The following is a 144,179-nucleotide window of genomic DNA, read 5'->3' as shown; positions in this document are numbered from 1 at the left end:
GAGCTGCAAGGGAGGCCACTCCCAGGAGTTCATGTTACTCTTCATTTCTACTACTTTCTTTTTCTCCCCTCTCCCTGCTTGCTTCCCAGAGAAATGAATTATGTGTCCTGTAAGTGTTTACAATTAAAGAATTCAATCTAATACATCCCCAACTCATCACATTTGGGTTTATTTACTCTGCACTCCCTGCTCGCTATTAATATTCTTATTGATCTTACCTCAGAGGAGACAGAAATATTGGCTCCTGTTGTTAACAGACCAAACAGCTTTAACCTAACCTGAAATCAATCAATGTAGGGATCAGGATCCTAGGCACCTGGTATATACACTTTGCTCTCGTCTCTACAAAGGTCAAAGTGCCAAGACTGAGGTCCTGTCCCACTATCCAGGTGCACAGCCAGTGGCCTCAGGCAAGAATGAGCTAGCGATCCATGGAATCAATGGCACTCACCTGGCTGCCCTTTCTATCTCCACAGCACTCCTTTACTGGCGGTCCCCTGCTCTCTCAGAAGCATCCCTCATCACAAATCTGTGATGGCATAAGTGTTTTGCTTTTGCAGATGTTTTATGATGCAACAACATCAACAACCCATGAAAATATAAAATTACGGTGTCTCTTGGCAAGAATCACACACTGCAAATACATCTATCCTATTTTACCCCATAACTGCCCTTCTCTTTCCATGAGGAAAAAAAAAATCCCAATTATCCAAACTTTTTAAACTATCATGTTTTTAAAAGGGGAATGTCCCTGTTATAATGAAATTAACTTCTGTGGGCATGTTTGCTTCTGACAGGAAATAGGTTAGTGATATTAGATGTTATGTGTTTCTCCCAGTGAGCACCATGGGGACAATTAGAAGTATATCTGATGCTCCTTGGTGCGATTTGAAGGGGAGACAAAGTGACAAGGTGCCCAGGGTGAGACTGTAGGAGGGGACATCCAGACAGACAAAGGTGAAGGCCAGATGCTCTGACCTGTTTTGGGAGGAGGATGGCATTGTTTACACTTGGGGCCCTTTGAATTTGTAGAAGAAAAAACTTCCAGTTTATAGTGTGCTGTGGTTTTTTAACTAGGTCCACAGATTTTCAAAGCATCAGTGGCTCATACCCATTCCACAGAATCCTGGGCTTTCATGAGGCAGTCTCTCTCTCCTATTAGGCAGTCATTGAATCATGTCTCCGAGGAAGCACCTCTACCCACTTGTCAGCTGGTGCAGGAGGCAGACCCAGCCAGGCACTGAGATGGGAGCGTGCATCGATCTCCACTTCTGACAGACAGCCACAATCTTGACCAATATGTTTGTTCTGTGAATAGTAGTGAGCCTAGAGGAGCCACACCTCCACCAAAAGTGAGATCTGTGGCAGCCCCTTGGTAACATGTAGGAAGAGGGTCCTCTGAGAGTAGGCAGTGCCCTCACCTGGCTACTTTAGCTTGCGTCTTCTTCTTAGAGTCTTTGTTGAGTTACAAGTCATGTTCCGTAAAATCACAATTCTACCTTTTAATTGTATTCATTTGGATTTAATTTAAAATTCAGAGACAGAGTCTTATGTAGCCACAGCTAGACTCCTCAGCTAGAAGGATGGCCTTAAACTTGGCGCCCTCCTTGCCTCCACTTTCCTAGAGCTTAGCCTAGAGACATGCACCATCTCCAGATTCTGCAGTGCTTGAGGCTTGGTGGGTGTCTGACAATCATCCTACCAACTGAACTCCATCTGCAGCCCTTTGATTTTTTTAAAAAACGTACAACTTAATTGGCCAAGTATATTGATAATATGATACAACCACTACATTCCTAATTCTAGAACATTTTCATTACCCCTAAAAGGCATTCCAAACACATCAGCATTCCCTTCCTACTCTGTGTTACTTCCAGGCCTTGGCAACCTCTAATTCATTTTCTCCCTAGGGATCTGCCTATAGTGGATAGTGTGTGTCAGTGAAATTAGAAACATGTTTTGTTGTGTCTGGCTTCATAGCAGGATGTTCCCAGGACCAACACGAGTTTTGGGTTATGTCAGTACTCACTTCCTATTGTAGCTAGAAAATATCCTATGGTGTGGATAGACCATAGCTTATTCATTCTTCTTGTCATGGCTAGTGGGCTATTTGACTGTGTTTCATACATACTTTTTGACCTTTATTTGAGAAGATACAATTCTCTCATCTGGAAGCTTGAACCACCTCATTACTAATTAAAGTACCTCTCATGATTCCTATTCAGTGGTCAAATGGGATGCAGTAAGCATGCAAGAGCTGAGCAGGTACTGTTGGATTCAAAATCCATTCAAAGGCTGGGGTTCCATGTGGTTCAGGAGGGTGTGTATCCAACGCTGAAGAGAAGCTATTTATATACAAAATTTCCTTATTCCTTATGACAGCTTCCTGATAGGATTTGTATCTGTGTCATCAGGGAAGAAACCAAAGAAAAGTTATTCATTCAAGTCTAAATTCAAATCAGTCAAAAAAAAACAAGGTTTGCTCAATGTCTATTATATTATTGTTTTATATATATATACACTAGATTATTATATTTTATTATAGTACATTAATCATATTATTTATCAATCTCTAAATATTAGTGAGGAAGTTAAATTATTATGGGGTTTGGGGGATGATGGTTTGCTTTGGTGTACTTCCAAACTGCAAACTCGTAAGAATAGTACATGGAACTCTAATCTATTTTGCCCAGATTCAGCTTTCTATTGAATAGGTGAAAAGACAGAAAAGAGAACTTTTCTCAAAAATTTGAAAGTAAATTTGAGACACTCTTTCCACTTGCCCTAACTACTGATGTGTTTGTGTCGTATAAACAGACAGTCTCTGACGTAACCCCCCAGTGCTAACAATCAGGAACTGTGATGACAACAGGGCATTGGAACCTTGGCACATGCTGTCCTCAGAGTTCTTGCATGGCCCCAATGACAGCCTGATAAAATTACTTCCATCCTTGTAGCCTGGCCTAGAAAGGCACCAGGTTTAGTCATTGTGTGTCTCTTTAATCTCATCTGACCCCCAAGGGTTCATCCTCAAAGAGTTCCTCAGCTTCACATTCCATTTCGCTTTCACCTCGGAAAGAACACAGTTCAGTTTTGTAGGATGCTGTGCTGGCATCCCCTCCTGGTCAGATGGCTGTGCTTTCAGTGGGGTTTCTGTGGAAGGGTCTTTGCTTGATGGAGTGTGTATTCGCTGCATTTAAATGCTTCTCACACAACCTTGGCAACATCTACGCATTATGCTAGAAGTGAGTCTTTCATGCCCATTTTTAGATTTAGTATTCACCTACATGATCATTATACTAAGCAAGCGAACCTTGGCTGTAAAATGGAACTACAAATTAAAGAAAATATAAGTTATCACCATCATCATCATGATCATCACCATCATGATCATCATCATCACATTACTCTCATAGATTTCCACATTTTTCTGACTCTGAACAGTTTGAGCAGTTTAGCAAGTTGAAAGATAAGGACATACAAGTCCGTGAATGATGGAAAAAGAGGGGGGACATGATGCTGTTCAACTGCAAAGCTTGTTTAACTTCAAGGCACCTTTTGTTGATGGGGACTAATTGCTCTGGTGTCCTTTCTCTTCCATCTCGCCTCAATCCACGCAATAAGTGCCTCAGTGAGAGACATAAGCAACAGCACAAATCCGCAGAGATGCTGCTGGATGGCGGTGTGCATTTACCGACCATCTGCAGTAAATACTCATAATCTCATTTTCTTCAAATGATGTTATTAGTGGGAGATGAGACACCAGCAACGGCAACTGCTCTGATGTCTCATGTTTCTGTCACTGAAGAGCCAGCTGCAGGACAATCTTAGGAGCTGAGCGACTGACACATTATGGGGAAATTATGCTCTTAATCAATCATCTGCCTGAAGCTATGAAAACGAATATCTGGCTTCTGGTTGCCCAGACATAATACCATTTAGAAACCCTTTTTGTGTCACAAAGCACCTAGCAATTTGTACAGGTTTCCCTTTGAATGGTTTTGTTAAGGAAGGAGCAGAGTATAAAAAGATGTGCCTCTGGGGCTGGGGAGATGGTTTGGTGGGTAAATGTACCTGAGTTTGAATCTTCAGAATCTGCATAAACCCAGCCAAGCCATTCCTGTTACAAGATTCGAAGTGAAGATAGAAGAACCCCTGGGAGCTCACAGGTCCGTTCTCCTGACATAGACAGCAGTGGACGACAGGTGACCCTATGTGGAACAAGATGGAAGGCAAAGACTGATAGACTTCTACACGTGCGTGCTGGTGGCATGTACATGCCCACATTTACATATGTGAACATGCATGCAGTATGCACACACATGCAGGATTTTTATTGACCCAGCTAGGCTATAAATAAAAAGGAGTGGGGAAAGATAGACCATGCACTGTGTGAGCATAAGGAAGATATAGTGAAGCTCTTACAATAAATCTCAAGGCAAGGATAATCAATAGAAATAATACATGTGACAGTGACTGAAGGGCCAGTTTGTCAGGACATGTTACAATGCAAAGCATGCATGACCTTCAAAAGCAACACAAAGAGTTAAACTTGGAAAACATGAGCAAATGAATGAATAAAACTAAAAGATATGATGAGAAAAAGCAATTAAGAACAGAAATTGGGAAAAAATGGAAACTATATAAATAACATAAAATTTAGCCAGGACAACAAATAGCTTTTGGAATAAGATGACAATATTGATAATCTCTAGGCAAGAGTGATTTAATTTAAAATGTGAGTGTATGTGTGTATCTGTGTTCGTGTGTGTGTGTGTGTGTGTGTGTGTGTGTGTGTGTGTGTGTGTGTGCATGCGCTTCTGTTCGTGTATGTGCTGGTGACCACAGTGGCCAAAAGAGGGCTTTAACTTCCCTGGAGTTGGAGTTCTAGGCAGTTTCAAGCTTCTTTACATGGGCACTGGAAACTGAATTCTGGTACTCTGCCAGATCAGCAAAAACAGGTACCTGCTGAGCCATGTCTAGCTGTTGATTGTTTGAAAGGCAGAGAACATGAACCAATATTAATCACATGGAATATAGCATTTATTACAGAACCTTGATCCTATCCAATAGAAGGACTTGGCTGAATAACCTGAATAAAGCCATTTGTCAAAATTATGGTTACTGTTGCTGTAACAAAACACTATGACCAGGGCAACTTATAAAATAAAGACTTTGATTAGGGGCTTGTTTATAGCTTCAGAGGGTTAGTCCATCATTATCATGTCAGGAAATACCACAGAATACAGATACGTATGGTGCTAGAGCAGTAGCTGAGAACTCACATCTTATCTGCAATATGCAAGCAGAGGGACAGCAAAAGAGGGCCCTGTTTGTGCTCTCAAGACCTCAAAGCCCACCTCAATGACACACCTCCTCCAACAAGGCCACACCTCCTAATCCTTCCCAAACAGTTTCACTGGGAACCAAGCATTCAGCTATATGACTCTACAGGACCACTCTAATTCAAACTACTACTCCATTGTTTTAGTGTCTGAAGCCTATGAGCTCACCAGTCAAGAACAAACCTAGACCCAAAATGGCAGGACCCAAGGACACACTGAACCCCAGAGGACCATATGCAATACAGGGCACGATCACAAACAATAACTGTCTGTCACTGCTTCTGAGCATCTAACATCGGTGTCCTACACGAAGTCCTGCTGCATATTTCTCCAGCTATAAAACACCCGGACTAGAACAAGGATCTGTGAGAGACGAGGATAAAGTATCCAGAAGAAAACTGACTGCTCACCAGGCATCCACTTGGAATTGCACACAAACAAGACCCATTTACTATCCACAGACATTGTTCTTTCTCTGTACACATTCCACATTTTTTTTTATTCTTGCCATCAGGAATTTATGGCTCAGAATTCTTTACCATGATGAAATTTTGTAGATAGTGATCATAAAAAAGGAGCTGACAATTGAGTTTCTGTTTTCTCTGTCCATCCAAGAAGAACAGAGCCTTCAAAATTATATTTTCATTATGACATTATCTCATGCAACTCAGCATGTATTGAAATTAGGCAAAGAAAAGGTCTGATAGAAGACTTCTACCCAATCCTCCTAGCTGCCTCTATCACCCTTGCTGGTAAATATCAAGCAGTTTACCATGGAATATAAAGGTGCCTTCTCAGAATCTGCCTGAAATTGTAGAGTCAAGAATTCAGTCTCTGGCAAGTCTAGGTTGCAAGAGATTTTGGGTTTTATGAAGACAGTTTTTAGATTTTGATGAATCCCTTTCTTCCTCTGGAATTTCTCTCTGCCTCCTTCACTGTTCAGCAGATATCTGTGGAGGGTCTGGCATCTCATAAGCAGGTGGGCTAGCCTCTGCTCTTGCCTATATACTAGATGTCATCAGTACCCTGGCAGGAAGTTTCTCTTTTTATTATACCTGGTAGGGATATTATTTCTGACTCTACATAGGCCTACAACACTGGCCACCTGCCTGATAGTGTCTACTATCACACTCATGTCTTTAAGTAGAATTAATGGTGAGCCAGTGTTCAAACAGAAAGCTTTTGATAGTCTCTCAAGGGAAGATCTGACTGTTCCTCAGCCACCGAGTCCCAAAGCCACCAGCTGGAGAGCAACTTACGGCAGATGAGAAGCATCTATGGAGTTCCAGGAACAGTGGAAGCTCACGCAAGGTGGGCAGTTATGTAAACACTCTCCAGGGGATGCTGCAAGAATGATTTGATGAGCCTCTCTTCTCCTAGAATTAATTACAACAGTAAAGCTTGACAGCTTGACTTTACATTACAGCTTTTCCCAATTAAATCTCCATTTCTTTCCGTCTTACTTCATGCCATCCCACTAATTGGTTTCAGCCTCTGCTTTTGCCAATTGCCAACACTATAGTTTTTTAATGCACTCTACTAAAAGAAAATTAAAAATGTAATTTGTATCCTATCTCATATTGCTTCATTGTTTGGGGGGGTGCTATGGCAGAGAGGGTAGAGGGGAGATCATTGATCAACAAAGCCCAAAGATACCCACAGTGGCATTCAATTTTTGCAATGTGCCAGAAGGTGCTTGCTGAGTCCAGGATATATCTAGCACCCCAGGTCCTTTCTTGATCAGTGCATTCTGGGTATACTCACTATGCAGCAAACCCTGTTGCAGATGCTTGAAGGTCTGAGCAGGACCATTGAGTATCCCACGAGCATCCTCACCTTCCCCCCAAAAGGACACCACCATCATGGAAAGAAACCAAAACCCTTTGGTTCCAGTGACCTTTCCCTCAGATGACTTCCCCCTGTAGCAGTATCACACAAACAATCAATTTTTAGTTTACTTCAGTGAATCACTAAGTGCTGGTAGCTATTATGATGCTACAGCCCCCCCCCAACCTATTTTGAAAATCCAGGGTAAAGGTGTTGGAAGCAATAGAAAAGAAGACATGTGTTCTGTTCTGTTAAATGTTGAAGGGCACTTGGCTCAGAGGGGGCTCATGAGCTCCCACCCGTAGCTGAGGAGCTACTGTCAATGGAAACACAAATTTGACTGAGTGGGTTATGTAAAAAAGAGAGGCAGGGTGGAGGTCTGAGGGTGGAGAGATGGCTCAGCCGTTAAGAATACTTGCAGCTCTTTCAGTGGACCAGAGTTCAGTTCCTAGCACCATGGTGGTTCAAAAGATCTCCAAAACAAAAACTGGAAAGTGTTTCGTAACAGTCAATAATTTTTATAACCAAGCTGTGGGTAAGCAGTTCTGGTGCATCACATTTACATATATTACACACACACACACACACACATGTTACATATATTTACGTATATAATTAGATATATATTTCTATCACCTTAAGTAAATGAGAGATGAAGTTTCTCAGGACATAGCCGAGGCCAACTTCACGGAGGTTAACTAAAGTTTGTGGACAGATGGGAAGATGACTCCAGAGCTGAGACATGAAGAAAGTTGCATGGCTCTCATAACCAGCTAGAATTAGGACATCGCATGGAGCAGAAATGGACATGTATTTTTATATTAACTTATCTTTTCTGGTCTGCGCAGCCAACTAATGCTGCAAAGCCAAGGTACAGACATCACGTTGTGCTCCCAGGGAGTCAGAGCTAACCCCAGGCCACAGAGACCACCCACACTTCTCCTTCCTGCCTATATGCCCAGATAAGGTCTAAGTGTAAAGTCGCTTGAGCTTCCTAATGGCAATCAGCCCTTAGTAACTGCTGTGTGCTGATCTTCCTCTAAATGCCTCGCCCACAGCAGCTGACCTAATGCCTGCAGCAACAATGGCAGATGAAGAAACTGAGGCAGCCAGGAAAGCACAGTGCTCAGACGGCTGTGGGGCAGAACTGGAGTCTGAGCAGGACTGTCAGCTACAGAGTGTATGTACTTAACAACCACCTTCTTCTAACCCTTGGGAATGAACACAGAGATTATAGATGCCTGCTTCAGGTAGGGTTCTACCAAGGGTGATGTATGTTCACGTACTCATTAATGCCTTTCTTCATTCTCTCCACTGTAAACCATTGTTTCCTTCAAATTATATGAAGAAAAATTAGTTGTATGGTCATCAAATTTGCTAAATAATCAGGTTATCAGGTTGACATGTGCCAAATACATTCATTATGTAAACCAGGATACCAACCCTGATTCACTTTCTCTATTCTGAGGCAGATCGTTGTTAGAAGAAAATGTGCTTTGTGGTTCAGAGGGTGAAACCATGGTTTGTATTGATTTCAGTCAGACAGCCAGTTAAGAATGTCTTTAATTACCTGGTCCCAGGGGTTCTGTTTGATTTATACAAAGTTGGTCCCTTTCTTAACAGAAAATCTTTCTCAATTCCTTTCTATTGATGGTAGGATGATCAATAGGTAAATGTGCCTCTAAGTAATATATAATGCTTGTTTAGAAGATTCAATAATTCAGGATAATAAAATACTTCCACTGCCTGTCTCATCAATAACAGCCATTCTCAATGGAAGGTGACTTTGCTCCTAGGGAGTGTTGGGCAATACCGATGATCTCAACAGGGATGAAATAACCAAGAGCCCAGGGTTGTTCATAAGCACATTCAAGTACTCAAGACCATTTTTATTTGGTACTGTTCCCGTTGTTGTTATAAACCCGACAGAAAGTGTTTTAAGGGAGAATGGGTTTTTCCTGGCTTACACTTTGAGGGAGTCTTTCTATCAAAGCGAAGAAGACATGGTAGGAGGCCTGTTGTTCACAAGGTCTGGTCATATGCTACAATCAAGATGCAGAGAAAGAGATGGATGCTGGTGTTCATTTTCTGTTTTCCTCTCTATGTAGTCCAGGACCCTACTCTGTGAAATGATGTCCCAAAATTCAGAGTGGGTCTTCCAGCATCAGCTAAACAAATCTAGAAAATTCATGCCAGAGAGGCCCAATGTTGGTTTCCATCATTATCTGAAATATCAAGTTGATAATCCAAATTAAATATCACATAGTTCCTCACAAAATAATGTCTGGGTTCAAATTATCAGTGGTGGGGCTGGAGAGATGGTTCAATGGCTAAGAGCACATGTTGCTCCTGTAGAGGACAAAAGTTCAGTTCTCAGCACCCACATGACAGCTCATGACAACTGGTAAGTCCAATTCTAGGGAATCCAACAACCTCTTCTAAACCCCAAGGGCACCAAGCACACACGTGGTACACAGACAGAGATACACACAAACACTCATACACATAAATAAGATAAGAACATCTAAAACTATTACTTTTGTATCAGTAGTGTCAAGGCTGAAAAAAATTCCATTTTTAATATTACCAACAAAAAGCAAATAGTAATAAGAAAATAAGTGTTAATTTCACAGTGGAGAAAATACTTCACAATAATAGCTTGGTCTTGATTCCCTATTACCAATTGAATCACATTGAAATGAATTATAATAGTTCCTTACTTAAAGACAGTGCTGGGGTCAGCATTATCCTTTGGAAACTTCACTAGCTCTGTTTACTTTGGGCAGACGTTCTTGCACTACAAGAATGTACTTCTGGGACTCTGTAGTCTTGGCATCAGCATAACAACCTTGGTTTTCAACCTTAAGCAGTGCCATCTACAATTACCAATAATATGGCTGTGGGCAGGTCATTTGAATTCCATGCTTTATAATGAAAATAATAGAAAAATATTTGAGACATTAAGGTAATGGTACCAGTAAATTACATTATACCCTTATTAAATATAGCATGCTATCTTGAAGAAGGTTTTACCAGGACATCTATATTGTATGAGAAAATAGACACTTCAAACAGCCACAGGAAATTGCCCAATAATGTTTAAATGCTTAATAACAAGCCCTAAAATAGTTATGCCCGAGTAATTTAACCCAAGACTTAGCCATTCTTCCTTAATCAAACACAATTACATGAATTAGATGCTCATGATAAAATCCAGGAATTGGATGGTGGTATTGCATCTGGGGCTGTCTCAATTATCAGCACTGCACAGCTCTCGGAGATGAAAAAACAGCTCAGTGCATTCTGAATGTGGTCAGAACAACCAGAAATAGATATGAGGAGAAGGGAAAGCATATGAAGCCATCTCTCAATCAAGTAAAAGCAACCAAAGAAAAAGAAGTATTTGTATCCAGGATCATTGGAGAACATTGTTCTCTATGGATTCTGTTGTATGAACTTGATCATATTTGAAAAGGACACAAACATATTTTACTAAAAGAAAGCCACTGTTGAATAACTAAAGACACAGAACTGGGACAAACTGTGTGTGTGTGTGTGTGTGTGTGTGTGTGTGTGTGTGTGTGTGTGAATGTACATGTGTGTATAAATGTGTATGCATGTGTATATATCTATGTGTACACATGTATATGCATGAGCACATGTATGTATGTATAAATGCATGTGTGTGTATACGTGTATGTGTGTGTGTGTGTGTGTGTGAGTGTGTGTGCATGTGCATGTTTGCAAGCCAGAGGCCAAGCCGGGATGAATTTCCCTGTTGCTCTCCATCTTAATTTTTGAGACCGGGTATCTCACTTCTGCCTGGAGCCCGTCAATTCAGTTAAGCTGACTGTCTCTGACTCCCCAGAAGTGAGTTCCCAAGCATCCTCTTGGCATTTTTAGCATGAGTTGTGGGGACTGAACTCAGCCCCTTGTGTTTGTTCAGCAAGCACTGTGCTGGCTGTGTTATCTTCCTGGCTCAGAAAAACAGATGACTTCTTAAAGCAAACAAAATGTCTCACAGAATAACTTTGATTATGTAATTTGATTTGTCTAACTGCACCCTACTGCAGCATCGTGCTCAGCTCTGAATCACTCCTCTCCTGCAGTACACAAATGCCAAAGTAGCAGAGGCTCCGCAGACAGCAAGCACCCAGACCTTTCGCGACCCCTTCTAGGCACCCCTTTGCCTTTGTACAGACTTCTCCACAAAATCTCTTCCTTGCACCTGGGATGTGAACCCTCTCTTTCTGGCTGCCCTTACTTCTCTTTTTCTTCAGAAATCTTCCCTGGACTTCCCCTACCTGGATCCTAGCCAGCTTAGTAGCTGCTCTCCCCAAAGCCTACCCACCTTCCTCAGCTGGAGGGATGCCATCCCTCACCTTGTGTTCCCACAGGCCATCCAGGTACTTCTCCAGTAGCAGTTTGATTGTTTTCTAGGTAATTCTGTCCACAGCACATCCTCCACCCAGCACCACAACTCATCAGGAAAGGGAGAGAAGCAGGCCACCCATATTCTCATTACCCACAGAGCAGTGCTGTATACCAAGGTTCACCAACACTCAGCACTCTTCTACTTTCTGCAAAACTCTAAGAAGTTGGAGCACCCATTTCAGAGTAAGGGCAACTGAGGTTCAAGGAGGTTCATTATTCTTTCTCAACTTCATATGTTTGCAAGCCCACTAATCGCCTAAGAGTTAAACATAGATACTCAGAGTACAGAATGATGTGTAGCCTGACTATAGCCTGTATGGACACTTGTAGTGCTGATACCAAGAAAGTGACATATACAGCGTGACCTTTCATCAGTAAGTGGAAGCCAAAGAGCCCAACTGCTTTTGGCATTCCTGAAGCATTTCCCAGGCCACTAAGATGAGCCCAGGCTGACCAACAATCTGACTCAAGCCTCTACCTCCTGGGTCTCTTCTCAGAAGCAGATTCACTCAAACGCTCATGTGCAGGGCCATCTTTCTGCCGTGTGCAGAACCATAGAGTGACACACTCTGGCATTTGCCTCTGACATTTAGGTAGAAAAGAAGCTTTAGACTCACACCAACCTTTCAGGATTGCATCATACCAAATGCAGCCATGATTAGGGATACTATCTTTACCCCACTTCTTCTCTGTCTCCATTGTAAGTCTCTTCACTGATTGCTCCCCTGCCAGCCCCAGTGGCCTCATGGCCACCCCATAAATGCACTGAGCATTCTTGAGCCTAGGTCAGACCAAGAGATTATTCCCTCTGTCAGAATAGAGCCACAGCTACATGGTCAGATTCTCTTCGCCTTGTTCATATGTTAGCTCAACTGAAGAAGACTTTCAGAGCACCCATCTGAACACATTCTTTACCCTCATACCCATGAGCTCAAGACCCTGAGCTTGGTTTGTTTGACCAACATAACTTTCTAAGTGTATCGTGTCTTCTTTTTTTCCTTTCTCCATTCACTCACTCCCCATGAGAGCAAGAAGTTTTCTGTCTCTTTTTAAAATCACTTTCCTAAATACATACAATGTGTGTATTATGTAAATAACTGTTGATTATATAAATCCTCTCTGCACAGCTCCTAAACCTAGGACATCTCCCTCATGAATGCATGTGCTCCCCCTCCCCCCAATTCACATGCTTCCAAGAGCTGGTGCCATTCAGAGACAAAGGAGACACTGGCACTTCACCCCCAGAAATGAGATTAGTGCCCTTTGAACGTGCCCCATGGGTCTGAGTTACTCACTCAGGATGATATTTTCTAATTTTATCCATTTGCCTGAAAAACTCAGGATGTCCTCGTTCTTAATGGCTGAATTGTGTCCCATTGTGCAAATGAACTACATTTTCTGTATCCATTCTTCTATTGTGGGACATCTGGGTTGTTTCCAGCTTTTGGCTATCACAAACAAGGCTGCTATGAACATAGTGGAACACATGCCACTGTGGCATGGTGGGGCATCTTTTGGGTATATGACCAAGAGTGGTATAGCTGGGTCTTCAGGTAGATCTAGTTCCAATTTTCCAAGGAATTTCCAGATTGATTTCCAGAGTGATTGTACCAATTTGCAATCCCACCAACAACACAGGAGTGTTCCACTTTCTCCACATCTTTGCCAACATGTGCAGTCACCTGAGGTTTTGATCTTAGACATTCTAATTGGTGTGTACTGACTAAAAAGTAGATATTAGCCCCCCAAAAGTACAGAATACTCAAGATACAGTCCACAGAACTCAGAAAGTTTAACAAGCTATAGGGCCCAAGTGAGGACACCTCAATCCCACTTGGGAGGGAGAAGAAAGCAATCTTAGAAGAAGAAGGGAGGGAGGGACCTAGGTGGGAAAGGGAACGGGGGGGGGGGGAGAGGGAAGCATGACTGGGTATTGGGTGGGGGAAAAGGACTGAAGTCCTGAAGGCCAGCAGAAAGAACAGAAACAGGCAACCTCAGGAGATAGCGGGTGGGGGACTCTCTAGAATGTACCAGAGACCTGGGAGGTGAGATACTCTTAGGACTCAAAGGGAGGGACCTTAGAGAAAATGCCCTACAGTGCAAAATGGGAACTTGTAAAGCACACCTCCAGCAGAAAGATGGGATTGCCATCCCATAGTCAAAAATTTTCTGACCCATAATTGTTCCTGTCTGAAAGAACTGCAGGGAAAAATTTGAGAAGAACCTAAGGAAAAGGAGATCCAACAACAAGCCTAAAGTGGAATCCAGCTCAAGGGGAGGCCCCAAGGCCTGACACCATTACTGAGGCTGTGGTGTGCTCATAAAAAGGGACCTATCATGACTGCCCTTAGAAAGACCCAACAAGCAGCTGAAAGAGTCAGATGCAGATATTTATACCCAACCAATGGACAGAAGCTACTGACTCCTGTGGTTGAATTAGGAAAAAGCTGGAGGAAGCTGAAGAAGAGAGTGACCCTGTAGGAGGACCAGCATCTCAATTAGCCTGAACCCCCGATATCTCTCAGACACTGAACTACCAACCAGGCAGCATACACCAGCTGATACAAGGCCCCCAACACTTATACAGCAGAAGACTTCAGGGTCTAGGTTTAGTCAGAGAAGATGCACCTAACCCTCAAGAGACTGGAGGCTCCAGGAAGTGGAGCGGTCTGCTGGGATGGGGGCTAGGGAGTGGGAACATCCTAGTAGAGACAGGGGTGGGGACAAGGGGGAGGAGGTATGGGATGTGGAATAGTCAGCAGGTGAACAGGAGGAGGGATAAAATCTGGAGTGTAACAAAAAGATTAAATAAAATTAGAAAGAAAGAAAGGAAAGAAGGAAGGAAGGAAGGAAGGAAGGAAGGAAGGAGGAAGGAAGGAAGGAAGAAGAGCCCCATGGTAACAGACAGGCCCTATCTGTCCTGCCTTGTGATGTCCCACAGCACTCATTCTTGCTGCATGAATGTCACAAGAAGACTCCCCTAGGATGCCAGTGCCACAATTTGGAACTTTGAGCTTCTAGAACTGTCGAGGATAAATTTCTGTTATCACTTCTCCAGCTTGTGATATTTTACAGTAGCAGCAGAAGCAGACCGTAGGATAGCTGTCAGATTCGGCCTTGTTTAATCTTAGACATAGAAGCTAGAATGAGGTTACATTTTAGGGATTTTTTTTTTTTAGTTCTGCTGTGGAGCATTACTATGAGTCTGGTAGCTAAAAACAAGACAGCTTCACTCTTAAGAGAGGCAGAGGTCAGAGTCCAGTGGGCGGTGATGGGGGCTAACATCACCCAAACTTGTGCTTACTCTGGAGACCCCAGTGGAGGCTGTTTATATCCTCAAGGGATACTGCTCTCCTGTAACCCTGATTATATTGATGTGATCCAGAAATTCCCAGTCACAGTTTTATCTCATGACCCTTAGTCTCATCTGCATGGCTCCTCTTGCAGTTAAAAATTGATAGGATTTGGGAATCAGAGCATAGATGTCTTTGGAGAGGACACAGTGTTAGAGTTGGTATCCCTGGCAAAAGCTATTTACATTCTTCTCGAAATGACTCGATTAATAATGGAATATTTATAGCATGTAAAAGAGGAACAAGTAAAGCCTTCCACCTAAACGGGCAGACAATATATTGCTGTCTGGAGTTGGCCTCCCACGATCTGGGAAAATGAAACTTTGAAAATGCAGCACCCTACTGACCTCTGGTGTCTTCTTCTTGTCCTCCTTCAGACTCTCGACTGTCCTATGTCTGACGGGTGTAAATTGTTTCCATTCCTACAATAGCAGATATATTGTTGGTTCTGTGTGCTCTCAATTTTTTATATAAGTAATATAATACTGTTCATCTCAAAGTCACGCTCTTTAGCACGACACAGATCTAGTGGAGGCTTCCATGAAATTGAATTATGTCTTTCTCTTCTTGTGTGGGGTTCCCACTAACCTCTACGAACTAACAGAGCACTCAGCATCAGTGGCTGTAGGTCTCCACCAAAACATGAGCTTCTCGGACAGAGAACGGGTTGAAAGAAGCCAGACTGATGTATGAAATATGCGACCAGAAGCCCACTGGCCTCTCCAGCACTGGGAATGCTCAGGCGCATACAACCCTGCTAACGCTTTGTCAGTCCCCCTAAACACATGCACGTGATGGGCTCTGCTGTTTCACTCTGAAATTCACTTATTTATATAAGGACCTGATAAGATTTTTACATGTCTCTTGGATCTGACGAATTTCTCCTCCGAGAATGGCCATTCCTTTTCTTTTCCTCATATTTCTACTGAATTTGCCTTTTATTTTATTTTATTTTTGAGTTAGGGTTGCATGTCATCCAAGCCAGCTCACTAGGCAGCTGATGATCATGAATTTTTGATGTGCTTGCCTTTAACGTCCTGAATTCTGGAATGGTAGGTGGGCATTACCACCTCGATCTATGCAGTGCTATGGCTCAAAGTTTGTGTACACCAGGAAGGCTCTCTATTAAACTTCATCTTACATATGTGAATAGTGTGCCTGCATGTTTATATGTGTACCATGTGTGTCTCTGGTGTCCTTGAAGGTCAGAAGAAGACATCAGATACCCCGGACATGGAGGTACTGACAGCTATGACCAGCTGTGTGGATGCTGGGAACTGAACCCAGGGCCTCTGGAAGAACAAGGGCTCTTAGCCACTGAGGCATCTCTCCAGCCCCTAAAACGGACATTCTTTATAAGTTCTGCCTGTTGATACTTGTGTCTGTTGCATAGATCTCAAAAGCTCTTTCATGTTCTCCCATTTTTTTGCTGCCTCCTTTGCCCAGGAGCTAAAATTTTTGACTGTACAACTTACCAGTTTTATCTGTGGCCTGTGCTTTTCCTATTGCTAAAATGAAGTCTGTACAAATCTGTCTGGAACATTTTCATAAAGACACTTACCTGTTGCCTTCTGATACTTTCTGTCTTGTGTTTGATGTTATATCTTTTACAATATGCAAATTGGCTTCGGCTTGATGGAAGTTTTCCATCTATATCTATAGAATGGCAACAGCGATGTGATAGCCTGCTACCTTCCTCCAAAGTGAACATTCGCTATTGGATTAATGGCACTGACTGGTCTGATCTAAAACTGCCTGTGCCGTGTGCCAAGTTTTCACGGGCTGTGGGTATGTCCAGGCTGCCTGGCTCACTTTGTTGGCCTTTGTGAAAGCCAGAGCTTAACTGCTTTATTCAGTGTGTGTTGTGTATCAAGAGGCAACTTTAGGGACTGAAGAGATGACTCAGTGAGAAGAGCACTCACTGCAGAAGGTTCAGAGTCAATGGGGATGCTCTACCACTGCCTGTAACACCAGCTCCTGAAGATCTGATGCTGGCCTCCACAGGTACCTGAACACGTGTACACACACACACACACACACACACTCACTCACTCACTCACTCACCACAAACTAAAAATCACACACTTACCACAAACGAAAAATTAATATCTTTTTTTTAAAAAAAGACAATTTTCATGTATTATCCCAACAACCTTCCTTTAGGAAACTTTCTTGATGTCTTCTTGTGACATTTCTGCCCTTTCCTCTTACATGTGGCTTTGGGACCATCTTGTCAAATTCTGTGAATAGCAGTTATCACTTCAAATTTTTTAGACTAGCACTGACATAATCAAAGTAAGGTAGCTTCGTCCTAATATCTGTGACAAGCAGAGGCTTAGATCTCTTTTGACATCTTTGAATAATCTATGAAATATAGCAAGGCTTTTCAATGTGTATATATTGCATATATGTATATATATATGTATACTATATATATGTGGTACATGTATGTGTGTGTAGTGCCTGTGGGGGGCTAATGTGTGCATGTAGCATTATGCAGATATGTGTATGTTTACCTTGTATATGCATATGTGTATGTTTATGCGTGTGGAGTACATGTGTGTGTGCGTATGATGCATGTATATGTCTATGTAGTACATGCATGTGTGTGCACAGTATGCTCACCTATGAACACTCACACAGATGCCAAGGAGGATCAGGTGTCCTGCTTTGTCATTCTCTGCCTTATTTCTTTAAGACAAGGTCTCTCACTAAAGGTTTGAGGCTAGAATATCAGCCCAGCAGGCCCCATTACTCCTGTCTCTGCACTGCCCTTAACCTGTGCAGGGGTTATAGGTACACATGACCATGTTTAATTGTTTTTGAATCTTGATGTTGGAGACCTGAACTCGGGTCTTAGGCTTAGCAAACACTCTTATTCATGAAGACATCTCTCAAGCTTCAAAATCTATTTTTTAATTACACTAATAGTTCCTAGAACATGAGGACAGCATTAGCTTCTAGATTTCCCTGTACATCAATTATTCAAAACTTTTCTCTTTTCCATTGGCTTTTCTGATTCATTCCAACTTTTTGTATCAAGAGAAATTTGACTGCAAAAAAAAAAAAAAACTGGATTTTTACTTTTGCCTTTTTATTTCACTTTATTTATTTTTTTTGTATTTTACTGCACTGACTTAGAAGTTGTGAAGTGCCTAATGTGGGCGCTGAGAATTTAATTCAGATCCTCTGTAAGAACAGCGCATGTAACCACTGAGCAATTTCTCTAGCCCCTGCCTTTAAGATATGGGTATTATTTACTTGGACATGAATTGTACTTAAAATTGTTTAAAAGTTAATCAACAAATACTTTTAAATATGTCTTAATTTTAACATGATCTACCTATCTGACATCTTTTCTATCTATATCTAGCACCTATTCTATCTACCATTTATGGATTATGTATATATGTTTCTATCTATCTATCTATCTATCTATCTATCTATCTATCTATTTATCTATCTCCCTCCCTCTCTATCTATCTATCTATCTATCTATCTATCTATCTATCTATCTCCCTCCCTCTCAATCTATCTATCTATCTATCTAAGATCAAACTTGTTCAGTCTTTAGTCTCAAGGGATGTAGCACTACTGCTGACGCCATGTATGGGAATTGTGTGCCTTTGACAAGGACGTGCCAGCTGCCATCTGAAAGAGGTCAGGTATCAACTTCAGAGCTCATTCTTTAGGTACACCCTCTTCCTCTGATGGTCAGCTAGAACACTGTCACTTTTGAACTTCAATATTCATTTGTTCTCTGTAAAACAATTATCTAAGAACAGGCAAGAGAGTCATCATCTCGAAGTCCCTGCATAAAGCTTACAGAAAAGTCGGTGTGAGGACTGGGGCATTAGACAAGTGCACTTTGAAGTTAGGACTCAAACTTGCATTCCTTCTGTTCACTCTCCATTCTGTAAAAACACGTTTTTGACCAAAGCTCATGGCACAGATCTGTGAGCGTTCACAAATATTCAGAAGGCAACTTGAAAGGTATAACATATGTGTCTAGCAATATAACATTGTTGCTACCTCAGAGGGCATATATATTTCCAGCCATGGGCTTTTGGGAACTTCCGAGTCCCCTTCTGTGGAGTGCTCCTCAAGTCCAATCAGCAAGTGGCTGGTTACCTCCAAAACGGTTATGCCATTACCCTACCAATGGGCACATCCTGCCTTGCCAGTCGATAGTGTAGCTTGTGGGGTCCACATCCTAGAAAGAGTGTTGGTGACAGTTGTGCCCCAACAGTTTACACAGCACCTTGCAGCATGATAAAGGCTAGCCAATAGGAAGGAGGCTCCAAATTTAGTGCCAGCTTGGTTTTTTTATGTCTTACAACCAAAGTGTGTGGTGTGTTCGGCCACAGGGACAGAACACCTGGCTCTCCTTGGTAATCAACAGCAGAAGAAATAACCTCTATTGGTTTTGGATCTTTAGAGGCCTCCATGGCTGACAACACAAGGGGGTGGAGGGTAGCCCATCCCTGACAGTGGGATTTCCTTCTGGCTTCTGGAAGTGCTTACTGGTCTGTTTTGAAAAGACCCTGATGCATAGCCCAGGCTGTCCTCTCACTGGAGATGTTACTGTGCCCAGCTTCTGTCACAATTTCTCTTCAAAAGAAGAGAGTCAAGTAGCAGATGGCCACAGTGTCATCTTAGGGGATAGAAACTTACAGGACATGGTAGCCATCTTAGCTTTTGTCAGCACACCCTGTGATTGTGTGGAGCCATGAAAGAACACCTGGACGCAGTTCTCACATGGTGTCCCTGTTGCTAGATGACACATGACTATGTGGTTACGTCACTTCTCTGTCCATTAAGAGTTTGCATATAGCACTTCCCAGATTTCTCTGGCCTTCCGCGCTTTCATTTCTCCTTTTTCACAACTGTTAGTAAGCAAAAGGCAACTAAATATCTTAGTAAATCTTTAGAAAGGAAATGCACAAACCCACAGAGACAGGAAGTGAAACAGCAGCAGTTGTCTGGGGATGAGGTATGGAGAAAAAAAAATTAAGTGTGGAAAAGATTGCTCATAGGTACAGAGTATCTTTTGAGGGCCATGAGCATGTTTTGAAATTCAGATGTAATTATTGATAAGCTCTGAGAATATAAAATACATGGAACTCTACAATTCTAAGGGGTGAATTTTATGATGTTACTTTTATCTCAACAGAAAAAAAAAGATAAAGTGATGAACAGATAGAAGGTTGATAGATGATAGATAAGCAAATACTAAAAGGTAGATAAACAGACAGAGAAGTCCAGGCTGGAATGACTCTTTCAGCAAAGCCAAAGTAGCCAAGGGCCTACAAGTCAGCCCCCAAGTGATTCATCTCACTAGGGTGATTTTTAGCTGTCTGGATCCTGGGCCTCCTCGGAGTTCTCTCTGTGACTTTTGCTGCAGGGAGGAAATGCAGCAATGAAGAAAGGCAGGGTGAGATGTCACTTAGCGCTCTCTTGGAGGGAAGAAGGTATTTCCACTTCACAGAGCATGGCATGGAGGCAGACACCAGCGAGATCCTCTGCATTGACTTCTGGCAGCAGGCGGTGATTTCTAATTAGAGAGAAAAGCATGCAGCTGCCATTCCAGAAAACAAAGAACACAAAACCAAATGTTCGCTCATAACCACTCAGCAAAAAAAAAAAAAAAAAAAAAAAAAACCGGCACGGATGGTCAGGCTGAACACCGCAGGGGCCCAGGGGCCCAGGCCATTAGCTAAGGGATGAATGTCTTAGACCTGTAGACGTCAGTTGAGACATCCTCATACGTATTAATGGTCAGATTTAGCTGGAGATCTTGCAGCTCTGAGGCTGGGTTAGAGATGGTTCTGTCTCCCTGTAGTTTCCAAATTGTGCTCCTGTAAACTGATGAGCACCCCCACATTTCCAAACCTGTGAAGCAGGAATCTTCATTGCCATGGACCAGGTCTGATGACTGCTTTAAACAGAACCGTGCTTTAGGGCTGGGCAGATAGAAGTATGGAGAAGGACATACAGTTCTGGTGATGAAGGGTAAGCTCTCCTAAATTACTTGGACTTCCCATGTGTCTTGCCCTACGCACAATCATTGCTTGAGTAAGTATCACCTGACTGAGCAGGAAAATAATCTTTAGCCAGCTTGTCTCAGCTGAGCAACGTAACAGCCCTGGCCTCATGAAACAAGATTGTTTATCTAATAAGAGAAGTTGCTATAATTAGTCAAAACTCACTGCTTTTTTTCTGAAATAATTTCTTTGCATACATTTTTTTTAACGCAACATAGCCATGGCTTCTGGGAGTTTCTTTTGATTATTCTATTAGCTGGGTCGCTAATTAAGTAGATTGATTTGAGCGAATTTTATCAAGATCATGCAAATAACATAGGGATCCTCTGGGACTTGTTGGCAAAGGCTTCTTAAAACTCGATGTCTCTGGCAGCAATAGCTAACCACTGTGGGACGGAGGACCTCTCCTACCGGAAAGTCCCTTTCTTCCAAGACTGGGCTCCTGCTCCAAATGCAACTACTTCTGTCTTCACCACTGTCAGCCCTACATGGAGATATGTGTCCAAACTGTAAAACATATCTTGATACTAGTTTAAATGTCAATTTCTGGAACTCTATATTGGGTGCCTTCAGTTTATGGGAGAATCCTGGCAAGTAGAGAACACGGTAGAGAGACCCAAGTTGTGGTGTGCTGGGGGCCAGCGTACTCAGTCCTCTCTCTGACTTTACCCAGCAAGCAGGATGGTGGAAAGGGATACTTCTTCCCAAACTTGCCAGACTAAAGCCCAGAACTGGAACGAGGTGTGGAATGAGAAAACAAGAGGAGCATCGGGAGAGGCTGCCAGAGAACCAACTTCCAAGTCAGAGACTTTCAGGCACCCCTCTGACTCCAGAAGCCTCTTCAATTCTATGGTTTGTAATTAATACCTGGAAAATTCTGGCTTTCCCTATGGCCAGCCCAAGGTCCCTATCAGACTGAAGTCTAGCCCGTTAGACTGTCAGTCAGATTTGCTATGTGTAAAGGGAAGGGAGTGTGTTTGACACTGTGAGGCGGAGAGTTTAGAAACTATGGCAAAGAAAAGCATGGTGCGGAAACAGAGAAAACCTCCTTAGAAGCTCCCAGAGGAAAAGACATCATCACCTTCCCCATGCTTATCAGAGGTTGCTGCTCCACGCCATAGCTGAAGGAAAAAGGGACCCGGGGTCCATTAATTCTCATTTTTAATTGAAGAAATACAGGGATGGTTTGCGCGACGTGACCTACTTCAAGGTCACAACCTAACAGTTTATCAGTGTCATGGCCTCTAAATCCGGAGAAAGCCAGTTCCTCTCTAAAGATGTCAGTCTCCCCGTAGCCTGCTCGATGTTCATGCCTTTGCTTCCCAAATAATCCACACTTAAGTAGACTTTTAGATGCCCCCCCCCACTACTGACCCAGTTAGCTTCTGCTATCTTCCCAAAGCTCATGGGCCTAACTAGAAGATTTGATAATGAGTTCCAAAGAGAAATAAAAAAAAAATAAAATACAATACAATAAAAAACAAGAGCAACAAAACTAAAACAGAAAAAAAAAAAAAAAGCCATAAGACTGGGAGTAGCATTTGCATTTCCTGCTTGATATTTTTTATTCCCCCAGAGACAGAACGCTGTGAAGGGGAACCCCTTCCCAGACATGAGCTTCCATGCTCTAGTGGGTCATGGTTGATTAGAAGCTGAGTCACAGGCAATTACTGCTGCTAATTAAAATCCCTGAGTAAATCTCTCTCTAATTGAAGGAGGGTGTATCCGAGGATGTCTTTAAAGTAAAACTTTCTACTCATTTACATTTAGATGTGAAAGGAAGAAAGGGGGCAGCATATGTACCCCACCTTGTTCATCTTGCTGTGAAAATTATGCTAGTTCTAAATAACTATAGTAAACATACTGTTCAGTTGTCCTTGAGACCTAGGCATATCTGGAGTGGAGTAGCCTGCCACCTGTCTAACGAATGTGACTGAATCTTTGTAATAGGCACACATAGAAACCAGGGGTCGAGCCTTCCTGCCTTGTTTGCCACCCAAAAGCCCCAGCCTCAATGTACTTCAATTCATACTTGTGAAAAAAAAAAATGAACGAGTCATACAGCCTACCCTCTCAGACTGCTAGCAAACATAGTGGTAAATGGGCCCCCAACCTGACACTTTCAAATGGTGAATTTTCAAATGCAGCAGCGAATTTGTCTGCAGAGCAAAAGCCTCCAGGTGAGCCTGACATCAACAGATGGCAGTGTTAGGGTCGGCTTCGAGGGGGCAGAAGAAGCTAGCCAGAGCCTTTGGCCTACTCTGTGGGCCAGCTCATGAAGGCTGGGCATCTTTAGGCTGGGGGATATGACACATTGCCAATCTTGCTGCAGCATTTGATTACTTCTGCCATTCTGGACCATGGGAATGGGAGGGGCAAGGACATGTGTCCAGGTGATGTCTGTTGTCATGGAGTAATCGTAAATGACATCTCCTTTCATCTTGTCCTGGTGTTGAGGTAAGACATCTGGTCTCACCACCCTCTGAGACTCTATCCACATTAGAGTTAGCTTCTGGCACCAAGTCTTGTTTCTCCAGTAAGCCAGTCTCCCCCCCCCCGCCCCCCACTTCCTCATCAACAAGAACATTGATAGAATCAGCAATGGAGACTTTCTCCATTCGAAAGAGAGTCAAAGAAATTGAACACATTACTTTCTTACTGAAAGATTGCATGGTAATGCATGTGTGACAATCAGAATAATTTCAGCACAATGGTTTTAGAAAGACCATCTTACTTAATCTTTACTGGACTAGGATGGTTATTATTATAACCTTTATTTTGAAGATTTTTATAGTTAGTGAAAGATCCTGCTGACGAGGGACAAAGCAGAGGATGGAATCCAGGAATTCCGGGTAAGTCCAGCATTGGTACGCTGCTTCTCATCAGGGGAACGAGGCAAAGTGACAGTCCCTGCCCATGTGTGTGCTAGTCATCAGCCTGACTCAGAGTCCCAGTGTCTCTCCCTTCAGTGGCTGTCTTTATATCTGAGACAGATACTTGGCATTTACTCATGTATAAAGGAAGGAAATTTCCCTCGAGATGAATATTGCAAAAAGTGAATTTGTAGGCTCAAATAATGGTTAATCCAGCATGACCCATCATTTTATGTCACTAGAATTCTGTCAATTAAACTATATCAAATTATCAGTCATAATATATTCGATTTCAGGAACTTTTTTAAAAAGTATAGACCAGAGGGGAATGTGAGTTCAAAACAAAACAAAAAAGCACATAGGTAAGGCCAGGCTCTGGCCGCTTTCAGTGACACCAGTGAGAAGCAAAACTGATGGTGGCTCTTTTCTTCCTCCTGGGGACTAAATGAAGTCTCACAGCATGTGACAATGTTTACTGAAGAAATGCATTTGAATTGATTAAGGACAGTGAGCTATGTAGCATTCCGCTTGTCCCAATCGCCTCTGGCTATCTAGTCGCTCAGCACCCTTGAAAAATAGCAGAACATTCCCAATCACAGACTGGAAACCACCATCGAGAACAGAGTGGGCAGTCTTTGTCAGTTTTATGCTGCTGTAACAGAATGTCTGAGCCTCGACAAGTTATAAAGAACAGGAATGCATTCCTCATTTCTCTGGGAGTTGGAAAAGTACAAGATAAAAGTGTCAGTGTGTGGTAAGTGGTTTATAACTGTGTCCTTCCATTGTATAAGGCAGGAAAGAAAAGAGTGGGCTACTTCCACAACCCCTTGAGATTATATATATATATATATATATATATATATATATATATATATATGTATATATATATATATATACACATATATATACATATATATATGTGTATATATATATATATAAAATCTTCAGGCAAATTCATAAAACACAATCAAGCAAAACTGACTCAAGAAGAAATAGAAAATCTGAGTAGATCAATAAGAAGCAGAGATGGCTTACACACAAGACCTTCCCAGAAGGAAACTCAAGGCTGAAGAGCCACGGTGGTGACTCTACTAAACATTTAAAGACCCAAGGGCAAACTTTCCAAATAGAAAAGGTTGAAACACTTCCCAAATCATCTCCAGAGACCAGCATTTCTGTTCTATTAAAACACGACCATACAAGAAGAGAAAACTACTCACCAATATATTTCATGTGTTTAAATGTGAACTCATTAACAATAGACATTTAGCAAATTGGATCCAGCAACATGTAATAGAATTATTTACTATGGCCAAGTTCAATTTATCCTGAAAATTAAAAGTTGGTTTAGCATAAAAGAATCGGAACAAAAACAGATGAGTTGAATTCCAACAAGACTAAGGGGCATTGTCAAGTCAGCGGAAAGATGTCACAGAGTGGGAGGAAATTTTGCAAACTAATTAAAATATTATATTATTTCATACCCCCTAATAGGATTATAATGGTAAAGAAGAAGATAACAAGAGTTGAGAATGTGAAAGAAAATTTTCAATTCTCATACACTAGTAAGTGAAATATATCAAGGTATAATCAGTCTGGGGGAAAAAAAATCTCTCAATCTTCAAAACGCCCGTCAGTAAGTGATGAGCCATCAAGATGGTTGGTTCATGAAGAGCCATCAAGATGGTTCTGTGGGTAAAAGCCACATAAGTCTGGGGCTCTGAGCTCAATCACTGGAACCCACAGTGGAGGCAGAAAACTGACTCCTAAAAGTTGTCCCCTGAGCTCCATAATCTCTCTGGTACATGCACAGGAGGCATTAGCATACATTTTGCATGTGTGTTTAATCACTGATGAATAAAGTAGGCCTTTAAGCAATAGAAAAGCACGTGGGTAAACAAAATGTCAAGCAGCCATTCAGTACAATACAATTTGGACACAAGCCATAAGTGGAAGATTGACATATGCCCTGTGGATAAACCTCCACAAACACACTAATGAAAGAAGCCTACCTCAAAAGTCACATGCTGTGTGAGTCCCTGTCTGGTACAGGGGAGATAAAAAGTAGATTCCTGATAAAGGAAATAAATTAGGAAGAGATGTGAGTGAATCCGAGGGTTATTTTAGGGGGTGTTAGAACTTCAAAAATTAGCTGGTGCAGATTATTGAACAGGCTTACAAAAATATGCAAGATAGCCCACTGGATTGATGTTTTGAAGTGTGACAAGCCCAGGGTAGTGTTTGCAAATGATGACTGAAGGCGTCAATGATGTGACCAGGCCAAGCCTGTCTCTGTGAAGCTCTCTTCTCTGAGGTGACCGCCTCCAGGCTGCCTTTACTAGCTGGATTACACTGTCCCAGATTCATGGAAAACCCCAAAGAAACCTTTTAACTTTTTAATGTAAATGCTTAGCTTAACCATCCGTGGCCAGGTTAGCTAGAGCAATAGTTACTTTGCTTGTTGCTATGACAGAATGCAGGGGAGGGAGGATTCGGTTTGCGGAAAAGCTTGAGGGTACGGTCCATCATGGTGGGGGAGTTCTGCAAATGGCAGTGAGAAGAAGCTGATCCCATTTCATCTTTTCCACAGTCAGAAAACCGGGAGCAGTGAGGGCTAATGTTCAACTCACAGTTCAGTCTGAGAACCAAGCCCCCAGATCAGTGCCACCCAAATTTACGGTGGGTCTTCCCAATATAGAAAACCCTTCTGGTGGCAAGAAATGCTTGCTGACAGGAGCCTGATATGGATGTCTTCTAAGAGGCTCTGCTAGAGCCTTACTGGTCCAGATTAAGATGATTGCAGCTGGCCATTGGACTGAGCAGGAGGACCTCAATGGAGGAGTTAGAGAAAGAACTGAAGGAGCTGAAGGAGTTTGCAGTCTCACAGGAAGAACAACAATATCAACCAACCACACCCTCCAGAGCTCCCAGGGACTATAACACCAACCAAAGAGTACACATGGGGGGGGGGACCCATAGCTCCAGCCACATATGGAGCAGAGGATGGCATTGTCTGGCATCAATAGGAGGAGAAGCCCTTCATCCTGTGAAGGCTCGTTTCCCCAGTGTAAGAGAATGCCAGGGTGTTGAGGTAAGAGTTGGTGTGTGGGTGGGAGGAGGATCATCCTCATAGAAGCAGGGGGTATGAGAGAGGAGGAAACCAGGAAAGGAGATAACATTTGAAATATAAATATATAAACTATCCAATAAAAAAAGAAACCCCTTCACAGATATACCCAATACTGTCTCCAAAGTTATTCTAGATCTTGTCACATTGACAATTTGTATAAACTATCACAGTGTAGTATACTGGTTAGCCTAGGACTGACACCTGACTCATGCATCAACTCACAAAACTCTGTAACTTGGAGGTGGGGAGTTTCAAGCCTCAAAAAAATAGTGACAATTAGATACTGTGTGTGTGCATGTGTGTGTGTGAGTGTGTGTATGCAGTTCCCCTGAGATGCATGAGATGTTCTCATCAATAGTAGGCAAAGGCATCCACTAGGTAAAATGACAACTGAGACTGCTCAGGTAGCTGTGTGAATGTAGTGTGAGCAAGCATTAGTCCCTTGTTTTCCTCATCTGTGAAGGGAGAACAGTGTGACCTGTCTGCTCAGGTTGTTAATGCTGAAATGAGTTATTCTATAAGCCACTGGGGATAGCAAGAGCTGTGTGGTGTTAAATACCACCAGAGGCAGCAGCATCTCATCCTAGGTTTTCCTAACTATCCTCAGTTATGACTTTGATTGTTTACTTTTTTTATCGGAATAAATCTTCCTTTAATTCTAAGTCAGTAATTTCTGAATGTCTGTTATTGAGTCCGCTCTTATTTTTTCTGCATAAAGGGACTCTGAAGCCTTTTGCAAATTCTTACACAAGAGTTTGAAGCAACAATAACAGCAACAATAATTTCTCTAGAGTTGCTAGGATAAAGCTATTGTTCCAGCCAGAGTGGCGATCTCTTGAGCATGAACTCCATTCATTCATCATTCTGAACAGAGTACAAAACTACGCTGAAGGGGATGTTCCCTGAAAGAGTCTTATATGAATGTTCAGTCTGCACAATGATCTTCCCTAGGTACTCACCATCCTCATGACACAGATGGTGTCTTTGAGTCCTAGGATTCCAGAGACCATCTTTGTGTGTGTGTGTGTGTGTAATGCACAGCCCTTTCTTTATTCTGCCCTCTCCCTCCTCTGCTCAGAGACATACATTGCCTGTGACACTGTAGAGACTATCTTCTTGTTTGTGTCCTGAGAGTTCCATGTCCCTGCAGGTCACATGACCATACTACCTGTACCTGCCATTTACCCAGAAAGCCAGCTTTCCTGTCCAGAGATTCTCTGTCCACTTGAGTTATTCCTTTCACTAGGAACCAGGAGAATTCCATGGGATGGCAGACATAAAGTTCTGAGCCGTAATGAACCGCTCACAAAAGTCGTCCCCAGATCATCTTTCTTTCTCAAACAGTGTGTGTTGGAGCATAGACACACAGTACACATACACACACACACAAACACACACACACACACACACACACACACACACACACACACACAATGCCAATAGACTTAGTTCCATAGCAACCTCTAGCTTTGATCACCTAGGAGACAAATCTCTGGGTATATTTGGAAAATGTTTTTAGAGATGATTAATAGAGCTGAGAAGACCCTCCGCCCTCTAAATGTCAGAATAACCATTTCATGGGCTGGAGTCTCAAACAGAATATATAAAAAGGAGGGAGTAAACCAAGGACCAGGGTTGGTCTCCCTCCCTCCCTCCCTGTCTCTGTCTCTGTCTCTCTCTGTCTCTCTCTCTTTCTCTCTCTCTCTCTCTCTCTCTCTCGCATTGTTTTTACCTGGTGTTTTGTTACAGCAACGAGAAAATTAACTAATATCCCAGGTCTGTTCAGCTCCTACCTCTGTCTAATCCTGATTCCCTTTCTTAATATTTCTGACAAATCATTGGAATTTAGCAGGTACCAGGGAGGGTCTCCTAGGAGAACTCTTCCTTCAGACAAGTTCTGAGAGACTGATAGAAGAATTGAGCACACATATGGGGGCAGAGACTTGGTAGGTGATGGTTAATAGAAATTCCAGTCTGGTTTTGTCTGAGACTCTCATATGTATGTTGAAGGCCATTTCTTGCTAGCATTTGGGAGAAAATGGGTGCTCTGTGGAGGAACCCTAAGATGATTTTGGTGGAGGATCAGGGGAAAGGAATGCAGGTACCTCTGTGGCTGAACTCCCTGAATCTGAGTCATAAGACTTCTCACCAAAAGATACCAACCTGTTTTAAAGGTTCTCAATGATGGGGGCTGAGGAGGAAGTAAAAATCCTCATAGATGACTTTAGTAGCACTCCTTTCTGTGCCATTCCAGAACTTGACCATGAAGCAGAGGCTGTATGTGAACTGTATGACATGGCTGTCCCTCCTAAAGATGACCTTGGCAATGTCATACCTGGTTACCAAATGTGATCGTGCAGCAACCAAACCCGAAGCTTCAGTGGTGAATAAGAATCTGGCAAGGACTTAACCAGGCTCTTCAAAGCTTAACCACCTCATAGTGGATAGGCTTTCCCTCACAGAGATGGGCTCTCTTTTCCTGCTCTCCCTGATTTTGTTTGTGTCATGCTCAGTGGCCTGCTAGATGCATTAAAGCAGCCCACACATCATTACCTCTGTTCTAGGAGCCTTCACCCTGACCATAGTAAAAGGAATGCTCACGTCTTTAGGAGTCTTTGTGATACACCATCCTACCCATTGCTCTGAATTTAACACACAAGAAAACCTGGGGATAGGTATGCTGATGGTAGAACCATGTGGGAATGATGATACCCACTCCCTCTTTGATGAATAGAAATGACATTTCCATAGGGTTTAACCCAGCAGCTGGTGAATTTTGATGAGTCTTTCCTAGACCAGGCTACTATTACATCTTGTATCATGAGAGAAATGAAACTGTTATGAGGAACTAATTATTTAGAACTGTAAAGAGAAAGCAGCATTTTCAGGCAGGCATCCAAGGGAACAGAATCACATTTCTACTGCCCAGAATCCCAGCATATTTTCTGTGTTATGAGAATGCCCAAACCCAGCCTTGCAGGTGCTTCTTTCTGAAACTTAGTGCCTAAAAGGTGTGAGATGGTCAGAATTTCTTTATGGTGCCTACTATGAAGTAAAGTTCAGTAATATGTGGTAAGATTTGCATCAGACGGAGGAACGTTCTGGAGTGATCGGGACAGCAGTAGCCAATGTCCAACGGAGGAACAGTGGGGTCCTAACCTACTTTTGAGAGCAGTTGCTCGACCCCAACTTTAGTTATATTTCATCTCTCTTCCATTCCCATTCAGAACCCCCAGATGTCCCATTGTTGACTGATTTATTTGGAGAAAGCAGGGTGTTATTTTGTTTAAGCACAGGCTTAGAAATACCAGCCTTTATATTTGCCTGCTCCTTGGCTATGTCCATGTCAAAAGCTGTCAGACACGTGAACTACAGATGGGTCTCATGTTGATGCCCCAAAGACATGTGATATGAGTGAGGCGGAGTGGGGTAAAGGAGAAAGGCAGTGCTCAGGGGACAACTCTGAGCAGAGCCTAGGGAGTCCCTGTGGTTTTCAGAGATAAATCCCTTCTACACCTGGAACTCTCTGCTATAGAAGAATGGATACTGCTCAGTGACAGGCAATTTCCTCATAGCCTAAAGATTGATGCTACCTTATTATCACCACCTCAAAACACCAAGGTTTGTACTAAGGTACTTACTACCCAGTGCTGTGGACTAATGAGCCTGAATCAAATTCTTCAATCCCAATATCCTCTGCAGTGAGCAGCTTATCACATGAAGACTGCTCAGAAAGGCTGAATAGAGCAGGAAAAGGATGTCTTCTGTAGCCATTGACAGCATAAATGTCTTCCACAAGGGCTGCTCTTTTGGCCTATTCTTCTGGGATTCTCAGCAGTGACTCATATCCTCTTCTCCAGAGCTGCCATCTTGTCAGCATCACAAGTTACTGAAGGAACTCAACCACTCCAGAGAAAGATAGGTTTTGTATTAGGGATTCTCGCTTGTGACATTTTATCATGTTTTATAGTTGTGATTCATACTGGTGATTTTTACCTACATGCACACACAAAATATATAACATATGTAGTGTATAATGTTATACATGATATATATGTAACATACCATCACAAATGAAAAATTCCATTTACCACACTGTTGCTCAATAAATAGTATTCTTACTCAAATCAGCAAGTTTTGTGAGTGGTCTTTCTTTCCATGATGCAAGAATTTTAGTATTTTCCCCCTTTTACACACACACACACACACACACACACACACACACACAAAACTAACAAATTCACAAACAAAAAGAAACTATAAGGGAAATTTAAGCTTGGTTCTCTTGGGGAATTAATTTTCATAACTACCACATTCTTTTATGAATGTGGAAATTTAATTTCTGTTTTCATTTTCTAATTTCCATTGAAACCCTCCACATTAATGAAACAAGAGGAACTTGGCACGTGGCAAATACAGGCATCTGTCCATTGGTTCATCTTGCTGGAAACACCTAGGCAAATCACTTTACCTCAAAGGAGCATCTTAAAAAGTCAGAGCCAAATTCTCAGTAACTGGTGTTTTCCTTGGCAGTCACCTGCCTGCATTGAGGGCCAGACACTTAAGTCTGGTGGAGAGCCAGGGAATCACCCAGATGTCCAGCTAAGTGGTAGCAGAAAAAGCTATGGCAGATATGGGGGGGCTGGAGTATCAGGTCCCCTAAAGGCACCAAGATGTTGGGGGTAGATTCTGTGAGGGACACACATTGTGAGGAGCCCCCATGTGAGAGCCGGCAGAAGAGGCAGAGTTCAAGAGAGGATGGATAATGCTTCCCGGCCTGGCACCTGGCTCTATTCCAGGCTGCAAGTTGCCCAGGCCTCCAGAAAGCCCCACTTCCCTTTATTTTCTGTAATCAGTTCCTATCCCACTGTCAGGCACGTTATCACACAGAGCGTTGTGGGCTGCAGTTGTAGCCTGACCCTGCTTCCGGGAAAGCCTTACATCTTCCCATTGAAAACATTATATCTCTGTAATACAAAAGGCAGAGGGAGAATAATGAAGGAAGATTAGGAGTGATTACATCAAATTCCTACAGTGAAAGAATAAGAAATGATTAATATTCTCCTGATTTCATAAAAATACTGTATGTGTATTTCTCAAGATTCAAGACACTTAAAAACCAACTCTGGGTATTTATTCATTTGTGAGATTCAATATTGTTAGACAATAAACATTTACTTATTTTAAATTTACAAACAATTTAACTGTAAAACAACAAAAAAAAAAAACACAGACACACACACCCAGTCATATACATGTATGTACACATGCACACACACATGCACGTGTGCACTTACACACACCTATCTGAGCCAGCATTCCTTAAATTTCAAAAGGTCATCTGTATAGGTCGGGGTAGCCTAAGTCCCTGCCCCTGTCCAGCACTGTCCAGGAAACCTCTTTCTCTGGTCTGCTCACAATGGACTGAATAAAGACAAACTTTGACAAGTACTTAGAAGGAGCCTGTGACAAGAGGACTGACATAAATTAGAGGCCAGCCTAGAGCTACATAGTGAGTTCTGGGCCATCCTAGAAGAGGAAGAAGATGAGAAAAAGAGAGAGAAAGAGATACAGAGAGAGGGAAGGGAGGGGAAAAAAGAAAAGAGGGGAAGGGAGAGCAAGGGTGAGGGGAAGGGAAAAAGGAGAGGAAGACAGATAAGGAAGGGAAGAGGAAAAAGAAGGGGAGGGGGAAAGGAAGGGGAGGAAAGGGAAGGGAAGGGGAAAGGGGAGAGTGTGAGGAAGAGATACATATACACAGAGAGAGAGAGAGAGAGGCAGGCAGGCAGGCAGAAAGACAGACAGAAAGATGGTAGAGGGATAGATGATATCCCTTGTAGGCCAATGTTTTTTTTTTCAATACTGCCCCTGTATTCACTGAAAGAATCTGGTAGCCCTCATTTTAAAGCTGGCAGCCTTGGTGTTTTTGTCTTGCCCACTCACAAGCAAATTTGCCTCAATTTTCATTCAAATCTTTATCAATTCTTCTCTTGTAAGCCACACCTTCAAAAAGAAAGGTCTTTCTTAGAGAAAGCAGTGCTGTCATTGAAAACAGCAGACTTTGTTTTACATCTATCAGCAAATAAGCAAGGAAGTATAGGAAGCAAGGAGTTATGTTAAGGCTTTGTAGATGTATGATCTAATTTAATCCTTCTCTCTGCCACAATAACAGGGGAAGGAGGCTGTATTAGTATAGTTTCTATCCCTGTGACAGAACACCATGATCAAAGCAACTTATAAAAGACAGAGTTTATCTGGACTTGCAATCCTGGAGGGATGTATCCATCGAGGCAGAGGATTATGGCAGTAGTCAGGATGGAGGAACCTATGAGAGCTCACATGTCAAAACACAAGCAGAAAACAGAGAAAACAAACGTGAAATGGTGTAAGTCTTTAAACCCTCAATACCTGTCCCCAGTGACACACTTCCTCCAGCCAGGCCAGACCTCCTAACCCTACCCAACACTGTCAACTGAGGTCAAATATTCTAATGCTCAGGATGGTGAGGGACATCTCATTTAAACCAACATAGAGGTTTAGTAGAGTTAAAGATGCTTCTCAAAGTCACAATGAAAGCCCCTAGTAATGCAAACATTCCATGAGTCCCTTGAAGAGACATGAAAAAGTATGATGTTCATGTAGATTTTTACATATGTAAACATTATGCAGGACTATCAGCAGGGTGCCAAGAGTCATCCAGTTATGTAGTTCCAATGAATAGAAATAAAAATAGATGAAATCTACATATAAAGTATATCAAAAGAACAACTCATAAAATTTCCCTTTGTTTCATTTCATTGTTTTCTAAGATTTACTTTAATTTTAATTATGTATTTGTGTGAGGGTATGTCCTGTTGGAGCAGGAGCCCAAGAGGGTGTGTGATCCCTGGGAGCTGTGAGCCGTCCAGCTCTGTTGCTGGAGACCATACTTCAGTCCTCTTGACGTCAGCCTTTGACTTTGCTGGGAATATTTGCTTAGCCAAGGAATGTTTTCACCTACAGAATATGAGTGTTTTTATATAAATAATATATATTTAATACAATTCATATAAATACAATTATTTTAATATAATTTTTATATAAAATATACTATGTATTTATATTAAATGTGTATATTTTATAACATTGTATTATATTACATAATTTCTATAATACATTTTGTTATATTATATTATATTATCAAATATATTTGTATACTATATATTTATGTAGTATAGGCTTATATAATACATATTTTATATAAGATTTCATGTAAATCTTACATATGTAAATATATATGAAAAGAAACTTTAATTTATAATAAACAAATACTTATAGCTCAGAAGTTAAAAGATAACGTGAGTTAAAATTTTCCAATATGGTATTTTTAGAAATACTTACAAATGGCTAATCAACTGCTAAAAGGTACACAATGCTTTTACTCACTGGGGAGATGCAAATCAACTTCAGCCAGAATGTCTTCTTCACCTCTCAAGTGTGTTGGCTAATTTCCAAATCTGATACAAGCATCTGAGATACTCAGCTTCTATAGCAAAATGTCTTGAAGCTTCTAGTACATGCTTGGTTTGCCTTATTGCTCTTGAGCCTACTGGGAAACAGTGTACCATGATGACAATCCATGGCCAGATGGTAGAACCTTTCACTTCATGGCTGGGGCCAGAAAAATGAGGAAAAGACCAGGGTTCAACAATTCTCTTCAAGGGCACCTCCCACCCCAATCCCAGCACTCCTCCTAGTGATATAAAACTTACCAACAGGCCCTATCTCCTTAAATCAAGTTTTTAATACATGGTCCTTTGGGAGCTACTTATGCAAATCACAGTAGCCAGGATAGTTATCATACAGAAAAAAAGAGAACAAACATCAGTGAGTAGACAGACACTGTGTCTTTATGTGCACGTCCCTTATTTCTACACCAAACAGTGGATGGCAATGGTATTTGCCCTAAATTAACAAATCAAAGGCAGAAAGGCAAACTGGGACTTTTATTGTTTTGTTTGCGGATTTCCAGCAATCTTTCTCCCAAAAGGAAGAAAGCAGATGCGGCTGGTAGCAGAACCCATTTCCCGTGCATAGCTTCAACCTGCACTCCATTGGACTCATTTGAGTCTCGGAACTTGGGAGAGGGAGGAACCTAGACGTCCTAGATCCTGGAGAGAGGACGGACTCTTGGAAGAAGGAACTTGGGATCCTACGGAACCTGACTGCAGCGCGGACGCCGCTACCCGGACTTTGGAACGGAAGAGCTGCGCGTGTAGCTTCCTGCCTGTCGGTGGGGAGGGCCGTGCTGCCGCCGCGATGTTACCCTACACCGTGAACTTCAAGGTGTCGGCGCGCACCCTCACCGGGGCTCTCAACGCGCACAACAAGGCGGCGGTGGACTGGTGAGGGCAGTGCTTCCGGCCGCCGGCCTTGGCTGCAGTTCGCTAGGGGACGACGGGGAAGAACACCGGGGCTTCCGGTTTCCCTCGCCGAGACCTCGGCCAGCCTCCCACAGCTGGCGGATTTTCTTTTAGACGTTTTTGTTGTCATATAAGTCGCAAATGCCCCCAGTGGGCACTTCCTCGGTGCAGACATGATTTCCATCCTGTGTTCTTTCTCCTCATCTCATTCCTTTACTATCCCCATTTCCTCTTCCCTAACCTGCACCGGGGAGGGCTTCTCTCCACTCCTTGTCTCCTTATCTCTTCCTGGGCCCGACTTCTTCTTACTCATACATCCTCCTCTTTTTCACTTAGATTAACTCATCAGTGCCCTTAGACTCTGTCCTGTCACCTATTCCTACCTTTCTCTTTACTGGTTCCTGTGAAACACAGCCTCTCCACAGCCAGTTCTCTTTCCACAGTAAAATAACACCCAAATTCTGAGAACTAACCATGTGAAGCCAAATTCTGTGGCTGTTGTGGTGCTAAGGAATGTTGCTACAGAGGCTGAGACCTCTTGTATGTACTTTTTTGTCTGGTCAAAAGGACTAAAACTAGTCAATTATCCTGGGCACATTGTGGATTCTTTGTTGTTATTATAAAAATAAATGTTATTGGACAATGCATAAAAAAAAAAAAAAAATACAGCCCAGATTGGCTTGCACATCAGAGCTCTGTATGTATGTCTTTTATAACTACATCCGAGTGAAAATGAGTCTCAGTAAATATTTGTAAACTTAGCTAGCTAGGGCTTTATGTAAATGGAACAATATCATAAGCCTTTCACTTTAAGTATTACTACTAATAGAGGTACATATGGACTAAATTCGTTTATGATCGGCAAGAGGAAAGTTGAGCTGCTTCGTTTTGTATTTACACTTTAACACTTGTTTTGCCAGGGGCTGGCAAGGTTTAATTGCGTATGGATGTCATTCGCTTGTGGTAGTGATTGATTCCAACACTGCCCAAACTCTACAAGTTCTAGAGAAACATAAAGCTGATATTGTTAAGGTAAGTTAAATCGCACATCAGTCCCATAACCTCAAGTTTAATACGTTACCTGGTACTCATTAAGTCATAATGAGTCTAACTCATGTAGATATAAATACCGTTATCTAGGGTTGCCTAGCATTTACATACCCACGCCAATCCAGAATGCACTGTTAAGTTCTGGGGCGCTTTGAAAAGGTGAGTGAAAACACTGATTCTGCCATTTACCATATCATATTGGTCACTGACTACCATGTGCTGAGAATATAAAGTTTAACCATCTTTGTGGGTGTGAGTCTCACTATGGTTTTTGATTTGTGATCTCATGGCAGGTAATCTTCAACATTCTTTTGAATAGACTTGTTGACTATTTTGCGCATGTCTTTGTAAAATCGTTTGTTTATGCTAGGCCCAGGGAGTGGCACTGTTAAAAGGTGTGGCCCTGATAGAGTAGGTGTGTCACTGTGAGTTTGGGCTTTAAGACCATCCAGCTGCCTGGAGGTCAGCATTCTGCTTGCTGCTCTCAGATGAAGATGTAGAACATTCAGTTCCTCTTTTGGCTTTGTCTTTTCAAGAACAAATGGTTTTAATTTTGATACAATCCATTTACTTGTGCTATAATCCAAGAAATCACTGGTTTCCAACATTAAGCAACTTACAAGTTTATTTTTAGCTCTTTATTTCAGTCCTTGATACATTTTAAGTTAATTTTTATATTTGGTATGAAACTGAGGGGAAATAAATCGTAGGACATATTCACTTATGTCCTATGGTCTTGAGAAACTCACTTGTTAGAACTAGTAATTTCGGGCTGGATTTTTAAAGGTAGATATGATCATGATATCTGTTAAGGATAGCAGTTTAATTTGGTAATCTCTACTTGCTTAATTTTTTTCCCATATTGTATTGGCCAGGACCTCTAACTTCAATGAATCAGGATGCTAGCTGGTACTTATATCTCCTTCCTGAGCTTATATTCTGGAATTTCATTTTTGTGTAGATTTGGGCTTCAATTTGATAGTCTGTTTCTTTTGCCTGAAGAAATTATTGTCAATTCTTGAATAGCTTGGTTAATTTTATCAGCTTTTTTTTTTAATCAGAGAAAATATTTGGAAATATTTTGCCTTTGTTTTTTTTGTTTTTTGTTTTTTTGTTTTTGGTTTGTTTTAAATATTCTCAAAGGACATGAGACTTCTGGGTTGGTAGTTTAATTTTCTAGAAGTAATTTTAAAATGCCACTTCATTATCTTCTAGCACACATCACTGATGAGCAATTCTTTCTTGGGTTCTCTCTATGAATTGTACTCTATGTTCTCCTGTCTGTTTTCAGTAGCTTGATGTGCACGGTTGATTATTCAGACGTTTAGAAGTATCTTAAAACCTATGTAAGTAGGCCTCAGTGTTAAACCTGCATACATGCACACATATTTTTTCTTATTCAGAGTAATTTCATAATATCATTGCAGACACAGAGTTAGGGATAACTTAAACCTAGTTTCCTAAGCAGTTAGCTTACTGTGAGCCTCTGGGTACACATGAATCACCTTAGCAGTACATAACCTTTGTGTCCCTGTTTCTGCTTATTATACACCAGTCCCATAACCTCAAATTTAATACATTAATGAATGTGAATTCATTATCAGCAGCTGCATCTCTGAGCAGAGCTACTTCACACTTTCTTTCTGGTTAGCACATTGTAACCTCTTGCACGTAGCCACAGTAAGGAGCAGTGTGCTAGGGACCATTTTAAACAACAAGATAGCAAGAAAAAGCCAAAATATGGAAAACAGTGGTAAAGCTGTGAGAGGGACACTTACTTGCACTGTTAGGGCTCCAGTAAGGATTCCTTGTTGTCCCACAGCTCCTTACATGCAGGTGTTGGTCAACTCTGTCCTTGTCTGCAAATGCCCTACAAGTATTGGCTTTGAGGTTATAAACACATGATAGCAAGCTGGTGAGTTCACATTTGCAAACTCCATGCAATAAAAGTCATTAGATTTTCCTGTGTGTAGACAGTATGCATAATACACATGGTGTTCAAATGTAACTGTATATATATATATATGTGCACACACATATATACACATTTATTAAAAGGAGTTTTACCTGAAGAGTTTAAAGATGAGTAAAATTAATATTCAGGAACCTTTTATTTCCACCTTCTGCATATATTATATTGTAATTTGTCACACTTCTTTCCTACTTTGGCATTCATTATAGAGATTGTTTCTAGGTGTACACATATGTGTGATAACCTACGCTTCTGTATATTTGTAGATTCTATGATGTTTATCTATTAACACACTCGACAACAGATTTGGAATCTACACTGTTTTAGGGAATAGAAGTGCAAGGCCTCTGTGGTCTGCTCTGTGGAGCTATCCGTGGGCTGGTTATAGTGAAAGAAGTGAAGTATTGATACATCATACAATGGCACGGTGCTGAGAGAGACAGAGGATGGTCATGGGCACCAGGGAGTTGTCAGGAAATGCTCTGGCTTATGGTGATGACTTTGAGATATATCTCTTGCCCTGGCTATTTACTGTTCAAGAATGTAGGCAGATTTACTTTACTGTTCTGGTGGGATTTTATTTTTGATTTGTGTTTGTGATGCTGGGTAGGGCCTTGCACAAGCTTACCATGCACACTGCTACTGAAGCCACACACCCAGCTCTTATTTTACATGATTAAAATTTTAAGACAAGATGCTACTGCAGTGCCCAGACTGGCCTTGAGCTTGCAGTCCTTCTGCTTCAGCCTCCAGAGTATCAGGAATTACTAATGCACCAACAGGCCAAGCTTTACATTTATACTTCACAATATATTTGGCATGTTTACATGTATTGTGTGTGCTTGTATATATTCATGTTTATATTTGTGTACATGTGTTATGGTGCTGTCTTACTTGAGGTTCCTGTTGCTGTGATAAAACACAACTAAAAGCAACTTGAGAAGGAAAGGCTTATTTCATCACATGGCTTGTAGTTCATCCTGCAGGGAAGTAGGGACAGGAACAAAAGGCAGTAACCATGAGGCAGGAACTGATGCAGACACTATGGAAGAACTGCCTATAGACTGGCTTCTAGTGGCTTGCTCAGCCTGCTTCCTTACAGCACCCAAGACCAAGAGCCTAGAGGTAGCACCATCCACAGTGGGCTGATCCTTACCACATAAATCATCAATCAAGAAAATGTACTATATAGGCCAATCTGATGGGGGTACTTTCTTAATTGAATTACCTTCTTCTAAAATGACACAAACTTTGTCAGGTTGACATAAAACTAGCCAGCACAAGTACTGTGTGTGCATGTATATATGAAGCCCAGAGGTTGATACTGGATGTCTTAACACAGTTGCTGTCCATCTTATATATTGAGGTAGGGTCTCTTGCTAAACCCAGAGGTCATTCATTTGAAAAGTCTAGCTATCCAGCTTGCCCTGAGAAAGATCTCCCGTCTAGAAATACACCATGCCTACCCTGCATTGTTTTAGGTGCTGGGAATCTCTGGTCCTCACATGCAGCAAGCACTTTACCTACTAAACCATTTTCCTCAGCTTTATTTTTTTTTTAACTTTTAATATGAATTTTAATTATAGAGCATAAACTTTGATTTAGGGAAAGTATTCTTTCTGAAAGGATATGGCTAGAGGTTTGCCAGGTTGTTTATGCCTTTACCCCTCCAAAAGTTTTTAGGTCTCTAATTTTTCCTTCTAATTAGGATAATAAAATATAGGAAAATGTTCTTCTTAGTCATTAATGATTTTGTATACTTTGCCAAAATTCAGTTTTAGGAAAACTAAGATGGCTTGGGATTTTTACCAGGGCATTTTAGAATTTTGTTGTTTCATACCTGATGTTACCAAAATATTTAGGCTCTGCCTCATTATTTACATTTTACAGGCATTGTGATTTTTTTAAATAAATATAATATTTAAAAACAAATGATGAAAATGTCTGTTTCCTAATTGATACTAGTTTCCTACTTAGTTATACCAAGCTCTTTAAACTGCCTGCATAGTTACTGTTCTGTGAGAATGATGCCCAGTGTCATTGGTGCAAGTGAGATTGACCCAGTCTGTCCTCAACGCTAGGTCAAGTGGGCCAGGGAGAACTATCACCACAACATTGGCTCTCCATATTGCCTGCGCTTGGCTTCTGCTGACGTCACTGGGAAGATCATTGTTTGGGATGTGGCAGCAGGAGTGGCTCAGTGTGAAATCCAAGAGCATGTCAAGCCCATTCAAGGTGAGGAGCCCTTACTCACAGATTGCTCTTGTCTTTGTTTCCCTTTCTATGTGTTTGGTTTTGTTACTTCCAGGATAACTCTTGAAGGTGTTTAGCCTTTCTACTGATGGGAATTGAGCATTCTTTTTCTTTTCATTACACTTTTAGACATCAGTACCTTAAATATTAACTGATTCTTACTGTAGTAAAACTCATTAATTTCAGCATCAGCCTCAGCTATGTTGTTGAGATTCTTGAGCTACCAAAGTATCTACTGTCAGGTACACTTGTCTGCAGCTATTGTGAAATAGCTATCCGCACTTAAAGCAGCAGAGAATAGCAAACTTGTATTCTCATGTTCCTAAGAGTTGTTTGTTTTCTTTTTCTTTTAGTGTTACTCCTTTAAAATTGTTACAGCATTCTTTAGACAAATGTTTGAGAAGGTGTCCTGCTTGGCTGGGAAACATATATGCATATGTGAGGATATGGGGGAATGTGAGTAGGTGGATTTGGGTTATGTATATGCAGGTATACGCCTGCAATGTGGAGGACAGAGGACAATCGCAGGTCAGGCCTTCCACCTTTTATTTGAGACAGTGTCTGAGGCTGGGCTAGCTCGGAAAGCTGGGCTAGCTGGCCAGTGAGCTTCTAGGGATTATCCTGTCTCTTCCTCTGTCTGGCCATAACAATGTTACAAGTACAGGTATGTGCAACTGTACCGGCTTTTTACATAGGCTCTGGTAATCTGAACTCAAGTCCTCATGCATGCAGGACAAACACTTTGTCTACTGAGCCATCTCCCCAGCCCTGAATATTTTGTCAGTTGATGATTTTAAAAATATCTATTGAGTACTTAACTATGTTTCTAACTACTAAGCAACATTGTTATTCTGAGATACTGATTTTGAAAATTTATGAAAAGCTTAAGTGCTTTCAAGTAACTCCACAAAATCTTTAGTGAAGTATTATATCTTGACCGTGCCTAGGAAAGTCTCAGATCCTGAGTATATAGTTTCAGGTAATGGTCATTGTATATTTTCTTTAAAAGAAAATCTCAGAGGTTTTGCCCTTACCTTTCTGGTCTTTACAGATGTGCAGTGGCTATGGAATCAGGATGCCTCCCGAGACTTACTGCTTGCTATCCACCCACCAAACTACATTGTGCTCTGGAATGCAGACACTGGCACCAAACTCTGGAAGAAGAGCTATGCAGATAACATCCTTTCTTTTTCTTTTGACCCTTTTGATCCTTCACATTTAACTTGTAAGTAATAATTGTTTATAAAAAATGAGTTATAGGAGTGCTAAAAATAAAATTAGTGCTAGACACAAACATGAACACCAAGGAGAAGCACAGCACGTCTTCATCCAGCTTCCTATCCTGCATACTGAATTGTAACCCCACACTGAGCAGCTACCTTGATTGATAGAAATGTATGGTAGCAAGCCATTCACAACATTGAATTCATGGCCTAATAAATAGTATTGGACTAGCTTGGGACAGAGAGCTACTGCATTATTCTAGTGCAGACTTAAGTAGACTTCATTTAAAGAATCAGGGATTTCATTTAATCTGCAGCCTGAGTTCTTACTTTAAACTGTCATTCCAATTAATGCTATTTCATGTAAAAGACAAATTATGCTTCAGAGCAGAGAATTTTCTTTTCTTTTCTTTTTTTTTTTTTTTTGCAGAAGTGGTTTTTGTTAACATTTTGTGTTTTGTGTATCAAATGATCTAAAAATGAGATTTGTTTTAGGCAGATTTTTGTGTAGTTTTATTATTTAGAGAATACTCTTTATGTAGTGATTCAGCGGACACTGCTTTAGCTAGTGTTACTATTCTGGGAACCGAGATGGAGTTTCCCAACTTTATGGAGCTCTAGTGAGAGGCAGTCAGATTGTAAACTATGAACAAATGAGCTTGTATGCTGTAGTAGTGTTTTAAGAGATGTTAAGAGGGGCTGGAGGAATGACTTGGCAGTGAAGGAGGTGTACTGTTGTAGCAGAGGACCCTGGCTCTGTTCCTGGTACTTATGTCAGATGGCACACAACCGCCTGTAAATCCAGCTTCGTAGGATTCAGCATCTGTACTCATGTAGTATACACACACACACACACACACACACACACACACACACACACACACAAATGAGTCTTTAAAAGGTGACTGATGATATTAAGAAGGTAAAATCAGATGAAGGAGATGGAGAAGAATGGGGACTAAGAGCTATCAAGTTGTGTTAATGGCCAGAGCAAGCTTTATTTTAGTTTGATCAGAGGTGTGAAGGAGGCAGAGGAATTTATAGTGTTCTCCCTGGATTTGAATGTTTCAAAATTCTGATTTTATCTAACAATATTTATTGAGAGAAGCAGTGTGTGTGAGTGTGTCTGTGTTGACAGAGAAAGAAAACGAAAAGTTTAAGTGGAGACCATGGCTGTAAAAATAAAGTGGATGTGTTGTGTTCAGGCCTGTCTGTGTATACGTGCACACACTCAGTGGTTTGCTGACAGACTCAGGGCTATATATAGGACACAGTCAGAGGCTGGTTCATTATAGTCAGTGGGGACAATGACGGAACAAAGGAAACCAGTGAGACTTTGGAGGATGAATTCTGGAACCTGCAGGGAGAAAAGGCTTAAGCTGAGTTTACTGTGTTAGCAGTGCATCTTTGGATTTGGCTGCTGGAGGCATTGTGTTTGTCCACATGTGCATATTATAATTTTGAGAAAAGATCTTCAGATTGGCTTCATGATCTGTGCCTTAGACTGCTGGGACTTCATCTACTTTTCAAGTGTCAGCTGCTCTACTGCTTTGTGTTTAAACTTGCACTTACTGTGCCAGACTTGTCATAACATTGCTTGAATCCCTGTGCCTACAGTAGCTTCACTGATGGCAGGAACTCACACAGGTGCAGTCCCCTGCCATCTACCCAGTATTGGCCAGGGTGTGGGGTAGATGATATTTCTAAGTCATTAGAATGTGTAAGTTGGGCTGGAGAGATGGCTCAGTGGTTAAGAGCACTGACTGCTCTTCCAGAGGTTCTGAGTTCAAATCCCAGCGACCACATGGTGGCTCACAACCATCTGTAATAAGATCTGATGCCCTCTTTGGTGTGTCTGAAGACAGCAACAGTGTACTTATATAAATAAAATTAAAAAAAAAAAAAGAATGCATAAGTTGTGACACCAAATATGGTGCTGAGATACACATCTGTTTCATGAACCAGAAGCTTCCATTGGTATTCTGCTTTATATATGAGTGCACACATACATGTGTGTGCATTTGTATATGTATATAAAATTAGGTATAGACATACAGGTACAAAGAATACTTTTATTCCAAGGTTCAGGCTGATGCTTGAGAAGAAAAAAAAAACTTACTAGACACAGAAACTCAAAATAGTCATAAAAATTTAATATCACTAAATCAGATATTTGAACCTGGCTAATGGTGACACCCAGTTTCTTACATGTGGTATTTTCCTATGTGGCTTGTACATTCTGAAAAATGCTTGAATTTTGAAAGTATATAATGAGAGTGAAAGTCTATGCATAGAATCTTCTCTGAAAGAACCAATAGTCACTATGCCAATAACCCTGTGATAGCTTTTTACTATAAGATGGAGTTGAAAAGCTCAGCGTGGACGTTTCTGATGAGTTGTAGCGGACCATCTGTTTCTGTGGGCTAGCATTATGCTGTGCTAGGGTTATCGCATTGCCAGCTCATACTGAAAGTTCTTCTGCCTTCCTCTGTGTAGTACTCACCAGCGAGGGCATCGTCTTCATCTCGGACTTCTCTCCATCTAAGCCTCCCTCCGGCCCGGGGAAAAAAGTGTATATCTCTAGCCCACACTCCAGCCCAGCTCATAACAAGCTGGCTGCAGCCACAGGAGCCAAGAAGGCTCTTAATAAAGTCAAGATTTTAATCACTCAGGAGAAACCTAGGTGAGTACCAGGGTAAGACTGACTAGAACACACAACTCTCCTCCCTCACTTCCGAAGTGTTCATTTTTATGAACGTTCTCTTTTGTCTCACCTTTTCTCCTCTACTAATTTTGAATTTAGTAAAGATTCTTTTTTGTCCCCTCCCTGCGTTTAATGTCCTCTTCATTCGTCTAGTATTGGATTTCCTTACTGATGTTGCAAATTAAGAATTATTACTTCCTGATTTAGCTTGGGAAAATATGAGATGATTTTAAAGTCATGGCCATTGAGCACATTCACTTTGATGCACGACTTCACTCACACGCTTCATCCTCTCCGCATTCATGAAGAGGTGACCGTTTGTGTGCAAGTGAAGGCGGTCATTGCCCAGCCTGGCTGAGAGCTGGGTGCTGAGGAGGTTCTTACTGAGCAGATCTTAGGCTTTGTTCAGAGTTTCCTATCCCAGTCTGTGTGTCAGGGTTTTAAAGTATTTATAGGCTTATTATGGAGGTGGGCAGATGCAGTGCCACAAATGTCACATGCGTTCTGAAAATGTGAGCTCTTACTGCTGGAGAAACTGCACTGAAGAGAAATGTAATGAACTATTTGTGTGCATCACAAATAAATTGCTGGTTTTTGCTAGAACTACAATTTTATGTATTTTTATAGCTTTAGAAGTTTTCTTGGCATTTGTTTTAAAATGGTGTTTAATATGCTAAGATTATTCTGCCTGGACTGAATAATTAATTGACTTATATGTCAAAGACTTATATGTAAAAGATTGTGCTATAAATACATCTTGAATTTGTAGATAAATACTGTTTTTGTATATTATGCTGTAGTCTGGTTAAATTTACTGGTGGATTTATCTCAAACCCTATGTTAAGATGGTTTAAGATTGCTTTTTAAATGGCTTAATAGAACTTTATATTTCTGTGGATTCCCTTTCACAAGCAAATAATGTACTCATTTAGCAGACTGCATAATTTTGTCCTGCTTGCTGTTTCCTGCCATGTGATCTTGAGCATAGGAAGTGCTTCATTGACCCTTAGGTGGACTGGACTGGACACTTTCATATCCAGTGACCCACGTAGTCTCTCCAGGCCTGGGCATCTGTGCCTTTCTCACTGCACAGAAGAAGAAACTGGGTCTCAGTGTTCTGAGGCTCATATCACTCGGGTTGGCAGTTGGGAAGCTTAAGCAATACAGATTCCTCCCTTTCTACTCACCACATTATCTCTGCTGTAAACTTCCAAAGCTTTCAATGTAATTATGTCAGAATATTGAGTGTTTAATAAAAGATACTGAAATGAGTCTTGAGACTCTTCATCAGCTTAAAAAAATCACCGAGCAGGTTTTATGTTATACTTGCATAGAAGAAATTGAAAGAGAGTAAACTGTCCTAGTTTAAGGAGGTATTAAACTATGAGCACAGAGTGGAGGTGGTGTCACCTCCAGGCCACATTGACGACCCAGTCCTTCTGATTCCATGGTGCTTGTCACCCTGAATGCTTTATGTTTCCATCCTAAGTCTATCTCAGCATCCAGTCCTGTAATAGTAAAGGGAAATCCAACTGTCTTGGGAGCACCAGTACAGCCACCAAGTCAGCACAATCAGATGCTGTACTGTTTACCTGCTTCCAAGATCTGCCAGCGCTGGTGTCTCCCCGGCCCATGCAATGCTGTTGTCATAATTTGGATTCCGAAAAATAACAGGTCTGAGTTTTGGCTGCTAACCCATTTTGGTCACTTCAGGAAACAGTTGTTCATTCTTGACAGTTTTTGTGTGATTGGGTCTTGATGCTGACATTGATGCTGTTCATCTTTTGTTTTTCTCAGTGCTGAATTTGTAGCTCTCAATGACTGCCTCCAGTTAGCCTACCTGCCTTCAAAAAGGAACCACATGCTGTTGCTCTACCCTCGGGAGATTTTAATCCTTGATCTTGAAGTGAATCAAACAGTTGGCGTGATTGCAATTGAGAGAACAGGCGTTCCCTTTCTACAGGTATCTATGTGGGTCAGCCACATCCCCCACAGTTACTGACTGGTCGGGCTTTCCTAGACACTCTCCTGATACTAGGTAGGAGCCAAACACATACTGTATGCCTATTATCCCGTCACTCAGGAGGGTGACACAGAAGCTTCACCATGAATTCAAGGCCAGTCTGGGCTACATAGTGAGTTCAGGCCAGCCAAAGTTATCTCGGAAGGCTATCTAAAAATACACACACAAAAACCCACAAAACAATAATTTAACTTATGTAGATGTCAAGGACAAGTTAATTTTAGGTTTGCAAATCCTTTGTTAAAGCTTAGAGAATATACATATGTTTGTCCTCTCTCTCCCTTTTTTTTTTAAACTTTTGATATCTTTTTTATTTGAAGGTAATCCTAATGCTATTAAACTCACAAATATGCTATTTTTTTTTATTACCCAGTCCTTATTATCTAAAACACACACTGCAAACATACAAATATCTATTCTCTCCACACGTGGGTGCCCACTCACCACAGTTTTGGAAGTGAGGAGAATAGATTCCCCTTAAACTACAAGTCGGTAGGTGTTTCTTTGTAGTTAACTTTAGCAAAATTCATACAAAATAGTTATTAACAGTGATCTTCTTTACTTGTTAATGCACAAGGAAACATCTTCAAAACTTTATTTTGTTAGTTTCTGTACTAAAATGTAGAAAAACTGAACTACACAAATATTGAAAAGTTAAAACTTACTTAATTTTTAATTCCTCATACCACTACCACAACTTACAAGGCAATACACCTGATGTCATGAAAAGGAAAAGAAAAAGACAAAGCTACCACAGATAGAAGACCTCAGGATGTCCATCTGATAGACACCTCATTGCATTAATCGATAGCTGCACTTTTTGCAAACTGTGGCTGTGACAGTCCTGAACAGGAAGGGTTTCCTGTTTCAGCTGCAGTAACTCTTCTGACTGTGGATCATTGTTCCTCCTGTGACAGATTTTTACAGTTCCTCTAATGCATTTAGGACGACTGCCTCAGAGTAACCTGCAGCCTTCCTGACAGCTCCTCGCTCTCTCCTGCTAAGAACTGTAGCCGTTTCTGTTTTATTTTAAAACCTTCTGCTACCATATTCACCTCTTCCACCTCCAGATCCTTGGCCACCTCCACAGGGACTGCCTGAGCTTCTGCCACCAAAACTGCCCCCTTCATGGGTCCATAATTTGATTGTTGCTGTTCACTATAATTTCCAAAGTCATTATAGTTCCCACCACCACCATAGTTACCTCCACCAAAATGTCCTCCTTCACTGTAACCATCCTACTCTCCTCCTCCACCACGTCCACCACCTTGGTTTCCATATCGTGGTAACCAGGACCACCACCATAGTTGCCACCATCACCTCCAAATCCGTTATATCCACCGTCATCCCCTCCATAACTACCTCTGCTGCCACCGCCTCCACCACCACAGCCTCCCCTTCCACCAAAGTTTCCTCCACGACCCATAAAGTTGCCAGGTCCACCTCAACGACCTCTCTGAGATCCAGCAGACTGCATCTCTTGTTTAGAAAGGGCCTTTTTCACTTTACAGTTATGCCCATTAATAGTGTGGTATTTCTGAACAACAGTTTTATCAACTGTGTTATGATTATCAAAAGTCACAAAAGCAAATCCTCTCTTTTTCCCACTCTGCCTGTCTTCTATAACGTCTATGGTTTCAATCTTGCCATACTTTTCAAATCTCTCAGATTATATTCCTCCATATCCTCTTTAATACCACCAGGAAAAAATTTTCTTTATCGTTAAATGAGCACTCAAGGCTTTACAGGACTCTCTCTAGAAACAGCTCTCTTTGGTTCCACTACACACCCATCAACCTCGCGTGGCCGAGCACACATTACAGCATCCACCTCTTCAACACAAGAGTAGGTCATAAAACCAAAGCTCTGGAACGTTTTGTTTGAGGATCTCTCAAACCACACAGTCTGTAAGTGTGCCCCTTTCTCAAAATGTTCTCTTAAGCTGTCATCTGTGGTTTTGAAGCTCAGCCTTCCAATGATCAGCTTCCTCAGCTGCTCTGGTTCCTTTGGATCATGGCCCTCCATTTTGAGACCAGATTCACCTCTTGCAGCTGAGTTCAGTATGGGCATGTTTGTGTCTCTTATGTTGTCTCTTTCTTGTTTAAACATAAGTTTCATGGTATATATTTAATGCTCTGTTGGTTTTTAAATTTTAAAACCCTGTTTCTGTTTAAAGGTAATACCATGCTCTCAGCGCGATGGCCTGTTTTGCCTACATGAAAATGGCTGCATAACTTTACGTGTCCGAAGGTCTTATAACAGCATCTGTACTAGTTCAAATGACGAACCAGGTGGGAGCACATCTCACAGAGATGTTAATAATGCCTTTCTTCAAAATGGTCCTATAAAGCATCACATGGAGTAGTGTTGGTGACATCCTTGTCTTGAGAAACTGTTAGAATGTAATTACAAGTGTGACATAGGATAGTGCAAATGCCCAGGCCTCCTTTGTACAGGAGAGAAATAGCACTTTGTCATCCCTTTTTGATATATGCGCCAGCCAAGTAGATGTAACCTGTGTATGTCCTCTGCATTGTTCTTCTAGCCTTGCACCCCTTGACTTTTGTGCTGAGGTAGCTTTCATTGTCAAGTGACAGAGGTTGGTTAGTCTCCAAGGCACCCAAGTGTTGGATAGATCTTTGGGGGAATGTAGATAATGCTCTTATGAAATGGTATACTACCCTTAGATGGAAGAAATTTTATAAAGCCTGGTATTTTCAGATTTGTGAAGTACAGTCTATGGTGTACTGTTTACTGGTGTTCTTCAAAGCATTTTGCAGGAAATGTAAAGACAAGGTATTGTGATCATAGAGATTACACTGGCACACAGTTCTTACAGGAATTCTCTTTACAATGTGAAGAGATTAGTAATAGTAAAACGTGACTCTAGTTTGGCAGTTTGCACTAGTGACAAAATGCTTTCCTTGTATCTGAGGTTATTTATACTGAGACAGTGCTGTGCTTCCTCACTGGCATCTGAAGAGACGGTTTTCTCTTAAGACCTAGATCCTGTTCAGGAGCTTACCTATGACTTGAGGAGCCAGTGTGATGCAATCAGGGTGACGAAAACTGTCCGTCCCTTCAGCATGGTGTGCTGTCCTGTAAATGAGAATGCAGCTGCCCTCATAGTGAGCGACGGCAGAGTCATGATCTGGGAACTCAAGTCTGCTGTGTGCAGTCGAAATGCACGGAACAGGTGAGGGAATGCATTTTCTGTTTTAAAGGACAGAGGCACTAGAGCACTAGGACTGTGGCCAAGATTAATAACTGCTGCTGTAGAAGTGCCGGGGCTGGTTGCAGTGAGTTCCTGGTATGCAAGGCTGGCTTTACATCTGTGTGACCGTCTGACCTCTGTGTTGCAGTAGTTCCGGTGTGTCACCTTTATTCTCGCCAGTGTCTTTCTGTGGGATTCCTGGAGGAGTGCTACAGAATAAGCTCCCAGACCTGTCCCTCGATAATATGATCGGTAAGCTTGTTTCTCTCCTCTAACTTGTATGTTAGATATTCTTTTTGAAGTGCAAAGTTAATAGAGTGACTGGCTTGGCAATTACTACAAAGTCAAAGTTAATATTCAGGAAAACTAAAATGTGGAAATGTTTTTTTCTTAAACCAATGTCTGGAGTCTAAAGTATTTAAGCATGAAGATATCTGATGTGGCTTGGTGAGACTCTGCAGTTGCTGAACTTAGAAAATTACATCCTTGAAAGGTTCTCATCTAAATGAAAGAGACTGTGAGAAAGGATCAGGGGTGCCTAAGTTGAAAGGCTCTGCTTTAAGGCCTTTCCCTCCTCAGCACCTGCATGTTCCCTGACCACAGCTTGGCATTAATTGCTTGCCTCTCCTTTTTCTGCTACTTGTAATTCAAACTCCAGCTCAAGTGTTGTTTCTTGATCTAAGCCTCATTTAGTTGTTTTTTTTTTTTTTTTTTTTTATATAGTCTCTAATATAATACTCATAGTATTATAACTGTAGGTTTATCTCACTTTATTCCAATAGGTCATAAGTTCTACAGGTATAGGAGAGTGATTCAGTTCTGTATCCCCAGGGCTTGTGCTTTGGAGATGTGCAGTGAAGATTCACTGAAGGAATATGTTAGCTAAGCAGTATTAGAGAAAAGGAAACTCTTTGGTGGGCGTTTTCTTTTTTGGAGATTCTTGCTTTCAATATGAAAGGAAGAAGATTGTTAAATGTTATGAAACTAGAAATTGTACAACTATAATATACCGAGCAATGTTAACATATAATCCTTTCGAAATTATCAACATGGTTTATAAAAGATTTTCTGTATTGTTACCTTCCCGTAATGAAAATGAGAATGGACAGTATCCAGTGACTTGTTTTGTTTAAAGCCAGTAGCATACTTCAGAGAGCATTACCTCACTGATCTGATGCTCTCTGTGTTCTTAGTATCATAGTGCTGTGGAGTACACGATGATTCCTACAGCCCCACAGCACAGTTAGCATGCCTCCATTTCTGTAGAGAATGGGTCCCAGAGAGGTTGACAGACATGCCCTTAGCCTCACAGCAGCAGATGGAACCACATGTAAACCCTGTCTTCCCTAACAGTAGAGTCTGGTCCTATGTTCTCCTGTTACCTGGGGAGACCCTGACCTTGAAGGCCTTACTTGTGTCATGATTTTATCCAATTACACCGTCTTTTACTTCTGTTTATTCTTCCAGACAAAACCCTACGAGGAAGTTTAGATAAACTGACAAGTTTTACAGAATTATTTCTCATAGCAACTTTCCAAGTTTATTGATTCTTGTGTATTTTTAGTATAAAATATTAAAATACAAAGAATTATGAATGTAAATGAGTAAAATTAATCAGCAGTGTGGAGCCCAGACCCTGGCGAGCTTGTGTTGTTCATGTGCCTGAGTTATACAGTTATGGTGTTTGAGACCTAAGATGTAGATGTAGGCAGTTCATGACAACAGAATTTATTTAAGTGTTAATAATGCTTTGTCACTTGAAAATATTTTTTTATTTTAAATGATTTATTTAAAATTAAAGAATTATCTTTATTTTTTATTATTTTATCTTTTTCTTTATTTTCCATTTTATGAGCATTGGTGTTTCGCCTATATGTATGTCTGTATTAGAGCATCCAGTGCCTGGGAACTGGACTTACAGACAGTTGGGAGCTGCCATGTATGTGCTAGAAATTGAACCCAGGTCCTCTGGAAGAACATCCAGTGCTCTTAACCATTGACCCATCTCTCCAGCCCACTTGAAAACATTTTAAGTAAAACTTTTAATTAAACTTTTAATTTGAAACTCACCATATACTGGCCAGGATGAAAATAATTCCGTGTAAGATATGGAGACTGGCTTATATTTACTAGGCTGCTGCTTATTGAGGTCTAAGCTGCCCTACTGTGTGAATTGCCTCTTAGGGACAATGCTTGAGACAAGTGACCATTCCCAGGAGTCATCTCTAAGCAAATCCTGCTGGTGTCCATGGTACATCTGTCAAACCTCCCTTTTTACAATATTCCACCAGTTGATATCAATTGTGTGGCCAATTCCAAGGGGATGTTTTAACTGGAATAAATTACTGTGTTTTTTTTTTTTTTCCTGTAATTGACCTAGACTTCAGAATGGTATTACTAAAATGAGGTGATGGCTTCAAAGGATTATACTTACCCATTCTTACTAATTTACTCTTATAGTATACATGTATGTCCTTTATTGTATTCCTTTGGCAAGTCCAGTACATTTTTAGTAAACAGTATTGATTTTATTATAGTTATTTTACTTATATTTCTTAGTTTAGAATTTTACTGGAATCATTGTTCAATTTGCATATCAATGCATATGTAAATAATGCATCTTAATACTTAATTATCAAGCCTGTAATCCCAGAACTATCAAATTTGTAAAATCCCAGAGGTGGGGGTAAAAGGTTCAGTTCAAGGTCATCCTGGGCCACAAAGCAAGTGGAAGGTCAGTCAGGCTGCAGTCTCAAATGATATCTACAGTGGTAATTTATATGTTGCATATATTTCTACTGATATGTTTATTTGTTATTTACATATACAAATACAAAGTCTTGAACATTTCGTATTTGTGAGGTATATTAAGGCTTCTTATTAGCAATCTATAGTCCTTTGGGTGTTTTTATGCTTACAATTTAATGTGTCTTACACAGTCACTCTATCTGAAAAGTAGTCATGCAGAAAGGTCTCAGTCTGTAGACAGTGCTCTGAGCCAGCTCTTCTGCTGTCTTCCTGCAACCTTCTCAGTGCCTTTCTCCCGGAGCTCTGTCTGAAGCAGTAGTTCTCAGAAGACACAGGCCCCTGAATTTTGGGTAGCGTGGCGGTGGAGTAATCTATTCTGAATCTATTGAAGTAAATCCTTGAGTTGTTACTGATGTGACCTAAGATCATGGCAGCTCTAGAGCTGTTGTGAGCCTGTACAGCCCAGTGGTTCTCAACCTTCCCAGTGCTGCCTGCCACCCTCTAATACAGTTGTTCATGTTGTGACTCCCAACCATAAAGTTATTTTTTTGCTACTTCATAACTGTAATTTTGCTTCTGTTAGGAATCATAATGTAAATACCTTTGTTGAACAGATTTAGATTTTTAAAGTCAGCAAAGGTTTTAATTACTCATTTATATTTTTTGTTACATATCAGGGCAAAGTGCAATTGCTGGCGAAGAACAACCCAAGGGCTCCATTATGCAGGAAGTGCACCTCAAATTCCTGCTGACCGGACTGCTCTCAGGACTCCCTTCCCCTCAGTTTGCCATCCGGATGTGCCCACCACTGACCACAAAAAACATTAAGATGTATCAGCCACTCCTTGCCGTTGGTGAGTACTGGCCTATTCTTTTCTTTAAACTCATTTTAAAATATTTACTTTCCTGATTTCTAGAAAGTCTTTTATTCTCTTTGGGGATACTTTAAAAGAAGAAATGGGTTAGGAAATTATATAATATCCTTGAAATATTTTTCTATCCTGTTTCCTGTCTTAGTTTTAATTACAGTGAGCCCGTGTGCTTGAGATTAAGATTATCTCTGTCAGCAAGTTTCTGAAATATCAGGGACTGTCTGGGACAGAAAAGGCTTGTTACATAGCAGTGTCGGTGAGCTGCTGTTGTTTAAGGCAGTGGTAGCAGAAATGCTGACTAGCCAGGTTAACACCAGTGACCCAGGGCCGTGCACCCTGCTTTGTGCGCATATTCTCATCTGATCTCTAAAATTGGATTTTCTGTTACTTGTAGTTTAAAGAGGTTCAGTAGCTTAAAAATGTAGACTCAGTACTGGGTGCTGGGTAAGCTCACCTAAGGCCTGAGCCAAAGTTTCTTTAGCTTCAGAAATCACATTTAATCACATCATAATATACTGTCTTGTCATTATTTATTTAAAGGAAACAAAACATTATAGAGCACTCAGGAAAGTTGCTTTTATAATAAACATTCTGAGTTTCAAAAATACCAACTAGCACATATAGAAAAGTTTAAATTATTATATATATTGGTTTATACTTTAAAATTTTATGTATGTGAAGTTAGGTAATATGTTCTTGAGGATACATGTCCCCGAAGGTCCCATTCTGATAAAGATGGAAATAGATTTTCCTTCCTAATTCGCTTGTTTTTAAGTATATAATCTGGATCCTTTTGTAGAAGATAAATTTAACAAAGACTTTGATTGGAATTGGCACCCCTACTAAATTAGCATTTGTCTCTCTATCATTTTGAAAGGTACAAGTAACGGTTCTGTCCTGGTGTACCACCTCACCAGTGGTTTGCTACACAAGGAGTTAAGTGTCCACTCATGTGAAGTCAAGTGAGTATGGCTGTGACATCGAGGTCACAAACATGTGAGAACCCGGTGTAATGCTTTTCTGCATTGATGTGCTACAGTGGCATGTGCTGTGGTGACTATTCGCTTGCATTTGAGAGACAAACGTGTGTCTAGCTAAGGAAGGGTTCATTAGGAGTGGGCACTCATTGTCCGCTTTGTGAGTTTCTCCTAGTTCCAGGTTCTTTTCTCACTGGAAATCATGGTTGCCAGGTTATATAGTTTATTTCTCAGTTTGATTATGATCTGTCAGAATTGCTTGTTTTTAATTGTTAGTGTGACTATCACCAGGAAAGACACAAATTGGGAAGCATTTATTTGATTTTGAGATGCAGTGTGTGTCGAGGCTGCAGAGAGGAAGCCAGATTAGGAGCAGAGAGCCTCTGCATTTGCTTAGGGTGCTGCTTTAGACACACTCCACAGCTTTTTTTGCTGAATGTAGACCCATTTCCCTTTTTGCCTGTGAGTATACGTTACAGAGTTACATGTATATGCAGTACGCCCAGTGCTTTAGTGACTCTCTAATGAAAAGACAGAAAGGTTCTCTGTTGTACATTTTGTAATTTGGTCCTGTGTACACTGTGAGTATACTTCAGTGTACTGTTTCCTGAAAGAGTAAGGTTAGCCTTAGGGTATCACAGCTAGTGATGGAGTAGAATAGAAATGCCTTTGAAGACCCCGGACAGTGGCACAGCCCAGGTGACTGTTTCACTGCCTTATGCTGTTTCTCTCCAGCATCTCTGCAAATACATGGACATACGTAGTAATGTCTTCAAGACATTGAGTTTGGGATTATGCAGCACTGTATCTCCTTGGCCCCAGGGCCTCAGCTGACCGTCCTGACACTTTTTCCAGTGATCTCTGCTACCACTATTTCCTGTCTTCTCTTTCTCTTCCTTTCCTGTCTGTTTCCTTTACCCTTGTCTTTTGTTCATAGCCATTCCTTTTATGGCTGACATCAACCAATCAGAACTGTGCACTGCTATCCGGAAGATTCTGTGTCAATATGTTGTGTCAGTCATTTCATTGACCCCACCACAACCCTAAAGAGGAGGAGCTGTCACCTTTCCCATAGACAGACGAAGAAACTAAGTAGTCCAAGCCTGGGGAGAAGGTGGATGGGCCTTGCTCCAGGCCTCTCAGGCATCAGAACCTGAGCTCTGTTTGTAGCTCTGCTCTACTGCTGAGAATGTTCATGGCTGGGCATGATGGCAGTAAACTAAATGTTGATGGAGTCAAGAGTTTGACATGAGCTTCCAGAAGATCAAGCATGTTGTCTTTAGCTTCTGAATTTGGAGCCTCAGTAACTGGTTTATCACAGAGTCGGGGTGTGCATACTGGTGCGTACTTGCACAAACTGTGGTATTATTTGTGGCCTAGTGATCCTGAAACTGTTGAGTACTGGGAGGGATATCATGCTCACTCCCAGAGGAGCCAGGAATGATGATATGCAGATGCCCCACTTTTCATACGAAATTCCCTCTTTGTTGACATTTTGAAGGTAATTGACTTTATATTCAAAGATGTCTCTCAAGAGGATGCTGAAATCCTGCTGTCTTTGTGTTTTAATTAATGCAGTTTAGAATTACAATTAAAACCATTATGAAAATTTCACAGATGTGCTATAAAAAGTTCTGAACCAGTTAGCAATAAACCTGAATGTATTCCTGATTTTTCACATGCAGATTAAGGCTCACTTTTAGATAGTTATTTTATGTATTTAAATCATATGTAGGTAGACATGTTACCAGGCATTGTATAATGATGATAGTATATGGGAGGGGTGTAGGGAACATGATGTTTCAATGTTTTGCATGGGATGTTTCACAGATACTGTTGAACTTTCCTATAAAACTGTAATTGGAAGCTTTGGTGCTTATAACCCAGTGGCAAATACAGAAATGACAAAGTTAAATGGTCAACTCTTTTAGATTAGTTTGTATCTTTGTCCAGTGGGTTGAGTTTGATACAGTGTTCTGGTACTATGAAGGATTTATAAACAATAGTTTGTATAAGCATGGATTGACTCAGTATTGCTTTGATTATATTGAATTATTTATGGAAAGTGAAATGTCTCTTGTTTACCTGGACATTTCCAGAACAATCATAAAATTAAAGTCTTGCAGAATTGTGTGCTCCCTATTTTCTTGGGAAGTAGCTTGTGTTGTCTGTCTATAGATGCCTAGCAGGCTGAGCTTGTGAGCCCTAAGCAATCTGATGATAAATTCTAAGATTGCAGTTGTTCATGGTTAGGGATTTCCCCCCCCCCAAAAAAAAATCAGAGAAATCTTAGATCAGGGATGAGGTGCTGTTCCTAGTCCTTCAGATATTAAGTATAGAATTAGAGTTAAGCCTGGACAGCAGTGTTCTAATCCCAGGAGCAGTGTGAAGCTCAGCTGTGTCTGACAGGAGGTTTTAATTCTTCTGACAGATAGATAACCCTTTCCTTATCTAATCTACTTTGAAATCCAGTTTGATTGTACTTTATTTAAGAAGATATAAGCTGCTGCTGTATTCTTTTCAAAAGCAACACAGTCACACTGCCAGATTACAAATAAGCAGCCCCTGCAGGCTTTGCTACAGCTCCTGGGCTGGGATCTCTAGTAAGTAGGGCAGATACTTCCTGAATCTCTGTTACACTGCTTAACAGAAGAGACAGACGAAAGATACGGTGCCTCCCTTAAAGGACATCGGGGTGATGGGGGAGTAGGTCATTGGCAGAGTTCTTATCTAGCACATTTGAGGCCCTGGGTTTTAATCCCCAACAACACACACAACTAGACTATTGCATGTTGCACAATCACCTTGGTTGGTCAGGCTGAGGTCAAATGGCACAATTTCCAGAGCTGATCCCTGAGGTCAGAATGTGTGCAGCTCATACAGCTCCTGTTGAGCTCTTTGCCATCTTTATTTTTTTTGCAGTAGGTATTGCAAAATATACTTGGATACTGTCCCCTTTCTGAGAGAATGTAAGTTGCACATGAACTGTAGGTATGTCTAGCACATCCGCAGCATATCACATAGCTGTTGGCTGGCATGTATTGGATACTTAATAGAGTCATTTTAAAAATAATGGATGAGAAGTGGGAAGGCAGGTTGCCAGTGCCCAGAGGCACTGACACCATCATATCAAGTGTAGTTATGAACTAGTAAGTCAGTATTGCCAGCAGCAGTGTCATTGGAAAATGGTCTTAGGGGCTCTCTAGGCAACATCTGCATAGAGACAGTAGACCAGATGTAGTGAGTTCTTCCTTTTACTCTAGGAATTGTGAGGACTTCCCTGCTAGGGGGAAGAAAGGGAAAAGAAGAGGAAAAAAGAACCTTTCTAGTGATTGGCCCAGTTGTATGATCATCAATGTGGTGTATTTATTTAAAACAGGCCTGATGAAGACAACAAGGCTTCAGTTAGTTCCTGATTGACTGTGCTAACCATGAGGTGTTATGATGCTAGTCCTGGGTGCCCTCTGTACTATTTCTGTGTTACTAGTGAGACTAAGGTGCAGAGGGTAAGTTCTAGAGTCAGTCTGTCTCACTGTGTCTGGAGAACAAAGGCAAGAACTTGAGCCAGGAATGGAAATTCCCAAGTGTGTTCATTCTAAGTAGCCATTAGTCTGGGTGTCCATACAACTTTGTTTTGAACTGGTTGTAATTCTAACTACCACAGCTATTGCTACTGCCTCATGCTGTCTTTGGCTATGGATTATGCTGTCCTTCTGAAAAAAGAAAAGTACATGGGTACCGAGGAACCAATGAGGAAAATGCTTGTAGTTAACATAGCAAATGAGAGTTGACTGTAGTGTCTTACCCTGGTAATCCCACAGTTGGGAGGCTGAGGCAGGAGAATAACCATGGGCTACATAGTGTGGTAGAGGTCAGCCTAGAATACAAGGCAAGAGTATCTCAAAACACACACACACACACACACACACACACACACACACAAATGACTGCAGGTAAAGTTCTGAAGATAGAGCAGTTGGCTCGGATGAGGCAAATGTCTGATGCTTTGAAAGCTGCAAAGCTTACATATACACGGGATAATTGTGCTGCTTGGGATAAAGCAAAATGGAAGCAAGAAGTACCTCGTACAGATCTCACTACTGCATTAAGATTACTGTAGGTCAGAGGTGAATAAACATTTTTTATAAGGGATCAATAATCAAGTTTTGAGGCTGAAGAGTTTAGATCCTGAAGCCTTTCACAGCGCTCACGCCTGACATTGTGTTGTGAGCACAGCCCTACGCTCTACATTGGCATTGCACACAGCTGGCCTGTGGGTCCTGGTGAGCAATGTGAGTGGGAGCCAGCTTCACTACGTGGAAGGAATGTATCAGCACTGCTTGTCAGTCCTTGTCACCCATGTGACAGGGCCTCCCCACTGTCCTGTCAGGGTAGCCCTCACTGAGCCCATGTTTTTTCTCTGCATGATGGAACATTTGGAGCTTCTGTCTCCTTTTCCAACTGAGAGATGAAGGCAGGTTCTTTGCTCCATCAAATTTTGCTCGAGTTTTGCAACTGGGAATTTAGATAACCTCCCCTAGCAGTCACTTTAAGGATTCATCTCTAAATGCTTCTGTGCTGCCTGCTTTAAACAGCTAGGTTCTTAGAATTTGCTGTGAAGTGTTTTTCCCTAGCTAGATACCCACTGAGCCGGTCCACTGGCTCTCTAAAAGATCATCTTTAAGCTTTCTCTTAGTTGCAGATTTTAGATCCTCTGCTTAGAATTTGGATCACTGTAGAACACCTTCAAAAATTGTGCAGGTTAGTGATAATTTTTAAATGCTCAGATCTAAAACTTAGTATTCATTTTAATGATGGTCTGGATTCTGATGACTCTCTTGTCATTACACTTGGATATAAAATTTTAATTAGAACAAATTTCACATATGTCAGAGTATGCATTAATGTAGCCTGAAAGGGTAAGAATACTGTTTTAGGTTACATTATATAATAAAATAAGGCCTTAGGAAAACCCTAATTTTTAAAATAAACTTCAAATGAGAAAAGAATACAAAAGTAACATGTGTTTGCTTTCTAGGGGTATTGAATGGACAAGCTTGACCAGTTTCCTTTCTTTTGCTGCTTCGACCCCAAACAACATGGGGCTAGTAAGAAATGAACTCCAGCTGGTTGATCTCCCAACAGGTCTGTGTCTTACCTTCCTGAACGTTTGGGGTGGTGTATCATGCTGATGGGAGACACTGCTTGCATAAATGTCCTCAGAGCATTTTCTTTCACCTTGAGGTGTGTTCTTACATCCCATTTGCCTTCTCTAGTTCTGTAATAATTGTCTAGAAAAGCCACAGCATCATTTCTATGTACCCACCACTAGTGTAGCACAGGTAAGTGGAAAACCATTAGCTGAACTCACAGATGAATGACAAAAGGTGGGGCCTGCTCTTCTTTTGGACAGTGTTTTATGTATAGAAGCATCCATGTAGAGGTCAGAGGACAGCTCCTGGGAGCCAGTCCTTTCCTTTAGTCATGTCAGCTCCTGAGGCTGAAGCCAGCGTAAGTGACAGTACCCACTGAGCCAGTCTCCACTGGCTCTCTAAAAGATCATCTTTAAGCTTTCTCTTAGTAGTTGCAGATTTTAGATCCTTTGCTTAGAATTTGGACCATTGTAGAACACCTTCAAAAATTGTACAGGTTAGTGATGATTTTTAAATGCTCAAATCTAAAATTTTTGACAGCTACAGGCTGATTGAAATAGGGAACATGCGAAGTCTTAGTAGTAGAAAACATTCCAGGGATGTAGCTTCATCCATACAATGCTTGCCTCAGCACGTGGAAGACCTAAGCTCTAGTGCCAGCACCACACAAACTGGGAGTGGTCCCAGCACTCAGGAGGAGGAAAATGCATTATACTCAGCTACATAATGAGTTCACGACCCTAGAACAAGAGAGACCTGTCTCATAATTGAAAAAACGGAGGATAGGGTTCTTAATCTGGGAGATGGCTTAGCAGGTAACCCAAGTGGTAGGGGCAGAGAACTGATTTCCACAGATATTTTTCTGACCCCAGTGTGTGCACACTCATAAAATCACAGACTCAATAATAACTAAGTGTAATAGAAAAGAAAGCATTCTGGTAAAGTAACTCATTTAGGATTATTTACAGCATGGAACCCAATGAATTTCAGAAATGAAGAAATTTATAATAGCACATGAATTTTAAAGACAGTGATTTTAAGTATGCGAGTTTCTGCAAAATAATACTGTAGCTAAGCATGGCGGCCAGATCTCTGAGTACCAGGCTCACCAGAACTACACTGTGAGAGCCTATCTCAAACAAACAAACAAACAAACCCAACCAACCAAACAGGAAAACAAGAATAAAATCAATACATGCAGATGATTTTAAATGATAAGAATGTGTAGGAGTAGCAAGCATTTGGTTGTTCTCTGTGTGTAGCTGGTATTAACTTAAAGAATCAGCCATGCCCACATTCCCGTGTTGCTATAATACCAGAAAGTGACCTACCTGGGGACTGAAGGTCCTGGGTTCCTTCCGGCTTTGCTAGCATACTGGCTCTGGCTTTCTCTCAAGCAATGTCATATCCCATATCCCGGAATTTGAGCAAGGTTATAATTGGTTATTTGCTTGTTTAAAAAAACAAAATCCCCATTTGTTTTCTTCAGCAGGACTGTTGTTTAATTTAGAATCTTTTCTCTTGTCTATACTAATCAGCAGTTGCTTATTTCCTGAAGAGAGCCATGTGAACACTCAGGCTGTAGGGTTTATACCTGGGAACAATAGGGCAGTGGGTCTCACCTTCCTAGTGCTGCACCCTTTAATACAGTTCCTCAAGCTGGGGCTGCACTGCTACCTCATAACTGTCATTTTGCTACTGTTAAGAATCATAATGTAAATATTGGTGTTTTCCTGTGAAAAAGTCATTCCTGTCCACAGGTTGAGAACCCCTGTCCTAGAGGTTAGTAGACTAGAAAGGCCCATTTTTTAGAGCATAGATTGCACTTGCTGCCTGCAGGAGCGGGTAGTTGTGTTCAGTTGTTTTTCACAGCTATGTTTTCTCTTTAATTCAATGTAAATAAAAATCTCACAAGAAGATATTAAAATACACTTGTTAGAATGAAAGGTAGAATTTTTCTTTTAACTTATGAAAAGTACTTTTTTGCACTTAACTAATACAGCATATAGTTATAACTCCCACATTTCACTCAGAAAGACTTTTTGCTAGTAATGTGCTCAGATCTTTCATTTAATACTTTGCACATAAAATAAGAAATCTTAGGTATTCATTTCAAGAGGTTGGTTTTTTTCTCCCAACTAATCAGTACTTGAAAACATGGGTGTGTCTTCTATGACTTTATGCATGGTGAATCTGCCTCGCCACAGATGCTCTAAAGTTTTAGACAGCAGTATCTCTTACATTTCTAAAATTGAGTTACACAATTGAAGAAACTCTATAACATTAAAATACCTTATTATAAAATAGATATTTGAATATAAGTAATATATTTTTGTTTCCTTTTCATAATTAAGAATATTTCAAATTTCATTATTAGAACTGGCTTTGAAGCAAAGAACTGAACAGCCAGAAGGCAGAGGGAGTGGCTGGCCGCATCAGGTGGTGGGGCTTCTTGTTCTTTTATGTGGTGCATATGCTGTTCACCTTCTCATTTTTCAATTAAAGGGAGGAGCACTGCTTTTCGTGGTGACCGGGGCAATGATGAATCACCCATTGAAATGATCAAAGTGTCTCATTTGAAGTAAGTGTCAACCTTTACCAGTTGTGTCTCAGGAGCATCTCACAGCTGGTTTTGTAACTTTTAAGAAAGTAGGGATATACTAAATATTCCTGCAATCTGTGAGTGACAGCGAATAATTACATGTGGTCATATCGAAAAGCAGAGCCTGACCACAGATGGGAGATGGCCTGGAGATGCTCTGCTCTCTTGGCGTCTTCCTCGCCTCCCTTCCTTGTTTTTACTAATCCTACTTCACATGCATTTTCCCTTGGAGCAAAACATTCAAAAGACTATTGGAAACAAAATGAACCTAAATTGTACATAAAGAAAATGAGAGGTTTTGTAATAATCCCATGCATGACTCAGTATCTGATCTGTCTTAATGAAAGTCCCCTGTGAATTGAAAAGCTGTGTTATTACAGTCTTCTGTGAGTTGGTTCCACTTGGTTACTCAAGTCTACTGTGTCCTTGCTGGTTTTAGGGTAAGTCATTCTGTGCACTTCTGGAAGGTATGCTCTGACTTCCCTACCTTAGTTATGGGCTCATTTAGTTTTCTCTTGAAAGCATTTAAGTACCTGTGGTAGGTATTCTGCTCTTGTAATTAGGCATATATAAGATATGTTATATCTTGTTCTGTTATTTTTTTCATTAGGAAAGATCCTTTTTCTCGAGTACCCCACAGTTGAAAATAAGTCAGGATAGTCTGATATTGGAATAGCCAGTCAAGTTTTGATTAGTATTTATGAATCATTATGTGTAGACTCTATCCTGTCTTTATGCTTTTCGTGGTTCCCCTCCAGTCACTGCACACTAAGGAGTTCACCCCTGTACCTGTTTGCTTAAGGGGTACTGAGAACCTCTACAGCTCAACTCAACCCTGTCTTCATCTCCATTGTAGGCTCTTTGAAAATGCCCTTCATTGGCAATTTCTCCTTCTCCAAAATTATCTCACCATATCAATGGAGTTGGCAGTTTCCTGTATTATATTTTGTTTCTGATCATTTCCACTAAAACTGTTCAAGTCTGTGTCTGTTATCTTTCCCATTAATGTGGGCCAGTCAGTGGTAATCTTTCCCTGAGCCCACTGTAAATCCATGCCTGCCATCTCTGCTCCTCAGTGATTCATATTTAATGTAACTTTGAACATGACTTGTAATGGAATCTGAATGTTAGTTTAATTGCTTATGCAGGAACATGCTGTCAGCTTATTAACTAATTCATGGTGATTTTTGTTGTTGTAAAAAAAGATCTTTTTGATGGTTTTTATTTTTTGTTCTTTCTTTTAGACAGTATCTGGCAGTTGTTTTCAAAGATAAGCCCCTTGAATTATGGGATATTAGAACTTGCTCTCTTCTCAGAGAAATGTCTAAAAGCTTCCCTGCTGTAACTGCATTGGTAAGTCACACCCTTGAGCTGATTCTCTTGAGTACTGATCTGTGTGGTGGCTACTTTTCTGTAGTTTGAATTAACATCATTCCTGCCTGTACTTTTCTGTCAGAATGTTAATGTGGGTATCTTGAGGATATATTTATGAAAGATGGGCTTTAATCTTTCTAGAAGTAAGAAGACATAAAGTTGCTCATGATATCTGGTATTAGTAATTTTTAAAAGTCATAGAAGTAAAACCAGTGTTGATAGAAGAAGAGGAAATGGATCAACATCAGAAAGAGTTCAGAACAGACCTGTGGGTATTTGGGGTCCTGTTGAAGTAAATATTAAACTGAAAGCTTATCTGTTTATGCCCCTCCCCCCGCCCCTGTGGTCTCACTCTACAGAGGCCGTTCTAATGTCACTCTGTCACACGTTCCGAAAGCTGCCCTCCACACTGTTCCCTTCCCAGGCGGTTCACTCCACCTGCCCTGTTGCTTCTGTCTTGTGTGGATGCGAGCACCCTGGTGTGTTCCATTCCTCCACTGTCCAGCACAAACATGACTCTGAAGCCCAGTATCTTTTCAAGCAGGTTTATATATTAAATTATCAATTCACAAATTCTATACAATAAGCTTATATCCAATGGACAAAGATACAAACTGCCCTTCTATGTGAGATAAAAAGACCTATAGAAACTCTTAAAATATTCATATCATATTGCCAATTAAGACCACCTGGATATAGATCCTCCTGCTCCAGCTCCAGCTTGATTTTCCTCCGAATCTCCTTTCTCCCTCCTCTTCCCCTTTTCTAGCCTTTTTTCCACCTATCTCTCCACTGTCCAACTATATATCACCTTAACATCAACCCACAGGGTCCAGATACACAATATAGTTGTATGCAAATCAAATAGACCATTTAGTAGTCAGTGTAAGGAAAGCCTCACCTTTTATTTCTTTAGTTGATATGAAGTACATGTGAAGCACACCTCCTTCCCTTTTTCTTTGGACCTCTCACTAGTCCCCTTTGTCCCTCTAGACAAAACTTATTCAACTTTAGTGAAGGAAAGTAAAAAGAAAAAGGGACAGGGCGGTATGTAACACAGCACTGCTTGCATAAATTAGGTTCTCATGCATATGAGAATTGGCCACGCCCAGAAGGAGGGCATCACATTTCACACGGTCTAAGCTTGACAGCAGAAGAAAGGAAGGCTGTCTTACAAATATCCATGTGTGCAGTAACTGCACACTGATCACTTTTATATGAAAGGGCTGGAGACAGCTCAGCAGTTAAAGAGTACTAACTGCTTTTCCAGCACCATGTGGTGGCTCACAGCTCAGTCTAACTCATGCATGTGGTGCTTAGACATAGACAAGCAGCACACACACATATGAATTAAACCTTAGAAAGGAACTTTTACACGAGACGATATTGGATTGAGCTCATTAGGATAGGCGGAGGCGTGGAGTCATTGTGGAGGTGAGCAGCTGTGTGGGCACCTGTACCTGAGGGTGGGCCTGATGGACGAGCATGGGCGGGAATGCACAGGACTGCAGTGGGCTTCGAAGAAGCGTGAAAACTTACTCCTGGAAGGTTGCCTGTAGACGACATCCTTGCATGCAAACCAGTTGTGGCTGTTCATAAGTAGCTGTGCCCAGCTACTCTTAAGCGGGGTTTGATGGAAGGGAACTGGCATGTCTGTCTGTGCTGTGCAGGAGTGGTCACCATCTCACAACCTAAAGAGCCTGAGAAAGAAGCAGCTTGCCACCCGGGAGGCCATGGCCCGCCAGACTGTGGTCTCGGATGCAGAGCTGGGTGCTGTTGAATCATCAGTGATCAGGTATGAGGTCCCATCCCCTGTTGGTGCACCTTCATGCTGCCCATGTCCTGGCAGAGAACACGGCAGACCCAGATGACTAAAGCTCAGTTTTGTTGTCCCTGTGCCTAGCATTGTTAGTAAAACACAGTGCTGCTAACCTGTCGGTGGCCGTGAGTGTGATCAAGTCAGCACCTTAAGCCAAAACACAAACGAACCCTGATAAGGATAGAGACAGTCGCCTTCACAGAAAATGTATTGGGAACTCTGGGAACACTCCTGTAAATGCATCTATATAATGGGTAGTAATGGGTGTGTCACTCTAGGGAAAAAATATCTTTTTTCTCTACCTTAAGTTTATTACAGGAGGCAGAAAGTAAGTCTGAACTCAGTCAGAACATCTCTGCTCGGGAGCATTTTGTGTTTACTGACAACGATGGACAAGTTTATCATCTCACCGTGGAAGGAAATTCCGTGAAAGACAGTGCTCGGATTCCACCAGATGTGAGTGTCATCCTCGGGTACATTTACATCAAGAGTCTGACCAGGGATCTTGTTTATCCATATCCAGTGAAGACATAGTTAAGCCTACTAAAATAAGTGTTACTATTCAAGGAGAAGTCATTGCTGACTGAACTTGGTCCATACCCACTGCATATACTGCAAAGTAGCATAGTCACCCCGATCCTATACTGAAGGTGCGGTTCTGTCTTACCACAATGGCAGTCCACAGGAATTATCTCAGTTTGCTTATGAAACTGAAGACAGGAAGGGACAGAAAAGTTCATGGCTGAGTCATGTTGACCATCCTGTTGTATTCTGTACATTTCCATTGGTTAGTTTGAAATAACTATAATCAGACTGTAAGTGTAGTGTTATTAATATTTACTCAGTTGTACATCTCTTATTTTGGCCTTGTGGAATCAAAGTTAACAAATGACATCAGCACACATCTTACAGATTGCTCTTAATAGATGAATTAACAAGCCATTAACTAAGTTTTCATCTGAGAATACATGCCGTAGTAGAACACTGACTCTCATATTTAAAGTGTCTCAGTAAGGATTTTGACTAGCTGAGGTCATTTAAAGTTAATGGGGCAGAGAGACGATCTCAGCGAGGGTCTCTGTTCCTATGTGATAAACGCCATGGCTGTAGATGTGGGAAGAAAGAGCTTATGTCATCCTATACCTCTCAAGTCACACTCGGAGTTACCACTGAGGGAAGTCAGGGCAAGAGCTGAAGCGGAGGCCATGAAGGAATGTTGTTTATTAGCTTGCTCGCTGTGATTGCTCTGCCTGCATTCTTACACAACCCAGGACCACCTAGCCAGGGATGGCACTGCTCACAGTGAGTGGGACACACTACATCAACAAAGAAAATTCATCCCAGGCCAGTCTGCTGGAGCCATGTTCTCAGTTGAGGTTCCTTCTTCCCAGATGAGCCTCTCCTGTGTTTACACAAACTTGGCCGTCATGTTTACCTGCTCCAAGGTGCTGCTGTCATGTGGCTTTCTAAAGTTAAAGCTGTGGGTAGTGGGAACCAAGTGCTCCATCAAGTACTTCTTGTGTTGCCTCCCTCTTGGCAACCGTGTTCTCAAGTGACTGAGAGCCAGGTCATGGGGCCTACTTTCAGAAGCCATACCCTGTCACATACGCAGTTTGCTGTTAGTCCTTGGATCCGTCCTACTTTATTGTGGGAAGTGGCTACTGAGGTCTTTGAATGGAAAAGGTCCTTTAGAGGCTAGCTACCACGTGTCTCCTATTAACAGAGTTGAAGGCATTCATTTATAACTGTTATTCAAAAATCAGAGTTAACATCATAACCTTTTCATATCATAGCATAGAATAAGTCAGATCGAAGACTTAGTAATAACTATTCTTGAGTACATCTAATATTGCTTATATTTTTAATATGAATGTGGGAAGTTGATGTTTGGAAAGTAACTTTAAATGTATGCAATGAAAAGCTGTTGCAGCAATGCTGCTAAAGGTTGGGAGACCCCACTGTCCACCCTCCGCCTCCACATAGCTCCTCTGTAGGACCTCAGGAAAGATGTCTTCAGAGGTCTTAAGAGTCACCTACAAATAATTTGGTCTCTTCACTTTCCAGTTGCTTCACACTGAGGTTAGAATGTAAAGAGGCCAAAAACTTGAAATACCAAACACTAGTCCATCCAAGTAAAGCAAAGAAAAAGCTTTGAACTGTAGACATGAGTATTCATTTTTTTAACTTACTATTATCTACAGTGTTCATGGAGCAGTCACAGGACAACTAGCAGTCAATCCTTTCTTTCCAGCATTTGGGTCCCCGGTCTCAAACTTGGGTTGTCATGCTTGGTGGCTTTACCCTCCAGGCGTTGGTCTTCTCTGGACATGGAAACTCTTACACGTACCTTCAAAGGGCAGCCACAGCTCACAGCTCAAAGGGTGGCTGTGGGATCTTGAAGTCAGGGTACAAGGACTCTCTTTACTCCACTCAATCCTTTTGTTTCACATGAACACAGGTCTTTGAAGAAATGACTGTGAGTAAGCATGTCACCTCCAGTGAAACTGGTTTATGTTTAGGGGAGGGGTTGATATCTATATACTGTGTGAGAATTGGTTTTGGTTTGTTTTTCTTTCCGAAGCTGACATTTTTCCAATGGCTGTAATACAGTATATAGAAGAAAGGTGTTTGGTTTGGTTTCAATTAAGTATTCATTATTCTTTCAAAATCTAAACATTGATTTTGAGCTGAAAATTTCACTCGGGAAGTTGGCCCCCAAACTGTGAAGTATATAAAATGGTAAAGGGAGAAAGCTCAGCACATGTTAAACTGCATGTGTGTGATCCACGGTGGCTGTGCATCCTGCCTGGCATGTGGGCAGCACAGCAGCTGCAGCACTGAGCAGGGAGCACTGCAGAGAGGACAGACAGCCACGGAGGATGCACAGCAACCTCCAGGAGCACCTCATCCCACTTGGCTCACTCCCCTCAGCCCTGCAGGAGGGCGTCTGCATGTCCGCACAGTTGAATCAACACAACAACACTAATTTGTAGATTGATTTAACATAATATTCTCATTTTTAAATGTGAAGAGGAAACTAAGATTTAAAATATGAAAGTATTCAAAAGTAAACTTAAAGGCAAACTTCTTAAACATCCCACCCAAATTTCAGAAAGATGGAAATAAGGTCTGAGAGCATTGCCCAGAATCTCATGGACTTAATGTGAGTTTCGTTGTTGTTAATTCATTGCAAGATTAACTTTTAATTCTGAAAGGGCTTTTGTTTGTTATGTTTTGGGATGTTACCGGGATTGTGTGATGTTTCGAGAGGCAGTTGGCCATTTGTCAACCATTGGCACAATCTTGACCTAACTGTAGAGACCCTCTTGAATATTTTTGTTGTTCTGTAATTACAAAGCAAGGTTTCTTTTTTTCCTTACAACTTTATTTTTTAAAAAAGCAGAGATACATGTACAGATTATTAAAAGCATTTTAGCATAAAAAATATTAATATATTTTTGTCAGTACTTGATTTTTTTAAAGGTTTCATAGTATGCATTGAAATCTTACTATTTACAATGATCATAAAGTGTACGTAAAACAAAACGTAACGTGGAAATAGTCAAAGGTTTCTTGGTGTGTAAAGATTAAACATAATTTTTAACTACCAAAAATTGCCATAAGGCTATCTTCTTAGCTCTTGAGTTATTAATGATTTAAGGTCTAGGTTTAGGTGTACCCCACTCTGAGAGGGTGCTATATACTTATTGTTTTTTGTTTGTTTGTTTGTTTGTTTTTCTGAGAAGGACTGAGACTTCCACTTTTTGGCCTGTTTTTTTTTTTTTTGAGCTTCATATGGTCTGTGAGTCAAAGGTTTCTTTGTGTGGAGAAGCAGTGAGCAGCAACAGTGTTTACAGTGTGGCAGACATTGCCTTCCAGACTTTAGCTTTATAGATTTATCCCAGCACCTGACTTCACCTTCAGTAGGCCCAAGACACAGAAAGGTTAAGTAGACATGCCCGTAAGAGGGGAAGCTGGGACACAAGCCTAGCAGGGTGGTCTGATGCCAGGGTAGAAGTACTTGGGGCCCCTGACCTGGGTTGCCTGTTCTCCTGATACACTCACCCCTCACAACAGTGTGCCAGCGAGGTTCTGAGTCTTTTTTTTCCAGTAGGCACACCATTACACAGCTAGTTATGGGGGTGATTAAGTTTCCCTGGGAATGAATTTATTAACCTTTTATAAAGAGATAATTAGAGATGGCGCTCTTTACTGCAGTCTTTTGTGTTGAGGTGTTTTGTTTTCGTCTTTGTGGAACCCCCTTTTCCTAAAGCATCTCTTCCTAGAAGACGTGTCTTCTCTGTAGATGTGGTTCAGATGACTGCGTCCAGCACAGTTGAAGCTGGTATGCAGCTGCCCTCAAGGTTATGATGACATTCACGCTGAAGTGAGCACTTTATAAGTAATGTCTTTGTTATTTCATTGTGACCATTACAGAGATGTGTCTGTCCTAATGGTGACCCAGCAGAGGAGTTCATATGTGCTTTTGTTACTCTTGCTTCCAGGGTAGCATGGGCAGTATTACCTGCATCGCTTGGAAAGGGGATACATTAGTGCTTGGAGATATGGACGGAAATTTAAACTTCTGGGATTTGAAAGGCAGAGTATCTAGGTAAGAGCCAAGGGACACTTTTGTTCAGTTGTAAATAGGACCAATAAGCCTGAGTGGGAACTGGAGCTTTGAGCCACTTGACACCTAAACTTTGGAGGAAGACTAGTCATGAGCCAGGCTCTGGTCAGTCACAGTGGACCCTGATCTGCAGGCAGCCATGCAGAAGCCCTGGGATCTTGCTCCAGCAGATACTCGTGGCAGACCTACCTGTCAAATGTGGCTCCCAAGAATGTAAAGTGGTACTCCCCACACCTGATCATAAATAGTGGGCACACTATAATAGTGTTTCATTTTATATCTTGTTGGTATCTTTATTTCTTTGTCCTCAGAGGAATACCCACACATAGAAGTTGGGTGAGGAAGATTCGCTTTGCCCCTGGCAAGGGAAACCAGAAGCTAATAGCAATGTATAATGATGGCGCTGAAGTGTGGGATACTAAAGAGGTAGGCCCAGCTCTGCAGCCTGCCAGTGAAGCAAAGGAAGCGGTCAGCCTTGGGAACTGGCTCTGTTTTCCACTTTGTCTGAAAATAGAATCTCCAATAAGTATGTCCAGCTTCTTAAAAGAAATTATTTCTTAGAGAATTTTGCTCTCTGAGAGTTTCTGTTGTAAATGAGACATCCTGACAGATAGTTGATTGACTTTTTAGTCTTGTTGCTGTGATTGAGACCTGTAGGATGCATGTGGGGATGGGCTGCCAGGGGCTATTCATTTGCAGACAGACTCTGGGCCTCTGTCACCCAATCTCTGACCATTTAATCCAGAATGGTAAACAACTTTATTTCCTGTCAATCATTCTTACAGGTGCAGATGGTGAGCAGCTTAAGAAGTGGGAGAAATGTGACCTTTCGGATTTTGGATGTAGACTGGTGCACATCAGATAAGGTGATCTTGGCATCTGACGATGGGTGCATCAGAGTCCTGGAGATGTCAATGAAGTCTACGTGCTTCAGAATGGATGAGCAGGAGTTAATAGGTAAGGCACACTCCTGAGATGATGCTTGCTGCCACAGGATACGGTCATCTACAGAGACGGCAGCTACTGCTTTCTTTCAGAGAACTCTTAGAAAACAGGAATCTAATCACTTTCCAATACTAAGCTTTATGTGGCCTACATTACCTATTAATGAAAATCCACTGTGTGTCATGATGTTTGAGTCCTGTCTGTGACTTACGTGATCAGTCAAAGCTAAACTAGGTGATTGTAGTATCTTGCTCTCTTTTGTGTGGTTATTTTGGGTAGTGTTCGTTTGTTTGTTTTTGTTGTTTTGTAAAACAAAGGTTGCTCTTTGGCACTTGAGACTGGGGTGTTGTCAGCTGCTCTCCTTTATGTTTACACTGCAGTGTTGGTGGGTGCTTGTCGCTTCCTGACCTGCACACTGCATGGTCACACTGGCACGTCTCTGTAGCCGTGACATAGAAGCTACTAGTTGCACTCCCTTTCCCATTCCCATACTTGATCTTGAGTTGTCTCTCAGCTCTGAGAGGTGTCAGGACCTCCTCACCAAGGGAGACAAACAGAAACAAACACTTTAAACTGAATTACCATTGCTTCTATTAACTTACATATATAAAAATTATCATTTCAGGTATAATCTTTATTAAGAATTACTTATGATACTTTTATCTTTTTAAAGAAGTTCTTAATATCTTGTTGATATTACAAAGTAAACTGGGATAGCTGTAATTCAGAGGACAACTTTTCAGCAGTTGTATTTTAGGCCTCTTTAGATTTTGTAATGCTTTATGTGGGCAGTAGCTGTGTATCTGAGTCCCTCCCGATTTACTCCAGAGTGACATAAGGACCAACTTTTTAACGTATTCATTTTCCTCATCACACTAGCCATCTTTCAGGTGCTCAGCAGCCACGCATGGAACTAGCTCTCTCATATTAGATGAACAGTCTGTCGTCCATCTGGACCATTTTAACTAAGTGTATCTGTTCAAGGGACGGGAAGGAAAGGCTCCATAGGAGCTGGACAGGACCAGGGAGTGAAAGGCAGGGCCCCGGGCAATCAAAGGTGGGGAGCCCAGTGAGAGAGAAGCTGAGCACAGCTGCCGGGCAGCGAGCCTTGGTCCTGCCCCTTTCCGTGGGAACATCTGAGAGTAGCCACGCTTCTTTCGTAGTGTCCTAATATGCCCTGCTGCACGTTGGGGCTGGGGTGAGGGCCAAGCCTGTAGGACGTTATCCCCATGTCCAAAAGATGTCATAAAAGTCTCCTGAAAAATGCCAAACATCAGAGATCTCCCAATAGGCAACAAACGCCTGATGGGTGAGTGGACCATGTTAGCTTAATAGCCTCAGAAAAACAGAGGTAGTTGTAAAAGTATTGCAGGTGAATGTAATTGTTTTTTCATTTTTTTAATTAGATAGTCTGTATTTACATTTGAGATGTTATCCCTTTATCCCGCCCCACTCTCATCCCCCGTCCCCCTCCATTTGCCTTCACAAAGGTGCACTCCCTTCTGATCCCCTCTTCACCCCATTGCCTTGTCATTCCCCTACATTGGGAAAACATGCCCTCTCTGGAACAAAAGCCTCTTCTCACATTGATGCCAGACATTGCTCTCTTCAGCTACATTTGCAACTGGATCAATAGGTCTCACGATGTGTGCATTAATTCTGCTTTTAAAATGAGCTTTATATGTATTATTGAGCCATGACATTGAGTCTTATTCAGTAGTGCAACTTTGTACCAATCCAGATACTTCAACTTTAAAAAAGAGAAAGAGAATGTTCTAATCAAACTGAGAACAGAGACTCTGCTCTGGACTAGACTCCCAGTCACTCTGGGTTTAGGCATCACTGTCTGCTGACTGCCATGTAAACAGACTATAGCTGAGACATTGAGATATGAAGTCTGTTTTATTAAGAAGCACTCCTTTGCTGTCTAGAGCCTGTGTGGTGCCCATACCTCCTTGTTCCAAGGGCCGCCCTTGCCTTGAAAGCCTTCCTACTACACCAGCCTTGGAATGGACGATATTCTTTGGATATTTCTCACATGTAAGTTTCTTCATTTTTGTTTTCTTGTATTCTTGCATAATTTTCTTGGGGATCACAGTCCAGAGCTTAAAAAGAATGAAGCCTTAAAACCAATCCAAGCAAAGGTAAAGAAACTAAAAGGATATTTTCTTTTCCTACCTCTGTTTGACCACTGTGGGGCCGTTGTGGAAGAACGGGTCAGTGAGGAGCTGCAGAGTCATAGGATACTCTCGGGACTAGGTAATCATCACACAGGTGCATCATCATAGAGGAAAAGAATAAATGTGAAGATGGCCAAGAGATGCTGGAGTCTCGAGGACAGGCCTACGTCTTTATAAAGCAGAATCAGAAGCATGTTTATAAACCAATGTCTACCTCACTTCAAAAAGTTATCACCGACACACATTAGCAATTACTAATTCTACAATTTACTGAGCTTATTGTATGTGATGTACAGTTTGGTGTGGAATGAGAGTTTTGTTGTTGTTGTTCATTTTAAGGCAATAAATACCTGTTGCCTAAGAACTACCATGCCCTTTCTATAGGACAGAGGGAATGAATCATTAGTCATTGTTCATTGTAGGCTCTTTGTTAGGAACAATCCACGCCTGATAGTTCTTAGAGCCAGCAGACCAATCTTCTCCTCTTGTGGAAACCTGTGGTTTTCTTTATGCTTTCCCTTGCTTTTATCCAGTAAGGCAGAGTCAGCCATGAAAATGGTCAGTGAGTCTCAGGCACATTGGTATGACTTTGGTCTGTAGCCAGATTTTAACCAGAGGTTATAAAAAGATTAATTCTTTATTAATACAACCTTTTCAATTAAAAAAAATACATGACAGTAATTACAGAGACAATGAATGATTCAAACTTTTTTTTTGTACAGTGATTATCCAGAAAATGAAGAAATAAAGACTGTCCTTCAAGAACAGTTGTATGCATTGTCTAAGTAAGTAGCTATATTTCATAGAAGATAAGAATGTGGGAAAGTAACACATATTAACTTGACTTTTTAAAACCCAAAGTTATTTTTCTAAGTGTTTGTGGCCCACAGACCGTCTTTTGACGTAGGGTTGTTCCTCTTTGTAGCCTTGTTTGCTAGAAGGGCCATCTTAATCGTCACATGGAGAGAGTATTGGCCTCCATCCAGTTTCCCACTCTGAAGCAGCCGCGTATTGACAGGAGCAGAAGCTCTATGCAGTGAGACTCCATTGTGAGCTTCTCAGGAGCTATGCTAGAGGACATAGGCAGGTCGCTCCGAAACAGCCTGTGAGGTCTGTGAGTGCAGTTTCTAGCGAAGAAATTGACATTTCCTAGAGCCATGAGCATGCCTGAAGTTCTTGGTTCTTGGAGCATGTTTTTTTTTTGTAATCTAGACTCTGCCACATATCATCCTCCTCCTCATCATCATCATCTTGAGAAAGTTATAGTACCTGGTTAATGGCAGTTTCAAAATAACTATTCACTTTTCTCCAGTTTCCAAAAGTTAACATTAGTATTTAATTGGAAACTATAGACTTTAATGCTGTCAGTAATGACATTCTTATTCTAGTAGTCAGATGAACTTTGTAAGAGTACAAAGCAGAGGCCTGGCTCCTAGTGTTCATGGTGATTGACAGCAGGCACCCTTCTACTTGTGAAGCTGGGAGCCAAGACGAAGTTACAGCTCTTAGAAATTCTGAACTTGTATTGTTACTTCTGTTTGCTTATTGTTTGGCTGGAAATGCGTGTCCTACCTTTGCCTGGGCTCCTGTCTGCAGCGACATAAAGAAACTCCTGCTTGATCCTGAGTTCACTCTCTTGCAGAGGTGCCTGCTTGTTTCCAGGTAACGCTGTCTGAAGTAGAATGCTGAATTTAAGTCATAATTTCAAGTTATTTTATTGAGGTTTTGTAAAAGTTACAACTAAATATATTTTGAAAATCAAAGCTTCTCTTTTAGATTTGACTTACAGTCTAGTTTACAAGTACTAATATCACTCAGGAAGTCCACCTACATCTCAAATGAGATCTGGGATTTCTGTGTTTCAAGGACTTTCACCTATAGGCAGCTTTAAAATATGAGCTACAAATAACATATTTATAAACATACCTTTAGAAGCAATAAGCTATACTTCCCTAGTGCTCAGCAGAGTCATGAAGACATTCCCTCCATGTTCCAGAAAATAAGTAGCAGGTTGTTCTGACACTTTATCTGGAAGCTCTTACTGTGAAGCTGATGCCCAAATACAACGCTGTTGGCAAACCAGGCCTATAGAGCTGTTGGATGTGAAGGGCCCTGTGTGGCCAGGCCTTGTGCCATTGGGAACCCAGTAACCAGGCTAGAGGGCTCACTGCTTTGTGATTTCCTGGTGGCACTCTGACGTGGAACACTGTTCCTGGTGCTGGAGGCCGCTCCAGGAAGCCTGCTCAGGCCTGAAGTGAATTCACAGAGGCCTCTCTCTCCTCTCAGGCTTTACGGGGATGAGTCCGAGCTGCACTTCTGGACAGTGGCGGCCCACTACCTGCATAGTTTGTCCCAAGCCAAGTCTGGGGACACAGTGGCAACCAAGGAAGGTGCTCCTAAGGACAGGCTCAACAACCCTCTGGACATCTGCTACGATGTGCTCTGTGAAAACGCCTACTTCCAGGTGCTGCTGCTTCTAGAGAAAGAGTTTTTACAGACACTTCCTTTGTTATTCAAGTTTTCCTGAGTATCTTAAACTTTCGAGCCAACTTTCAGTACACATCCTAGAAATAAGTATCATGCCATATCTATATGAGACAGGCCTGCTTCTCTGAAAGCTTAATAAACAACAAATTTTAATGCACATGAAAATGCTTATTAAAACAGTCTTGATTTTTGTCTTAAAGTTTTTAACTTGGATAGCTCATTTTAATTAGCTCAGTTTCATTTTCAATAAATCTCAGTTTTTCTATTTGACCTAAAAAAAATTTAGTCTAAACTAAATTTTCTTCCTTTTTTTTCTTTCTTTTTCTTTCTTCTCCCACTTCCTCCTCCTTCTTTCCTATTTTAGAAATTTCAGCTGGAAAGAGTTAATCTACAGGAAGTAAAACGGTCAACTTATGATCACACAAGGAAATGCACAGACCAGCTCCTGCTTTTGGGCCAGGTATGTCAGTTTCGGTGCTTCCTGGAGTTGCTAGTTGATGAACATTTCAGAGCATTGTTACACACATGCACACACACACACACACCACACACACACACACACTAGTTGATGAACATTTTAGAGCATGTTACACTCACATACACTCACACATCCGTGTACATATGCACACTTGAAAGCATGTTCTTTGCACACACTTAGGCTTTCTTTAACAGTGTCAGAACTTGTGAAGAACACACAATGTACTTAATGCAGCTGTAGCTTCTGTAACACACAGAGCAGTTGTTCGGTTTGCTTTGCTGCACTTGGTGATGCACAGCCCAAGTGGGCAGTGCCCAGCAGTTGTACCAGGCTGGCTTTCATGCCTGCCTTAGAGGTGAAGTGCGGTCCTCGATTAGCATGTTGATACAACGTCCAGGAGCATGTGTTGAGACAGTGAGTGTTGCCTGTGGGCGGTAGACCCTGACGGCCCACATTACAACTTTGAAAGGCTCTGTTGGAAGAAAATGCTCCCATCACTGAAGGAGGCGTTTCTCTCACTAGACAGACAGAGCCGTGCAGCTGCTGTTGGAGACCAGTGCAGACAACCAGCACTACTACTGTGACTCGCTGAAGGCCTGCTTGGTCACCACCGTCACCTCGTCGGGCCCTTCTCAGAGCACAATTAAGCTGGTAGCAACCAATATGATTGCCAACGGCAAACTGGCAGGTAAGGCAGTGCTGTGCGGGATGACCACAGTCACGTTAGCAGAGCTTGTTTGAGGCGTACAAGGATGTGTCCTGCAGTTCTGGGTAAGGTGCACCATCCCAGACCCTGCTGTAGGGTGTGTTGATGCTTACTACCCTGGTTGCTTAAGGGGTACCATTACAGAGCACTGTCTAACACTCATTTTAAAATTCAGTTCACTAGCTTCCCACTAGGCCCAGGTTGAATACCCATTTGAAATAATTAAGCTTGCTCGCCCTGTATAAAAAGTACATGTGTAGAGTCCGGTGTGGCTTTGCTTTTTAATGGTTTCTTAAAGAGAGCGCTGCAGGGTCAGATGACTGTTCTTCTGTCTTCCAGAGGGCGTCCAGTTACTCTGTCTGATAGACAAGGCTGCAGACGCCTGTCGCTACCTGCAGACGTATGGCGAGTGGAATCGGGCGGCATGGCTTGCAAAGGTGGGCATTTCCAGTATGTGTCCTGCTCTCTTCCTGTGAAGCTGCTCTGTGTTTGGTTACTTTCAGTTCCACCTCTGATACTGGCTGCTGCTGCTTGTTGAAAGACAGAGCCTGCATTGGTGCAGTCAGATGAGAGCAGCTGACTCCCATCTGCTGGGGTCAGGTGCATCAGGTCCCACAGCAGCCTCTGGGCTGTGTAACAGAGCAAAGCCTGGCTGTTTGTTTCTCTGTAAACAATGTTTCTGTTCTAACGTGGACCTCTCTCTCAGGTTCGGTTAAATTCTGAAGAATGTGCAGATGTTCTGAAGCGGTGGGTTGACCACCTTTGTTCTCCACAAGTCAACCAGAAGTCCAAAGCCCTCCTGGTCCTCCTCTCTTTGGGTTGCTTTGTCAGTGTGGCAGAGACGCTTCACAGGTAAGTCATGTGAGCCCTGGATGCTCGGGTGATGTGTTGGGTGAGCCATTCACAGTGCCTCATGTGCTGATGGTGGAGGTGGTACCCAGGCATGATGGGAAAGGAGGGTGATGTAGTTCAGGGGTGTGAGAAAAATTCTAAAGCATGCAGGGGCATCTCTGGTCATGAGGGCATGTTTTAAAATGCAGAAGTCTTTAGACAGTTGGAGAAGATTATGCCTTGAGAGAGTACTGGGCAGAAGCCCCGAGGGCTGTGAGAGGCTGTAGGAGCCTGTCAGGGTGGGGTGGCTGCCGTGAAAACCTCACTCTGCTGGAAGATTGAGTTACTGAGAGCTAGAGACAGTAAGTTGACACAAATTTGACACAGGACTTAATAACTCTGAGCAGTGGGTGCATAAATTAGAAAGCCATGTGGTCTGCAGTATCCGCCATGAAGCTTGTACTTGAGAAGTTTGCCCTCCTCTCCTCTATAAACGAGGGCTTACAGGGTGTTGGTGTCACGTACGGGGCAATCCATTTCCATAGAACATGTGTGCAAAGCTCCAGACAGAAAGGCCTGGCTTTGCCCACCTATGGCAGATCTTGAGAACTAACTATTTTATTTTTAAGAACTAACTTACTTTTGTTCTGTTGACCAGCATGAGATACTTCGATAGAGCTGCCTTGTTTGTGGAAGCCTGTCTCAAGTATGGTGCGTTTGAAGTCAATGAGAACACAGATATCCTTTGCAAGGACATGTGTGCTGAGCGGGGGAAAGGTAGCGTCAGTAATGTACTGAGAGACGCATGTTGTGGGTCAGAGGAAAAAGAATCAGAGTGGGTTGGTGAAAGGAGAGGCAAGGAGGACTGCCCAGTGAAGGGCTCCTGTTCTGTAATATACATTTGAGCTTAAAAGGAAGGTCCTGGTACTTTAAAATCGCATTCTTTCAAGATGAGGCATTTTGTAGAAAATGGTTTTTTTTATGTTTACCTTGAAAACATTGGCTAAAAAATTGAACCCCCCCCAACACACACACACACACACACACACGCATGCACACATATGCACACACTCACACACATGCATGCATGTGCACACATACATGTGCACACATGAGCACACACATACACACACACACACACACACACACACACACATATACACTATACCCAGGTGAGCCTCTGATAAGGAGTAAGACAGCATTTGAGATGTGTCCTACAGTCAGGCCACAGTGAGCTGCCTGTGCCTAGGAACTCTAAATGTCTACTAGCCATTACCAAGATCCCTTCCTTTTAAAAAGAAGGGGCTTGTGGATACGGCTCCCAGGTCCTCGTGCCCAGAGTTCTGCCTTCTCTTACTGTACCTTTTCTTGGCTTTCTACATTTAGCCTCTTTTCTATGTATTGGCTATGAGCTCTGTACATACTCATTTTTTTTAAAAGATAAACTAAATCAACACTTTTGAAAAAGTAACTAAAGCCTAAGTTTGGCAAGGCCATGGACCAAAGCACTGGTGAAGTTGGTCTGGAATCAGCTTTTTCAGAACAGGGCTATTAGTGCCCAGCTGGCTGGACCCTCTTCCCTAAAACCATGTTCTGCAATGACTGTCAGTCTCTGAGAAACTCCCACACGGGGTAAGGGTGTGCTCAAGGCTGTCCATTCTCGACATTCCCATCCTCCAGTCTTCAGAAGAGGGCGCAGTGGGAGAATCTGAGGATGTTGGCTGGAGTCTTCAGCTGAGGCAAGGTGTATCGTGGTTAGACTGAGGTACCTCCTCCCTCATAAAGAAGTGCCTATGCTTGTGACATGCTGCTTCCCATGGCTACCAGGTCCCCTGGAGCATCTGGCTTCAGAGCCTGTGAGGAGCCACCCCCCCCCCACCCCGTGCTTGTCAGTTCCTTAACTGAGGTTTACAGAAGCTCATCACTGCCATCTATGCAGACTATGCCCGAAGCCTCAAGAGCCTCTGCTTTAAACAGGGAGCAGTGTATTTTGCTTCAAAAGCTGGAGCGGCTGGCAGAGATTTATTGACTGAGCTTGGGTCCCCCAAGGAAGAACTAACAGAAAGTTGACAGGCTCTGTGCAGGAAATTTGGTGCTGGAAGCAAGGCGTGGGGAGAGCTGACCTGACGGCTCATAGTCACAGTCATGGTCAGTTCAGACCGGTGTAAGGACTTGGCCTTGTTAGCTGTGACACCTTCTCCTTAAGGCTGCAGGTGCTCAGCAGCATGGGCCCATATACACTAGGAGTTCTGTGTCCCGTGTGAATGTCAAAACAGGGGACACAGTGGGAAAGTGTATATATAATGTTTATAATTTTGGAAAGTGCTTTTGAGATCTCTGGGAATACTTTTCAATTTTTGTAACTTAAAAATTCAAAAGACTAAATTACTGTCCTTTCTCATTAGCCAATTTGAAGATGTTTAAGAAATCTGTAGCAAGAGATTGGGCAACTGATGGATTTTCAGATACATGCTGTGTGTGCCTGTGTTGATAAGCAGTTATTTAGGACACAGCAAGGCAGAGAAGCCTTTGAAGATAGCACCCCACAGCACTTTCTTTATCCTGAGAACACAGTGGACTCTTTGCTTTAGGCATTGCTGAATTTTGTATTTGGGGCTCCTAGTCTTCATGGAGCCCATCTAAACTTTATGTTTAGTGTAAGGGTCTCTGATGGTCTGAATTTTAACTCCCAGGATACATCCTAGTAACCTCATTTCTGAAGCCTTTTTTATACATTTCCCACCTTTACTTTCTTCCACTAGATGTAATTATTATAAATTATTACTCAGAACTTAAACATCTGTGACTATAAAAATGACAAATAAAGGAAAATCCCAGCCAGACTTTGTTGTTTGAGCTTTTTCTTTTTGAGATGGGGTCTTTTGGCCCCACACAGCCAAGTGAACAACCGCTTCACCCCTACATTAGCTGCTCATGGGCTCTGAGAAACAGAACTGCAGGTCAAAGTTAGTCACTGCTTTCCAGCAACTTGGAGTGTTTTCCAGCAACCCTGTCTTCCATTGTTGAAGTTGGGGAAGTCCAGGTGCTTCAGTGAAATGGCTCATTCCAGACCCCATGTGGGACCTTGGCAATAGACTGAGTGTAAACAAGGCTGTGAGTCTGAGGTTTGTGCTCTGTGATGTAGCCAGAGGTGCCGGCTTGCTTCCTGCGGCTGTAGCATTTGAAGAATGAAGCTGGCTGGCATGGAGGCTGGAGAGGAGGGCTGTAACAGTTTGGCCCCACATCTGCCGGCCACCGTGAATGAAGCTTTGCTAGCATATCATCAGGCCCCAGTTCACTGCCTTTGGTTCATCTGGTCAGAGAACTGGTGGGGATCCGTGTGACTGAAGGCAGGTGGCTTGAAAGGCCTGCCCTTGACAGAACAGTTTTATGACTGCCATTGGGGGGCCGAATTGCTGCCTTGTGAAATCTCTGGATCCAACTGACCCACTGGAACAGTTTGGTACTTGGTCTCATTCCTGTACAATGAGTGTAGTAGACTTCCCCACAGCTTCCTGTGCTAGGAGGATGTCAGAACACTCTTCCCCCCGGCACTTTGCAGTCTCAGGTTCTCCTGGGAGAGTCTCCAGGAAATGTTTGCGAGTGGCTCGGGCTGACTCTTGTGTCATTTGTGACAATTCTCAGGTCACTGGCCTCAGATGACAGAAGGCTCAAGTTCAAGAGTATTTAGAAGCCTTTGAAGCATATCTGTTTTACTCCAGACACACTGCTGCAAGACCCTCCCTTCATTTCCATCTTTGGTCATTCTCCCACCATTTTTAAACCAAGATAGTTAAAGCCAGAAGACAAAAATTAGTTGTGTTTAAAACTAGTGATGTGCGTGCCTATTGCATAAAATAACATAATAAGGAGCAGAGGTGTGTGTGTGACCAGATTGTGGAGAGGTCCTAGGCTGAGGAGTCCTCCTGCTTGATGGCTGGAGCCCCATGCAGTCCCACAGAGCTGAAGCAGCAAGTGGAACCATCAGGACTAACAGGTCTGTGGTCAAACCGACAGGACAAGGTCAAGGAAGAAACTGACACTGTACTGCACAGGCCCCTGTGCGGGGGCAGAAGCATACTGGTGAGGACATGGGGAAAGGGTTGCACCGTTTTCTCAAGAAGCATCTGGTTAGTGTTTGAGTGCTACTCATTAACCTTAGTGTGTGATTCTGACCTTTCCACTGATCTCTGATTTACCTGGGACTGGAAAGGCAGGTGTTTGGCTTCTAGTACTTAGAAACCAACCCTGACGATTAATGATGTCTGATCCACGATTAGTGATGTCTGATCCAGCAGGGTCCTTCTGACAGCCCTAACGGCGACTGAACTGCACTGGACACAAATGCTGAGTCAAGGAATGTCTTAACTCCTTCTTTCCAGAATCTGCTGGTAACTTGAGTGAGCTCGGCTGTGACTACTTTATAAAACCAACATGCCTAGCACCTGCTGGCTGCTAGGAACTTCGGTGAGTCACCACTTCAGAACTAGACTCCAGAACACATTTGGTTGTTATAACTCGAGTGGGCATCTAGTTTTTCAAACACTTGCTGAGCCCGAAAAGTTCCAAGTTCACACGTCTGTGGCAGAGGTTCAGTTCTGTCTGTGGCTTCGTGTTAGTTACTCTGTACTTACTGGGTTGTTAGGTTTTGTGCCGTGCAACAAAACACCATAACCAAAAAGCAAGCTGGGACAAAAGGGTTTATTTGGCTTACACGCCTGCATTACAGTTCACAGTTCATCATTGAAGGATGTCAGGACAGAAATTCAAGTGGGACAGAAACCTGGAGGCAGGAGCTGGGGCAAAGGCTATGGAGGATGCTGCTTACTGGCTTGTTTCTGAAGTGTGCTCAGCTTTGCCTTCTTATAGAATCCAGGACGTCAGCCCAGGGGTGGCACCATTCACAATGGGTGTGGCCCTCATGCCTTACAGCCAGATTTTATGGAGTTATTTTCTCAGTTAAGGCTCCCTCCTTTCAAATAACTGTTATCAAGTTGACACAGGTGTAGCCAGCATATGGTATCTAAAGTATGTTACTGGAAGAAGTATGTCGAACTGCCCCTCAACACACAGGAAAGGAACTTTACTGTCCAACAGAATTTGAGTCCTGTTGATTTCTCCTCCCCAGTGCCCTTTTAGGGATGTCCCTCAATCCAAGATGTAACTGACCGGCAGTCCTCTGCCCTGGCCTGCGACAATGTTCTCTGTGTGCTCTCCTTCGTGAGGACTCTCAGGTCCCAATAAAAGGATGAACTCCATGGGGAACTGGGCAGAGTGGGGTTGGATTCGAATCAGGATTAGGATTAACTGAGAGGTGAGGGGCCGCCGGTGGGACTGTGTGTATTTGGCCCCTGGAGGGCTCACCTGAGCTTCCTGCTGAAAGTGGGGCATCTGAGAGAAGCCAGCCTGACTGGGCTTTGACTTGGCAGAACACTTATAAAAGTATAATCCTATTTCAGAACTTTCTGTTTTCTCCTGGCTGGTAATCATCCCTTTCTCGTTATATTTCATCTCCTTTACCAAATATGCATAATATTTTATTGAAGTCAATTCTCAGAAAATATAGAGACTGGTCTGTTTAGTTTACCAGCATGCTGTTGATGAGTACAGGGAAAGGTACACACTTCAGACAGAATGGTCTGTCATTTTACGTTTGCTCCCCTGAGATCCATAGAGAAGTATTGTATTAGTTCTTGTCTCAGTGCTGTGTCAAAATCCTGATTAACAACTTACAGGAGGGAGAGCTTGTTTGGGCTCACCATTTTGGGGCAGGAGGTTACACTGCGTCCATAGGATGTCTAGTGTAGACAGGAAATAGGATCCCATTTAATACTTCAAAGACTTCCCCCAGTGACCCACTTCCTCCAATGAGACACCACCTAAAAGTTTCACAACCTTCTTGCAGCTCGTGCCACAACTAGGGATCGGGTCTTCCAACGTGCAAGCCCATATTCAAACCAAAACAGCAATTCAATTTGATTTTTTCCCAACAGTCTAGCCAATCCTGAATCTGCCCACAAAGTCCCACAGAACATTCTCAGTGCTCCTCTTTTGAGATAGCCCTGCAGACTTAACAGTAGCATGTAGCCCTGTCCTGTCCTGCTTGCCCTGTTCCCTCAGCAGCACCGCATCTGTCCTATGCTAGGAATGTGCTCAGGATCCAGTGTCCCCTCTCAAAGCAGCTAGAGAGCAGAGGAGGTCCAGGGGCCTAGTGGGAGATCAGTGCAGGCAAAGGGGGTGAGCACAGATGAGAGCATCCCGCCTGCCCCTGACACCCGACTCTGAGGCAAAGCCTGTTCTTGTATCATCTGACTCACACAGTGCGGTAGAGTGAAGAGACACGGGCTACACAGTCATGAATTTTCATGCTGAGCTTCTCAGGACACCAAACTTTCAGTCCTAAAATCCAGATATTCCCTAACAAACAGTGGTTAGTCACCGTGCTGGTAAGGGACAAAAGGGAATGCAGGGCCAGATACATTCAACACTCAGCCCAGGCCCTCTCTGCTCTCCAGTGCTCTAAAGCAGGGGACGTTTCGGGAGTCGGAGTCAGTGCTCTCCCTTTGGGGGAGTGAGTTGAGGACGAGGTAAGACAAGTCAGTCTGCAGCTGGCTGAGCCAGGATGGAGGATTGCTGGTCAGGCATATACTGCTGGCGGGAAAGAAGGGCTTGCAAAGCATTTCTCAAACCTTTGTGTGGCAGTTTGGACATTCCAAGACCTATTTGCAAAGCGGAACAACTGAGACCACTGTGGTTTGGGTGTTCTCCTTGTGTGCAGAAACCACTGCATGCCCACGCTCTATCTTCACCCTTATTTTTCTTTTAGATGAGTACCAGATGTTTAGAGAGAACTGAAACAGTACCTGTTGGCTTAAAAACCACAGTATTGTTCCTCGGGGTCGGCTCTGTTCCATGGTCAAGGACTTTGGAACCTTAGTGCTTTCTCTGCTACTGCAGCGTCCCTCTGTTTTCAATTACAAAGTCGGTGAAGGATGGCAACGGGGCAGCATGGGCCATTTTTCCCTTGGGTGGGGCCGTAGCGGCTGCCAGTCATTCAAATCCTGATCTCTAGTCTTACCTAGGGTCAACTTCCACTTGGGGATCCTGGTAGCCATATGATCTGTAGATAACCTTAGCCTCACAAGCAAGAGCTTAATCAACAAAAATGGAAAGGAGATGGGGCCAGTGATCTACGTGGATGGTGTCTTTATGAGGAGAGAAAACATGGGAGCTATGTGAGAAGAGGCCTTGCTGTGACAGTGAGCAAGACTCATGGGATACTGTCAGGAGCCAAGCAGCACCAACAAACATACTGCTCTAGGAAGAAACAAGGAAGTTGCCTCTGCAGGGAGCCCAGCTGTTCACTCCAGCCTCAGACTTCTGCCTGCAGGATGGTGAGGCTAGCTTCTGTGCATTGAAGCCACCAAGTTTGTAGTCCTCCCTGATCGTGCTCTTGAGAGCCAGTCTACCTCCACTGACCGATAATGGGGTAAATGGAATGTCTCAGAGCTGAAGATAGTCTTACTGACAGTTCAAACACTGCTGTCTTCTAGCTGAGGGTGGGAGGATTTCTGCTTGACTTTGCTGTGGTCACTGGGATTTTTCCAGTATAGACTTACTTTTTTGTAGGGGTGGGGGATTGCCAGGATAAAACCCCAGATACTTCTGTATACTGGGTAAGGGCTCTACTACTGAATTAAGGTCCCTACCACACTAATTGTAAACTGTGTATGTGTGTGTATACAGTGTGTGTATACATGCATATGTGTTCAGGGGGCCAAAAGAGGGAATGCCTGAAACTTGAATCATAGGTGTTTTGAGTTACCTGCGCCATGAATTGAACTCTGGTCCTCTCTGCAAGAGAAATACATGTTCTTAACTGCCAAGCTATCTTTCCAGTCCATGTATGACTTTTTTGAGGCAGTTTTGCTTCATATCTCTTGGCTGGCTCCCAACTCATGGCAATTCAGCTGCTTCAGCACCCTAAGGGCTGAGATTTCAGGCATAAGCCTCCAGGACCAACCAGGAGGAAACATTTGTAGCAATGAGATAGGTGGCCCTGAGGGCTCAAATTCAGTGCTCAGCATCCCAGAGAGGAATGAGCTGTCATCAGAGAGGCCACAGGAAAGGAGCCTGCACTGAGTGAGCAGCTGCGGTGAATCACTGTCTACATGCTCACTACAAACATGGCATCCTGTGTCTGGCTTTTACCCCATGGTGAACCTCTCTGGTGATAGTATCCGCTCCTAAGCTTGGAGAATCTTAGGCACTGCTCAGACCCTCTGTAAACACACCCACCCTCCTTACTTCTCTGAGCCCTCTCTGACAATCTTCACTGGAAAGCAGAAAGAACAGGAGAAGCCAGAGTGGCCATCTTTGTTTATCTTTGTTGTTTGCTTCTGAGGTGCTGGGTGTTGAACTTGGGGCTTCTTACGTGGGAGACGAGCCCTTTACGACTGACCTAGAACTAAGAGGTTTGCCTTTTTCCCTGTTGTTGGTTTTGTTGTGTTTGGTTTGCTTTGCTTTGGCAGTCTCCAGATGTGGCCCTTCTGGCCGACTTGGCCTGGAACTCTCTATGTATGCCAAGCTCCAACATACACTTTTTAAAAAAGGTTGCTTCCTGGTAGGCCTCTTGATGAGCTAGGTCCCCATCCTCTCCACCCATTCCCACTGCTCAGCCAGCATTTCCCCTCCTGCCTTCTGCTGAGCAGAGAATCAAGGAAACCAACCACCCAGACTCATACCCCAGGGTCCAGTTTGTCAAAACCTCTGGAGCTGTAACAGTGGCTGGGAAAAATCCAGTCTCTGGTTTTAAGCTTTGCAGACTTCTAGATCCAAGAATGCCTTTTCCCAACATGTATATCTCAATCTGTGTTCCTTTGGGATAGGTATTAAATATTTTAAGCATTATCCTGGCCAAATAAATTTAGGAGATGCCAAAACTCAGAATGTCTTTTTATAGCAGACCTCAGTGCCTTTATAATGCAAATTAGGTTGCTCCCCACAAAGAAAGCTTAGGGCATTATATATTCTAAGATTCTTAGTCTATGCTGTTGGTCTTGTTGTTTGGGGACTGGGGGAGCTTGCCCCACCTCCTCTACATTCTGCCTGTTTCTGTCTGTAATATTCCGAACTTCCTCAGTAAAGATGTCTTTCTTCCTTTTCTCGTAAGTTGTAGGGAAATCATTTGCCCTTCCTGTCTGCTGTGCACTCAGTGGAACAATGCAGCATCCTCAACCAGCATCAGTTCCAGCAGCAAGCTCAGTGGGTTGATTTTTGTTTGGTTTGGTTTGGTTGTTTTTTGAGGCATAGTCTCATGAATACCAGATGAGTTTCAAACTCACCATTACAAAAGGTTGTGGACCACCATATAGGTGCTGGGAATCAAACCTAGCTCCTCTGGAGGAGCAGCAAGTTCTCTTAACTACTGAGCCATCTCTCTAGCCCCACAAGTTCACTTTTGAGTGGCATAAAAGTCTTCTATAATCCAAGACCCAGCCACTCTCTTCTCTTGGATGCTGTCACATACCCCGCCCCCATGGGGGGTCAGCCAGAAACACCTGTGCTTCTGAGTAAACAGTAGTCACATGTTGCTCTTGCTGTTTGGTACACCTTTCCCTCTGTGAGCTCTGGAAGCTTGGCATCTATGCCCACACCCTAACACCTCACACCCTTAACCCCTCCCTGCTTTTAGACCAGGAGCCCACTGCTGATCTAACACCATAGTAATGGACCAATCGACGGGCTCCAAGTCTGCAGCATCTGCACTTTCTCCGAGTCAGAGTGCGGGACACACCCAGACTGGTTACCTGGAGCCTGAGGCTGGTCCAGAGATGAGACTCCTGGGCCTAGGCACAACTGACTTCCTCGCTCACTGCTCCTGCTCTGCGTAATTAGCATGCGGAGAGAATTTCCTCTCCCCTGTGGTTGTGCTGTTAATGTTTCCTTTTCCCTTTCCTCATAGAAGTTCTATATCTCCTTCTTACCACCCAGCCAGGTCCCTTCAGGTCCCTCTCCAGCTGTTGCAGCCAGCCATCTATAAGCAATAGGGCCATCTGTGGTTCAGTTGGAATCTGTAACTTGTTCCTTGCTTTCTGTTTCACCCTGCTTCACCGTCCTTTTGGATTTACCTTTTTTACTATCCCATTCCCTCCTTGCTATGTTGTTTGTAGCCCCCTCTTCTACCTATGTACCTATAATCTGCATGGTTACACCATATGCCCTAGACTTACAAATTAGCGCTTTGGCCATTTTCCAGAGAACAAAACAGCCCTCAGAGCATCCTACTCCCATTTATCCCTCACTTGGTTAGTGTCCCATTACTTCTATGTATGTGCCTTCCCATCCCCCATCAGGACATCTGCCAGGCTCTCACTGTCCATTGAAACTCAGCTATGTCAGTCAGTGCCTGAGTCCATCCGTGGCTTTGAGATCTTACAGACTTGCAGCATTTCCAATTTGCTTTGCCCATGTAGATATGAAATTTCACATGTCGAAGATCTGAACTCTCAGTTCCTACTTCTGCTGCCATGCCTGCTATGACCAGGCATGTAAATCTCCTCAGTTAGATCCACACTAATATTTCCAAAGTAGCTTTTTAACTCTGCCAGCCTTCTGAAGGGTCCACCTCAGCGCTCAACTTCCCAGTAACCACTTTAAAACCCAATTAAAAAAAAACCCTTTGGCTACTTCCTGCTGCAGGAGTCAAGATAACAGAGGCCCTGAGCTCACCCACTGGCCCACGGCTGTTCCGTGCTCCGTAAGCCTGGGAAAGAGCATCCTCCTCTTAGTTGAGCAAAGACGCCAGAGGTTTCCAAAGTAGCGGGCTCTAGTGAGCACAGCAGCAAGCATCGGCTGAACAGGGCACTGGGAGACAGACAATGATGGTCAACAGCTGGATTTTTGTCTAGATTCATTTAATGGTTAGAGTAACTATAAAAAGAATAAAAACAGGCTGTATTTTAGTTTCATGGCTGGAGTGGCTTGGCTGGCTCCTGGGACAGAAAGAGAGTATCATCAGCTTTCAGATCTGCCAGTTGTGAGTCTGTTGGTACTGACCACAGATGGGAAAGCCTTGACAACAGTACTCTGCTGTTGCTTGGTATGTCGCAGTCACTCAGCCCCCTAACTGTCAAGCTGCATTGAACATGGGCAGACATTTTTGTTCAGGGTGCTGTCCTCTGGGACACAGGCTGTGGATATTTACCCAGCATTCACAGTGAATTTGGTATTCTGAGGACAGTAGAGGTGATTTAAAAGCGTGAAGGGGTGGGGTCCAGCGATGGCTCGGTGTAAAGTGTTGTGGAACAAGCATGAGGTCCTGAGTTCAGGTCACTAGCATTTACACTTTTTTTAAAGCAGATACAGCAGTGTACATGTGTCATCTCAGCCCTGGGGAGGTGGAAGAGCTCCAGCGTGCTGGCCAGCCAGTCCAGCTGGACGGGTTGCTCCTGGTTCAGTGAAACTAAGGTCCAAAGAGACATATGGTGAAGACTGGTTGAAAGAAACACTCAGTGGGGCTGGAGAGATGGTTAAGAGCACTGACTGCTCTTCTAGAGGTTGTGAGTTCAAATCCCAGAAACCACAGTGTAATGCCCCCTTCTGGTGTGTCTGAAGACTGCTACAGTGTACTCATACAAATAAAAATAAATAAATGAGTCTTTCTTTAAAAAAATATTTAGCATCTACCGATGGCTTACACAGGGGGGATAGGAAGAGAGAGGGAGGGAGGGAGGGAGGGAGGGGAGGAGAGAGAGAGAGAGAGAGAGAGAGAGAGAGAGAGAGAGAGAGAGAGAGAGAGAGGGAGAGATTTGTAGAAGTACAGTTGTATGCAAATACCACTGAATCCTGACTGTGATATCCATGACTTTTGTGTCTTGGAATCGGTGACTTTGAAGTGAAGCCTGGGGTTTATATCCCAGAACAGTGAACTCAATTTCTGTTATTCCAGTGGGCCCAAACTCTTCCTTTTATGGACAACTATCATCCTAAGGCTCCAGAGATAATTAGAAAATCAAGGGCTTGCAGAGGAGAGCAGCCCTTGTGTTGAGGACATGGCAAAGGCGTAGCACCTCTTCTCTCCCTGTGACAGCTAATTCCTGGGCCCAGGGCTCTGGGTTCTGGAAGGAAGGCCAGCGACAGCCACTCTGCTCCAGTGGACAGCACAGCAAAATGGGAGACCCTGGGTGTCAGATCCTTTGATCTTTCAAAGGGGGCTGAAAGTTCAAAGAACGATGTGCTATATCAGATTTTTAAATACTGGCTTGACTAAAAAGAGTCCAGTGTAAGCCAAACAAAATATGTCTCTAAGCCAAGATCAGCCTTGCATGAACAATTTGTGCCTTCTGTGATCATAAAAGTCAGAAAGCATAGACATCAGGCTTCATCTTGAATCCTCATGCTGCTATACCCTGAGAAGTAAGGCATGCTAACACAGCATCCTGGGCACACATGGCCTTCTGCCCCTAGCCACCTGAACTGTCCTGAGTTTGATTTTCTCAGCTAAAGTCATGGCAGCTAGGGCTTAGATGTCTGAGATTTATATAGTTGCTCCAATTATTTTCATATGCAGCCATGATGAAGCTTTTCTTTGTTTTCTAGTTACTCCCCCTTCTTTCCATCAGCACAGTGGTGGCTGTGTTTATTGGTGTTTCCAGAGGTGGAAGGTGAGACCTGCAGGTATGTAGGTAGCACCATCCTGCAGGCAGGGGATCAGAAGTAAGAGGGAAAGAAAGAGGAAAGCTTCTAGGATGGCATAGTTTCCGCCTCCTGGGCACTGGGAGGTGAGCAGCCCATGCCGCAAAGAGACTCTGCGTTGCCTCCTTCCTTAAGCAACGGATCTAACCAAGCTTGGACTGAAATCTCAGAACCTGTGAGCCAGAATAAACTCTTCTGTAACCTGTTGATGTCAGGAATTTTTTCACAGTGACAACAAGACAATAAAAACACAAAACAAAGTCTGAGAATATCACGCATGGTAACCACGTTGTTCTTAAGAAAAATTGTACCCTGTGGTCTTCCAGACGACTGAGCACACTTCAGGGCATGAGATGGCCCAGAGGGACGAGAATAAAATGGGCACTAGTGTTCAGTCTCTGCCCTTCCTCTCCTTCCTTGTTTGTTGCCTGTGCCCTGGACTACACACTGCCCGACCCTACTTGCCCTTGGGGGTTGGACGTCAAGTGGCACAGAGTCAATGCCACAGACTCTGGGACCAGATGAGAAACGCCCCAGCAAGCTCTCTGAACACTGCTGCAAGCTCCTTTAATCCCCTCCACCTGTGCTCCCATTGGTCCCAAGAAAGCATCTCTTCTAAACAGCAGTTCCTGATTGGCTGGCATTATCTACACCAGCAATCCTTAATTTCTCAACTAATCCTCAACCAGGCCCCCATGCTGGAGATGCTTTTGTGGCTGTGAGGCCCCAGCATTCACACAGAGTTGGCCCCACCATTCCTGCTCTATTTGCTGCAGTAGTCTGGAGGGAACTGGCCCCACAGGCTCATAGAGACCAGCACTACTGAGAAGTGTGGCTTTGTTGAAGTAGGTATGGCTTCAATGGAGCAAGTGTGTCACCGAGGGTAGGCTTTTATGGTTTCCAAGGCTCAAGAGAAACCTAGTATGTCTCAGCCTCTTCCTGCTGCCTGTGGATCAAGATATAGAACTCTCAACTACCTCTCCGGAACCATGCCTGCCTGGATGCTGCTGTGTTTCCAGCCGTGGTGATAATGAACTAAATCTCTGAACCTATAAGCCAGCCCCTGTTAAATGCTGTAGTCACGGTGTCTCTTCACAGAAATAGAAACCTTACCTGAGACACTTGCCTATCCTTCTTTACTGTCTAGTTAATGGCTCTACCAGTCAATCACCTGCCCAATGCAACCACCAGAAGCATCTTCCACTTCCAGAACAAACAGCAAAATCTCTCTCAATTGCCTTTCTTCTGCCTCAGACCTCCAAGGCTGCCTGTTCTCTTCGACTGGAGCTCAGCCTCCAGGTGCTCTGTTACCCCCACCACCACCACCAACAACAACAACAATGGCTATTATTACTTCCTTCTCCTCTTTCCCATAGGGAAGTTGCTCTTAGTGTTTGTACAGAAACCACTTTACTGGCTGAGCTGTCTCTTCAGGCCTATATAAAGTCTATCAGTAAGATCATCCTATAATGAAATAATTTAACTCTAGTCATAACTCTGTTTCCCTGTCCCCCTGTCACTGTCCAGTGCCTTCCTGGGACTGCAGCTCACTTGGAAAGAATGAACACCGGGGATTCCTGTCTAAAACCTACTCTTTCTATGCCACCCCCACATGTCAGAGCACCCCGAAAAACGTCATATATCTCAGCCAGCACTTGTTTGTTTAAGCCAGTTCATTTAAAGTGAGATTCCTTCTTTCTCTGGATTTGAGGTGCAGTGAGGGGCAAGTCCCTAAGTGGAATGTTGCTGTTGGTACAGGAGTATCTATCTACCTTGCTGATGAAGAGGTGAGCTTAGGGCTGATTCTGTGTGACCCGGAGGAAGTCCCTGCCGATTCTGAGAGTCAGGTTCCTCATCTGTCAGGGCTGCCTTGTCTGAGATGCCTGGAGCTTGTGTCCTTGTGTCTCAGCCAGCTGTGGGCAGCAGAGGGCAGCAGAGATTTGTACATGGAGTTTAATCACTTCCCAGAGAGAGAACTCCAGTCCACTAGTAACTCTTGGTGGAGCTTCTGCTGGGTGGTTCAGCACAACAAAACCGTTAGCCAAAGGAGCAAGCTATCCCTGATCCTCAATCACCACATGCTCTTTTGTGAACACAGAAACTTTCCACGGAGTCTTACTTCTGGGTTTTAAATCAATGCCATAGTCCCTTTGCCTAAAGGGGAAGGCCTGGAGGGGAAGATGTGGCCTGTGTGCTGGAAGCAGGCTCAGGACAGGTCACACACGCCTTACGCAACCCCTTTCTAAGCTCACTGCCTCTTATAGGAGTGAGGCGAGTGAGGGCCTCGGGGGCAAGGCTCCTTTCTGTGGGGACTTCAGGGCATGGAGGACTGTGGGGTGTGGAGGGCAACAGTAAGCTCCCACACGGGTCTCAGGAACTGAGATCCACTCCACAGGCATCTGGATAAAGAGCCTTTTACAGAGCTGATCAGTAGGTGATTCCCAGCGGTACCTCAGCAACCCATCTGGTCTTCATGCCTCTCCAGTCTGAGTCCAGGATCATGAAGCCTTTCCTGGAGTCAGGATTTCTACACCCCTGAGTTCTGAACCATACAGGCAAAATATGCAGCCTTCCTGGTGCCACCTGCAGCCCCACACTGCTGGTCTCAGTGGCACTGGGGTGTATACGTTACAGTCCCCTAATATACAAGGATGTGTCCTCATGTGCACGGTGTGCATGTGCGTATGTGTGAGAGAGACAGACAGACAGAGACAGAGAAACAGACCCTACTGGCCAAGTTCTGTATACCAGTGCTGATTAATCTTCCTTGCTAACTGGATTTGAAATCACTTGGGAGACACAGCTCTTGGGTGTGTCTATGACAGTAGGTTTAGGGAGGTTTACTTAAGGTGGGAAGGTCCATTTAAAAATGGGTGTCTCTGTGCCTTGGACAAAGTCAAAGAGAGAAAGCAAGCTGAGTACCAGCCATTCATCTCTGTTTTCTGACCGTGACAATGGGACACCCTTCATGCCCTGCTGCGTGCTTCCCCAACACAAAGGACTGTATCCCCTCAAACTGTGTGGGAAACAAGCCTGTTCTTTCCTTCATTAAGTTGTCTCCCCATGTACCACAGCAGTGGGCAGCTTCCTGTCTGCCACCACCGTCACACTTACACAAGGTTGTCACCTACAGGACGTCAAAGGGATCCAGGGAGAGGCACACAGACCTGTGGGCTCCAGATACAAGAGCACATCCTGGCCTGCGGAGCCCCACAGACAGGCAAGGCCCCAGGAAACAGCGCAGTTTCCACCACTGCTGCCCACTCCCCCAGTCCTAGATCCAGTGCTTCACTGACGACTGTGACCCCTGCAGGGACCTACAGGCCCCAAGGACTGTTTAGTTCGGGTGTGCCGTCATCCAGCTGCGACTCACGCCTGTGACCGACCTGGAACCCAGGAGTGGGGGACTGCGGCGGATTCACTGAGAGCACAGAGTGTTCAGGGACTGTCAGGCCCTGGGCCTTGGCACATATCTAGATGGGGTGCAGGCCGGGAGAGTTGCTCACCAGCCACTCAGTTGCTCTGATTTTGGCCTCTCTCCAGTCAGACAGCAGCATTCTGGAGCCCAGTGGCCTGCTTGAAGATGGGGCATGAGAGGGAGCTCATTATAAAGGGGGTGGTGGTGGGAGGATAGGAAATCTGCTCAAGTGGCATTTTCTGGGCACATTGCCACCCTTTAGAATTAGTAGAGGAAAGAGTCTACAATCTACCCACCCCCACTCACATGTGTAACTTCCACTGGTGGGCTATGTGTGAGAAACACAATTTAGAAATAATCTTTCATTCTTGCAACGGACAGATATTTACACAGCACGTCCTCCCTTGGCACTGCTCCATCCCTGCCAGCTTCGCAGAATTCCTCCTCAGGCCTCAACGCCACTTTCACGTCCTCCTTCGGAGTCATCTCTCCCAAAATGGCTGCTGCCTCCAGGTTCCTTCTTCCACACTTTCTTGGATCCTTTCCCATAGACGTGCATGAGCTTCTCCGTGCTTTTACCTGATTCCTCTCAGTGCCCCCCTCCCAGAGAGAAGCCCCTCTCAGGGTACACAGCCTGTAGTGCTAGGATTGCCTGTTTATCTATCCTCGGGGCTGCTAGGATGGGATATGCTAAGATATGCTTGTAGAATATAATAAGAGGCTATTCTCACACCCTCTTCCCATTCATAGGGCAAGGGGATAGGCACCTGTTGAAGAAAGAGAGGATTTGAGAGGAAGGGGTCAGTGGGGGGTGGGCTTCAAAGCTCATAGACAGACATGGTGGGCTGCCTATCCTCATCTATGAAAAGAGAAGCCCCTAGGGGAGGCAGAGATAGCCCGCCCCGAGCAGCGTCTCTGATGAGAAAGGTGGAGACCAGCATTCTTCCTGGGGCAGCATCTGTCTGGACAGGTAGAAGAGAGGCCCTGGTGGGTTCCCGGAACCTCTACAGAGTGTGCTTGTACGTACTTGCTCTGGGGGGCTGTCTTGTTAGGAGATTAAGTTTTCTTTTAAAAAGTCGGAAGGGAAAAAAAGGAGTCTCTAGCAGGGGCCTGCGTGGAGCTGACCTCTGAGGAGGAGATGGCGGCAGAGTCTGACTGGCACTGCGTTTGTCTAATTAATCTTCGTGTCAACAGAGTTGTTCTCTGCTGGTGCCAGCACTGACATCACGCTGTAAGCTTGTCACACCGGTTCCTATCCAGCTACAAAGGCCTCTCCTTGCTCCCTGCTCACACCAGCTAGCCCAGCATGGCCTGCTGGATTTTGTGGATCAGCGTGGCACCGTGGCTAGACTGCATCTCCAGGGAGGAGACAATCGGGACCTTCCCCAGCCTCTGACTCAGAGGGCCCTGTAGACCATGGCTGATAGGAAAGCTGCTCAGGGGGCATGGAGGTAAGGGGAACTTCGTACTGGAAGGAGACTGGTCATCATATGGAGCCAGCACTGGCCTTCAGGGAGGCAGAACTCAGTGGTATAAGGCACACTGCTCTGGACTCCACTAGGCTGCTGCTCCCAAAATAGGCCTGGAAATTTTGGCTGGTAGAGCGTCGGCATATGCCAGAGATGTCAAGCTGACCCAAGCTTCCCTGGTTCGAAACACTGACACGGTGTGAGTTCAGGGCCCTTAACTCAGGACTGACTTACAGAAAAAATGTCAGGCTCTTATGCTGAACGGGACCCTCTAGATGACCATGTTGTACCTCTGCAGGGACGTCTCAAAGTCTAGTCACACAGCTGGTGTCGTTGTCAGTGCGAAACTTGATGTCTCAGGCACAACACAACCCACCTGGCATGCCTATCTTCTCATGTGCCAGGCAGAGATGGTACCGAGGCTTTCTCCTCCTCTCTCTTCTCCCTTTCCTGTCTCTCCTGTCCCCCACCCTAAGCCATTCTGGGAATTGATTCCAAGGCCTCTTGCACTAGGCGAGCCTTCTGTCACCGAGATACATCCCAAGGCCCCTTTGTACGTTCATTTTGTGACACAGTTAATAGATTGTCTGATCCTGTAATCCTCCTGCCTCAGCCTCCCACATGTCTGGGATTCCAAGCCTGTGCCACCATTCCACTGGGCTTCTTAGCCAAGAAAGTCTACAGAGACAGAAGACCAAGGGAGGGGGTGGCGGTGGGGGCTGTGAATCTGAGCAGAGAAACATGACATCATTGTTTTCCCTAACCTCTAACTTCAGTTTAGCAGTTGATTCAATTACAAATCTAGGCAGTGTGCCCTGGAGTATTAGCACTGCCTGAGATGTTTTCTTTCCTCCACAGAAATCGCAGCTACTTTCATGGCATGTTACAGTTGAGGCATTTATCTCAAAATATCATCTGGACTCATCACTTTGTTGAGACGACCATAGTGAACAGGCCCCAGTCTTCAGCTCTTGTTAACTCACAGTCTAAAAAAGAACATATATGATTACTTCACAACTTTAAAACATTTGAAAACCGTGCCGAGTGCCGTGTGTGGGTGCTCTTCCTTCCTCCTGTCTTTTAAGTGCTTTTTTTTGCAAACACTCTGAGGAACTCCGGGCTTCTTCAGATTGGTGGGGGAAATCATCTAACAGCAAGCTTCTTCTCTCTTGTTCTCTTTCCTGTCGTCAACACCCCCCCTCCCCGAACCTGATTGATGCACAGTAGGTGCTCAGCAGTTTGCTGATTGAATAAATGAATGGAAGCTAGTGTCTGAGCCTGTCTTTGTTCTGAGTCTTTGAAGAAGCGGCAGATACTGGACACCCTTACAACTCAGGTACATTGGAGAGAAGCACCATCCAGCCCCAGGGCCCAGGTCTAATCAAAGCAATATCTAATTGGATCATCCCCTTAACTGATGCAGCCACCCAGGCCTCCAACTCCCTGAGCATCAGACTGGGGACGTTCTTACGGAGATGCCTCCATATTCCCAGGCTCACCTGGTTTGTCCTCTGGGAAGATCATAGGGCGCGGCCCTGCTGCGCTGCCCGTTCTTGCCACCAGATGGCGGTATGCACCAGGCTGAGGATCCTAACAGTGCCCCACTGAGCCGAATCTCTTGGAACATGGCTTCAGACTTCAGGCTTTCGATGGGATAGGGTTCAGTTTCCATCTCTGTGGCCACAGGGGTCATGGCCTCGGGCCTCACTGCAGCCCCACTGTGGTTAATCAGCAGCTGGTCAGTTATCCATCAATTACCTGTTGGTTACTCATCATGCAGACTGGAGGTTAGAGAGAACTGTGTTCTTGATGCCCTGGGGTCAAACCACAGGATTCCCCACTTTGGCACTCCGAATTCAACATCCACACACCTCTCCCTCATTTCCTCATATTGGAGCTTAGTGTAGAAGCTGCGAGCCGGGTCATATCCACCAAATGGATCAGAGTTCTAATTCAGCACTGTCTTGCTGACATCATTTTTTTTTTAAAGTGGGTAAAACCACCCCTGGCAGCCCACAGATTTGAAGGCGCTAGTGCTTCTGAGGACCAAGAGCACCTTAGCTGTCACGTGCTGCATGCTCACCAAGTGCTTCGGTCCAGCCATTGTCTGTGGTATTGATTTCCACAATGCCAGCCTCACTGTCACCCAGAAAGGGCAATGTTCATCCCCCAACCCCCATTTCTTTGTTCATGGGATTGTTACGGGATGAACGCCTACAACGCTGTGCCCAGACTGTCACTATGCAAAAGACCAAATGAAGGTCAACCATTGTACTGTTTATCCTGTAGAGGGATGGAGCAGAGAGGGCAGTTTAGCATCCGGGCTGCCTCCTGGCCTCCTGCTTCTCTAAGTGTGTCTCTGGCCCAGGTCTCGGAGGATTCTGGAAGTGGGAGGGTCCTGTGCTGGGCCAGACTCTTCATGTTCTAGATAAAAGCTGAGCACAGAGAGTCATCCTTAGAGGGTGGTGAACATTCACCCTCAAGTCCCTTAAAAATGACCACTCGACCCCTGGAAGGGCAAATCCTGGATTCAAGCTGAAACCGCTCAGTTGGCTATGCTCCCCGCTTGCTGAGAGCCCAGGGGTAGCCTCACCTTTGCTCCCCCAGTACTTCCCCAGCCTGCATCTTCAGTCTCTGGCGCACCTGGTCCCTAGCCTTACCTGGGCCAGGGTCCCTGGCCACCGGGATAGGAAGGCCTCAGGCAGGCTTCTGTAAGCTGGCCACAGGCCAGGGAGCTCACAATTAAGAGACTCATCGTGAAAGTAGATTCTTGTGGTTCTCAGTCCAGGCAGAATTCCCCGGGTGTCTGGGGACAGTCTCGGAGGGAATCTGAAAGTGCCACTGTTACTGTTTAAAGTGTTATCAGCTTAATGAACTGCTTACTAAGTGTTAAATGGGTGTAATGAAATCCCAGCATCTGGGCCCCCCGGTTTTATTTGTAGACTTCAAGCTGGGCCCTTAGTGTTTGAAAAATGCCAATTAACGCTATAAATGAGAATTTCTAATGAGGACCAAGGAGACTCTGTGGTCTTACCTGAGCTATCCCAAAATGCACCGGAGACTCATGGGCAAGCACATGCCACCCCGGAGACTTCAGAGATGATTGTTACTGTTTGAATCAAAGAGGAGAATATTTGGCGGGGACACTGTGCTCTGTGGCATCATTTGGTAGATTCATTCATTCATTCATTCATTCATTCATTCATTCTTTTCCTGCTAGAAGAAAGACCCAAAAGTTGCTCTCCACATAACGTTTCCCCAGCTCACTAAGAAGTGTGTTGCTGCCCATTGTTCCCGGCCAGAAAAGGGACTGGGAAGAAAGACTCACCGTGCTTCCCTGAAGAAACGTTCAGAGCCACCCTCGAATCAAAGCAAGCTGGATTCGGGGAAGCTGGACACATTTCCCAATTGCTCCCTTTCTGCTGGGGTTTGTGAGTCCTCCCTCCCACCCGTGTGAAGTCAGTCCTGCTCCTCGGCAGCCGTGTTTCTTGCCTCAGAAACTCAGCAGCATTTCGCCCAGCCCGACAGCATTCCAAATCAAACTTTTCAGTTTCCAGGGAACGTGGAGCAAATGTTTAAATCAGCCGAAGTTCAACTAGTGAGAGGGAGGGAGGAAAGAAATCCACAACTTTCTTCTTGTACAGGCCTTGCTTTTAATCAGCTTTATGCTTTGGGGACCCTTTTATCCCCATCTTGAAAGGACTGCTCACAAAGCCAGAAAGCTCAGCAAGTGCAGAGCTATCTGGATACGGTGCTACGGAAAAGCCTCTGACAAACTAGGGGGAAACAAAGGCAGGCTGGGAGGATTTGGGAGACTTGGATGGAGCTGCCCGCAGACTGACTTGGAACTAGAAGGATGCCCAGGACAGAAGCTTCATTTTGCAGATGGCGTACCAGCAGCACAATCAAGACAGCTCCCGAGAAAGCAGGCTGACAGGTCCTTAATGAGCAGCTAGTAGTGTCATTTAGGGGCATTCCCCAGCCTCAGCACAGTGAAGATGAATAAATGAGAATAAACGAGGCCAGACCCAAGGATCTGCTTTCTAAAAGGAGAGTGCCTACACAGTAGAGCTATGGACCAGGGTGGCCTTGCAAGACAGGCTCTCTTCCTCACTCCGCTCCTGCTGCGTTCTCTGTTGCAAGCAGTAGGTTGGGATGAGCAGGGGCAGAAATCAAAGCAAAACTTTCCGGAAGGCACTCTGTAGCTCCATTATTATGGTAAGACGAGCCAGCAGCCTCGGGTCAATGAGAATTATGTACAGAGCAGGCCCGTGGTAGCCTGCAATGTTCCTTTTAAGAAATTTCGGGTAGCTTGATCCAGCCCAGAATATTTTGAGAGAGTACGTTTAAAGTAGTCTATCATGGGGGGTGGAGCGTGGATCATAACGTGTCGATGCCAAAAGAAACCACAAACAGATGGGCCAAGAGACCCAAAGGTCTGGAGTACGGAGATGATGTAGATAAGAAGTTACTATGCGGTACAGAGCCACGGAGAAGAGGAGATTAGGCAATGAGGGGTGGGAGGAGCAGCCATGTGGGAGAAATTAGAGATAATCCCTAGCTTTCTCCATAGATCAGAATAAACTCCACATACATTTGCCATCAGGTAAGCCTCCACTCTTGGGGCAAGGACTTTTCTGGGAGAAAAGCGCTTAGAAATGGGTCTAAAAATAAAAGATTTGAGGGTTTGCCTCTAGAAATACTGATACGTTGAGGCATCCGTAACAGCAGGAAGAGTCTTTGATTTCACCAAAGGCTCCCCTCCCCCCACAAGGTGCCAAGGAAGCCTGGCCACCTGATTTTGACCCTGGCAATAGACGTGAAGTTGGAGGGTGAGAAGCAACTCCACGAAGTTGTCCTCTGGCCTCTGCACATCACTGGATGCACCCCTCCTCCACACTCACGCGCTAATACTTTTTTAATTTGAAAACATTGTGAGCAATCTTACTTTATGTGAAAGGTTATTACCAAACAAGAAAAGAGCTGGTACAGTAGAAATAGGGGAAAGGCCTGCATGGCAGCAGAGATACGAATTTGGAAGGCATGTGTGAAAACCTTTAAATCTGTTAATTAAAGCTATAAATCAAAGCCAGGTGTAGAAACGCATGTTCGGACTCCCATTTGGGAGGATGAGCCAGATAACCAGGGCAGCTCGGGCTACACAGCAAGACCCTGTCTCAAGGCATACTCACACACACACACACACACACACACACACACACACACACACACACACACACTCATGTGAACTCATAATAAAAGTATAAATGAGCATTCGATCTACCCATCAGTTAACCCCAAAGTAATCCATTCTCATCCATGGGAGCTCACGCTGAGAGCAAGTTCCTTCGTGACATCACACACATATATGCCTAGCTTTGATCGAAGCTCCCCTCCCCCATCTCCTCTTCCATCCCTCTGGTTTTGGGTGACTCACTGAACTTCACTGGGGTTACCTGCATGAGCACAGATGAGAGGTTATTCACCTGAGCAAGATCGACGACTGAACACACTGCTGAGGAAGATGGCTCCCCCTTAGCTCACCACGAAAACAACATCAACAACAAACACACATACACCCTTAAAGAAATGGACTCATCTCTTCAAAGCTGCCTAATGAAATTTCAAAGTGTTTCAAGTGGAGGACTTGAAGTCTAAATGAAAATGTGCCTTTTCATTACTTTGTGCTTTTGTGCTGATCTTGTTCACACTCCTTAAGCCTGCACACCTGCATTTTTGTGTCTCGTTGGTGGAAGTCATGGAGCATCGAGAATAAGTGGGAACCATGGGGACAGCTCCTTTATGACCTCTGAAGCATAGGTGGACCAGCAGGCTTATTTCAGTTGGACCATTGGTCACCGTCTTAATTCCCATGTGTCCCCTTGATGTATTGCCTGTTTCCTTCAACTCTTTATGAAGATCCTAGCACCAGGACAGTGATACACACAGAGGTCTGCATACATCTATGTCTTCTTATTTACCGTATCATTAAACTTCAGTTCTCCTCACCTGAGACTTTCAGTAGGACCCACCACTGTAGACATATTGATGTTGACATTTGGTTGAGGTGATGGCTCTTGTTTACCATTATGTTTGATGTCCCTATGTGTTCTGGCTTCTTGGAGGATGGGTGGGACCTTTTGCCGGGTCTGGCAACAAGCTGTAAGAGGAAGTGATGTAGTTATCTTCCAGGTTGAAGCATAGCCCCTGGTTATCGTGGGATATCACTTTCCCTTTCATGGTAATCTTGGAAGCCATACATTTCAGAGAATTCAGCTCTAAGATGCAGGCGTGGCCATTAGACACCATCTATCAGCACGTGACTACGTGGACTATAAAGCATGCAGCCCTGACCAACTCACAGCGGGCATAGAATAAGCCTTTGTTATGCTTGGGCTCTACGGCTTCAGGGTCTATTAGTTACTGCCGTTCGCCCAGCCTGGCCTCGTTGCTAAGGACGTCTGCATCAGCCATGGGCTGGAGCTGGACGTGTTTTCACAGAGGCAGGCTGGGTGTCCCATCTTTACAGGACAGCCTTTGTGTGGCCCAGTTGTGAGGCACTGCCTCACTGGAGGAAGGCGTTTGCTTCTTTCTTCTGCTTTAGACAAAATAGAATCTTAGGTCTAAATAGATCATCAATGGCCAAAGAGTGTTCCCTTTGGACACACTGAGTACTTGATACTTGTAATCATTGTTTGTGATGTGGTCTATTGGTTTTTGTTTTTCAGGATCATGAACATGCATGGAGTGTATAGTGAGCTAAGGCCACACTGGTCACTGATCCTGAGATGAATTCTGCACCATCAGTGTGTAAGAACAGACGGTGTGTGTGTGCATACCCAGCTGTAAGTTCAGAGCAGGGACAGATAAAAGTAAGAGGGTTTTTGTCTGCTGCATTTTGTGATTATTTACTCAGTGACTCTACTCTGAAAACCGTTATCAGACCATAACCCTTTTATAAGCAGGAAATGAAGGAAGCCAGGGAAGCTCCCCAAAGGTCAGTCTTGTGTTGGGAGAAGAATTGCTATGGGAGCGCTGAACAGGCTGGTGCACAATCTTGGCTGTGGTGTGTGACTTCAGATGAGAAAGGAAGAAGAAAAGCAAGAAGCTCACTTTCTGTCCATCTCACTGACCCAAGGAGACAGTCTCTGCTGTGGAAACTATTCCCGAGCTGGAGCAATTATGTTGAATAGAGTCTGTCTAGAGAGATAGTAGCAAAGGTAAGCCATTGCTCCCAGCAGAAGTGTGGGGCTAGCGGTTCCTGTGAGCCTCTCCTCTCTGCACTTTTGCCCACTGATGAGTGCACAGGTTTGCCTTATGCATGCCTCTGTTGCAAGGCATCTTATTGAATATGTGCTCTTTCATTGATGCTGAACTCAAGGCCACAGGTGCTTTTTCTGTAAGTGGATTCAGAGTCTCGTTGCACCAGGAACGTTAGAAAACCCTTCAGCTGTGCAGGGCGGGGCCAGGATTGGGGACAAGCCTTCTCAACAGTCTAGTTGTCAGTGAAAACTGCAGAAAGTGTTTGTCTGGATAAATGGGAAAGGACACCTAAGAAAGCAGCAGCAAGAGGACTGGGTGTCACCTTACCAAGTCCCTGCCAGCTGTCCAGATGCTGGTGGCCTCAGAGTTCTCACAGTTTTACACTCAAGTGCTACTATGAAGAAGTCTTGATTTTAAGGTTGGGAAATAGTTATTGGGAGTAAATGAATTTGCAAACATGGACTGTACAAACATTGAGGATCAATCACATGGTTCTTTTGTGGGGAGAGGGTGGTGACCAGAAGAGACCTCAGGGTAGCAGCTAGAGGAAACACTATTGTAGTCAAGAGAACAACGAACTGCTGAATATCTACTAATATGAAACACTGTGAAATGAAAATATTGTCGACCCACTGGTCCTGCACTTGTGCATCCAGAGACTCTAGATCAAACGTGTTTGAGGGATGGCAAGATGGCTCAGCAAGTAGAGTGTTGTCCATACAAGTGTGAAGACACGAGCGTGTTCGAATGCCTAGAACACACATATAGCTTGGGATAGTGGCACATATCTGTGAGATGGGACGGGGAGGCAGGAGAATACCTGGAAGCTCGTGGGCCAGCAAGCTTGGCATACATTGCAGTGAACAATAAAAAGGAATCCTTGGGCTGCTGAGGTGACTCAGTGGGTAAAGCTGCTAGCTGACAAGTGGGATGGCCTGAATTTGATCCCTCAACCCATGTGGAGGAAGGAAGAGAACCAACTACCACAAGTTGTCCTCCGACCTTCACATGTATACGGTGACATGCACATATATGCACACAGAAGCATTACATGTAAAACAAAAAGATCTTGTTTCAAATAAAGTGGAAAGAAATAACCAGCACCTGAGATGTTTTCTGTCCTCCACACATGTACTGTGACACACATGCTAACACTCACACATATACAGACACACCTCATGCACACATAAAAACTTTGAAAAAAAAAACCTTGCAACTGTATTGAATATATGCACATATCTTTTTTTTTTATTGTTGTAACATCTCTCTAGCACTTATATTGCATTAGCCACTATAAGAAATACACAGAGCATTTATAATACATGGAGGGCACATGCAGATTATATGCAAATTAGATGCCAGTAAATACCAGGGAGTAACTACAAGCTAGTTCACACACACACACACACACACACACACACACACACACACACACACACTCCACTTCTTTGTGAGTAAAAAAGAGCTTAATTAGGATATGTGATGCAGACACACTTGGCTTATGGACAGAAGATTCCAGAAGACATATTTTAATAAGGCGCCATGTCTATGAATTAAAATAGCAGATGAATTCAACTGTGTCCTTTTGCTCATTTGTGTTATCAAAATTTGTTTCCAGTGAGAGTCCCTGAAAACGTTGTTTTTACAATGAATATTTCCAGGATGCTTACTCTATGTCAGGTGCTACTCTAACTAGTGTGTGCATGTGTGTAGATCCCAGAATAGTCTCCTTTGTTGGTTTCTAGGCACTATCCTCCTCTTTTTGAAATGGGGTTTCTCCTGGCATCAAACTTTGTAAGTTCAAATCTCTGCATCTCCGCCCAACTATGAAATTATTAAAAATCTTGCAATAATAATAAAAACAGAAAGAAAAAAGTCTCCAAGTCACCTAGCTTCTTTCCACAGACTCAGAATGCCCTGAAGGGACTGTCCCCTCTGACATATCTTGCTGCCATTCTGAGACCAAGAATGCAAGGTGGAGTCTCTGGCCCAAATACCCCATGCTCAGAAATGCCGAGGTCTTAGTCTTCCCAGCCAGGGCAGAATTCTTGGGATTTGGCCACAAGGTCAGGGCTAACAGATTCGGGCAGGAACTTTGTCTGTCTCCTTCTCTGTTTTTAGAAGAAATAAGCCCCTGTCTAAGCTGGATTGAGCCTAATATTATCTGGTTTTCTTCAATGTCTGAACAAAAATCGCATGGCTACTCTTTGGCATTGCTACCGTCTGGGACCTGTGGTCTTTGGGAGAGCATCTACTTTGCCCAGAGCTTGGTTCACTGTCAGAAAGGCCCAGGGCTGTGTGGGATGAACTTAGCAGATGCCGTCTTGTAGACAGGAAACATGTTGTTTGTAATTTTGCTTTGGAGCAGTTCAGTGTTATACATGCAACCTGTATTTTCCCTTTTTTTCTTCAACCTGTGTTTTCTAATAATAAACAGACTAACAGAAAACCAACAATGGCCAACAGTGTTTATGGGAGCTGAGTTCAGGCTCCACTCCTTTCCCAATAGCATCCTTCCCTGGTCTCAGCCTCTGCAGGATGAGGCTTGACAAGTCTTTATCTGTTTAGCTTTTTCCTTCCAGGCTACTATTTGAACGGCACAGGCTGGGGTGCTGGGCCGACTGGGCACATCTGCCTTCCAAGCCTGTGTGCCACACTGCTAAGTTGGATCTAAAAGTTAAGTTTTATTGCTCTAAAAGAGTGTGTGCCGTGGGGTTGCAAGATGGCTCAGTAAGTGCTTGCCCTGTACACACAAGGACTTAAGTGTTCAATGCCCAGTTCCTGTGTTCAAAAAACTAGTTGAGCATGGTGACACACACTTGTAATCTCAGCTCTAAAGAGGTAAAGACCCTGGGTCCCTGGGGCCCACTGGCTAGCCAGCAGCCAAATTGGTGAGTTTCAGGTAAGAGTGAGAGATTTTTTTTTCCCCTCACAAAACATGATGGAATATGAGGAACTACAGCTGAGGTTGTCCTCTGGTCTCCACAGACACGTATGTACTCACACCCATACATAGTCATGCACCTGCAAGTGCACACAGACAAACACACACACACACACACACACACACACACACACACACACACAGGTCAGGGTACAGCATTAAGTCCCAGGTTGAGCATCAGACTAAAACTCTTCCTACTGTCATTGATGGCAAAATCCCATGCTTGGAATGTTTTAACATTCAAGCAGAGAAAGGTGCACGGAAGTACCATGGGATTGCAGCATCAGTGAATTTGGCCAGGGAGGAGAGCATCCCTATAGACAGGGGCAAGGTGGCCTCCCCAAATCACACTTGGCAGATGTCCCTTAAAGTACAAAAAGAAAGTCCGCTTCCTTTAGGCTTGGAGACATTGGTGCTCCCAAGACCATGGGGCGGAATTGGGCACAATTTTCAGCTCCTCTCTTCAAAGAGGATGATCTTCCACTATGACATACAAGTAAGTTATGTGGAAACTCACCAGGGAAGCCATGATCAGCTTCTCAACTTTCTCCTCCCAACCCCCATTTCCTCTTTTCTGTGAGTGCATAAGGTGGTGCAGGGATCAGAGAGCGCTATTACGACCCAGCTGGGGCTCTGGGAGGCCTACAACTTAATTAGCTCTCCTCCACGCACCGACTCCATGGCTCTGCCTTACACTCATTGGGCACGAGGGACCCGTCTGCCAAAGAATTCAAAAGCATCCAGTTGTACTTCTAACGCTCTGCACATTAACAGGCTGGCTCTCACATGAGGCAGCAAACAGGCCCAGTGGAGGACAAGGACGGGCCTGAGCTGCTTGCTTCTGCTAAGCTATGTCGAGCTAGCTAGGGGAGCTGCCTGTCTGGGCCAGCTGAGGTGCACAGGAATGCTGCCGAGCTGTGGGGGGTGCCAGAGGCTACAGCACCTGCTGGGCTCAGCCCAGGTCAGGAGACAGAGGGCTGCAGGATGAGGAGGATGCATGGGAAGCCCCTGGGACTAGAGTATCTCATCATAGCCAGTAGCAGCAGACAGGGGGATTATCCGGAAAGATAAGAGCTCCCATGGGCTCCTAGAGAGGACTTTGGACTTGTGCAATATCACAGACAAAAATTGCACAATCACACCTAGAGGGCCTCTCTCTAGAAAAAGAACAAATCCCGTAACTGACTTCTGGGACCTCGTGACTTCCTGGTGGCTTAAAGCATAGACCTATCAGCGACTGCCTAGCTTAAAGCATGGCCCTATCAGTGACTGTTTAGCTTAAGGTATCTTACCCTACCTGAAAGTAAATTCATACCCTCTTCACCTGTAAAGGAGGAAAATGGGAGGAAGGATCCTGGAAGCAAAATAGAGAGGCTATTAGCTGGCCATGGACTTAACCCAGACCATAATAGGAGCAAACAGAAGGGCTTTCTCCCTGCAGGGACCCTGCCTGTCCACAGGCAACTTGGTGAGCACAGGCTGACGTGGGGCTCCAGGCCTACAGAGGGGTAAAGATATGCCTTTCTTTCTCAGAGACAAATAGCGAAACCCCCTAACTGCACAGAATTCATGTTGAATTAAATGTCTTTACACACCACAGTATTTGCCTCAGGGTCAATCCACATACTTTTTCATCTGCTTTATAAAAGCACAGAGCCAGGTGTGGAGGTACTTGCCTGTGACTCAAACAATTGGGAGGTTATAGGCAAGATGATCAGGAGCTCAAGGTCATCCTTGGCTACAGGAGAAGTCTGTGGTCAGCTAAGGAGAGACATGTCCCAGTATTAACTGGAATTTATTTTAAACTTTTTATTACATATTTAGTATCTTTGTCTCTCTGTCTTTGTCTCTCTATGTGTTCGTGTGTGTGTGTGTGTGTGTGTGTGTGTGTATGAATGGGCCACAGAACGCATACTGAAGGTCAGAGGACATTTTGTGGGATCCATTTTTCTTCTTCCATTATGTAGGCCCTGGGGGCTGAACTTAAGGTATCGGACTTGGCGATAGGTGTCATTATCTGTTGACCCATCCTGCTGATTCTGAAATATCTTTTAATCCAGTTGATAAAACAAGGACTAGGCTTGCCAAAAATAGGTTTCTGAAGCCCATGAAGCACTTGACATAGACCTGTTCTCCACAAAGGACACCCCACCACCAATTCTAGCTACGGGTAGGGAACTGCATAGGGGCTCACTGCCTAGCTGGTTCTTTAATGACACAGTTCTCCCTGGGTCCTGGCCTGTAAGAGGAGGCAGGGACTGAGATGGTGAGCAGGACCTCAGAGCTACACTGTGACCCTGAATGCCATCCTGAGAAGAGGGGAGAATGCCTTGTTAAATCTGGGATCCACAGGTCAATTCTGTAAGTGTAGTTTGTGGTTTCTGCCTAAAGAGCAAACAAGAGCAAAGGTAGCCTTTCCTACTGAGAAATCTGATCCCCATTTCCCAATCACAGCCGTGGGATGATACCACACACAAGCACACACATACACACACATACACACTCACACACACACACTCACACACACATACACACTCACACACACTCACACACACACTCACACACACACACACTCACAAATACACTCACACACACACTCTCTCTCACACACACTCTCACACACAGACACTCACACACTCACACACACAAACTCTCTCACACACACACACTCACACACACTCACACACTCTCACACACACAAACTCTCTCACACACACACACTCTCTCTCTCTCTCTCTCTCTCACACACACACATACATACACACACACACACACACACACACACACACACATACACACACACACACATGGTTCAAAGAGCCTTCATGGTTGAGCATCTAGTAGTCAGGGCTATTCTCAAAAAGTTACTTTCTGGTTTGACCTAAGATCTGGAGTCTTCTGGGAACCCACAAGCCTTGTTATTCATGATGCAGTTCAAGGCCTGGGGCCTGGTGACACTCACAGCCCAAAGGCACTTACTGCAAATGTTGTTATAGTGCCAGGGCCACTGAAGCAGAAGCCATGGAGGATGTCATGTCATGGGGCTTCCTGAACTAAAGGAACCCTGAGTCCTCTTGAGGTTCTGAGCAAGCCCTTCAGCTTGGGTATCCTTAACACTCCTGGCAGGAAGTCAACCAGGTAGGCTCAGAGGCTTTTCAGAGCATGACAGCATCAAGTGTGCAAGTAAGAAACAGGACAGTCTAGAGTACAGGTGAACAAGTCGTGCCACGGCAAGCTGTGTGGGTTCCTCTGAGGAAGTGGCCCACACTGGTGAGTCATAGGCCTGTACCTGCTCATACTTACATTACACAAGATTGCCGGGATTTTCTTTCCACTTGGTCCTAGAAAGGAGCACTCACACAAAGAGTTCAGTGGAGCAGAGTCACTGGCCTTGAATTTGGATAGAACAGTATCCACAGAGGCAAAGAATCCTGAGTGCCACCACCATAGGAGCTGCGCCAGCATATGCATGTGTAGAGGAGGGACAGCCCCAACCTGCCACTGTGGGATAATATATCGTCCCTATATTATAGGAATGAAAACAGAAAAGTCCTCTCTTAGCGATGTGCAGGTCACAGTGTGAGAACTTTTCCTTACGTTCATGGCCTTGAACATTTGAAAATAATAAAGAAAAAACCCTCTGAATTAAAATTTATGGCCGAGTCTGCCTGTCTGGGAGGACTTGGCTTAGTGGGCAAGGCTGACGCCAGCCAGGCTACAAAGGCAAGAAGAAAGGAGATACCGGCAGAGCTGTCCATGAAGAGAGACCAGTGTGGCCCTGGGGCTCTCATGCCAGTATACCCAGCCCTGAAAAGATACCGGGATTCTGGAATGCTTCTAGGATGGTGCTGAAAGATGCTGGGACCTGGGCTATGCTGCAGACCAAGCTGAATCTCTGGGAATGGGGCCAGTCAAGGAAAGATGTTGTTAAAGGCTTGCTAAGTGAGCATCATATGATCCCAAAGGCTTAGAGATGGAGGAGAGGGGGAAGCATGAACATGTTGGGGACCAGCACAGACTACAGGCTAGAGCAGTAACTCTTAGTAATCACCTGCTTGTGGGTTTACTAACCTTTGAGGTCTTGGGATGGACAGGAAGGTCCATCTATAGAATTTATCAGCCCGGCTGTGTTCTGACATACCTACCTTACCCTGGCTTCTGAGCCTGGTCAATGCTTCCTTTCTGTTGGCAGCACAAGTTCTCTCTGTCAGCAGCACACTGCCTTTCCCCAGCATCTTTGCTGACCTGACCTCAGGTCAAGCCGTGTATTAGGTTTCTGTTGCTGATGTAATAGAAATCACACCAGCGTCATGATTCCAAGATAGCAGCAGTTTACTGTCTGGTGGTTCTAGAGGTCAGAAATGCTGACGTCAAGTCAAATCATGGTGAAGGGAGATAGAGCAGGGGACCTGGCATGTTTACGCTCTGGGAGGTGTGTCTTTTCTTCCTTTTCTTCTCTAGTATTTAGGAGCCAGCTGCCTCTCTTGTCTCTTCCTCTAGTCATTCTGACCTCTGCATATGGCTCATATCTTATTCTTTTAGGGTTCTCTCCTTCTACAGTGAGTCGTGGGGATTGAAGTCAGGTTCTCGGGCTTAGCAGCAAACATCTTTTCCTACTGAGCCATCTTACTGGTCTCTCCTTTCTCTTAAGACAGAGTCTTGCATTGGGACTTGAGGCTTGCTGATTAAGCTAGGCAGGTTGGCCAGGGATCTGTCTGCCTCTACCTCCCTTGTGTTAGGACTACTAGTGCACGCTCCTCTCCTTGTTTGCTGGAAATCAAACTCAGGTCCTTATGCTTGACTGAATCCTGAGCTCTATCTCTGCAGCCCCAGATCAGACTTCTTCAGCAGATTAAACTTCCGGGTGTCTGATTTTTGCACAATTGCTGAACTTGCTTACTTTAAGGAAAGGCATGAAAATTCTGTTATAAGACTATCACAGAAATCTGTACACAGATATTAATAGTAGTAATATTTACAATCATGCCCAAAGTAGAAAAGGCACATGTGTCTATCAACTAATAAACAAGATGCTATTTAACCATTGAACAAGTGGCATATTGATGCTGTTCCATCATGAAGGACCATTGAGGATATGAATGGAAACTATTGGTCAAAGTGGCTCATACTGCATAGTTCTAGTTGTACTGAATGCCTCAAACATGCCAGTCCAAAGAGATGGGAGTATTAAAGATGGATGAATTGCTGGGAGGCTCCAGAGAGTGGAGATGCTGTGGAACAAGGAAGGGCTAATGGGCAGGGGCTACCTCTGAGGGCAAGCAAAGTGAAGTTAGATAGTAATGTTGCACAGCTCTTTCAATATACTAAGAGCCAGTGATGTTGCAGCTGACTACTTTGTGAGATGTACACATTTTAATGTGAGTTGTATACTATGTGAACTTTGTTTCAACATTAAAGAAAACCTCTCTGAGGGGTAGTGGGGGATGAGGAGCCAGGAGAGGAACTGTTAGTTTGTGGAAAGACCTGGCAATCTCTTATGCTTTGATCTTCTAATAAATGTCTCTTCGAGTAAATGGTTGGGATTTTTTTTTCACAGTTCAATTTATTGAAAGCATAGAAAAGAAGAGGGGAGTAGTGTGGGGGGGGGGGAACTATACATGTACACAAAGGCAGAACTGATCCTGGAAAGTGTATCTCATGCTCGTGGCCCCCAAGTTCTTCTGCTTAGCACTATCTAGATTACTCAGCACTGAAGTCTTCATTTGGAAGCTCTGGATAACATTTCCCATTTCTTTCCCTTTTGAACTGGGGCAGAGCCATAGCTGGCCAGAGCCCAGTAAGAATAGATGGAAGAGGGTGAGTGGTCCTTTCGGGATAGGTGGTCTTTCCATCCCTGCCCAGCCAACAAAAGAGGCATGGGTGAGGGAGTAGTTGGGGCACACACAGAGACTCATGTCTTCCTTCCATGCCATGTACCTCATCAGAGGAGAGGACTGACTCCCCACAAGGCAAATGCTCTGTGATAACCCACTAGCCAAGACAGCAGGAAATCCTAATGTCCACTGTTTCCTTCCTGTACCTCACCTTCAGCCTTCAGTTTCACTGACTCCCAAGCAATGGTTGGGGCATCTTAGCTGAGAGGAGGGGATGGTAAGTATTCCTCCCTGGTATTGTGCAGGTGACTGTAGATCTTAAGATCCGACTGAGGAGGTGGCTCTCTTAGTGAAGTGCTCACCGAGTCAGGCATGGGGATCTGAATATATCCAGAGTCCACCTATAACCCCTGGGTACAATGGCACATACTTATAATCCTAGCTTGGGAGTGGTAGAGAGAGGTCGACACAGGGCTCATTAGTCTGCTAGTCCAGCTTAATCACTGGGCTCCAGGCAAAGGAGAAACCTTGCCCTGAAAAGAAAAAAGAAAAAAAAAAACAAAAAAGCAAATAGAAGAAAGAGCTAGATGGTGCCGGATGGCATGCATGTGATTTGTTCTCCGCCTTCTACACATTCAAACATGTGTGCATGCTTGTGTATGTACAAAAACTCAGAGATCTAACCACACTACCCTGTGCTAGCTCTGCGGTTTGAGTCCTGGCCACCAGTACAGAGGAGATGACCTGATGAATGTGGAAGGTCCACGCACGCATGAGGTGACAACCACATAATCACTGGGGTAGACGGTACTTCATTTTCCTGGCCAGTTTTCACTTCCTTGTGAGGAAGGAGGTCTGGTGTTATCTAGAGAGAATGTAGAATGGGAGAGCCTTTTCTCAGGGCTTAGAAGCTTGTTTACCAAGCCCTCCAGTTCCTGGCTTGAAAGGCTCAGCTAAAGACGCGAGGTATTCTCAGAACAATCCAGGGCTCAGTCAATATTTATAGCCAGGGGCTTCGGCTCAGTTGGCTTCATGTTTGAGCCCCCACTTAACCACTGTACACTGGACATCCTCGGGAGACCTTTCACCTGCTGGCCCCTCCATCTTTATTATACTGCGCAACTGGGACTACACTTGACTTTCAAAGGCTCGACTTGTGCCTTTCAAAGGGAAAATTTCCACCTTCATTTTAAGCCCTATCTTGTTCTCCAGCAGTCTGAATAAATATTACTCAACAGCCGAAGTTACTTAAGCATCAATCACTGCCACTTCGAGGAGGAGGCAAAGGGAACAAAGATGGAACAGCAGAAAAAGACTGAAACTTAACCTCCAGTGTTGGGTGGATTCCAAGCTTGTTGAGATTAAAGAAGCCCCAGAGAGCCGATGTTACCTCAGGTTCACGGGTGTACTCTTTCTCTCAAGGATTACACTTGACAATGAAGCAAGGTGCCCTGGAAACTCTGGGCAGGTGGATGGCGAGGCTGCTGTGGGAGTGTTTACTCTCTCCCCTTGTGAGAGGTTTCCACAAAGCCTTTGAGCTCTTCTTCACAACCCCTCCCCCGATGGTCTCTGGGCCAATTTCCACCATGGCACCCTCCAATGCAATCTACCCCACCCCCTCACTCTTAAGTCTACCCTCCTCTTCCTTTATACCCTCTATAAACTGTGGGTCAAGACCTCCTCAGGGGTCAAATGATCCATTCGCAGGGGTCACCTAAGGCCATCAGAAAACACGGATATTTACATTATGATTCATAACAGTAGCAAAATTACAACTATGTAGCAACAAAAAAAACATAGTCTTATGGTTGGGGGGTCCCCATAACATGAGCAACTGTTTTAAAGGGTCAGAGTATGCAGAAGGTCGAGAACCACTGCTCCGTAATACCTTGAAAAAGAGTATAAAATGTCCTGTGGAGAACATTTGGTCTCTAAAGTAGTTATTTCCTCTCGTCCCATGAATACTCAGTTTGGGACACTGAAGTGTTCAAGGGCTCTGCAAGGCAGCCATGTTTTTCCACCTGTGCCTCAGACTACCATTTTTCGACTCACCTGGGAAGCCGGCTGAGCACGTACTCTTGAACCCTACCTATCTCTACTGAATCTAAATGTTTTCCCAGTCCGAGGTGGGTCTCATGCCCTTTGCCATTGTGGGTCAGATATGAAGGGAGTGGCACGTGTTTGGAATTGGAAAATCTGATGGATCACAGGGTTTTGTCTCTGGGATGTGATTCTTTTAAACACAGTTTCCTGAAAAGACAGCACACAGTGTGAAATTCATTCTCGTTCACGTACGAGAGCAAGGTTCCTAGATCATTGACAGAGCTATGCAATGATCTCTACAATCATCCAGTGTAGTGAAGATGTTTACAACCCCAAAGGAGCGCAGTTTCACCTCCCCTTCTCTTTATTATGACAAGATGTCTAATGAGCAACATAATGGAGGAAGGGCTTATTCTGGCTCCATCTGAGGACACCATACATTGTGGTGGCCAGAAGTAATCAGCTGCTGGTGACATGGTATCTGTACTCAGAGAGCAGAGGGGGTTGGAGCTCAGCTCTCTTCTCCCTTTCATGCAGTCTGTGACCCTAGTACGTGAAACATGCTGCCCACCTTGAGGTCTTCCCACATCACTGAACCTGTTAGAAACTATCTCACAGACATACCCAGAGTTTAGGCCTCCCTTGATGATTTTAGATCCTAGCAGTAACAAGCAATAGCAACCACCATATTGCCCCCTCCTAGTTCTGCTTCTCAGCTTTAAGCAACCAGTATTCCATCTGTAGACATTTCCAAATCAATTGAATCATGCAGCATGCAGACATTTGCCTGGCTTCTTCCCCATCGTGCAGTGTTTCCAGGGCTTATGTGTTGACATTTATCAGTGTGTCATTTATTCTAGTAGTTGAATCACATTACACTGAATGGATGAGGCACTTTTTAATTAACCCATTAGCTGATTGGACATTTGGGTTATTTCTGTCATGGGGCTATTATGAATCAGGCTCCTGTGAGCATGCATGCATGATGTTTTCTGTGGATACTTGCTTTCATTTCTCTTGATTATATGCCTGTACTTGGATCTGCCAGGTCCTGCGATAAGTCTACCAATGGCATTTTGAGAAACTGACAGGTTGTTTTCTGGAGGGAGGGTACCATTTCCTATTGCCCCCAGCAGTGTGTGAAGATGAGAATCTCCCTGCATCCTTGACAATACATGCTTTGATATTTCTTTCTTCCTTCCTTCCTTCTTCTTTCCTTCCTTCCTTCCTTCCTTCCTTTCTTCCTTTCTTTCTTTCTCTTTTTTCTCTTTCTTTCTGTCTTTTTAGTAGTCACACAGTGGATGTGAAGAACTGTTTCTCTGTAGTTTTGATTGACTTACATTTCTTTAGTGAATGTTGACACCAACTGTCTCTGCATCATTAGCCATCTGTGTGTTGTTCTCTGATTGTCTACATTGTTTAAGAAAGCACTAGCCCCTATGAGTTTCACTATCCTTGTGAGTAAAATGAAGGTAGTTGATGAGTCAATTCAAGTGGAGCCAGAGTTGTCACATAGTAGGCATTAACAATGTCGTCTCCTCACACTACTGAGCTGGCAACCCTAAGTGGAACTGTCACTTCTAGAATTTTCTTTCCAGTATGATCTTTCTTGAGATTCACCACAGGAGGTACCTACGGGGCTTGGCATGAGAGGCTTGACAACTGTTTTGTGTGCTCACAGGTGTCAAGGTGCCATAGAAACTCATGCATGTGGCCTGTGCTCATTCAACCTTGTCAGCCGAGGATGTGAGGTATACTTGAAACTGTACCAAGTCTTCCCAGGGCATAATCTTCAGCTTCTCCTGGATAACTGTGTACACTTCTGTGGCAAGGAGCACAGTCTCTTCAGCATGTCACTCACACTATCAACGCTGGATGGGACCCCAACTTGGGCACCCATTAGTCCTCGTGGACCCCAGCTCATCCTAGCTCTTCTATCTGCATCCAATTGTTGGCCTATCCCACACCTCACTGCTTATCTGGACAAACTAAATTGACTTCAAGCTCAAGAGTAGAGGCAACCTGCTTGCAAAGAATTTTATACTTATTTCTGGTACTGTGTGAACTTTACACTACCTGGATTGACTCTATCTTTTAGCTTGAGCCTACGGGATGCCACAAGGGACAGCTATGGTACCTTTCTTCTCAAAAACCAAACCGAGAACCCTGGACTTTTGGTTTCCCCAGAGAAACTAAGCATGATGACTTGGGCTTCTTCTCACACTGGTAGCCCCAGTCCCAGTCCCAGGAAGCCCCCACTTGCTCTGCTTATGTAAGCATTCTGTAATGTCAGTGTCAAAGACACTCCCTACCCCAGTTATGGTCTATGATCACAAGCCCAAATGGGTCTCACTGGTGCCTCAATTACTCAGGCATTCTCCCAAGAGGAGAGGCTATTTTCTGGAGATGTTGCTGGGCAGGAGGTTTGGAGGCAGCCTTTGTAAAACACAGAGCACAATGGAACAGAAAGCTCCATCTTGTCTTCCAAGTTATATGAGGCATCGTAGCCAAGACTTTCACTCTCTCTGCAAGGATATCAGGCTCCTCTTGGCTAGCTCTCCAGGTGGATGTCCTGGCAATAGCATGATGTGCCCCAGGCAGGGCACTTCAGGATGCTCACACTCAGTCTCTCTCTCCTCCCGGGATCAAGTTGAGACCAACTTCTCCCAGTTTACAACTCTGGTCTTCTGCTCTTCTCTCCATCCCAGCCCCAGCTTGTCTTGTCTGACCGACATCTTCTGTTTCCTTGCCCTCTCTAAAGCTGTGGGGATCATCAACTCCTCTGCTCTAGCTACCATAGTTACTCCCAAGTAGCTTCACCTCACAAGCAGAAAATGCTTGGGGTGATCTTCATGCACTGGACAGTGGGTGACAGTGCAAATGAGATAATTAATGGAGCCATGGAAGGATGGGCTGTTCAGTATCCAGGATTTATCACAAGGGGACACAAAGCAAGGTTTCTGTTGATGGAGCTATTTCCCAATGTACTTGGAAGAGGTAACTTTGACATCCCTAATGAGCACCCGATTTATGGTGATTATGAAACAAGGTCAGGGGAGCACTGGCTGGCTCACTGGTAACCAAGATGGAGAACACAGGAAAGGAGTTTAGATTTAGTGTCTAATGTTACTTCTCCCCCAAGCAGGCCACCTCCCTGCTCTGATCTTGGCCTTTTGAGTATACTTTCTGCACAGTGAGTGTGCTTCTGGGCTATTACAAATCCACAAGGGGAGTCACAGCACATTTGAATGCAGCAAATTCAAGTCAGATCTCCTCACCCCTTCTCGGTGAGCATCTTGTCACTGTCATGTCTGAATTACTTGTCATCATGTCATCGCTCTCCCCCAGCCCTGCCTTTGAACCCTCCCCCTCATTCTTTGGTATTCACATCTGACAGAACCCAGCCTTCATGGTCTGACACTGGACCATGGCTTCCTGATCCTCCCTCCACTCCCCTCAGACCTAAAGGCCAAGCTCTGGCTCCAAGCCCTCTGTCATCTGCCACAGATCTTTAGTGTGTTGCCACAAACATGAAGATTCATCTTGTACCTACCCTTAGTTGAACACCTACTGTGCTCTGGTTTTAGCATGTTAGATTAGTGAACAAAATCCTCAGGGGCTCATGGTCACATAGGGAGGATTATGTAACATTGTGCAGTAGGGACAGAAATGCCATAAGAGAGAAGAAAAGGGGGACCTGGAACCATCAGTAAAAACACCCAGTCTGTTCTGAAGGCCAAGGAAGACCCCCCATACTTGCAGGATTAATTCTAGAGTCCTCAGCAACTTTGCAAGCACATCCCTCCCCATCATAGCCCCAGCCTGGCCCATTTACTCCTCATACTTCCCATGAAGTATCCACAGAGTATCCTGGCCTCTTCCAGAGTAGGTCAATCACAAGCTTCTAAATGCTTACATTCGTTAGTCCTTCTTCCTCAGTTAATTCCTGCTCCTCTCGTCTAGCTGTCAAGACCCCTAACTGAGTCTCCAGGATCTGTGGAAATCCCATCTTTTCCCTGAAGCCTCTCCTGATGTCCAGATCCACACATAACCCCCCGCTTCTGCTCTTGAAGGGCTCTAGTAAGTCCAAGCACAGCAAACATGGCTCTGGCAGGCCTTGCCTTCCTGATCCCTCTTCCTTGCTAAAAATCTGTTAGATTACATTCCTAAATCCCTTATTTGGCCACTTCCTCCTCCTGAGGCTGGCCATTATGGTCTAGCTATCAAAGTATTGAAGTCCATCAATCCTTCCCCCTTTGGCTGCTCTAATTAATATGCCCAATTAAATTAAACACCTCACCCTAACACAAGGTTTCTCCTTTTCCTTTATACACTGCCTATGGACCACATCTGTCTCCCTTCTCTCCAAAGGCAGTCCTCTGCCTCTCTGGGGCAAGTCTTCCCCCATTCCTTTGGTTCTCCCCCCCTTCTCCTTTGTCCTCCACCTCTTGTCTTTGTCTCTTAGTCCCTGCCCTTTGTCCCTCTGGGGCAAGTAAATCTTTGAGGTGACAGCCTGGTGTCTTGTGTCTTGTGCTGATACGGATCCTTTTAGCGCTCCTCATTTTCTAGATGCTATGCCAGAGCCAATTCTGTGCATGTTCCTTGTCCCACTGGTATCGGTGGACACCGAGTTTACCCAACACTGAGAAAAATCTACCACAAGGCCTCACAGGAAGGTTAAGAGTGAGGTGAGATGAGGAAAAGACCCAGGGGAGTCTTGGGTCCCAGTCACACTGAAACACAAACAGACCAGCCATAGCACACAGGAATTGTTCCCTATGCGCTCACCTCACCCGTTCCCCGACCTGTCCCAGCCAAGTCACCTTTATCTGACTCACTCACTTTCCGGCTCTGTCCCTCTAAGTCTTTCCCACAGAAAGTCTAAATGAACACTCCACACCCGGAAGGAAGGTTTAAATTTATTTTGGGACCAACACTCTCTGCTGTTCTTCTTGACCAGACTGTGCCATTGTTCTTGCTCTCAAACCCCCGGCAAGCCCTCACCTCCTAATTTAGGCTCCCTAAATTAGAGTCCCTATGACCTCTGCCCCTCCTCTCGAACTTGGGTCCTCCTCTTAGGCTTTGCTCTGGAGAAAGTTTACGAGGCTGTTTTCCTTTATCTCGAGTGGTTATCTTGACTGGCGTGTTCACTTTACATTGTGAACCATTCTGCCTCCAGTTCTGACATAGTTGTTGGGGGTTGGAGGGGAGAAAGTTGGAAAGAGGTTTGTTGATGATGGCTATATTTTACTATGTGTGGTGGTCCTGGATCTGACAGGCAGTTCATCAAGTTAGAGGCTAGGGACACAAGGGGAAGGAGGACACCAAATACCATGAAGTCACAGTACAAAATATTTTTCAAAGGGACATCAAAGTCTTTTTCCATGCTGTCTTGCCTTGACCCCATTTCACACTGGCAAAACACAAACCGAAATTAAAGTAAAAATACCAGGCTGGCTCCATGTAGCCAGTTGGACTGTGCAGCTAATTCACAAGCTCTATTACCATCAGTAAATGCAAACATTCTAGGATTTATTTTCCTTGCTCATAATTTTTTTCTTTGCCTTTCCACTGGTGGGCTGTTTATTTCTAATAATCTAGTAGAAAAAAAAACCCATTCGCTCATACCAGCAGAGGTCTTTTTCTTATATGCCGAGCTGCAAACCAGAGCACATTTTATTGTGGAATAAAACCCTTGGAAAACAGGCTCCAGGGGGGCCCCGCTGACGGCGAGTTTACAGCATACTACAATTGACGCCATTATAATTAGTTCCCCCAAAACGTCTTATTTTTCAGGGCCGAGATCTGAATCTTTCTCTTTGCACACGAATATCTCTGGACGAGAGCAACAACATTATGAAGAGTGAGTCATGGTGCAGCTTTTGGCTTTAAAGACTAACGCAGATCCTATAAATCTAACCCACATTCCTGTACTGGGAATGACTGACTTTTATGAAAACCAAGGACTGTAAATCAGGAACCTAAATAGCTTACTTTGCGGCAGATAAATACAGATTTATACAGTGACAAAGCCTCACGTTAACCCCTTCCTGTGCCACAGAGAACTCGAGGGCTATGGGTACAGAGAGGGACATGGCCTTAGTTCTGCCTTTCTTCCTGGAGCCAGATGGGGAGGAGACAGAATGAGAGGCAATTGATGTTCTCTGGGAGGGTGCTTCCTACTGGCTCATCTCCGCTAGGCACAGTGCAGTCTCTTGGCTCTGGTTATTCCTGGGCTCTATGCTAGAAAAGGTTCTGTGTGGGTGCTTGGATGGATGTCTCTTACAGCCTAGGCTTTCAGAATTCTTGAAAAGGCACTACTTTCTTGGGCCTAACCCTCTTATCTGCAAATAGCACACTGTTAGAATTAAACTAGCAGTTACATACTAGTCTGTCTGTCTGTCTCTCTCTCTGTATGTATGTGCATATGTGTGTGCATGTATGTACATATGTGTGTGTTTGTGTATTTGTGTGTATATGTGTTGTATGTGTGTATATGTGTATGTTTATGTATGTGTGTATGTATATGTGTGTGTGGTCTAGTCCCCACACACAGCATTTTTCTTTTCTCTTTTTCTTTATTTCTATTTTCTCTTCACTGCATTCTCTTTCCTTCCTTCACTGAGGACCGAACCTACAACTCAAGCATGCTAGACATCTGGTATATCACCGAGATTAATACTCAACATCACTCCCTGCCCTCAGTCATTTTTCTTTTGAAGAGATCTCCCCAAGCTGCTTAGTCATTAAACTTGTAATTCTCCTGCTTTAGTTTCCCTAGCAACTTGGATTACAGTCCCATGCCACCAGGTGGTGGGGCTCTGTGTTCCTAAGGAGCCCAGGAAAGACATGATCTGTGGTGCTGGAACCATTAACACTGTACAGAGCTCTCCAGAACCCACAGAGCCCTCATCTTTTCTCTGCAGTCTCTGGCTTCACTCTTTCCTCTGAAAGATCCATGTCGTTGGATCTGCAAGCACTCTGAGCCCCAACACTGAGGTGTCTGTCCAAAGTCCCTGTGGCTGCCATGCACATCTCTCTCCAGGGTGCAACCCTGGCCTGACTACCCAATTGGCCCAGCGCTTTTGTATTTAAACAAGACACACCCTGTGTTGGCCTCAAACTTTAAAAGAATACTGGGACCCGGTGACCCTGAGAAGGAGGGAGGAGGCATTTATCATTTTTATGTGGCATTTCAAAGCAGGAGACTCCTTCTTGGCCAGGAGACAAAGGCCCGAGTGGGGTTAATGGAGGAACCCTATTTAATCATTAACGCTTAATACTAAAGAGTTTAAAAGGGAGCAGTGGGCTCTTTGCTCAGTTCTTTGGTGCTAGGGATGCCCTGGGGGTCAGGTGGGATCAAGGCAGGTCCTGGAACAAGAGGCTTTCTGCTGAAGCTAGTATGGGAGCCCCAAGGGGTAGATGGTGGTGGGTTTCACCCAAGTGACAGACACCAAGTCACTTACCCAGCTCTTCCCATCAGCTCCCTCTGCCCTGTGTTAGTGACAATACCCATTCATCTTCTAGGCCAGACAGGAGAGCCAAAAGGACAGACAGCCCCAAACTCAATACATAGCTGGTGATATGACAGGAAGCCCCTTGGCAGACAAAGACCTTAAAGCCAGTTCCCCACCTGTGTCACAGCTACACTAACAGAGCATTTCACCAGACTTGGCCCCAGCAGGGACATGCTTGTCTCTTTGTGTTCCTCTGCATCAGGGTCTTTGGCTCACCTGCCTCCTATCCCAAGAATGGCAGTCCCAACTCTCCACCTCTGTCTCAGTTTACTCGCTTGTACCTGAGATATATTTTCCCAAGAGTCAGGACGAAAACAATACACAGCACCTGTGGAGAAACCCATTTTATCTCCAGGCCATAGGACCAAGAGAAGCTGAACAGTTGGCAAGCAGGAGTCAAGCCCCTGTGCACCCAGTTGCCCTTCTCCTACAGGCTCAGGTCCTAGAGAGGGATTCAGGGGGGAATTGAATTTAATAACAGAATAATGTTTGCTGAGTTTCTGCTTATTTTTATTTGTGTGTGTGTGTGTGTGTGTGTGTGTGTGTGTGTTATTGTAGCTTATCACCATAGTTACTGTTATCTGGACATTAAACCAAGTTTATTGCAAACTGCAACCTGGGAAGCCCATAACTGATCCAAAGGCCATTTTCAATTTAGAAAATAGAATTCTTTGTCCTTGCCTACTCTGTTCCTCCTGTACAGGATGCCCTCCTGACTCTGGGGTTAGTTCTACCTAATTAATACACTTCCAATTTTAATAGAATTGGGGGTGCTAGTCCCCCCCAACTGACCTTGTGTGACTTACCCACTTGACTGTGACTGTGTGCAGTTGGAGATTACCTGTTCTCACTGTTGTAGAATGCATGCTGTATTCTTCTTCGTTGTAACCTCCTACCCAGAATACCCAGATATGGTCTTTTTTCATCTATCTCTATCAATACCCTTTTCAAATTACTAGAGAAAACAAAACAAATAGCTTTAGAAATTATACAATTATCCCGGTAGTAAACAGCTTGGGCAAAGGCCATGAAGATGATTCATGGAAACCACAAGGAACCAGTTGAAGGTGACAGGGTGCCTGAATCTGTGCCTATCTCCAGCTTAGAGCAGCTGGCCAAGTGGGAGTATACCTGGCTTATAGGCTAGGCCACGGTGGCATCTGTCACTTAAAAGTCACTGGTACATTCAGAACATAGGGGCTGAACAGGTGTGGGCCCCACAAAGATACTCTATAGCAGAAGGGAAGGGGCCGCCCAGGCTGCTCGGAGCACACAGCTGACCTTTCTGCCTCCCTGTGGGAGAATTCCACAGTTGAAGATAAGATCGGCTTGTCAGGACCTTGCAGGGGGCCTGGAACAGGGTAGAGAAACCCCAGACAGGGTTCACTCTGGAGTTTCTGCCAAACCTGTTGAGAGGGAGCCTCCTTGCAATCCAGGGGCAGGAGGCAAAGGATGTCTGTGAGAAACTTGACCTCCTGACTTGGGCTCAAGGAGTAGCCATCTCCCAGGACAAACCCAAGCAGCCAAAGACATTTCACCTTCGAGAGTACTTTTAATGTTCAGTTGCTAAATGACTTTTAGAGATCTGACTACTCTGCATGGAATGACCTACTCTCAGGAAGGAGAAGAGAGGACTATGTTCTCTCTTGACAGCCACACTGCCTGCTTCTTCATAGCTATGACTTTCTTTTATGATCCTGATTGCCTACTTAATTTCCTGTCTCTGCAGAGTGGTCCTGATGGTGCACCTGCCCTCCAAGGTGGTAGGGAGAGCTCTGGCTATAGAAAGGAATGCCAGAGACCACCTACCTTGGTGCTCAGTTGCTTGCTTTGCTATACTTCAGCTTTTTTTTTTTTTTTTTTTTTTTTTTTTTACTTTTTATTTATTTACTTATTTGCACAGAAGAGAAAAAAAACCAGCAAACACAACAAAGAAGTCTAACTGCTCTAGGGTATCCAGCACCATTCAAGTATGAGCATCCCGAGGCTTATTTCTGATGGAGTCTTTGAGATGGTCTCATAGGCTCTTCTCAGCATCCTCAGCAAAGGCCTGAATCAGAGTTCTAACAAATGACAGTAGAGAGATAACATCCCCGCCCCTCAAGAAGACTAGCCTGCAGCTCCCCAACGACCATCCACAGTATTCTGCAACTTCTCTAACTTACAAACACAATTTGATATTTACGTTACTTAGGACAAGTTCTTATTATATTCCAAACAACCTATAGGAAACACTTGGCTTCCTGCCCATGCCCTGTCTTGTCTGTGTCTGTCTCTGTGTCTGCCTGTCTGTCTGTCTGTCTGTCTCTCTATTTCTCTCTCTCTCTCTCTCTCTCTCTCTCTCTCTCTCTCTCTCTCTCTGTGTGTGTGTGTGTAAAATTGCATATGCTATGCAAAGAAATTCTGGTCTTGAATCCATATTGGTCAATACTCTGTTAGATTTGATTTGCTCTAGGCTTTCTTGAAAGTTCTCAACTGTTCTTCAACTGTTTTGGTTTTTAAATAGGAAGTTCTGCCAAATAGAGTTTCCAATGTCTAATGGAGGCATTGTGTACTGGCTAGTTTTGTGTCAACTTGACACAAGCTGGAGTTATCAGAGAAAGGAGCCTCAGCTGAGGAAATGCCTCCATGAGATCCAGCTGTAAGGCATTTTCTCAACCAGTGATCCAGGAGGGAGGGCCAAGTCCATGTGGGTGGTGCCATCCCTGGGATGGTAGACTTGGGTTCTATAAGAAAGCAAGCTGAGCAAGCCAGGGGAAGTAAGCCAGTAAGAAACATCCCTCCATGGTCTCTGAACCAGCTCCTGCTTCCTGATCTGCTTGGGTTCCAGTCCTGACTTCCTTTGGTGATAAATAGCATGTGGAAGTGTAAGCTAAATAAAACCCTTTTCTTCCCAACTTGCTTCTTGGTCATGATGTTTGTGCAGGAATAGAAACCCTGACTAACCCTGACATTGTCTCAGTTGAAGTTCCTTTTATTCCAATGACTCCAGCTTGTGTCCAGTTGACAAAAACAATAATGATGTGCACCTTTCGATAACTCTGAATATTAATGTCTCAACACCCAAAATCAAAGGACACAAACTAGCAGACAGAGTTAAGAACAAGATTCCTATTTCATGCCTCACCATCAAAGATAAACTTAATCTTAGGGTAAAGGGTTGAAAAGGACATTGTAAGCAAATGAAACCGGGTGGGGGTATTGGCATTGCTACTCTGATCCATGATAAAATAGACTTCAGACCAAATCTAATAAAAAAAGACAGAGGACCACTACATGTTAATCCATTAAGCCTTATACAGTACCCCTTGCCTCACACTGGCACAGTCAGTCACCCCACTTAAGTCGCTCTATCATGTTCTATTCTCTTATTAGCAATGCATCCATTAGAAACTGTGCTCATGACTTAACTTTCCCAATAAACCTAAAAATAACAATATTATTGGTAATAATACTGAAAAACCTGCCTTACAGGCATGGAGTAAAGAGTTTTCTCTTTCATCTGAGCTCTACCAAAGTAGAGCTGGGCCTCGGCAAATGGACTAAGTGGTGGCTTAGTCTTGGGAATTCTTGCTGGTTCGGACACAAGGCTGCTAAGGTCTTTCTCCTCTAGATCAAAAACCTCCTCACTACTCTTGCTAATACCTTGGTCGAGATTTGACTCCTAAACAAGAGGACCCACACCACAGGTTCTGCCCAGCTTGAACAGTTTACAAGATGCACTTTAAAACCATATGGCTCTAACTTAAAACCCTGTTGCTGCCAAGGCTGTGAGGGTCAGGCCTACCTGTTCCCACAAACCTAGTAAACTTTCCAGAGATTCTTCTTGAGATGCTGACAGCTGCCGTCTTTCCCCAGTTTTGGTGAGGAGTTATCTGGAACTCACAGAGACTAGAATTATTCTGATGAGCAAGGAACATTTGTCGTTCTAAGAACCAGCCGTGTGCTGGGTATGGTGTTAAATATGTCAGACTGTTGTATCATTTCATCTCTTTTGCTCTGTTTTACAGTGCTAGGAATGGATCCCAACGTCTCCTGCGTGCCAGGCAAGAGTTCTACCACTGAGGACAACCCCAGGCCTCGTTTAATTTTGACAATAAGCCTGGTTTTGGAAAAGGGGCTACTGGAGTTTAGGAGATGGTGAGTAACTTATGGAAGGTGAAACAACTAGTTAGTGAAAAAGCAGGAGATTAAAACCTTACTTCAGCTGGGGATGCAGCTGAGCGGGTGCTCGCTCAGCATGTACAAAGCCGTGGGTTCGATCCCCAGTACCCATAAACCGGGCTTTTGTGCAGGTCTGGGTTTAGTCTGCTGCACTTGAGTGGGACACAGCTCAGCACGTGTCATATTTCACAAGTCCCTTTACTCTGCACTCTTGAGGCTCAGGTCCATGGGGAATCACTAATGCTAGAGGACCAAGTCCCAGAGACAGAAAGTACCCTGTGTGCCTGCAGCCTTTCATAACTGAGCCTCCAGTTAAAGCCCCTTTATAAAAACCGTCTGCCGTTTCCCTCCAGACCTATGGTACTGGAAAGTTGGGTAAAGCACACACACAGAGCCACTAAAACAAGTTCCAGTGGCCCATCTTGCCCCATCTTAGCCCAGCTGGTCTGCTGGCTCCCTTAGAAACCACAGTGAAGCTTTTTGTACGGTCTCCCCCAACTTCATCTCTTTGCTGACCACTGTCCATTTTAGCTGGTGAAATCTAAAGGCTGGGATGAAACCAGCTCTGCTCTGTCACTATGGTGGTCACAGCAGCAACTTCTGAGGCACAGACAGGCTGAGTATTGGGGCTGAGGCTGGTGGCTGGTGACAATTCCCCACTAGCCATCTAGTGGAACTGGCTCAATTTCTGTCTAAATCTAAAGGGGCCCGAAATAACCTGAACACACATATAGGCCTGTACACATGGGTGTATGCATGGACGTGTGTGTGTACACACAGACAGAGAAAAAAATGGGGTTCCATTTAGTGCCCTCCTGATAGAGTGATGAGGGGTAACGCAAGGGACACTTTGGCAGACTGTCAGAGGGAAGGGCTGGGAGGAGGGTCTGGGAGGAGGGTCTGGGAGGAGGGTCTGGGAGGAGGGTCTGGGAGGAGGGTCTGGGAGGAGGATCTGGGAGGAGGGTCTGGGAGAAGGGTCTGGGAGGATGGTCTGTGAGGAGGGTCTGAGAGGAGGGTCTGGGAGGAGGGTCTGGAAGGAGGGTCTGGGAGGAGGGTCTGGGAGGAGGGTCTGGGAGGAGGGTCTGGGAGGAGGGTCTGGGAGGAACTTTCAGCTCAGTAGGTAACAACTGGCTTGTAGTTTGTTTTTATAATGGTGGCCTTATTTTCCACACAGTTAAATTTGCTCCTTGTGGCACATTTCTAGGTGTTCATTGGTGTGACCACAGTTGCCCTCAAAGCCCAGAGCTTCCCCTTGATGCCAGTCCTGTCCCTGTAAACACTCACCTATTCCTGGGATGTCACCTTTTGCAGAGTGTCCAGTAAGCGGATTGTTCAGGTGATGGCCTGCTAAGACTGACGCCTTCCACTTAGTGCCACATTTGAGACAGAGCCATGCTGCTGAAAAGTCACGAGGGGTTCCAGTTTACTGCCGAGTAGTGTCTATTTATTGTCCCCCAGACCACTTAGTACACAGCCGGCTGAAGGAGCTCTGGGCTGTTTCGGTTTGAAGTCTTTTTGAATAAAGGCATAGCTGGCTCTGTGCAGAGATTTGAGTGAACGTGTTTTATTTAATCATCTCAGTGCCATCAACTGGGTATCTGTCAGCTATATGCTATTCCATGACAAAGTTCCAAACTGTTCTTCTAACGTGGCTGTGGTGCTGTGCCTTCCAAAGGAAAGAGGGTTCTGGAAGCTCTGCATCCTCCCAGGACCCAGGCTTGTCATTTGTCCTTGAGATTTTTCTTGTTTTCACCTCCCAGTAGACGCAAGTGATTAACTTACTAAGATTATGGAGTAATGGCACAAGCCTGTAACCCCAGGACTCCGAAGTCGGATGCAGGATGAGGGCCACAAGTTTGAAGCCTGTCTAGTCTGTGTAGCAATTGTCTTTGCAGAAATCAAACTTCGGGCCAACCAGGGCTACAGAGTGAGACCCTGTCTCCAAAGCAACAGAAGCAAAACAAGGACAGAACAACAGCAGCAGCTACAGCAACAACAACAAAACAAAAGACTAGGACAATGTAACCTAGGCCTGGTGGTTCATATCTATAGCCCTGGCACCCATGAGGTTGAGGCTTGGAGGATTATGGCTTCTTAGTGAAACCTTATATCAAAGAGTAGGAAAAAATAGAGTAAAAAAAAATCACTTTTTACAAGACTCTATAGTAATATTCCACAGAAGTGGCTTACACTTCAGATGTTTGCTGTGTCAGAGTTCTAAAGGCTGGAAGTGAGAGCTTATGGTGTTACTAGGCTTGCCTCTTCTGAGCCTGCCCCTCTTACCTTGAAAATAGCTTCCACATGGATCTCCATGGGTGAGTCTGTGCCCCTCCGTGTGTCTGAGTTCCCCCTCTTTATAAGGATATCAGTTGCGTGGACTAAGAACCACTTGGAAGACCTTGAACTTCATGAGCTCTTTTCCAACTTTATCCACAAATAGAGCTGAGCTACCTCTGCCATCTGAGGACACAAGAGGACCGGGCACAATTCAGGCCATAACTAGCAAAGTGGATACACTTCAGACCAAGCATGCAGAACAGGAACACAGAGGTGGCCTTTATGTGGGGAAATTGGAGACCGCTCCACAGTTCCTTTGGCTCAAGGTGGGCTCCACCACCCTGTGCTGTAGGAAGCTTTGTGCAGGGTGAGGCAGACACAGGCAGAAGCTGACACCAGTTCTGGTCTCCACTCCACCACTTGACTTGAAGTCACCTCTTCTGGAAGCCACATTTTTGTGGTCTGTAACAGGAGAGAGACAGAGAAAGAGAATTAATGACACTTACATCAGAGCCAGGCGACAGGGAGGAGCACTCACGTGCAGCCATTTCGCCACTGACACGAGTGAGCCCCACAGCTTCCTGTGTTCATTTTTGGATCCCCCCCCCCCCCCCCCGCAGTAGCTGAGCTATGGAAACTTCTGGCATTCTCCTTGCCTCCTGGGGTTATTGTTAAGGTCCAAGTGCTTACTGAATAAATGTCAGCAGTTGGATTTAAAGATTCTGGCTAAAATTGGCTACTAGAGTCTCAAGTGTGCATGCACAGAGATTTGTATGTGATCAGAAAAATGTTAAGTATTGTAGAAAGTAGACATGAAGATAGTTCCTGAAAGTCTCAGATGGCCGCTCACCCTGCCTCCTTCTGTGAGATACCTGAGCTGGTCGTCTGCTCTGGGGGCTCTCTGACATTCACCCTTCAAACCCCTGTGTGGGAATTCTATCCCTCTGTGTGTAGGTTTTTTAGAGGAAGGATATTAAGAAGACAGTCATGAGTGGGGACATGTTTCCTCATCAAAGGCAGAAAAGTGTGCTTACTCTTGTTTGCCACGTGAGGACATAGCAAGAAAACCACCACAGCCAGGCAAGAGTACATAACCATGTCAGTACTCTGGTGACAACCCTTCTAGCTCCCAGGAGAACTAATTCTGGGTTGTCAAACCACACAGTCTCTGGTAATTTGTTAGAGTTTTCTGGACTGACTAAGATACCCACTCCTTTCTTCAGGAAGTATGTAACATGTTCGGTAAAGATCAACAAGATCCATACCTGTCCTAGAGCAGTTCACACCAACCATAGGAAGCAGGACAAATAGACCAATAAGCAAATGGCAGGACCAAATGGAGTCTTCACATTCCGGGCAAAGTCAGGCAGCTGGAGACCCCGGAGAAGGGCTTTTAGCCTTAGGACCCTGTGGCAGTGACGGGTGCACAGAGGTCCAGCTTGAGGAGCTGTAGAGTGGAGAGAGCGCTGTGGAGGCTGGGTAAATAAAGACAGATAGGGCAAAGAACGGCATGGATGGAGTCCTGGAGTTCAGCAGCTCTGGCTGGTAAATAGCAGGAAGAGGGATTATGGGAAATCCAGGAGGATGCTGATGCCTGGATGTCAGGAAAAGGCTCATGCTTCTTGGGTAATGGGAGGCCATAACCTGCTTTGGAGGTGTAGCTGGCCAAATTCCATTCTATGCCAGGCCCTTCTTCCATCCTCAATGCCCACACATGTTCTCTGACCACCAATGGAAAAGGTTTTAGTGGCATATGAGATTGAGGTGGCCAGCCTAGATAGTCTGGGATCCTCCCCATCTCCATTCCTGTTTGCAGAATATCCCTTGTAACTTAAGGTGACATAGCCATAGGTTCCATGGTAGGGATGCAGATATCTTTGTCCATTTCCCTGCCTACCGTGAGTATAGCCACAAACAAGTTCTAAGTGCGCATAGGTGCACTGGCTGTGGAGAGTCTGCAACCTCCAGGCTGGCTCCATGCCGTTCTTTCTCTTTGGCTAGCTCTTGAGACAATTGCTTTTCTGACCCTCTCTACTGACAGGGACATAACCTTCTCCAGCAGTGGCCATTTCTAGGCCAGTATCTCTTGCTCTGGCTTGGACTGAGCCACCACTTCTTGGCACTCAGAGACTTATCCATTCTCCAGCTCCACATGACGGCTGTCCCCTCCCCTCCAAAGGACTCAGTGTCAACTCCAGACTTCACCAGCACTTAGGATTCACTCTTACAAAGAGTCTTGGCTACTTCTTATCCTTCGAACAGGCCTGATCCGCGCATGCTTGACCATTCAAAGTCTTGGGAACAAGAAGTGAGGAGCTGGAGCCCACAGCTCAGCCCTGACTGCAGTACTGGGTTGTGTTTAACCATCTTCTGAGCACAAAGGCTCCCTCTGCCATGCTGCCAAGGTTAGGATTCTTCTCTCTCTGCTCAGCTCTAAGCAGCAAAAACCAAACACACCGAGGACTTCTGTGTCTGCATAGCAGAGTTTCCTAGGCCTTTGGGTCTGGATTCTATTGAGCAATGTTGGAAAAGCAAGACTTCCCACAAACTTAGCACTTACAGCTATGAGGACTGTCACGGGGTCAAGCCACCTTTCCAGAGACGCATGCCACCTTGCATCTGTGGGGGTGCCTTAAGCTCTCAGCAAACTTACCATCACCTCCCAACTCTGGCCTTCTCCCTCCTCCATGTCTGTTCACCATCTCACCATTCCCACCCCATGCAGTTGAATAAACCTCCTAATGCTAGCTTTCCTAGTCCTAGTCTGGGCAGCATGGACTCACCGATAGAGCAGGTGGAGACTTACGGACCAATCAGATGCATTGTGTAAAGAACCGAACAGATAATGTGTAGCCAAAATGAGAGATTAGGACCCAACTCATCTAGAGGGCAAAGATTCGACCAGCAGGGGCTTCCTGAAGGAAGAGATATCTGAACAGATTGGGAACTCAGCCAAACAGAGGCAGATGAGGGTACTATAGGTATATGCATTCTTTCCCACCAGATTCTATCTACTCCCTTCTAGTGGGGTCTGGGAACCTTTCAGTTTCTCTCCATACACTCCCCAGTGGTAGTAGGTATAGGATTTATACTCAAATTATGTTTCAGCCTCTGCCCTGAAGCCAAGGTTAAGTCTGGTCCTGCTGTTAGTTAGCACCGATCCGTGGGAAGTTCTGGGCGACCGCTCATGGTGCTGAGTGTCTTCCTTAAACAGAGTAGTAGGCTCTGAGCCTGAGTCCTCAGGAGACACTGAAGCAGGTGACATTGAGACTTGCAGTGCTGTGAGGCAGGTGTTCATGGCAGATCTGGATCCCAGGCGCATCTCCAGCCTGGTCCCAGCACTGCCCTTCTCAGCCAGAAGACTTGAGGCAAGTCCTGTTCTCTTTCAGAGCCTCTATTTCCCAACCGTAAAGCTGGGGGAATGTCAGTGTTCACCCCCCCCAGGGTTGGCGAGAGAATGATGTGTTTGCCCTCAGCCCAGTGTCTGGTTTGTGTCAAGCCACAGTGAATGTACTTCAAAGAGACCATGCAAAGGCACTTACCAAGTGTCAGAAGTAAAGAGCCGTGTGAGGAGTCATTCTCTGAGTCAAGACAAGGGCTGTCCTGACCACTTGGTTTGGGGACACAGGAAGGCAGGGGATATGGAGCAAACCAGGGGAGAGACATGGTGGACCTACAGGACGACTTTCAAAAGGGGGTTTTGAAAGAGGGCCGGTAGGAGGGAGGTATAAGCATCTTGGTCCAGCCCTGGAACGCTCCATACACACAGAGAGCCTGTCTGTGGGCTTCCCTTGGATACAGGATCACTGACTCTCAGCCCCAAGTGAGGGTGAGCGAAGGGGGCTAGTCGAGGTCAGAGAGCACCTCCTTATCTGAATAAAGTCAGGAGTAAATCTGGCCCAGGAATCTCTTCAGAATAACTTTCCAGAGCCAGCTCTATTGGGTTAGTGTCCATTTGTGTCTTTTAAGCACTAACCGTGTCCTCGCCTGTGGCTCAGTCCAGGGTCTGGGAGACATAGGGCAGTAGTTCCGGTTTTATCATGTGGCATGGGGACAAAGGCACATACACTATATTTTAGGTACAAGACAAGCATCAAAGGGCAGTGTTGGACTGCAGTGGGGAACAGGAGACCTTACTGACTCATAGCAATGAAGTTTGTGGCAGGCATTGGGTGACTGCTATGGGCATCCTCTGTGGCTTCCAGGGGAGTCTCTGACTTCTTCTTCTTTTTCTGTAACTTAGCAGAGTGAAGCCAGGGTTCTTGGGAGTCAAGGGAGATCTCAAGATATTGTTCATGTCAGGGGAGGGGCGCTTCTATCCCATTTGCTATCCCCACTGCTATCGGTATCCATGTGGACCCCAGCCATGCACAGAAGGATCCCAGGAACGATGATGATCCAGAGACAAGGGCCAAAAGGGAATTAGGAACACAGACCAGGAACAGTTGCCTGCAGAGCCTAAGAGTCTACTCAGAAGAACTCACAGCCTGAGGCTGGCCCCTTTCTGGAATTTGTAATATGACTCCCTTGTGTGAGGTATAACCCCAGAGTTGAGTCACACGTCACTGTTTAGGCTCCCAGCCTCAGTGCCTTACAACCCCTTTTAACTGAACACTCTGAGCAAAATGCCAAGGACCTAGGTCTTAAACAAGCTCCTCTTGTCCTTCTCTGAGCACCCACTACAGGCTTTCTGGCATTTTCCAGGCTCTCCTGCTGGCCCTGGCTTGGGATCCTCCTTCTGCCTCCCAGTGCCTCCCACTTCCTGTCTCTCCAACTGTCCCAAGGAAAATGCAAACCTTCTGTGCTCAGCACAAGCATGCCCATCAAAGTACCGAGACATCATCTTTGTGGGTGGCTTCAGAGCCTGGCCGCCAGCACTGAGGCAGTCAATGGGACTGCTGACTGACTTTCTTCCGCTTGAGAGAGGAGCAGCCTGTGCTTGGGATCCTGTTCCAAACAAGGAATGGGGAAGGACAGAGAGAGCCCTTGCTCTCCCCAGTTCACTTTGACTTTTCCATAAACAGCCTGAGAGGTGGGCTTTGTCTTCCTCAGCTAACAGAGTAGCAAACAGAGGCTCTGAGAACTGACCTCACTTTCCCACCTCCACTCTCCCACCTGGCACAGTCCGGACTGAATTCTCAGTTTGATCCTAGTGTCTGATCCCTTTCCCTTTGACAGGCATGTGGGCATGGTGCCCAACCCGACCCGTGATGGGTGGGGTCCCCATCCATGATCAATGACACAGGTACTGGTGTCACTAGGACACATGATCTTCTCCAGGGGCAAAATATTTGAAACCAAGCATTCAAAATATCTGCATACTTGACCTAGAGAATTTCCTTGTTGGATGCCACCCGCAGGGCTAGTGTGGGCCTTGAGCTTTCTTGCATCTCTCCATGGGGCAGGTCCCACACTCAGGTGCAGGTGACACTGGTGTTCCTTTGTGCCCATCTCTTTCTGTTTGTTCACAACAACATCATTCACGCTCAGTCTCCTGGTCTCATTGCTAAGCAGACATCTGGGCCCTCCGACATTCTTTCTCCTTCCTCTAGATCTCTGGCACCTGGCATTGCCACCAAGGGACATCTCAGAGTCCCAGAGAGCCAAGCATAGGCGCCTGCCTCAGGAATGCATTTGCTGTTCCATCTGTGAAGCTCTGTCTGATCCATAAAATGTCTCTGCTTTCTGACAATTAATGGGGTAAAAAAAAAAAAATAGGCCTTGATTCCAAAGAGGAATGGGGAGGGGCTCATGGGAGCTTTTAGAGGGAAGGGAGAAATGTAATTAAATTATAATCTCAAAAATTTTTATAAAACCTGTTTTGCAGGCCCCTGGGTGATACAGTTGCTGGTGGTCTGGGCACTGCCCTTTGGGAAGCTGTGACTACCGCTGAAGCAGACAGACTAAAGCCTGCTTTGAAGAGAAGAGGTGGAAACAGCACTAACAGCACTAGAAGACATGGGATTGGCTGAGATGCATCGGGAAGAGGAGCTGGCAATGGAACTAAAGGCAGCTGGTGATAACATCTAACCCAGTACCTCCAGCCTTGCAAGAGAGGCCTTCTAAGTCTTGTTCACAAGGGAGGGAAACAGAGGTTCAAGGAAGAGAGAGCCATGGCGTCCTAGGTATCAGTGAAGACCTAGAAACCTATACTTTGCTTGCCCACAGACCAAACAGTGTATGGTTATAGGATGCTATCTGTAGGGCTGGGCATACAGTCAGTGTTCAGAGCACATTGTTGGAGAGTGAGTGAGTGAATGAGTGAGTGGGTGAATGAATGAATGAATGAGAGAACAGAACCGCTTTGAGAGCCTGGAAACCCTGACAAGAGATTCCCTCTATGACCTCATGCTTTAACTTCTCCTCCTACTCACGTCTTATCTGAAAGGTGACCCCATTACACTCGCCCGGTTGATAAAGCCAGGCAGTGCACCTGCACCTGTTAGCCAAACCTGATATCCAAATAGGAAGTTGGCTGAGATAAGGCTGTGGAGGGCAATGCCTGGAATCGTGGGGTGGGGCTGGCCATTGGCTTGATGCCACAAGTGTCCACCGAGCCTCTCCTAAAGCTTGAGCTCTGTGCCAGGCTCCTTCAGGGAGAGGCAGGAAGCCACTTAGCTCCTGCTCTCCAGCAGCTTAGGGAAAAGAAATAATTACAAACAGGATGTGGGCCAAGCAAAGTGTGAAGCAGGTGCTCCTTGCTCCCTGACAGCTCTGGGGAGTTGGGACTGAGAGATGAGAAGAGATGTGTGTGTGTGTGTGTGTGTGTGTGTGTGTGTGAGAGAGAGAGAGAGAGAGAGAGAGAGAGAGAGAGAGAGAGAGAGAGAGAGAGAGAGAGAGAGAGAGACCCTTCACAATGCAATTGCTGAGGAGTAAGAGAGCCTTAGAGTTTAGCTCCCCAGTGCTCCCACCTTCCCTCAGGCTCTTCTTTAGGAGATCAGGCTAAGCTTCCTCTTTGTTCCTTCCGGCTTTACCACAGGTTGGCATCCTGAAGCAAGGGCCCAGTCCCTGTATTTTTCACACAAGCCTCCTTCTCCTCTACCCTCCTCCTACCCCTCACCACCTCAGCTAGTTCCATAGAAGCCTCCTTGTGGCCTGGCCTTTGAGTGTTGAACTTAGGAGGGTTTTGTAAGCTGGTTAAACAAAGTCAGGTTAAAAATTAAGTTACAAGTGCCATGGGATAAATCATGCTGTGTTCTATTGAAGTCAAAGATAACAGATACTCAAATCCTGCAACTTCCTAGCTCTTTAACATTTCATGTTATTTATGCTGCCGAGGATATGTGCATATGTTGTGCCCTGTAATGGAAATTACATACTATGGCTCTGTGCATCTCCTCCATTCTGTGCTCAGGCATATGATCCGAGTAGTTGCCTTAGTTCATTTTGTGTTATAGCGAAATCCCCAGGGATGAGTATTTTATTTCTTAATGAGGTCTATTGACTTACAATTAATTTTGGAATAATAATAAATTTGGAATCTGCTCAGCTCTGGTGAGGACACTCTGCCTCTGTCAAAATGTACAGGACAGCATTATGTATGGATATGTATGAAATGCAGAGATCACATGGCCAGCTAGGGAGCAAGAGAGATTCGGGGACGAGGTTTACTCTTTGTGTAACAACCTACATTCATGGGATCTAGATCAGTGACATTTTTATATGATCTAGAAACAACTCAAAGGTGAATAGGTTTATTTCATCTTAGATTTTGAGAGGTACAGTTGTCTACATGATAAAGATAAAAAGCATGGTGGGTGGTTCATCCATGATATGACAAGGCACCAAATAGGAAGCAAAGAAATCTTAGGCCATAAGTGTATAATATAAAGCTTCAAAGTCCCATCACTAATGGCCACATTCACCAAGCTAGGCCTTAGGTCCCAATTAGTGCCAGCATATTTAAACATATAAGTTTGGTGGAGAGAGGGGAAGGCATTTACCTATGTGTGGTAGCTTTATCAAATTAACACAACACAGAGTCACTTAAATAGGTTCATTGGTATGGGAAGATTTAGCCCATTGTGGGTGGCATCATTCCCTAGGCAGTGGGTTCTGAATTGTATAGGAATAAAGAAACTGAGCTTAACACAGGTAAGCAAGCAGAATGGATAAAATCATTTCTCTCTGCTCTTGGCTTTTGCCATGACTGTGATATGAGTGTCTGTTTAATGTTCCTACTTGCTTTTCCCACAGTGGTGCACTAGAATGACAACTCACAACTATACATGTAATTGTAATTGTAAGGTAAAATACGCCTTTCCCTCCCCAAGTTGCCTTTTGTCAGGATAGTTTATCACAACAACAGAAATGAAACTTGATAAACATACAAAACAATACAGTGGTATCAAAAAAGCTGCAGAACTCCCTTCCATGGGTGGTGCCCCCCAGAAATGTTCAGTAGGCTTTATCTCCTAAAGGTTTTGCATCTCTAATGCTATCATGCTGAGAACTACACTGCTACCATGAAGAACTTTGTAAGACAGCCTCAAATAGTAACATAACCTTTGATGTTGGTCTTATAGATATATTTGCATTAAGGAATCAGGATAAGTGTGTGCTTTGTTTGGCTCACTCTTTCAGTAAAGTGGTGAAGAAAATCTAATAAGACACCTGACCTTTAAGGTATCATGTGCCATAGCTGTATGGTGGACCAATCAGACAGTTGAAGGAACTGTGTTTCAGTGTTGGAAAAAGTGAAGAGAGCTTTCTCTAGACAAACGGGTGGGTTCCCAATACTCAGCCTCCCATTTCACTCCTCTCTGGTAAAGATCCAGATAAACAGTCTTCCTAGGCTGCCTGTTTGTCGAGATTAAACACATTCATTCATAATGTGAGTCCCTCCTAGCAGCAAAGCAGGCAAGCATTTAGTGACTGCCTGCTTTTGTGGCGCTGTGCAGTCTCTCTGATGTTGAATTTCGAAAGAAACAGGAAGTACTAAATCTTAAAGGTATATGAAATTTAAAATTGGGGTTATTTTTGGTAATCATGTGTGATAATTTTTTTTATATTGGCTCAGTCATAATAAGCTTAGTATCACATCTGTAAATTTTTTAAAGTTTTTTATTGACTCTGTGATTTTCACATCTACACCCCAATCCCACCATCTCCCCTGTCTCTTTATATTCTTCCTTTGCCCTTGAAACCTCCTCCCACCAAAGAGAACTTTAAAAAATAAACAGAACAAAACAAAGCATAGAGGTCATCTCATCATGGAAGCAGTAGTGTGTCAGGGTGTCTCACAGTGTATCTCTCTGTCCACACGTCTTCACTCCCAAATGTTCATTGCGACGAGTCATTGGTCTGTCTCAAGGCTACACCACCAATACTGGATTCTCACTGGGACTCCTCTCAGAGTCCCGCTGTTGCCCTGTGTCATGGAGGTCCTGCGGCTTTGGATCTATAGATCCAGCCCCTTTATGCACTCCAGCAGTTAATTGATGACTCAGATTATGGGATGGGCCAATTCAAAGTCCTTGATCTGGGCCTGGGTGGTAGCTGAGTTGGTCTACCTGCCTGCTTTTCCACACCCTTGCCACTGGCAGAGCCCTCCAGCACTGCCCCAGCCAGCTCACCCAGTGCTGCAGCCTTCAGGGGGCAGGCTCAGCTCTCCAGCTCTCACACCCGTGGGGCTGGGGCACCTTCACCATTGGGCCAGCTCTGCAGTGTTGCCCAGACGAGGTGCAGGCTCCACCCTCCCATATGCTGTAGCTGGTAAGGAGCAGGGACAGCTTCCAGAGGACCACCTCTATCGAGGGGCAGGGCCAGCTCTGTACAGCTCTTTGACATCTATGTGGTCCCAGGTGGTAGCCCAGACCAGGGATGGCCACATGATCTTTAGTGGTAATGTGAGTCACCTCTGCTACTACATGGCCACAGACCCAGGTATGGCCCTCAGGGGCAGCATGGGATAGGACCTTACCATAGCCTCAGGTGGCAGGACAGATGACTCATATCAGGCTATTTCTCTTTGTCCTTACATCTGCACCTTCTGTTCCATGTCTCCTCACAACGCTCAAACTGCTCAGCATCTCTTTCTCTGTTGTCTGTCCACCACATACGTGCACATTGTCATGGCTCCTGCAGTGGACAGGAGATGTGCTCGGCGGGTATCTGGTTGTTCTCCCTCTGCTCATGCTGTGTGGCATTGCTATGGGCTGGGCTCTGTGTGTTTACAGCCCACCCAGGTGGTGTCACAGCAGGTTGGCCTCTTGGTGTCCTCCTCTTACCAGGGCTGCAGTGTGAAGTGGAGGCAGGTTGGTCTCTGGACATCTTCCCCCTTTTGGCATGGTGGCAGGTCGGCTGCTGCATGTCCTCTTCTGACCATGGCAGGCATGAATTTCGTTTTTGAGGAAAGTGTTGGCTTTGACCCTTTTGCTCTATGTTTCTAAAATAAAGTCTACAAGGTTTTATTTTAAAGGTAAAGCATCTCTGTCCTCCACCATAGAGCAGGGGCTGGGGAGAGCTAATATCTTCTGGAGCAATCTCATACCCACAGAAAATATGGGGGACATTAGCCAGGAGTTCTGGAGTGTTGGCACAGTGATCCAGACACGTGCCTGAGCTGAACCTGCCACCCTTTTACACACTCCCTGCTGGCATAGCAGTAAGAGCCCACCCTCTCCTGCAGTGCTTGCTTTAAGACTTAGAGAATGACTTCCAGAGAATTTTAGAGGTTTCTAGAAAAGATAGAGAGAGCTCAAGATGCTTGGGCTGAAGAATACTGACTTGGGTTTTCATTGCTGAGAAGAGACTCCATGACTAAGCAACTCTTATAAAGGACAGCCTTTAATTGGGGCTGGTCTACAGGTTCAGGGGTTCAGTCCATTTTCATCAAGGTGGGCATGATGCTGGAGGAACTGAGAGTCCTGCATCTTGTTCTGAATGCAATCAGAAGACTAGTCAACTTCCAGGCAGCTAGAAAGAGGATCTCATTACCTACCCCTACAGTGACACACTTCCTCCAAAAAGGCCACACCTCCTAAAAGTGCCATTCCCTGGGCCAAGCATATTCAAACCACCACAGATACCAGAGACCAGTGGTTCTTAATCTTACTAATACTACTGCCTGTTTGTACAATTCTTCATGTTGTGATGAGCCCCAACCATTGCCACTTTATAACTTGGATTTTGCAACTGTTATGAATTGTAATGTAAATATATGTGTTTTCTAATGATCTTAGGCAACCCTGGGACAGAATTGTTTGACCCAAAAAGGTCATAACCACAGGTTGAGAACCACTGCCACAAATTGTTTCTACAACTTTTACAGTCTTAAGCATCATGGGTTTCTCCAACTTGGATGATAAAATACTCAGGTCTCTCTAGAAATCAGCAAAGGCATGGGAAAGCCTATTGTGAGTCAGGAGTTCACAGTGAACTCACTGGCTTTGAGCTCAGTGACTTCAGGAGCAGGGTCAGGTCTGAGTTAAAACAGTCACTGGGTATCTGGGACCTCCAGGCATTCAGTGCAGTCTTGCCTATTCTCACAGAAAGCTGAGTGTTGACTCTGGTACTCGTGTTGGTAGGTAGGTGAGGACTAAAAGTCTCAGACAGCTCCATGGTTTACTGGGGTCCCTTGGCAATCAGTGGAGATCCAGGGTTCAAACCTGCTTACTCCCCCAGCCCTGCAGAGTTGCTGAACAGATGGTCAAACTCTTTCGGATGCTGCACTTCTCACTGTAGAATGTCTTTGAATATTGGACACCTTAGTTTACAGAAATCACGCCTTTAGGTACCAGGAAGCACAAACAAAACCAAAACCAAAAGAAAAAAGAAAAAAAAGAGGATTTAAGAAAAGCAAGCCATTAAGAAGTCCGAATGAGGGTCTGCCAGGCTGGCTCAGCAGCCAAGAACACTTACTGCATAGTAATGAGGAGTGGAGTTTGGACCCCACACAAGGTGGGTGTCCCAGATACACACACAGCCCTAGTCTGGAGGCAGGTAGAGGCAGGAGGATCACTGGGCTTGTTTACGTTAGCTTAGCTGAGAAAATACAAGCCTTAGATTTGGAGACAGACCCTACCTCAAAGGAATAGGTGTGTTTTAATAAAGAAAGGTACCCATGCCTTCTTCTGGCCTCCATGTGCACACATAAGCACACATACACTTTCGCATACAGGTGTGTACACACTCATACAGACACATACACTATAAATAACCCTAAATAACCCTACAATGAAACCTAAGCAAGAAAAAAAAAAGTATAGATGTGCCTGCCCTGCAGAATCTGTGCCATCAGCACCATTTAAAAGTGTATGCAATGACTTTGCCAGAGTTCTGAGAAGAGAGCCTGTTTCATACAATATCTCCAATAAACACTACCACTTGTTAGGTTATTATTTTCTTGCCTTAATTCGAACTACAATGTGCATCTACCTTCTATAACCTCCATTTGCCGTATAAATTCCCTTACCCATCTTGATTTTCCACAGCAGAGTAGGTAAAAACCAAGTTGTCCACAGACCACTCTGGGGACCACTGGGAGACAGGTGACAGTCTGAGTTCTAAGTAGCTAACTTCTATATTCACTGTATCAGGAAACCCATGCCTTTCAGTGCTTGTCAGGGTGTTATTGAAATGTTTGTTTAAATAACATCACACTAACTTAAGATATAAACCTTGCTATGAATGGGTTCAGTTGGGGTTGGTTTAAGGCTTGAGTTTTAAGCTAGGGGGTGGCTTAGGCTTATCTTGTACCCAGGGACTTGCCAAGCCTGCCAGGAGAGACCCAGCTCACATTTCAACCAGTGTGGAGTCGAGAAGACTGGTGGAAAATGTATTTATCAAAGGTGACTGTCCACAGTGTCGAGGACACACAAGCTGCCTTGGCTTAAAGGCCATGTCCCCTTTAGGACCTGCCTCTGCCATGCAGATGCAATCATCTCCCAGTGACTGCAGTTTAATGGGGCGCTCTGCAGAACCCTAAGATATTGCCGATATTGCTTTCCACGGATCAAACAGGCAGATCAAAGTGAATTTTTTTTTTTCAGAATCCTCTCCCAGGAAGAAATTCCTGCAGGCAAAGCTTTGAGGTTTTCACAGTCCTGAAAATGAGCCCCGACTTTCTCCTTGGCAACAACAAAAATTCCTTTTATTTGTGCCAAGCCAGAATACATTTCTTCTCTGAAACTATTTTATAGATTTCGTGTCATTTTCTACTTTCTGTTTCATCCTTGAAGTAATTACCTACATTTAAGAAAGTGTAGGCCCAGCAAACAGGAGGCATGCTGAGGCAGATAAGCCCTGCAAGGCAGCCCCGGGGGGGGGGGGCGGTGGGAGCAGAGCTGTGTCTATAACTCCTCTCAATTTCAGGATCACGTGACTAAATGCAGAGCAATGGTGTACTCAAGGATCCAGAGTCAGGGAGCCAAAAGCATAATTCAGAAGGAGCCTCAAACTCTACCTAGGCATCCCCAAACTGTGACAAGCATTCTAACGGAAGAACCTGTAGCAACAGTACCTTCCGTTGTCAGTGCTGCTGGATTTCTTAGCATCTTTCTATGCATAGGTCTTCTGGGCCTTCTTCCGGCACTCTGGTGGCAAACTCAGGATTCTCTTTTGGTCCACAAAGTGTGCGTATGGAAAGGAAGGTCTGGCCACACCCTCTCCTTTAGAACTTTGGCTTATGATTTACTGTGTTTTAAATGTATGTCCCTGTGGTGTCCATTTCTGCAAACTACAAGGAAAGGACCCAGCTTAATGTATGATTGCAGCCTGAATCCTGCTAGTTCAGTGGCAGTGGCATTTAGTCCTATTACAGGTTTTCAGTGGCCCAACCTGGGGGGGGGGGAGGGAATCTAATCCCACTAATAATAAGAGAACAACGATGACCCATCTCTTTCATGGGCTAATGAGAGACTCCTGTAATTTCCTATTTGTTTAGGGTTAAGCTATTATAATTAAGGTTAAATAAGATAGAAAAAGTTGTTAGTGGGAATTCGACAGGAGACTTCTGGTTCCAGTAATAGTACAAAAAGAGCTTAAAGGAAACCACTGTCCTAACGAGTACACAGCTAAACTAGTGTGAAAAGCCACAGCGTTTTGTCTCTTAGATCCTCCAGAAGATGAGGACAAAGCTGTCCCCTAGTTGGAGAAGTTGACCATAGGTGGATCTAGAAAGTAAAAACTGTAGAAAATCAAAATGTAGTGGAACAGAAATTCCCCAGCAGTTGCCTCTGTGGGAACAATGTAAAAATACAAAAACCTAAGCCGCAGAGGGAAGAACGGAGAGACAATCTGAAAAATTATTCAACAAAAATGCAGGGAGGGGCTAGGGATGTGTCTAGGCTGGTAGAGTACCTGCTGGGCGTGCAGGGAGCTCTGGCTTCAGTCACCAAAACCAGGTGTGGTGCTGCATGCCTGGAATCCTAGCACTTGGGGTGGGGTGGGGATGGGGATTGGGGGGTTGAGGCAAGAGGATCAGCAATTCAAGGTCATCTTCAGGTACGTAGTTAAAGTCATCTCCAGGTATGTAGTTAGTTCAAGGTCATCTTCAGGTATGTAGTTAGTTCAAGTCATTTTCAGTTAGAAGCCTGACTGAAGCATATAACGATAAACAAGACCATGCAGAAGAGGGGCTGGAGAGATGGCCCCGTGCTGGAAGGTGCCTACTGTTCTTCCAGAGGTCTAGGGCTTGTTTCCAGCACCCACATGGTGGCTCATAACCTCTTGTTAACTCCAGTCCCAGAGGATATGGTGCTTCCTGATGGCCCCTATGAACACTACACACATGTGGTAAACACACACATGCACACACGCACACAAGCTCACATGTATAAACCTAAATTTAAAAAAAAACTTTTTAAAAAATGTGCAGGAGAAATAAGATTTTGTCAGACCTCCCTCCCCAAAGAAAGATAAATGTTGTTTCTTTTTGCAAGAAAAATACCAAAGAGACTCTTTTTGAGAGAAGAAAATTCCAAAAATAAAATAAAATAAAAGCCAAAAACCAACCCAACAAACAAAAACACACCCAGAGTACAGCAAGAAAAAAGAACATAAAAAATTAAAAGGAATAGATTAAGTGACGGCCCAAGAAGACTTCTTATTTTCTTCTTATTTTCTTCTTTTGATCAGAGTAACACTGTTCAGAATGACGATACCAATCATGTATTTGATGCATGCTCTTTCTTATAGATGTTTATAAATGAAACCACCGGCAGCAATAACATAAAGATGGAAAGGAATAATAGTTAGGAATTTTTTATTATTAGTTATCTGAAGTTCCTATACAATGGGAGTATGCAGCTTGAAAGAGAATTCTTATTGCTTATTACATATAGTGAAAATTTTTGGCCAACCATTCAAAACATAAGTCAAAAACTAAAAGGAGACAATTGATTTATATATTAAAAAGATAGAAAATAAAATCATATGAAATGTTCAATTGTAACAAGTCCAGAAAAAATATGAAGTAAAAATAGGAAAAAAGAGAAAGGGAGATAAACAAAAAACTGTCAAAAAGACTAGACATGAATTCAGTTATGCCAATAGCCATGTTAAATGTAAATGATCTAAATACAGTAATTAAAAGATAGAGACTAGCCTGTGAAGAGAGCTCTGAGAAATGAAAGGTTTATTTTACCTTTACTTTCATGTGCTGTAAGCAGAAGGACCTAGTTTAGATGCCCAGAACACGGATAAAAATAGCAGACTTATAATCTAAGTATTGGAAGAGGGGCACAGACTGGTCCCTGGGGGGACACTGACTGGATAGTCTAGCCTAATTGGCAAGTTCCAAATGAGTCTCCAAAACAAGGTGAATGGCTACTGAGAAGCAACACTGGAGGCTCTTTTTTTGGCCTTCATATGCATGTGTACCTGCACACACACGAGCATTTACATGTGCAATGGGATGCATGCCCATTCATGTGTGTGCACACGTGCACATGAACACACACACACACACACACACACACACACAAACACACATACACACACATACTCACACACCACAGATTGTCAAGATGGATTATGGTTCAAAACTCAATGAAATACTGTCTACAGAAATCCCAAAGGCATAAATTAAAGAGCTAAAGGGACGAGAAAACAGTGTATGAACACTGACTAAAAGAAATTGGAGGTAGCTTATTTATTTTGGAAGGAACCAACTTCAGAACAAAGAGTACTATTATGGCTGAAGAGGTGAATGACACTGATATAGGGCCAGGAATACCCAGTAATTGAAAATGTGAATCCCTAGCAGCAAAAAAAAAAAAAAAAAAAAAAAAAAAAAAAGGTATCAAACTGCATGAGGTAAAATCTGACAGCACTGTGACAGAAACAGATGCATCTACTATTATAGTTGGAAGCCATTACACCCCTAGTTACAGACAGGCCCCTCAGGAAGAAGTTAGTAAAGGTTCGGCTGACACAACACCACCAACTAGCTGAACAGGGTGGGCAGCTATGGACTGCTTTATGTAACATCAGATTACATTTCTGTCTTACAGGGGACATACAGTGAGACAGACCACATTCTGGGCCATCCAAAGAATAGAATTCATACAGGATCAGAACTCTGACCATGGTAGAATTAAGCTAGAATCAACATCAGACAGCTCAAAAGCCCCATAACACTTGGATAGTAATACCTTTCTGCATAGCATATAAACCAAAGAAGAATTCTAAGGAGAAATCCTAAAGTATTTTGAAGTAAGTGAAAATGAAAATATAACTCATCGGAGCATCAAAGTAGTGCCCAAGAGAAATTTGTTATGTTGAAGTGAATTTTGGAAAAGAAGAAAAACCTAAGATAAATAATCTAACATTCTACTCTAGGCAATCAGAAAACAAGGGGGGGAGGAAAGAAGGAGAGGGAGGGAGAGGGAGTTGAATTCAAAGTACGACCAAAAGTAATAATAAAAATAAAAGCAAAAAAGCAATGAGTATGAAAAATGAAGAGAC

At 44.0% G+C, this 144,179-nt stretch overlaps 1 protein-coding gene and 1 pseudogene across 3 annotated transcripts; one reads left to right on the top strand and one right to left on the bottom strand.

Annotated features, from left to right (window-relative positions):
• The first annotated feature begins 35,257 nt into the window (after positions 1-35,257).
• Positions 35,258-80,476, top strand: WDR11 (WD repeat domain 11). 2 transcript variants are annotated; one of them, XM_080913571.1, is made up of 29 exons: positions 35,258-35,387; positions 36,326-36,437; positions 40,509-40,662; positions 41,732-41,905; positions 44,400-44,586; positions 46,405-46,570; positions 48,807-48,921; positions 49,631-49,826; positions 49,996-50,096; positions 53,270-53,446; positions 54,342-54,426; positions 59,480-59,586; positions 62,100-62,175; positions 63,441-63,549; positions 65,241-65,365; positions 65,698-65,845; positions 69,895-70,001; positions 70,331-70,445; positions 70,805-70,976; positions 72,896-73,004; positions 73,867-73,929; positions 74,741-74,806; positions 75,431-75,608; positions 75,996-76,091; positions 76,632-76,797; positions 77,155-77,252; positions 77,522-77,667; positions 78,305-78,385; positions 79,560-80,476. In XM_080913571.1, the coding sequence occupies exons 1-29, from the start codon at positions 35,302-35,304 to the stop codon at positions 79,714-79,716; spliced, it is 3,672 nt and encodes a 1,223-aa protein (XP_080769697.1). In that variant the 5' UTR covers positions 35,258-35,301; the 3' UTR covers positions 79,717-80,476. The 2 variants fall into 2 exon arrangements, with proteins under 2 accessions (XP_080769697.1, XP_080769696.1); XM_080913570.1 differs by having other exon boundaries at positions 49,993-50,096.
• Positions 47,660-48,655, bottom strand: LOC308417435 (heterogeneous nuclear ribonucleoprotein A3-like; annotated as a pseudogene). The gene is made up of 2 exons: positions 47,945-48,655; positions 47,660-47,834 (listed from the first exon to the last, which is right to left on the bottom strand). The product of its transcript is annotated as a heterogeneous nuclear ribonucleoprotein A3-like (transcript).
• Positions 80,477-144,179: the final 63,703 nt, after the last annotated feature.

Source organism: Micromys minutus, assembly GCF_963924665.1.
Source record: "Micromys minutus genome assembly, chromosome: 2".
NCBI lineage: Eukaryota > Metazoa > Chordata > Mammalia > Rodentia > Muridae > Micromys > Micromys minutus.
Note: the sequence above shows the minus strand (reverse complement) of the source record. Positions and strands in the feature narration are given on the sequence as shown.

What these genes read in the sequence shown, in the direction of transcription:
- WDR11 (XM_080913570.1), top strand. Translation starts at nt 35,302, where the DNA reads ATGTTACCCTACACCGTGAACTTCAAGGTGTCGGCGCGCACCCTCACC. An exon ending in TGATCCTTCACATTTAACTT is followed by an intron (nt 41,906 to 44,399) that starts GTAAGTAATAAT and finishes TCCTCTGTGTAG; the next exon opens with TACTCACCAGCGAGGGCATC. An exon ending in TCAGCCACTCCTTGCCGTTG is followed by an intron (nt 53,447 to 54,341) that starts GTGAGTACTGGC and finishes TCATTTTGAAAG; the next exon opens with GTACAAGTAACGGTTCTGTC.